General features: G+C 40.8%; 2 protein-coding genes across 4 annotated transcripts; one reads left to right on the top strand and one right to left on the bottom strand.

Moving 5' to 3' along the window:
* Positions 1-51818: 51818 nt before the first annotated feature.
* On the bottom strand, positions 51819-60947 carry TMEM130 (transmembrane protein 130). The gene is made up of 8 exons (XM_050317424.1): positions 60779-60947; positions 59028-59318; positions 57592-57760; positions 56403-56572; positions 55692-55776; positions 54522-54724; positions 53392-53504; positions 51819-52651 (listed from the first exon to the last, which is right to left on the bottom strand). Exons 1-8 carry the CDS (start codon positions 60834-60836, stop codon positions 52475-52477), a joined length of 1266 nt encoding a protein of 421 aa, XP_050173381.1. The 5' UTR covers positions 60837-60947; the 3' UTR covers positions 51819-52474.
* A 748-nt stretch (positions 60948-61695) lies between these two features.
* TRRAP (transformation/transcription domain associated protein) lies at positions 61696-134348 on the top strand. Of its 3 annotated transcripts, XM_050317394.1 has the most exons (72): positions 61781-61835; positions 62068-62142; positions 62695-62845; positions 63193-63242; positions 64237-64347; positions 64880-64984; positions 65608-65691; positions 66399-66455; positions 67060-67185; positions 67509-67586; positions 67807-67895; positions 68505-68601; positions 68959-69097; positions 69957-70035; positions 71062-71296; positions 72043-72370; positions 72486-72583; positions 73191-73385; positions 73939-74130; positions 75540-75705; positions 76904-77160; positions 77694-77894; positions 78769-78947; positions 79968-80167; positions 81203-81420; positions 81548-81745; positions 82669-82929; positions 83293-83454; positions 83683-83779; positions 84222-84343; positions 84855-85025; positions 85751-85819; positions 87913-88032; positions 88354-88473; positions 88837-89001; positions 89411-89592; positions 89856-90054; positions 90473-90601; positions 91205-91471; positions 92019-92225; positions 92918-93076; positions 93163-93297; positions 93478-93588; positions 94449-94595; positions 95691-95904; positions 96590-96715; positions 97894-98040; positions 99203-99405; positions 100060-100181; positions 101044-101257; positions 101973-102152; positions 102505-102651; positions 103323-103442; positions 103734-104021; positions 105274-105411; positions 105704-105816; positions 106313-106448; positions 108758-108949; positions 111047-111242; positions 111487-111752; positions 112463-112563; positions 115233-115434; positions 116511-116675; positions 118996-119086; positions 120402-120601; positions 121362-121623; positions 128079-128304; positions 128869-129086; positions 130659-130843; positions 130947-131150; positions 132049-132243; positions 132998-134348. In XM_050317394.1, exons 3-72 carry the CDS (start codon positions 62746-62748, stop codon positions 133280-133282), a joined length of 11541 nt encoding a protein of 3846 aa, XP_050173351.1. In that variant the 5' UTR covers positions 61781-61835; positions 62068-62142; positions 62695-62745; the 3' UTR covers positions 133283-134348. The 3 variants fall into 3 exon arrangements, with proteins under 3 accessions (XP_050173352.1, XP_050173350.1, XP_050173351.1); XM_050317395.1 differs by lacking the exon at positions 62068-62142 and having other exon boundaries at positions 61696-61835; positions 78769-78920; XM_050317393.1 differs by lacking the exon at positions 62068-62142 and having other exon boundaries at positions 61696-61835.
* Positions 134349-143559: the final 9211 nt, after the last annotated feature.

Raw genomic sequence — 143559 nt, 5'->3', positions numbered from 1 at the left:
GATGCCCTTAATCATACGGTTTAATTCCAGGTAGTCCTGTGAGGAACAGGGAGCTGGACATGGTGATCCTCACAGGTCCTTTCCAACTTGAGATATTCTGTGATTCTAACTCCCAGAATACTTCAGTAAAAAACTGAAATTCCTCAAAGGACTTTCAGCTTGGGCATTTTTAAATTTTTTTAAAAACTTTTTTTCCCCTGCCCTTCCCTGCTCCTGACAGTCCCTTTGCATACTCTTTCTGCAGCTGATGGAAGTGGAATGAATGGTGGGAGATGTAGCCAAAGGAAGGAAAATGGTATTTAGGGTAAAATTAATGAGTTAAGTTCAAATTACAGCTATTACATGCAGTAATGGTATCTCTAAATTAAATTATTCCTGATAGCCAAAATAATAGTGTAGCCACTGTAGATGAAACACAAGGGTTTCAGTGCTGTTTTGTACTAAGCTGGGGAAAAGGGACCCGATTTATCTCACACCAAGCCATTTTTAAGGCAGGGGAGTTATTTCCAAGCCGTGCTGCTCTCCCCACTCTCCCTGTCCCCTCTGCAGCTGCCCACAGTGCCCAGCCCTGCCCTGGCCTTTGCCAACAGAGCATCTCCTTCCTTAAAATGTCTTCCAACTCGTACCTGCTGCCAGTGCTGCCCTGAGATGTGCTGCTGTGAGCATTCAGATCAAAGCCTGTTCTGGGAGGCCCCTGCCTCTGCCTGGTGAAGCCTGTACTATTTTTATAAACACTTATTTAGTGTCTGATTTGGAACATGCTTCTCTGCACAGGCAGCTGCCCCTTTTTCCTTGGGGGGCATGTGCTGCACAGCAGCGGCTGAGAGCTGCTGATGAACACAACAGCAGCTGAAAGCAAACACTCAGCTTGTGTCTCAGAGGTGTCCCCTCCCTCCCACTGGTGGCCCAGCTGCCAGATCACCTGGCAGGGTCAGTGCCCCCCGGACAAGGTGGGGATGCACAGCCTTCACAGGTAGAGGGCCACGGGCCTCTCCCTCTGTGCCTGCACGGGAGAGCTGATTTCTGTAACCACATCAGTGATGCTCCAGGATAGGGCTGAGCCTCCTCGTGCTGTGGGCTGATGTAGAGGAGAGGGGAGCGCTGGGAATGGGGCACTTCAGAGCTCTCAGTGTTCCCCCCGAAGGTGTTGGTGGTACGCTGACGCTGTTATAGTGCTGGGGATCTTGAAAGGCACTCCTCCCCCTTGTAAAGAGAATATTTGTTATGCATTTTATAGTCTCAGGCATGGCCATCTGCTAATATAGTCAAGTAGACACAATAAAGGAGGTTTATATCTTTTTAGGTTCTGCTACTTTGGGTTCTATTTTTTGATGCAGTAGGAGCCGGCACAGCTGAGCTGAAAGACTCTCAGGAACATGCCATGCATTTCATAGTGGATGTGACTAAAGAAAATTTGCTGAAGGACTTGAATTAAAGGTGGCACATAACAGAGAATCTGAAATGGCTGTTGCCCTGCCTTCAGCCAGGGGCAGTTCAGAAGCTCTTTTTTATGTGAGAGACTCGAGACACTTTTATTCCGATGTTATGTAGCCTGTGAGGCACAAGTGGTGTGTGAACTGCACTGAGATGTGAGTGGTCAGTACCAGCACCTCTTTTGCCAGTAGAGGTATGAAAAGCTTTTAATTGCTGTCTGGAGGAGGGTCTGTCATGTTCAATTTGTCTCCTGACACTTGGCAGGCTCATGTCTGCATTAAATAAATAATGAAAGAAACCCCCTAATTTTGTGTAGAGAGAAAACTTCAGCTCTCCAGAGGTTCAATTTCTTGTCTTTCCCATAGGATGTCCAAGTTGGGAGCTGAAGGCTGGGAAGGACTCCCAGGTAAATGAGCCTGAGCAAACTGCTCTGGCAAGCAACCACACTGTTTATTCTGTGTTTGTCCAAGTATAAATGCCCTTGAATTCAAAGTATTTCTCACTTTCCAGAGAACAATGGAACTTATTCCAATTCAGCCCAGTGTGGAACAGGTCAGTGGGAACGTGGCCCCATCCAGAGCCCAGTGGTGTGTTGGGGTCACGTGTGCTGGGAGAAGAAAGGCAGTGATCCATGTTCCTCCTTGGCCTCTGGGCCAGGCAGGAGGAGGGACTGAGTGGCTCTCCCATCTCTGTCTTTGCTGCTTGACGCCCTTGGTTTGTTTGAGGGTTTTGTTTGTTTGGTTGGTTTTATGTTTTGTTTTTTGAACTATTTTGTTGTATTTTAACCTTTCAACTTGCACGCCAGAAAGGCTTCTAGTTACTTGTTTTAAAGTCTCTTGCAAGATCTGATTCAGCCTGGCTTTTTGCAGTCCTCTCCTGCAGACAGAGTGACTGTAGTATCACTGTGCCCTCCTGCTGTGGTTGGTGTAAACTGAGGAGCAGGAGGACGGTGCCTCCTGCTCATCCCGCTCCAGCACTGTGAATTCCAGCGTGTTAATTATGTATGATTAGCTCTCCCTGCCATGTTTCTAATTAGCTGTGGTTTATGCCAAGCTTTTCCCAGTCTTAATCCTGCTCTGCTACTGTTTTGAGACTTCTCTGATAGCCAAACCAGATGAGTTGCTGTGCCTTGTGGTGTCTGTGCTACTGCATGTTTTGTTTTCATTTCCCTGATCCCCTGAGGAGCACAGAAGGAAGTGGGGCTCTGAATGAGGAATGGCAAAGAAAGATGGGCACAGAAAATTGCCCTCTCCTTTCTGATTTTCAGATTTTCTGCATGCTTGGGACAGGTCCTCATTCATCTCACTCTCTTGATTTTCTCATGGTTTTCTAGCAAGCAGATGGCTGGGGTGTTTTCCTGAATTCTACACACATCTACATAATAGATTTGTGCAATCTCCTGTGGTATTAATTTGTCCTTTCTTTCCTGTGTTTTTTTCATGTTTTAGTAGCTTTTGCTTTCAACTGTGAGGTCAAAAAATTTTTCTTTGTTATTTAATATCTTACTCCACAACAGTTGCATGATTAGATAGCAAGTGTTTAATTAAATTCTGGCAAGTTGGCTACATATCTTGGTGTCTGTAATACCTGCCTGGCCACAATTAATAAAAGGGAATATACCCCTGTAATTATATAATCTTGTTTAAATATCCATGACCTTGAGGAGCAGTAATAAGTAGGTAAATAAGAGTATTAGAGTACTCCCTTTGAGGGTAGAAGGATCTTCTTGGAATTGTGCAGATCATTTTGGCATTAATAGCACATCAGGTGATTCTGCAATGAAAATTTTCTGTAATAATTGGTCTATTTGTTCTTTTTAGCTAATGCATTTTACAGCCAGTGCAATAAACACTTGCAATTCATAACATATGTTCAGAAGAAGATCTCTGGTAATAGAAACTGTTCGGTTATCATGTGCTTCAGATATTTTTAATAACTCCTCGCAAGGCGAGTGCAGTTACTGAAGTCACAGCATAAATGAATGACCACGGGGAAACCAAAAATAACAAGAGTGTAATCAGATGATGCAGTAGCCCCCCCTCAGTATCAGGATGTAATTCCTTCAGACACCACCATCAGTGGGTGCTGATGGACAAGCACCTGGAATGAATTTGTGTCTGTATCCAAACAGAACCTGTATCCAAACCTGCCTGACCTTGTGATTTCTGTTTCCCCATTACCTGAGGATTTTACAGGTGTGAGGGGAGGAGCTTTGGAGGTCAGATAACAACAGTAAGGTCTGACCTGAGGTTCCATGTGGAATAAGAAAAGTATCTAGCAGGCTCAATTGCTTGATTATCAGGAGCATGTGATGGGAGTAGGTATAGTCTGGGCAGAGCTGACTGGAAAAGCTCTGTTTTATTGAAGCCCAAGTTGTGGGGATTTCTTCATCAGTTTAACTATTTTGACATATTTTCCTGAGGGGAGAAAATTATCCAAACAGAACACACTTGCTTTGAAATAACATTAAGTTCTGGCTTGAAGAGTTCAGCCTGTGTTCTATACTGAAGATATGAGATAGCTCTGATTTCTGTTAAAAAGCATCTCTGAGGAGGAAAATGGGCCCCAAATTAGTTTCCACAGATGATAAGGAGCAATTCATGGGGAAACTGCATGATGCAGTTGGAGGGTCTGTCAAGAGGAGATGGCTTTGCTGAGAGGGAGACACAGGGATCACAACAAGGCTTTGGGAAAGATGAGGGGGATGAAGTGCAAAAAGAAAACTGCAAATCACAGGAAAGTGTATGCTGGGGGAGGGAAACAGAAGAGAGTTGTGCTGTAGTTTCTCTTGTAGTGATTCTTCTTGTGGTAACTTTCTCCTGTCAGATGTACACAGGGAGAAGGCATAGGAATGTCCTTCATCTCCACAGCCCTGGCTCTGTTCTGCCATCCCTCCTTCTCAGATTTTGCTGCAGTAGCAAAACTCTTACAGAAACGTAATTGCCACATGTGTATCATGCATATATTTCTATAAAAATAAATGTTAAAGTGCAGACAGGAAACTTTGTGTTCAGTGGAAAAAAAACCCAAAATCACCTTTGCGTGTCTTTGTGGTGAATTTAAATGGAGAACTGTGCTGGCATAGTTCAGCTTCAAAAGGCAAGTGTTGCCCACGTTGGCTTGGTGGGTTTTGTTTTTGAAGCTACCATTTTCCTTTTTTTAAGTAGCTCTGATACTCCAGAGAGCTGAGCTGGGCTCTCATGTCTCCATCTTACTCCACCAACCTTTGCCTGGATTCTCTGGATCTTGTGAAAGGAAGCAAAGGCACTTTGTGGCATGCTGAGCTCTCCCAGCTGAGGTCTCTGCCTCGGCTGCTTGAAACGTTCTCCCCCGGCTGTCTGAAGATCATACCCAGCCTTGAAATCCACCTGGGTATTTTCCTCCCACTCTGAGTTCTGCCTCCTCACATCCTTTGTTTCTGTCTCATTGTTTCAGGTCTTCCTGGGGGAGTTCTCAGCCTTTTTCTGTAGAGGTTTTTTTTTTTGTCTTGTTTTGCATTAGTAATACTGGAAGGGGCTGGGGGGGCGGAGGGGAAGGAAGCTTCAATTCTGCTGGAGTTTTTCCAAATCGGTTCATCATCATTAATCTTCCGATGTTATTTCCCTCCCTTAAAGCTTCTTGGTTCATTATTACCACGAAAAAGAGGAACCCTTTGTTCAGTAACAAGGGAATTTGTGTCTGTCAAGGCAGCAGCTTTTTGCTCCAAATTCCATATCTAATTTTGCAGAAAAATACTGTCAGCAAATTGCTCGAGGTATTGCAGTGAAACACAGGGCTTATGTTACCAGCAAACATTCATGCTATTATGTAAATCTTTGCAGAGCTCTATTATCAGCAAAAGAAATAAGTGGACTGGCCAGAAAATACACCCAAAATCAGGATGCAATGGGCACCAAGGAGAACTGGCTGGTGACACTGTAAAACAATTAGCCATATGCTTAAATGACACTTCCATTTCATTATACACGAGAATTCAGCTTGATTCATTAATTATTGAAAAATAACTTTGAACAGAAGAATAATGCTTTCCTCGTATGTGGAATCTGTGCTTGCAAAGCACAAAATCCCAGCGGTTCAAAATGGAAATGTTTGTTGGCATCCTCAGCAGGTCTTCTCTGCCAATGTGTGGAGTCCTCAGCATCTGATTTCTTACATCTGGGCTGCCCAGCTTGGTTTGCAGGGGAACCACCAACAGCAGTGGCTGCAGTGACAGCTCACCTGGTGCTTGTGGCTCTTCAGGTGCCACCAAAGAGGCTGGTGCAGTGGCCACCCACAGTGAGCCCTGGGCTGACTTAGCCAGGATTCCTTTAGCCAGGGCTCAGGCCCCAGGTACTCAAAAGGATCCAGTTTCTAGCTGGAGGCCAATAAGTGCAAAATACTATACAGAGATAAATTCAAACTTTGGAATAGTGATATTTTCTCCAGCCTCTGGAAAATAGTTCTGTGACCATCTCTCTCTTCCAAATGCTGCTACGTTTATCAAAATGGGCATTATATTTAGAAACTGGGTTGTCGTGTTCTAGCATTTTGAACTGTTTGTCTTCGAGTCCTCAGGAGCATTGCACAGGTCCCTGGAAAGACCTGGATCTAGAAAAATGAGTAAAAATTCCCAAATGTCACTTCTGTGCCGCCAAAGCTCCAAAAAATTTAGCTTTGAGTTCCGCTCGGGTTCTTCCCCAATTATTTCTTACTGGATGGGGCCCAGAGAGCCTGGTGTCCCGAGGACTTCACAAATCCAGTGAAATACTCACTCAGCCCAGCCCACGTGCTACCAACTGCCTCCCCCAGACATATGGTGATGTTTTTTGCCTATCACTATGTAAGGTTGGAGTAGGGCAGAAATGCTTCCCCCTCCTTCTCAAGGGAATAAGTGTGAGAGTTTTTCTAAATTAAAACAAAAACAACTTCTACTCGGGAGCGTGACTAATGCAATGTGACCCGAGTGACTTACAAGATGTGCCAGGGAGGAATCAATCCTTGGCCTGGCTGTGCTGTGCAGTTGCTGGCTGGGACCTGCATTTCTGCCTCTGTGGTTCAGGCGTGTCCAGAACTCCCAGCAAAGGGTGATGTCTCGGTGCATGAGATGAGACCTGACCCTGTAAGGAGGAGATTGGTCTTCACAACTCTTCTTGAAATTCAGGGTTGAGTTTTCAGGCCACATTGGTGCTGCCTGGGATGGAACTCTCTTGTCTTCTCTAGCAGTGACATTCCTCCAATGGCTGCCACTCCCCTGGGTGGCAGAACCAGAGAGATGATGATGCTTACAGTAAAATTTTTGCATTGTTTGTCTCCTTAAAGACACTTCTTTGCTCTAGTCCTACCTTCAGCAGTCTCATGTGCTTCAGAAATGCTCTATATAGAGATTGTCACTGCAGCCACTTAAATCCTTTTGCTGGTGGAAACGAAAAGCACAGTTGTAATAATAACACTGCTGCATCACCAGCAGAAAAATATTGTCTCGGGATTCAGCTGCCTCTGGCAGATGGTGTGTGGGAAGGGGTTGGAAGGCAGGGCAGAAACAGGGCCTTGCTGCCTTGGGAAGGGCACTGTTGGTCTCTGAACTCAGCTGGAGCTGGGAGTGTCTCCTTGCACTGGGACAGAACAACATCACCTGGCTGCAGGGAGGCTTTTCATTCACACAAGCTGCATCTCCAGGTGCTGCTGAGTTCCTCCCACTGCCCTCAGTGCCTCAGTTTGGGGGAGCATAACCAGTGTGCCACAATGCCTTTGCAAAGCTCCCAGCTTCTGTGTTCAGCCACCTCCATCGATGACCTGGTTGCAAAGGACAGCTGGAATACAGGAGATGTAGGAATACGTAGAAATTGCAGGAAGAGACTGAGCCTACCTTTGGAGCAAACCCTGGAGAGTGAGCAGCACCCCTCTCTGCAGGTTCCATGACTGGGCTTGTTTCAAATATTTGGGGTTTTTTTCACCTACTGCTCAGGCTTATTCTCGCAAGCTTTGGGAACAAAATGGTTGAAGATAGACAATGCTATGATTGAGAGGATTTAGGACTGGGTTTGAGGATTTGCATTCTCCTTCAGTTGGGGTCTTCCTGTGCAAAATACAGAGGGTCATTTGATCTCTCTCACTATGCCTTGATTCACCTTTGTGGAAACTGGATAATGGCCTTTACCTTTTATATATGTATCTATATTGTATATTGTATGTATATGATAAAGACATGGACTTAGGCCTGTAAATACCTGGTCGTGCAGATTTCCCACTCATGAATAGAACTTTTGGTTGTTACTGTCCTCCAAATAATTAATAGGATGGCAATTCCTCTTGCATGTCTGTATAAAAATCCCAAATGTAATTTTCAGAGGAAAACATTTTTGGGTTCAGATCTATTTGTTGCAGGCTTGTCATTAAGGATGATACTGTTTTCTAGCCAGTGCTGTCCTACTTGAATCTTGAAAACATAATATTCATTTGGGGCAGGGTGAGAAGGGAGGAAGAGAAATTGAAAACTTTTATACTTAATTGGTCATGGGTAAATCTCACAGGTTTTATTCAAAATTCATCATTGGTTTTAATAGATCTGCTTAACAAGTGTTGGTCTGAAATGCCTTAGGGTAATTAATGCTAATTCTTACATGGCCTTGACACTTCTGCAAGAATTCCTTCTTAAAGAAATAATCAAGGGATAAGTTATTATTTTAGCATATATAATGATGCATTCCAGGAATTAGCGTGTTAGCAACTAGAAAACTGAGTTGAGAGAATCTTCTTATGAGATTAAAGCACTTGTGAATGAAAGTTCCCAGTTGCCTTTCTAACTAACCTTACAAAAATATAATGTGACCAGAATCTACTCTCATATTCATCCCACAGAGAAAAGTAAAGATGGTTGAAAGAAAATATCTGGTTCCCTTTCCTATCTTTGATAAATATGGGCTGAACGAGGAAAGCACTGAAGCATACACTCAGAGAAATGCTTAAGTGTTTTCATCAGGGCCTAGAGTAGTGAATTAGAGCAACTCTCTTACCCTTGTTCAAACCACACTGATGTCAGTGGAAAGACTCTCATTAACCTCTGAGGATTTTGCATTAGATCTGTGGGTAAAATTCTGGTTCCTTTGAAGTTAGAGGCAAAGCTTCCATTAACCTGTGCCTGGGACTTCATTTATTTTGCAGGAGGAATGTTCTCAGCATAAAACATATGATCATGTCCCGATAAATATAAAGAAAACCGGTGCCATTCATTTAGGAATATCCAGCGCCACCAATTAGCAGGAAGCATGAATACAGGAGAAAAACCTAATCTAATTATGTCAAAATCCTTGCTGTGTAATAAAATGGAAATGGTTTCTGCATGTCTTGCTGCAAATGAGGGAGATCAGTATTTAGAGACAGGTTTGAATTTATTGTGATGTGTATTGAAAATACTTTTTGCTTTCAAACTGCTTGGTAACTGTTATGCTCTTCCCAGCCATAAAGCTTCATTTGCCTCACAGTCTGTGGTTGTTTCTCTGTCCTTAGTGATGTTTTGGAGGCAACCTGTTCGTATTTTGAAAGGTGTTATAATGAAACCTGGAAGTTCTGTTCGTTCCATGTTCTGAGTCATTTTATGTGAAAACCCGTGAAAAAGAAAAGGAGTCTGAGACATCGAGGACAGATAAAATTGGTCTTCAGAAGTTCAAGGAGAGCAATTGCATCAATCTGGAAGAACATGGTTAGGGTTAGAATTCATAAATACAACCTGAGGGAGTTGAGTGTGTTTAGCATAAAGAAACCACAGTGAAGTGATGAAATGTCATCCCAAGTTATCCTTTTCCTTTTGAGGTGAAAGAACCCCCAACTGAAGACCAGTATAACAACAGAAAATATATTAAGGCCTGTAAAAGATTACATAGTTAATAGAAAAACTTTCTAAAATGGGTCTAGAGGATGGCTAAACTATACTACAGAGAAAGAGAGGTATAAATATTCCATATTTATTTTAAACTGTGTCTAATTTTTTTTCTTAATGAAGAAAATGCTATTTCATCTAAGAATTTGGATTAAAAAGGAAAAAACAAAACCCACAACAAAAATAGCCAACCCTCAGAGATGAGCAGTTTCCACTGTAAAAAAAGTATCCAGAGGATGAGATTTTTTTGAAAGCCTATAAATCTTTGGTAATCCTAAATACCTAAATACAAAAATAAAGGGAGATTATTATTCCAAAGGGCTTATCACCAATGTTTGCAGTGGAAGTCTGAGGGCAGCCTGCAGAGATCTCTAAGAGTAGGCTTTGAGGGACTTGCAACTCTGCCTCCTCCCTTCTGGGATGTTTGTGAGGCAGGTGTTGTGATGTCAGAGCAGGTCTGCATCCTCCAGAGAGGCAACTCCATATGGCAGCTTGGCTGGGAGCACAGGTCTGCAAGAGGCAATCACATCAAGTTGTGGCATGTTTTGTCCCATTTTTGCAGACTCTGACTCAAGCAGGGTGATGCACTTTGCTGGAAACTCACCAATACTGCCCCGAGTATTAGTGCAGATGGGAACTGGAAAACTCATTCACCATGTCTCATGAGTCACATGCCCTTCCTGAGGTCTGGGGGCTGCCAAGTGTCCTAAGTGATGCTGAATTTTTTAAGAATTGAGGGTACTCAACAACCCCTAGGATCATGTTAGGATGGTATCAGGTGGACTTCTTTTGGAGGATTGACTGCATGGCAAACTTCTGCAGCATCCTTCTGTCTTGCAGTGCCAGCTCTGCATTCCATAATAACTGCATGCAGGAAACCTGCATCCAAACAGGTGACATAACATGTGACATCACAGGTTTGAAAATGTGATTGTGAAAAGGTGCGTGTTTTTAAAAGAAGATGAGCATTATCTCCCTGCATGAACTGGAGCCTTTTGTATGGAGAGATCTCCCTGTGACCCTTCCCCACATGTCCAGTAAACTCACAATTGAATCATAAGTGCAGGTCTTGAGAGAAGCCAAACACCTGAATTCAAGCAGCCAATTAATCTGAAAGCACATTTCCCAGTTAATGAAGTGTTCCTGAATGCTGACAAGGATCTGTGTTGGGAAGCATGTCTTGCTCCAAGGCATCAATTTGCAACAAAAGTCTTGAATGGGATCTGCTGAGGAGCTTCTCAGGGCACCCTTATGGTTCAGTGCTGTGTTACTCACTTTTCTTGACCAGGCTCCAGAAAGTCTACCTAGGCTGTATTTCCCAGGTTTTCTTATGAACTGTCAAGTACAAGAACATAAAGAAGTGCCAGAGAAAATAAAATTACTTATGCTTTGCATGTTTGTTCTTCACAAATCCAGGTTGGTTATTACTCACCTTCACGTCATCTTCTGGTTTCCTACAGGTTTCATACTGCAGTATTTCTCTTCATATTGAATGATGCATAAACCCCAAGGTCCTCTCTTGCTTATTTTCTAGCAATCTGGGTTCTCACCTATCTCAACTTCTGCTCCAAAAACCGAACTAGTTCCCTCAGCACCCCTTTGATTATTCTTTTTCATAACTAATGGATATAAAATCCTCTAACTTGATCAAGTATTCTTCAATCTCTTCTGATTTTTGTCATAGTTCATACAGTAACCTCTCTGTGCCAGCATCAATTTTGTTATCCATCTGATCACAATTAACCTTTTTAGTGAGGACTGAGGCAGAAGAGAAAGTAAATGCTTTGGTCTGCTCAACATCATTTATCAAGCCAGACTTTCCTGTTGAGTAGCAGAGTGACTTTCTCTGACCTTCCCTTTCCTACCAATATATCCTGTTGGCTTGTTTCATTTTGTGTCTTGTTAGCTCTGCCTTTGTTTTTTTTTCCTCTCTTCTCTACACGCTGCAGCAGTTCTTGGACACAGACTTAGAAATTAGATGAGTAAATTGTATGTTTTCTGATGCCTCTTGAAGGACTCAAAGTCTTTGCAGAATTAGAAATCTTACAGCTGCAGCTTTACCCATAGTCTGCTGTAGAATCTCATGCATTAACATTTAGAAGGAATAATAATCAGAGAATGAAGTAGCATTTGATTACTCTTTTGTGGAATGTTTGCTGTAATTGTTAGGGCACCAGAAAAATAACTTGCCAGGCCACTAAAGGATGTATCTGTTTCTGGATTTCTAAGCAGTATTTATAATTCAAGAGAGATGCTTATTATATCTGAATATGTATGAGGCTTACCTAAAAAGTATCCTTGCTAGTAGGGGTGTTTTGTGGGGGTTTTTTTGTTCTTTTTTTTATTGACAGATTTCACTGATTGGGAGATTTCTGAATAGATATTTTTGTCCAATTTTTACCCTTCCTTTATCCTTTCATTAATGAAAAAGCTTCTTTAGATGTTATCTATCACCATTATTGTGTTTTTACTATAAACATTGTAAAGTCTCAAAGCTACAATGTCCATACAACAGAAATAATTGACACTGCACATCTATAAACATTAAAAAGTCTTTCTCTGAGTGTAATGGGAGCTTAACTGGGGCTCAGAGAGGTGTTGAGTGTCTCGAGCCACCTGTGATTTCAAAGGGACCAGCTTGGCACAGTGCACCATTCCAGCAGCCAGGAATGCTTTCCCTTTCTCCTGCCCAAACCAAAGGTGTTGAAGTCATAAAGTGTCAGAGTCTCAGGGCTGCTGACAGGGTGTGCTACCAACAGCCCTGGCCTCCCCCTTGCTGACACCATCTCCATTATCTGGTTATTGGCAAGTGTAGAACCAAGCACTCTATAACTGAACAGGAGACAGAATCTGTGCCCCGTGGGCTGATGAAAATTAAAGAGAATACTGTTTTTGTGTCTGGCTGCCTGGGATATGAGGGGTTAGATGTTTTTTTTTAAAAAATGATCACCTGTGGTAAAAAGCTGAATGCACCTTTAATGCAGCCACTGAAAATGGTATTAGGAGTTAGTGCCCAAATCCTACTGACACTCATCTGATACTCCTTGGTGGTAATGAAAATCTCTTCCTCCTAAGCAGAAATATTGATGGGGATATAATGAATTATTATTTACCTGCTTCTGATTCAAGTTTTAAAGACTTGGAAAAGTGCTGTGAGACCAGCTGGTATCCATGGAGTTAAAAATGCTAAACTGCAATGTAGGGGTGTCTGGGAAGAATTGCTGGGGAAAGAGCTGGTGATATTCGCTGGGAATTTGAGTATGTGGCATTAATTCCCATAACCCTTTTTGCAAGGCCCTGCACAGATCTGGGGAAGGGCTCCTCTCCAGTACCTACGTGGTTTGGGCTGGGGTATTTGACCCCTGCCTCCCTAAAATCCCTGAACCAACCCAAAAATTATAATAAAAAAAAAAACAACAAAAAAATCCAAAGCAAACAAATAAAAATCCATTGAAAAAAAGGAAAAGGAAAGACAAATAAGAAAAAAACCTCTAACCAAACACCAGAAAAAAGGGTCTAGGGCTGAATCCAGCAGGAATAATCACCTCCATGAAAATGAGAGCCCCCGGGTACCCCTTTGACTGCTGTTGAAAGGATGATAACTTTGGGTAATAAAAACCACAGTGCTCTTTCCCCACTCCTGTTGCCACCCCACTGCTGACATTTAATGCAGGGAACAGGACCTGAGCCGTGGTGAAATATCACTCCTGTCACTCGGGCTGGGGGACAGCGGGCCGTGCAAGCACCGGGCGGGAGGAGCCATCCTGCCCAGCTGATGAAAGGAAACTTGAAAGGGGATGAATAATTACTGAGAGAGGCTTCTCAGAGACCAGGGGTGGGAAGGGTGACAAAGAGAGTACTGGTGCTGAAAGGTGCTGGGGGTGACGTGGGCAGCCCTTCGTGACACCTTTCATGGCCCTGGCGCACCCTCCGCCCGGGCAGAGCTCCTGCAGAGGGAACCAGGCCCCTCTCCACTCATCAAACACCCTGTGCCCATTTTAATAGGCAAGATGAAACACAAGACAGCTCGGTATGGGCTTAGGTTGAGTCATGGTTATTGAATTTGTCCAAGGTACAAAGGTGCTGTTTGCAGCAAAATGAAATAAGTGCTAAAAAAAAAAAAAAATCCACAAAGAACAAAAGGACCGGAGAGTAATATTTGTCACACTCTCAACAGTCTTCTGCTGTTTCTGAAAGATTTATGTGAGAGGAAAAAAGAGTAAGAAACATGCTGCAAACTTGCAACAGTGAAGTGCCTGAAAATAAAAGAAGTTTAATGAAAGGGAGCATTGTTTTCACTCGACTTTACAAAACCTTGGGTGGGGGTGGGTAGATAGGTGGAACTGAAAAAAAAACCAAGCCACAAGTAGTGAAGCAACAAAAATAAAGAAAAACTGGGGGCAAAGCCTTCACAGCCCCCATGTGCAAACCCTACAGATGTGCTTGTTCTGTTCAGTGCCTGGTGCTGTCCTTGTTCTGGGAGTGTCCATGCAGTGCTGAGCTGGGAGTTGTACTTCCACACCCAAGGTTCCTGCCCACCTGCATGTGGACACCTTTGAACCTTTTCTGCTTTGGGATTTGCAAAGAAACGTGGTTATGCAAGTCCTTTAGCACTTGAGGTTTGGACTGTCTCTTTTAGCTTATAAAGATGGGAATAGTTTTATTTGTCTGTCACAGTCATCTGTGATGAAAAATAGGTGGTCAGGTGCCATAATAAGGGGATGTGGGTAGGTAGGTGCTTCCATGGTAAAGGTTGTTGTGATGGGTTGAGGACATAAGTGCAGCAGGACTTCTAGGTAGTAATGTTGTGTGGGGAATATTCTGTGTAGTTACTTTATAGGAGTATTCCAGGCTTCTGTGCACAGTCTGCCCTTAATTTGGCCCTTATGCAGGTTATTTAATCTTTTATGAAGCATTTACGTCAAAAGAAAATGACAATATTGAAACAAATTGGGACGGGAATCGAATGAGAAGTACTTAGAGAGGAACCCTTTGCCCTCTCTTCTTTAAATGGGTGTCTAATCAACCTCTGCTGACCTTCAGCGTTCCATTTCTCAGCTCTGGCCACTTTTCCAGGAGAAAGCAGGTGGAGGACTCCTGAGCAGGTGTGTGCCTTTGCTCTGTGTCTGCTTGGGTGCAGCCCCTCTGGAGTGACCCAGCGGGCTGCTGTCCCCACATGCCAGGCGTTGCAATCACGCACTAGCAGCTTTTGTCTCAGCTGCTGTCTGGAGTCTGTAGAAACAAATAAGCCTTATCAGGAAGGAGCAGTAGAATGAAAAGCCAGCTGCAGGGAGATAAATGTTTTTCTCCCCTCTCTCTCTCGAGTCTTCCATGAGAGGTGCCGCCATCCCTTGGTAACGCCGGATTGCCGGAGTGCCGTGTTGCTCCCCAACCCCGTTGCCAAAGTTACAAAATCAGAAGCTCTGGCTGTGAATGAAAGAGAACAGTCTCTACTTTCCTCATAGTTTAAAATGGGTTTTGTTCCATGGTCCAGACACCACAACTGAATCCTGGTCAGGTCAGCTGTTGCTGACTCCTCTCCCTCTTGATTTATTTTCCCTCTCCAAAATCCCACCCCCCCTGCAGATGTGGCCATCAGGGGTGGGTTTACTCCTTGTCCCACAGCTCTGTGAACACCATGAACCGAGTAGGGTTGTTGGTGAGGGAGGCAACTTGTGGAGGGGGTACAGTGATGACCTTTAGGAATTGTTCTTGCCTGTGCTGAAGCTGCATTTCACTTGACAGATCTGCTCTTGTCAGTCAGGAGACTCATTCATTTGACTTGGTGCTCCACTACTTCTGTATTTCAGTGTTTTCTCTGGGGGCTGCTGAGTCTTTCTGGTTCAGCACAGTCCTCCAGCACTACTGCCTGGACATGTTTGCACCAAAGCAGTTGCAGAGGGTTCTCTGTTGTTGTTTTGGTGCAAGTTGTTTGCATTTATTTTCAGAGGAAAGGTGTGATATTCAGATTGAACTAAAGCAATATTCTACTGATATAAATTGAAAGCTAACCACTCACCCTCCAGAATAACTGTCTGTATCTTGGACTGCATTGGAGTAATAAGATAAAACTAGTCCCTTTGTCATAGCACAATTTTTGTCAGTAAATCAGCTGTAACTGTGTTTCTGTCTGGTCTATTATTTTTATTCCAATACTGTAGATCTGAAATTCTCTGTTCTTACTCCAGGGAAGAAAATGACAATTCTGCTACTCCATAACTTCCAGTTAAGTCTTTTCCTACTGAGCCATCACACTGTTGCTCACTGGTTAAATGCACTTAGTGAGACATTTGCTGAGGGCATTTCTCAAGCTCTCACTGCTCAATGCAAAACTAGGCTTGAAAAAAAGAAGGGAATATAGTTCTGCTGTTTTGCACAATGCTTATTTTTATGCCCTGACCCTTGTGAAACAGCTGCCTGGAGTCTCATTTTATGTCACTGTGCCACCACTGTACTGCTGTGATGGCCAAGAAGTGCCTGGTTTTCCCATCTTCATCACCCTCACGGTGTTAATAGAGGAGGTGAATAAAAAAATAACTTCAGAAACCTTTCTGGTAAAACGTCAGCTACTAATATTGGTTTTCTTGCAAAATCCAGGATCTGGGTTATTTGGAAGTAGGTTTTGCCGGACAAAAGAAGGGGAAAAGTCTGAATGTTTTCTTTTGGTGTTTCAAAATGCTGGGTTTATTCCTGTCTGGATAAACAAGTGACTGGAGGTGCAAGGAGTTAGCTGTAAAAGAAATGTCTCTGATGAAATGTGTGTCAGAACAGTGGAACAGCTGAAATAAACATAAATTTCTGTAGTTGAAGATGAAATTTCAGAAGATGAACTGCTTCTTTATCTTAAGTTTGCTCTGGCAGGTTTTCATGAGGGTATTGTAAAGGGAATATGTCCATGACCCTTCAGAGATTTAATTTGCCTTGATGGTCTCAACTATACTTGTATAATTAGTTCTCAGGATGAATGAAGTTTCTAAGCAACTTGAGTATGAACAACTTCAGTCTCCACTGGGTCTTTCCAAGAAGTGTTTGGGGATTTTTTTGTGTGTAAGAAGAGTACAGTTTAGAAAGAGAGAAAAAAGGTTCCCACCAGCCTCTCAACCAGAGTAGAATCAGAAGTTAACAGCTCTCTCTGGGGTCTTGGGCTTTTCTTACTTCCCAATAATTAAATTTTCCAGGTTCAAGTCAGATTTCATGCTGTGTCTTGGATGATGAAAATCTACAAATACATTTCACTTACAGAAACTTCCTAAAATTCCTCAGTGTAAGTAAGAGATACCTTTGAACTGCACATTATGACTTAAAATTCCTCTTTGTTGACTCTCATATCCTTTTCTGGCATTTAGTTGCTTTGTTCAAGTAGGGAAAAGGAGGCTGTACAAGGAGGCCAAAGACCTCTCTTCAGCATAAGGACACCTGGAAATTTGGGCTGGGATCTGAATTTGCTCTTCCAGCTCCCATTTGAAGATGGGCTACATGAAACTCACCCACAAACTCCATCATAAATACAAAATTCCTTTTACTTTACCTATTAACAGCATCTTTCTAGCAGAAAATTCTTACAGAATTAAGATTTAATTATCCTTGCAAAATGCAATGTGATACATTGGTTTGTATCATAGAAGGTATTATCACACTGTAAATAATTTAAGAACCCATAAATTACAGCTGATGGTCTAAATGAAGCACATTTTCTAATCCTTTTTTTTTTCTGTGAGTTTCCTTGCTGAATTTTGCCAATTAGCAAGTAATTTGTAATGGCTATCCTGAACACTATGTGAATTAGTGAGAGTCCATTGTAATTAGATTTTTTAAAACCAATTAGCAAGTGAGAATGATCTCATCATTTATTTAGAATTGCTCAGAAAAAAAGTCATAATTTTATTTGTAGTGTATTTTTCCAAGATTTTAATGTTTTAATTTCCCCCTAATAAAAGAACTTGCACCTGGGCATGGGAAAGAGGAATGGTGAAACCCAAAGTTACCTTCTTTCCTGTTAGATATGTGGGCTCCTTCTCTTCTTAAATGTTTCTGAATCAGACCCAACTATTCTACAGGGTAGGGAATTAATTCTGGTTTCTATTTTCTAGTGCCTTCACCATAAGATCATTCTTTTTCTACATGTCTTTGCACACATCACACACTGGAACATTTTTAATTTCCATTTTAACAAAAGCGGAGCTTATTTTTCCCTTCTTTTCCCTCCAGTAGTAAATGAACTGTAATAGAAATGGAATTTCATGAAATTTTCAACCCTATCTATGGGCATCTCTAGATTTGCTCTATTTTTCTGTGAAGAGTCTTATGATAAGAGCAAAACCTTGTTTTCCTTTGCTGTTGCCTCTTAATGTCAAAGGGAAAGGGATTTGGCTGCTGCATATTCATGAATTACTATAGGAGACTGAAGCACTTGGCAGAGATTCATGGAACAGCTGAGATTTGACTTCTTGGCTACTGCAAGAATAATATGGACACTCCAGCAGTTTGCACAGCAGGTCTGCAGTCATCAGCACCAAGGAAAAGTGTTTCCTATCCCTTCAGGATGGAGGGGTCAGTCGTTTCCGCCTGTCAGACCGCCGAGCACCAGCACACCAGGTGATAATTGGAATCTCTGGGTGATGAAGGACTGGTGATCCTTCATGTGAAAGGTGCAACCTGTGCTTGAGGTTCAGCACAGTGAAGTTTCTCACATAGCAATGCCTCTATTTGCACTGGAAGGCCAAGACAGCTGATGGATCCAGCTACTCATTTACAAGCCCTTCCATGGATTCAAGTCTCTGCTGCATTGCAGCACAAAAGCTCATGTTTATTCTTTTCAGTCTGATCTTATTCCCTGAGATCCATAATGAGATGAAGTCCTAGAGATTTTAGGTGCATATTCAGCTGCAGAAGTATTCTCCTTTAAGCAAGGTATTCTCTTTCTTATTTGGTTTATCCTTTGCTGTGTGAGTGTAGTGCTGTGGTCTGTGTGTGTCCTCCTTCCTGCACTGCTTTTGCCTGATTCTTCTCTTCTTGGGTTTTCTACCATCTTGAACAAATCAATGGAAGAGTTCAGAACTGAGATGCTCTGTAACTCACAAGCAGTTTATCTTATTGATGGGACCAAGCTCAGAAAAACTCAATTAATAACCAAAGCAAAGCAAGTGTTGCTTAAGGAGATGTGAGCAGGAGTGGGGAGACCTTAGTGAGACTTAAACAGTTGGCAGCACCTAAACATTTCACTATTATAATAGGTTTTAAATAGTTGTGTGGTTTGCTTTTGTTTTGTTTTGTTTTTAAGAATTTAATTTCCATTTTAATACAGATAATACTTTTCTTTTTTCACTATACTCTGAAATGCTCATCAAGAACTCTAAGTGGTTTTTGGTGGTAGAAAAGAAGTTTGCTGAATGCATCTACCTTGGTCATAGCTAAAGGTCTTGCTCAGGTTTGGGAGGCAAGAACAAGTGGGCTTGAAAATAGGTAGTTATGTCACATATATAGTATCTGGCAGAAAATTCTAATAATTTTTCACTCTGATATACCCTTATGAATAGATGTATCTTCTAGTTAACCATCTGTGGACTATTTCTTACTCTGCATGGAGGTAACATCTGCCTTAAACAGGAGGAGGAAATAGAAAGGAACAAATTAGCCATAAAGTAGTTTTTGTGTCCTTCCATTTTCCAAAATAGAAGTTTTTCCAGCTTTAGTAGGAAGTTTAAATTGAGTAGCAAGTACTTGAAAGACTTCTTTCTGAAACATGAGTTTTAAAAATCTAAGAAATGCATGAAAATTTTAAAGACAGGAAAAGAATTTCAGTTCTGTTCCTGGGCTCCAAATTACTCCTGTGTTTGTCCTGATTCTTAGAAGTAGAAAAACCCAAGCCCTCAATAAAATCAGTAGGATGTGTGTGTCCCCTGGTGCCACTAAGGAAACCAAGGGATTTCACATTACATTAATTTGCACGGTTTGCAAATATTTCTGAAGTAGCCTGTTGATTAGATTTCCCATTACTGAGTAACTGGATCTTTGCAGGGCTCTTAAGAAATGTATTACTGAGAATAATATCTTAAATTAATTGCTTGCAGAAGAAGGAGACTACTGACAGGATATGGCCACAGTGCAAAGATCAGCTGGGGGTTTGTGGGTAGGAATTTGTGTGTGAGAACAGAACTTCCCCATGCTCACTGCTCTCAGAAAGAGATTTATGTGTCTCATGTCACAGTCACAATAGTGGCAGTCTCTTCCTTCTCAGCAGGAATAGCTATCAAAGATGAAAGTATCTTTGTAGGCCGCCATGAACCGATTTCCTTAGTCCTGTGCAGGATTATGTTTTAATTAGACAGTTCCTTGTGGTGGTGAGTAGCTTCTCAATGAACCATTTTTTGAAAGCTTTCTCACTTTCCCTAATTACATTGCTTTAATTTCTTAGTGAAGGAATGAATCTCAACAGACAGGAATTCATTCACCTGGATTTTTGGGTGCTAAGAAATCGATCGAAAATCCAGAGAGCAATATGCAGTGGATGAAATATTAATGGCCACTCTGTTTCTTATGCAAGTTATTTGTGATTAGGGAAATGGGTGATGCAGGGTGGGATGTGTGGAATTTCTTGCCCTTTAGAAAACCAAGATATAGGATCTTTCTTAGAGTTGAAAACGCTGTGATGTCTATTCCTTAGACCACCATCAGTTGCCAGCTCAAACCTTGAAGATTAATTCCTGATCAGTGGAATTGAACCTAATATGGAAGCAGTCAAAAAGTTTACCTGAAGATCCTTTCATCAGTCTTTCAGTAACATTTCACACAAACTATGTGGGGGTTAGTAAGAGGTGCCACAGGTACCACTACATGTCACACATACATTCGAGTGCTTGGAGCATTACAGGTGTTGTAGAGAATTAAAGGTGAATGAAATTGCTTTTATATAAACTGCTTTAGTTTATATATAAACTACAGAGGAATGAAAGTGCTTAGACTCTGTAGTGACAATTTTATCATAAATCTGTGGGACACTTAGAAATTTTATACAGTATTTCAGTAGAATTTTAACTACCTCTGCTATGCTAGTTCTGTCAAAAGAAGTATTTCATTTGCTTTGGCTTTCAGATCTATGTAGCAGCTTAATTACTATTTTGAAACCCAGGAACATTTCAGAGGAGATGAAATTAAAAACAAGCATTCTTATCCCAATGGTTAGTGAGCCTTTTAGAACTGAAGAAACTGCCCACTGATGAGAAAAATCTCATCAAGCAGATTCAGAAGCAATTGAGTCATGCTCAGCTCTTCTTCACACAAAGAAAAAACTCTGGAGATATTCAGATAATTATAAGTTCATGGTTGTCCAAAGAGCCAAGATCAAACTCACACTGGTCATAACTAGAATCTAATTATTTTCTACCTTTTTTTTTTATTTTAACCTTTTGTTGTCATGATTTTTTCTACGAGATATGAAGTACAGCTGGTCTATTTTATAGATTGTAACAGGGAGAGTGGGGAATGCAAGGACCTGGTAACAGGATACCCAAACTAAAGCTAGTTGGAAATGTTTTAGTGGAACCATTTTTCCTCTAAAAAATATAGCTTGAAGGCTGGGGATCAGGATTAAATATTAGTTAGAACTTGTTGACATTGGTCAAGAAATCTGATAAGGAAAAACCAGAATAAATATCAATCAATTTTTCATTTTCTTGATTTCATGCATCTCTATCCAAATCTATATTTTAAATAATATAGTATATACTTTGAACCTTTAATAATAGTATTGTTATTTTATAAAGTTTTGTTGCTTTTGAAATATTTGTAGTTGGTAACAAATTATTTTATCAGAATTCTCATTCTGCAGGTAAATGAAAAATTTGATTTTATATTCCAGTTCCAAATAAAACCAGATTTTGAAATGGTTGCTTTCCTTGTAGAAAGAAAATCTGCCTTTCTAAGCAGATGTACACGTGTCTTAATATGGTTTCAGCACCACAAAGATTTTCACTGCACTTGACACTAATTGGAGGGGGCAGGTGATGGTGGCAGTGGGGAGGAAATGTCCTCAGCATTGTGGAGAATTGACAAAAGGATACTCAGAACTTGAGCTGGTTGAAAAATGCATAAATATCAGTTATACAAGGAATTGATTAGTTAAGATTTAAAAAAAAAAAAAAGAGAAGAAGAAACTGCCATATAAACATAAACCAACAGAAATAACAAAGATACTTTGTCAGTTTTGTCTTCACAAAGGATCTCTAGAAGTTGACTCCAAACTCCACATGGTCTCCCTAAACTCCTGATTCTGTCATAGGAGACTTCAGCACCGTCTCCCACGGCATTCTCCTGGAAAAGCCAGCAGCCCATGGCTTGGACAGGATCACTCTTTGCTGGGTTAAGAACTGGCTGGCTGGCCAGGCCCAAGGACTGGTGGGGAATGGAAATAAATCCAGCTGGGGCCAGTCTTGTTTCATATCTTTACTGATGGTCTGGATAAGGGGATTTAGTGTACCCTCAGTGAATTCTCAGATGACACCAAGCTGGGAGAGACTGTTGATCTGCTGGAGGGATCTGGGCAGGCTGGGCTGGTGGGCTGAGACCAGTGGTGTGAGGTTCAACAAGATGAGGTGCCAGGGCCCTGCACTTGGGTCACAACAACCTCCTGCAGTGCTGCAGGCTGGGGACAGAGTGGCTGGAAAGCTGGAAAAGGAACTGGAGGGGCTGGTTGACAGCAGCTGAACATGAGCCAGGGTGTGCCCAGGTGGCCAAGAAGGCCAATGACACCTGGCCTGTGACAGAAATAATGTGGGCAGCAGGACCAGGGCAGGGATTGTCCCTCTGTGCTCAGCACTGGTGGGGCCTCACCTCGAGTGATGTGTCCAGTTCTGAGCCCCTCCCTTCGAGAAAGGTGAACATGATCTTCACTGAGGTGTGGGAGGGAGTCCAGAGAAGGGCAGTGAAGCTGGTGAAGAGTCTAGAGGGTAAATCCTATGAGGAATGGCTGAGGGAGAGATGGGGTTGTTTTTACTTTGAGGATCCACTGGTTTTGCCAAAGAAGGATGTAAACTACTGAGTTCACAGGTTTGTAAATCAACAGGCCGATTCAACACAAACTGGATACTGATAAAGAGCCACGGTAATTGACTTACAAAAGTTAATATTTATTACCAGAAATCCCATGGTATTATTGTCGCTGTTTAATACTCATAAAACAAGATGTAATTGAAAATTTTCACCATCCTGAGATTTTTTTTTTCATACTATAAATATTTGTCTCTAGAGAGCTTAAAAGCAAAATAGAGAAGTTTGTAAAGTCATATGAGGAATCAGAACAAAAAGTGCAGTGGCCTAGAAACCACAAATAGAAAATGGTTGTTTGATGCTCCATGGCTTGAAAAACAACTGCTTTCTAAACATGAAACGCTGTTTTCCTCCTTATAAGCACTGCCTTTGCTCCGGGCTGCCTTTGCTCAAAGTGAATCAGCTGGAGGATTAATATTTCTGTACAACACTTTTGGCAAAGTGTGTGATACCAAACTATATGAGCCTGAGCAACACTGAGAAAAGGATTTTACAGAGAAGAATTTACAGAGAAAATTTTTTTACAGAGAGAAAGTTTTCTGTGAGCCTCAGAAATACTTCAGACCCTTTGATAAACAGCTCTGGAAACTGAAGTGATGTCTCTGCCTGGAATACTGTAGTGGGTTGCAAAGAGAAAGGGTTAAACCAGTTTCAAGCAGTGGATTCTCAGTGTTCTGATTTTCCCCCAGTTTCAGTGATGTTGCTGAGATTGGACTTGGTTGTGTCAGTGGTTTCCAGCAAGAATAACCAAGTCGAATAGCCAGTTGCTGGTGGAGATTTGGAGTGATTTGGGTTTGCTAGGGCCAGTTTCCAGTTGTGGTATGTGTTAGTGGAGCAGATGGAGTGATTTAAAATACTCTGAGCCCACATCTTGTCCCTGTCAGCTCTTTTAGGACTAGGCATGGCTAAACCACTTGGTGAAAGTGGTCTATGGGAGCCTGGTTGTGGTGGAGAGAGATCTCACACTCCCCCAGGGATCTCTGCTGAAAAGGGCTGCTCTGCAGCAAGCCCATGCTCTGACCTCTTGATTTATTTGCCTTTTCTTTGGCAGCTGGGTCAGGTCAAGGACCCAGGTGTAGGGAAGGCAGGATGGAGCCTGGGGCAGTGGCCTTCTGCAGTTATTTATCACCTCTGTATGGAAGCTGCAGCACTGAAGCAACATTATTGCTGACTTATCTAGGGATTGTGCTGTTATAATGCTTCCCTTCTTCTGTACTGCAAATGAGAAGCTGGGAGGAAAAAGAAAATCGTGCAATAGGCTTTCCAGAGCAGAACTGACAGACTGCTGTTCCTGCAGGGATACATCTCCCAGTGGCAGCTTCCTAGTGCATATGGAAGAGATGATGATCTATCAGTGACTCACTGGATGCTTTTCACTTCCTCATAGCAAATGATCAAAAAAAAAAAAAAAAGAGAGAGAGAAAAGAAATAATACAATTTCCATGGCCTTATAAATGTGATAGGAGCCTGTGATTAGAAATAAGCCGCTTAGCATGTGAAGGGTGAGAGCACGGCAGCAGTAGCAGCAGGTTAGATGTTATTGCTATTATTGAACGGAGCACAGGGGTGACCACACTTTACAAGAGCTTTATTGCTTCACTGTAGTAAAAATGAATCACACTTCTCTCTCTCAGCTCCTCATTTCTTTCCCCTCAAAAGACTGATAGGAAAGAAGATGATAAAAAGCTCCAACACGAAAAAAGTTCGACTTTACACGTCAGTGCTGTGTACAGGTGGATGATTCACCAGGATCCATCTCTGTGTTTTCAAGCTGGCTTTTTGTTTGAAGTGTTAACATGTCAGACTTTGTAGAGTTTCCAGGTTTGGGCCTCTGCTAGTACCTGCTTTCATCAGGTAAAATGTTATGTGATGGCCTAGAAGGGACTCCTGCAAAAAAGTGCTCCTCTTTGCTAGTTTGATGGAAAAGTAAAGAGAAATCTATGTGAGGTCTCTATTTCTGTGCTCTGAGGGATTATTGCCACGGAGGTTTATACTGGACACTTAAACGGCATCTAGAGGTGCTTTTCACTATCAGACACCATCCTTTGCAGCACTGGAGGGGTGAACTAGGCAATTTTTGAACTCTGAATCAAGTTTGTGACTGTCCAGTCTCCGTTAAGCAGCTTTTACCTTTTGTTGCTCTTACAGTCTCGGGAGTTACAGGCAGCAGAAGGCTCAGCTATCCACCATTCATCAGGCTCAAGGTTTCATCCCAGGGAGTACAGGGGCTGAAAGCCATCGTTTAGGAAGCGTTATCATCAAAGTACTTGCAGATATACACAGGATGGGGCGCCAGCCTGCAAGAAGCAAAGAAAAATTGAGTGTATAGTCCTGTAATAGGTGCATATAAACTATGTTTATCATTTTTGGTGCTTGCAACAAAACTGTATCAGTCAATGTTCAGCTGCAGCAGCACTGCTTGCCAAAGTGAAGCCATCCTGTCTGTGATAGAAACATGGTGCTTTCTGCAGTGCCTGGATCTGACAGTCCTGAAGCATTTTGCAGTATAAATGTTAATTAAGCTTTACAACAGCTTTGTGAGGTAGGTAGATACTATCAACAGACATTTCAGCTAAGGCACAGGGCTCCCTCTCCTGTAGAAGGGTATCAGGGTGTGAGAGGGGGCCTGTTGGGTGGGTAGCCCACTGTGTGGGACCAGATTTATGCTCAGGAGAGCGAGTCTTCAATTGCTGGTGACCTTTTGTGCCAGCAAATTGGGACCTACATCACAGCTGGGACCTCTGCTCTGATTACAGCAGGAAAACGAACTACGGTAATAGAAACGTTCCATAGATTGGATAACACCATGTTCTGTCTGCCAGGGAATTATTTTGGATTTCCCCCCCAAATGCAAATTTGGATGAGACTAGAATCCAGCTTTGGATATGCATAACAGCTCCTCTTGTTCCCCCTTAACATGAAGCTTTTGCTTGTTCCAGGAGTGTGACCTTGTACCAGGGCTGTGGCAGCCCCGTGTTGTGTGGGCTCGCTCTGCAGAGCTCTCCAAACAGCGGCTGGGCACCCTCTGCCCTGGCCTGAGCATTCACTCCATCCACACACTGGTGAATTGTCAGCAGCCTGTGTGCAGCCTGTCAGCCCTTCGTGTTCTCCCTTCAGTGCTCTTAGTTTCCTAGCAGGAGGAAAAACTGCTCCTGGCTTGTAGCTGGAACCCTTTGCTGTCACATGTCCTTGCCAAAGCCTCTCCTCCTGAGGGCGAGCGCTCTGTCCGACAGCCCCCTCCGAGCTGCAATCTGACATCCCAGCTTGTGCCCCGTGTTATTTAGACCCGTCTGAGTCTGACGGGTAAATAGTGCAGGATTTCATGGCAGAGGGGTGGGAGGGAGGGGGAGAAGGAGGCAGACAAAATGCCCAGTGCCCTACTTAGTGAACTCCCAAAGCCTGACCCGCTGCATTGCCTTGTCAGGCTCTGCACGTGGCAGGACTGACTAAATAAAGCCCCAACATGTCAAGGCCAGAAATTGCCGGGTTCAGCGTTACAATTGTGTAAACACTCTCCAACTGACTCAATTCTCGCAGATTCAGAAGTTGCCAGGAGCATTTTTTTATGCTTTCCCTCCCTGCTAAAGCTGAGCCTGCAGCTCCAGCTCCACCACGTCTCCCTGGGACTCATTAACATGGCACCGCCGTCGCCACTGCCGGCGTGGGCAGCCACGGGGGACAGTGTCACACGTGCAGCCAGTGGCAACCTTCACATGGGAGCAAAACTGGGAAGCAAACCTGCAGTGGAGGGGAAGGATCATGTTTAATAATATGCAAATCAGTGTAGCATCTCACAAAGATTTGATTTGCGTTTTGAGGCAGCTGCTAAAAATGTTGTTTTAACCCCTCTCGGGAGCGTAAATACATCCAGTAGACTTAGGCTAGATGGAGGGTGATTGCATTTTCTAATAACTTTAATTTTACAAGGTAGAACATTTGAAAGCTGACACGTCTTTCATCCTTGGACTGAGTGTGTTGGGGAGATGCTCGTGTAAGGGTAATTGCATCAGTGTTGATACAGCACAACCCTGCCAGCTCATGTAAAAAAAAAACAAACTGCACAAAGAAAATGCCCTGCAGATTTGTCAGGACGTGAGGAAGTTTTGCTATACATAATGAAAGGTGAAATATCATTTTCCATGCACAAAGAACATACTTTCTCCTTGCTTTTTTTTTGTTGTTTCATCTCAGGCAGCCCAATACTCAGTGGTGCTACCTGGGCTTGACCATCACGTCATTGGGCAGCGCAGCCGATCCTCTAAATCAGGTGCTTACGTACTGGCTCGAGCAGGCAGTGAAGCCTGCTTGTTTTCCCTCCTGTAAGGGCAAATGATTTGGGTCCTCTGCCTTCCTGTAACCAATCCCACACGTTGTTAAGCTTGTGTAACCCAGGTGGCTTTTTGCTGCCTGTGCCTCGCAGAAAGCGGCACCAGCCTTAATGCAGTCATTTCAGTGTGACAGAGCTGTAAGAAAGAGCAGTATTATGGCCCAGTGACGGTGAGAAGCAGAGAGGTGCTTCAGGAGGCACAGACCCACACGAGGGCTGAGGCCCTGGAGCCAGGAAATGAATAAATGAGCAGCACACTGCTGTGCTAGCACTCGGGGAAGGGTTGTTTGTGTCCTGCTCTGCTAAGTTATTGTTCAGCAGATAGAAAATTGGTATTTCTGTGGCTTTGATCCATTTTGATTTGTTTTCCTGTATTCAAAACATCTGCCTCCAGCAGCGTTCTTGGGTTGAGTTTGACAGAGATGCTCAAATGGACTCAAGGCTCATCATCTTGTAAAGAATACCTGTAATTCTCCTCCCTTTAGTTTTTGTTTTGGGCATTTGTGGTAGCGATGCCACTGCAAGCAGCCAGGATTCCTTGCTCTGCAAACACAAACCCAAAAGGCAAAGGGCTCAGGAAGTTTCCAGGCTCTATTTTATTCACAGACATGTTGCTGATTACAAATATAAAAGTATCGATGGACTTCATCATACTTCAGTACTGCCCCTGACAAGATCTTCTTAAATGGAAGTATATTTAGCTCCCTTTTTGTTGTTTGTGCACCTAAGGATCATTTTCTAGGTTGCAGTCCCTTACTCTGTAGCTGTGTCCAACTACAGTTCTTGTTCCTAGACACACAACCACAAATCTCGCTTTAAATGAACCTGGTGAATATGAATGGATTTCCCTGAGACATGAAGGTTTATTAAAAATTAAGAAGATCTCATCTAACTCTGCTCCAGCTCTTCTGTGCAGACTCTCCTTAAGTGCCTTAAACTGTTTATTTCTAGACCTTTAACATCCTCTTTAGTTACTCAAGGATCAGGAAATATTTAATTCTCCTACTGCCCTTTAGGTATATGGACTAGAAACATGTATTGAACAATTGTACCTCTTTTGCATTGTTATTGAAAACTTTGCCAGCTTTATAGCTGCTGTGCTGCTGAGCTTCCTTTGCTCTGTGTAAACTCTGTCCTCAGCCAGGCCTTGAGATGACTTTTTCTTCTGTCCTTTTCAGTTTTCCTAATAAATATTTTATCTTTTCTAATTTTGTTTACAGCAATTCCTATTGATTTGTCTTTCTCAGTCATTTTATATTGGCTTTTTGTTCCTAATTGCCTCCTTCACTTCTCACCAAATGAAAAAGTGCTTTTAGTCAAAGTATGGGGTTTTTTGTTTGTTTGTTTTTCTTGTTTGTGATTTCTTTGTTTGTTTGGGGTTTTTTGTTTGTTTTTAATTATGGTATTGTAGCTCTTGTCCATCTCATGATTTTTTCCCCCAAGAACTCCCCATTCTCATCCTGTCTACTTTTTCAGAAAACCATATCTTATATTTCCATGGTCCAGAGTCTTTGGACAGACTGTTTTCTGTTCCATCCTTTCCTCAGTTAATGCAATGAAGTTGGACTCCAAGCAATTTGTTTCCAGTTTGTTCTTCCATTTCAACCCTGAATAAGTACTCATGTTCTTCAGGCTGCAACTGTGGGGTTTTTCTGCACACTTTGATTGGCATAACAAAGGATATTCCTCCTTCTACAAACCCTGCTTGTATCTTTACATTCCTACAGCACACTGTTGGGAAATAGGATTTGGTTGTAATCCTTTTTATGAGACTGCATGAAACAAGGTTTCCTGACAGTAGGAACATACTTCTGCAATGGTATTTTTATATGGGGAAGAGACTATCACAGGGATAAAACTTCTTGTTTGAGGTGCTGAGTTATGAGACCTGTTGCTGTGAGATGCTGAGAGCTGGTATAAACCCAGCATTTGCTCACAGATCTGCATCCAAAGCTACTGCTGCACCAACTGCTATGAAATAATTTGCTCCTGCTGTGGCGGTGATTTTGGGCAATATCTGGCACCTCAAGCTGCCAGAATGATCTTGGTCTTATTGCAGGGGTGTCCAGTGAGCTATTCAGCAAGCTGCAAAGCTAAAAATTCGCTGTTTTGCAGGAACATGGCAGTTTGAGTTCTCATTCCTAACCGGAGCCTTACTGAGTCACTTTGCCTTGTCATTGCTGAATCACTGACACTTCATTGATGGAAAGTTTTTTGTTATATATAACAGATGTCAGGCCTTGCACAGAGGTGTGGTGAGTGAACCTGGACTCCAAGACTGATTGGGAAGGTTTTTCAAGTCAAACTGATCTACACAGGAACAACCTTATTTCCTCCATCCTGAACCTGGCCATGCATCCTGAAGGATGTTTTAGTGGTTGAGCATGGTCACATTGAACACCATAGTCATAATTTCCTACAGCAGCCCCCCTTCCCCCAGAAGTATATTTCTTGAGCAGTTCTCTGGGATTTGAGAGGCCATTATGATTTTTCACATGACAGAGAACACCTGGTAGCTCCTGAGATGTGAGCAGTCATCGTGCTGTGTTGCATGAGCTCTAAACCTGCCTGGAGGAGATCCTGAAGCACAAACAGTCTTATTTGAGAGGCTGACAGCAGCAAACTCTGGCTTACAGAACACTCCTAATGTGGATTTCAATGCCTGGGAGAGCTCTTACTTTCCCAGAAAATTTCTTGGAGCCCCAGAGTTGATGTGTGTCCTTGATGAAGATCTGCTGCCACTGAGCTTCTCTTCTCACACTTTCATACCATGCATCTGTAGCTGGAAAGGCAGAGTCTCACCCTGCTTGTCTGTGCTGATATTGTCCTCTATTTGGCATTTATGCAATATCTCTCCCTGCCTTTTTCTCTCCCTCCAAACATGTGTCCCTGGATGTCTAAGCACGTCCTACCAAGAGCTCAGTGAGCACAGAGCAGATTGACTGCGAGCCCTTCTGACGCTGAATTCAGCTGACAGTCAGCTCCTAATGCCAGCAGCTATTCCTGTTTTGTATCCTCTTTCTTCAGTCTGGAGTCGACAAGGTCAAGTTTAGAAACTTCTAACAAATGTTACTTTCTCATTAACAGGCAGCCTGTTGGGTGACAACTCCTGTTTTGTATGTGCCAGTTGCCATTTTAATCAGCTCTGTTCTGCAAGCTTTGTGTTTGAATAGCTGGTAGTGCCAGAGTGGTGAGTGATGTAAGAGTCAGTGTGTCTCTCTGTGCACGTTCTTTAGCTCTTTGTAGTTTTTAAAGCAATTAGTATTTGAATCCCACGTGACCATGACTGTTCTCTACTCTTTGAGGAAGAGGGGATGAGGTAGCAGAGCAGGGGACATCAGGGGGTGGGGGATGGAGGGAAGAATGGATGGATGGATGGATGGATGGATGGATAGATGGATGAAGAGCGTTATGAACAGGTTGCAACTGGTCCACACAGCTGTGTTACTACAGTGAAACTTCTTCATGTGGAGGAGCCCTGATTTCAGACACTGTAATTCCAGTTTTCCTATACTGCACCTTCAGCATCCTCCAGTACCCCACCATTGTCTAAGGGCCACTGAAGTTTCCTGGGGACTCTAATTCAGCTGAGTACCTTAAAGCTGTGTATCCTGCACAGTAAGGAAAATGAACTCCCTGATGTATTTTGGATAATAGGCTGAAGTAAGAGCCCTGTGCTTGAATGATGTCTCTTCTCATCTAATGATCACAGTAATCTCTAACCTAGTGCTGCAGGCAAGGCTTCAGATATGCACTCATAGTGATTATATAAGTGAATAAATTAAATGTATATATATAAAAAGATATTTAATAGGGTGGTTTAAAATTGTATTGTGAAGATGTATGTGAAGACTTAGTTTTAACCAAACCCCTTTTAAATGTTTGGGAATCTCTCTGCTGCTGCCATAGAATCATTATGGTTGGAAAAGATCTTTGAGGTCTTCAAGTACAACTTTCAGTAGCCTTTGATTTGGCTTCTTAAAGATTTGTCTTCATTTTACAGAAGATGTCTCTCCATGAACATCTCAGGGCTGTCAAGTTGGTGGGTGCTCTGTCAGAGTGATGGTTCTGAACGTGTCTGTTAGTGATGCAGTGAAGTGTGTGAGATTGTTCTTCCAGGCTTGCTGAGGGGCAGTCTGGGCTGTTTAAGGATGAATGAGGGTGGCATGACTTTCCACAGGCTGGAGAAGCTCTCCAGAACAACCTTCTTCTCCAGTATGCTCTGGGATTGATACCCACCATCAGACACAATGAAATGGCCCCTCATTAACTCCAATCGCGCTTGCCTCTTCCCATATTAGATAATGAACATAGTTAAGCACTGGAAAGGCTGCTCTCCCTCTTTGTGCCGTGACAGCAGTAGATTGCTGTGATTTATACTCTTCATATAGGTAGTAATACGATTATTCAGTTAATCTATTATTCATTTCACTCATGATCTATTCTTTTCACATTCCTATTCCGTGAGTCAATTTCTCCCTCCGCTGTTTTAATAGAGTAGCATTTTAAATTGGGAGAACACCGCATTAAACATGTATGGGATTTAATCTAATTGAAAATGCTTTCTTCTAGCAGGATATGCCTAATAAGCATAAAACTAATAATGTTCAAAATGCTATGGCATATTAACGTGACACATTTGGAAGGATGCATTTTTCAAATAAAGCTGAGCACTAATTAATGAATATCTAAACCACTTTCTTATTCCTTATCCTGAAGCTGTATGATTGACATGGAAGAAGATCTTTTGACAGAATATCATTGCATACAAACTGCCTCGAAGTTTACAAATATTTTTTCTTGCTGTCTAATGTGATATCTTTAAAGTAACACAAAATCAGTGGTATCTCACAGTATTAATGTTATGTGGACACTAAAGTGCTTGTGAATCATTAATCTACAGTTGGTTTAGTGCTGGATGTATGTGTGACCCCTTGGTTGAAATGGATTTTAGGTTTCCTGTCTGCATCTTTCTGCAGAGATCATGAGTCTGTTCCAGCCTGCAGAGGCACAGCCTGGTTGTTGCTTTCTGTGCTTGCAGTTTTAGAGACTCTTGCCAGAGTTTAATCATAGGGGCAATAATTACTTTTTCTTAAAATTTGTTTGACAAAAACATGAAGGTTTGGCTTGACTGTAGACTTGTTTGAAGCAAATGCAGCCTTCTACCTGCTCCTGCTACACGAGAACTCAGTAATTTTATTTTATGTGAAACTTTTTTGTTTCCTGCTTTGAAATCAGGCTTCCTTTCAGAAAGTTAGGCCAATGCACTTTTGCAAAAATATAAAACCTGCCCAGATGCAAAAAAGCATATTTTACTACCAAATGCACAAATACTTATTCTAACTAAACCAGAATTGTCAATTTTTTTGTTTGCTTTGTTTGTTCCATTGGCTGTTTTCATGACCCTGTTTAATGCTCAGTGTTTGATGAAGATACAGAAAGAGTACACTGTATCACTGTGAAGATACAGAAAAACACAAGTATCCCTGTGAAGATACAGAAAACAGTAAAATCCTGATCCAACAGGGAAATGATGGCCACACTCAGGGTTTATTGTGTCTGCACCAGCTCCTGTACAGCTCCTGTACAGCACACAGGAGCCTGCTTTTTCATGCCTGTGCAGAGCAAGGCAGAGGGCAGGGAGGCAGCAGAGCCTGGTCCCACACTAGGATGCTGGGCTGTGGCCAGGATGAGCCCCCACTGTGCACATTTGGAAGCCTCCTCAGCTCTGCTATTTTAGACAGAGCCATTGCAGCTGCTTTGTAAAACCCAGTGGGAAAACTCATATAATTAAGCACATCTCTGTGTCTTCTGCAGTCCCTGAATCTGCTGTTTAAATCTCCTATCCGTTATCACTGTATCATTTAATTATAGATCTTCAGCAGAGGCTGACATGCAACAGGAGGTCTAATTGTGCATTCGGTTTCCGGGATTGCTCATTCCCAGCAGGTGACTCCAGGCACATATGGTGGAATTAGCCACTTGCTCGCACTGCTGACCTTCTCCATGAGCACGATCCCGGTGGCTGCGAGTCCCTGCACTCCCACACTTGCAGAAGGGTGAGCCTGAGGTGATGAAAAGGGAGACTGGGACAGTCAGATGACGATCACTGCTTGCTGTAAGCTGTGCCTCCAGTGATGTAGAGAAATGACTAATGCTGCAAGTTCCAGAATACAAACTCCAGAAGTATCGCAAGTGCTTAAAAAAAAAAATACTTTCTGACAAGAGGTCAGAAGGGTATTGGTTCCTTAGTGTGGCTTGGATCCAGCAGTGTTTTTCCTTAAGCATGCTTAAGTTCTTGTAAGATCAGAGCTTTGCTGAATACTTCGATTTATTATTTGTATCTTGCTAGTTGCTATGTACTGCAGTTGTAGTCCACAATCTGTTGTGCTCATGGTGTTTGAACATGAGAGAAAAATGAGAACATATTTGAGGAAAGTATTAGAAGTGTACTTAACCCTACATTATCTCTGCCCTGGAACTCAGGTGAAGTAAACTTTTGTGGGAAAATAACTTTTCTGAACATTACAAGCTCAGTATTTGAGTGTGCATGTATGGTATTTTTTCAAACTGAGGAGGTGGAACTCCCCTTTGTAATCCTTTGTTGCAGGAGGCACTTAGAGAGACTGAGTTAAAGAGTTTTGAAAAACCCAGACTGAGATGCTGGGACTTAAGTGGTGCTTCTTGGTGTGCTGGAGAGGAGATTGTGAAACTTGGTTATTCTTGCAGACGTGCAAAGATAAAGCAATCTTGACTTTCAAATAGGGAAGGAATTCTTCCTATGTATTCCCCAAGCACTGTTAGCTACAGTAGATCCTCTGGCTCCCCACCCCACTGTTTCTCTAACCCTGCAATCTCAGTGAATTTAGAAAAAACCCTACTGGGTTCAGTTTTCTGTGGCTGCAGGTGAAAGGCTTAACTGGAACTCAGTCCTTCTGCCACCAAGACTATGATTCTATTTGCAATTACATCTGCATCTCTACAGCACTAGAAAAAAAGGTGAGCAGCCCATCTCTGCCCTGTGCTCTGCTTTGCAACACAACCCAAAACCCACCCAAAAACTTGCAGCAGTGAAGAATGCTATTGTAGCATTGCTTGGTTTTACAAAATACTTCTCCTTGAGTGATACCCTCCAGACAATTAAAAGAGATGGCTTTGGTCTATAAAGCTCTTCCTGTTTAGGGTCCTGGATGCCTCAGTGCTGACATATCTCAAGCTGACAGTCAGTGTCAATGACTGTTTGAGAAACTTAGGCCTTGGGTACACGAAGATGCAGCACCTTTTTTCTTTTTTTTTCATGTCTACCTCTCCCCACATCTATCCATCTTAAGAGTGATGTTATTTCTAGCCTTCATTGTTTTGCCTCTGCTTTCAGCAAATAACGTAAGAGAAAGGTCTGTGACAATTTTAGGAAGCTTTATTGAAAGGGGTTATTGATGGCTGCTACTTCTTCCGTGGGCATTTGGAGAAATCCTTGAAATGATGTTTGGTGGTTTTGTGAAACGAATTATTACTATGGTAACAGCTGCTGCAATGTTACAGAAAAGTTTCTCTCTACTTTTCCTTTGTTTTGTTTTTATGCTGACATGAAGTCTTGTGGCCTTATTGCCAAGATGATGGCATATTCCTTATGCAGCTTAAAACAAGGGAATGGAGCAAGCACGTCAAAATCTTCATATTCAGGATCTGAGCTCAGCAGCAGAAATAAACACCACCCTACTGAAACTATGAAATGGGGAAGAAAAATCTACACACACCGATTGGAAGAATCTTAAGTGCTAGTGGTTTTTTAAATTAAAGTATTATTTCATATTGGATTTATATTACAATACTACAAGTTTAACTGCAGTCGAGTAAGCAATGGATTGAGGAACTTTGTACATGGAAAATGAAAAGCTACAAGTGTATCAGACAGTGGCAGAAAAAGTGGGTTTGTGTTTGTAAACACCCACTCAACCCCAAAGCATTGGCAGGAGAGAAGATTTTTGACAAATACTGATTCTTATCCTTTATAAATCTGTGGCAATTTGGAACAACTCCACCGAAGTGAATGGGGTTAGTCATGTAAATGGAGATGAGATCATATTTATGCTTCTGTGCAACCAGTCTTAGCAGGGAGTGGTTCCTGAACAAAACCAGAAGACTTGGGTTTGAATTTAATTTTTTTAACCTATCCTTCCCATCAATCCTGCCCCTTTAAATCCAAAATAAAATATTGCATGGAGTGCTCTCATAAATATTTTACTTTCTGCCTGACACCAGTCAGGGAGGCATAAAGCTTCCTGTGTGTACATGCTGCTTCTAGCACTCAGCAGTAACTAGATCTGAATTTAAAACAAAAAATCCGATGATTTTTGTTTTTCTATGAGGATGGAAGAGGTTCAGGGACTCTGAAAGAGTCAATTCAGGCCCCACCACATCAAACACTCTCTGTGGTGTTCGGAAAAGCACTGTGCATTCATCCTGACCCCCCAGAGGGGAGAGGGATGATGTGAGGAGAACTGTCCTTGTGGTTAAGGAACTGGGTGGGACTCCTGGGATTTTGCCTCAAGTCTCTGCTCTGCTCTCGGTGATGTTGGCTGGGTAGACTGCACTCCTGTGCTGAGATTTCCAGGTTATTTCCAAACCAGCTGGGAAGCAGAATAGTTGCATTGCTCCGTTGTGTTCAGACAAAGATACCTGCTCCTGTTGGGGCTGGCTGACACAACAGGTGTGTCTTGTTTTTCCAAAAGACCTTGCAAACTTCCTAAATTTCCACCTTTCCAAGGGAGACTAACTACTGAGCAAGCTGTGGAGTTGGGAGCTGCTTTTCCAGAAGGCCTGCATGACCTTGGGCAAATCACTTAGGTGGAAATTTAGTGAAGTATTAAAGCATTTCAGTCCTATTGAGTGCTTAGCTCTGGTTCATTTCAGTGGGATTTAGGCTTCCACTTTCTACTTAAGTACTTAAATCTCTTTGTGATCCATACAGATCTTAAAGTTTCACTTTGTAAAAAAGGGACTAATAAAATATCTTGTCTCAGAGGGGTGTCTGGAGAAGAAATTAAGGACTCTGAAAAAACCAAACAGTTTGACTATGAGGCTATGTGGATGTGATAGAGAGAAGTGATCATGCATTCCTTAAAATAAATCCTGGAATACATGCTTGGCATGAGTATTGTACAAGTATTTCCATGCAAAAGCACCCAGTGCACAGTGCACAAAGCTCATTCTATAATTTAGAGCAAACCTCTGGAAAAATATTTCTTTCACTTAAAAAAAAAAACCCACCAAAAAATCTGCCTGTGGCATGGCATCTGGAACATGCTTAGCAAGCAGCAGGAACTCTTTATAATTCATCAAAAAGGCCACACAGATAATGAGACAAGGCTCTTCGCTGTAGCTGAACATTTCTTCCCAATGCTGCTTCAAAACCAGACGGACCAAGGTGATGGTTGGGGGGCAGTCTGGCCCTGCACTGGGGCCGGTGTGTCCCAGCGTGGGGCAGTGCACAAAGCTGCACTCCTGTCTGGGGATACCATTTGTTGCCCTGCCCCAGTGATGCTCCAGCACCAAACACCAAACCTTAAACCTCTCCTGCCCAGCTCTGGCACAGAATTGCGGCTAAAGTGTCCAAGCTGAAGTTAAATGAGCTTCAAAAAGCTGTCACAGCTGCCTTGGGAGCTCTGCTGATGCCCTTTGCCACCACCGTGCTTTCAGCTGGGGCTGGGATGGGAGAGTTTTCTGGCTCTGGACAGAGGCAGCAAATGTTGTTTGGAAGAGAGGTAAGGCTGGGGTTTGGGCTTGTTTTTCTTTCCAGATGACATTATGGACAGGCTGAGCTGAGCCTGCCTGTGGCCCTGGGGAAAGCAAATGTCTGTGGGAAATTATTCTTTCGCTTGGCACTGTTTCCAGTGGGAATCAGTGAGGCTTTCAAAGATGTTCCCCCTGATGTGCTAAAGCTTAGCTTAAAAACACAGGGACATGAAAGGGCAACCTCCTCCAGAGCGAGATGAGATGTGACAGGGAGAGCGGCTGCTGCTGCGGGAGCTGGAACGAGCTCCCGGGAGGGGAGTCACAAGCACTGAAAAGTCAAATGAGCAGGAACAGCTCTGTGCAGGGTGATTCCAGCGGTTCTGGGCTGCCTGTGCACATGGTGTGTTCAGTCCTGCTCCTTTTTCATAGCTGTGTAATTCCATGGGGATTCAGAGAGGATTCTGAGATGCCTGGAAAGGGAGGGAGAGAGGGAGGATTGCTGCATCATATAGGTTTGCTCTGCATGCTGGGCACCTCTCTAGCTCAGTGGTTGGTTTGCTTGTTTGTTTTTGTTTGTTTTGTTATGGTTTTTTTTCATTTTCTTTAAATGTAAAGTGCAGAGACTTTGATTCTCTAACAGAAGAGGAGAGTTAGGTATTAGTTAGGTATACTACTCCACTGGAAAGCTGTTTGGGTATTTCCCATCTTACAGCAGTCCTTTCCAGTCTGCTGTAACTGTGGCTGCAGCTGTAATGCAGAGATATGGGATTTTTCCTCATGTTGCATTAATCGAGGGGGGCTGAGGCTTTGTAATTCCACACACTTTCAGAAGCACAATCTCTTTGAGGAGGTTTGGGTCTGTGTTCTCCCACCTGCATTGTGATGAACTTATAGGTGTAATGTGAGTGTTTATATCAAGGAATCCATGGTTTCTTTCTTCCTTTTCTCTGGTTTAGTTTCATGAATCTGCTAGAAATTAGTAAGGAAGACTAGGAAATTATGCCCCAGCCATCTGTCTGTGGGATACAATGTCAAATGGAAGAGGGTATTGAAGGAGAAAACACCAGAGTAAAGAGTGTGACAGGAGGGAAGTGCTTCCACCTGTTCTACCCTCCCTACATAAGCTCTGCATTTAACTGCAAACTAAAGAATGGGAGGAGCCACATTAGAGTGAGGTGCATGAAATATTTGCTAATGTTGTAAGCAGAGGTCTCCACCTCTCCTCCTTCAGTGGTCTCAGCAATACCCACAGAGCGATGTACACTTCTGCCTTTGGGATGACAAATGGCTCTCAGTGACTAGGAATGGGACTACCCTCATCTGCTTCCTAAGCAGGGTAAGCAACCAAACCAACTCTGCACACAGTAGAGATGTAGAGTTATTGTGGCAATAACCTGTTGAGTCACTGTTTTTTATTGTACAATTATTTGTGTTCAAATCTGATGCCTAAATAATGTGCAATACTGAAATGCTGCAGAAAAGGAAATGAATGCAAAGTATTGCTCCACAGGGCAGAATGTCCCTGCTGAACACAGTTAATAAGGTCCTAAAAGTGATGGGTGGACTCCTTACAGGCTGACATCCCAGTGCAGTTCAGAACAACAGCCCAAAGACCTTCTCTGAAGCTTCTCTCATCCATTTGAATGTCACAGGTCTTCAAACCTGGGCTGAAACCCCTGTAAAGTCACACTTCTCAGGTTCCCATTGGAGAACAGAATTCATGACATTTTAAGCCCAAACCCAAAAGTTGGTGGTGTACTGGAAATAGGCAGAGATTTAGGGCAGAGGAGCATCTTTATGACTGGGTTCAAATAATGGAGAATCTCATCTTTGTTTACTGTGGGAAGCCTCTAAATAACAAATGAGGGAGGGCTTTGCAACTTGTCCTGGTTTACTCAATGTTCATCTGGCTGATGAAATACCCTTTAGTGTGAGACCAGTTGCCTTAGCCCAGCCCACTGTCATCACCTAAGCAAAGGCAAAACACACTCCCATTTTTGAACTGCTGGGATTCCTCTTGTAGCTCAAAAAGCACAGGCAGATCCTTTTACACACAGAGCCCCAGGGCTCAGTGCTTTTACATGGACTGAAAAACAGGCAGGTCCCTCTTCCAGGGCAGCAGCATCCACATCCCTTGGATGTGGAGCGTGTACGCCTGCAGGATGTGACCTGGTCACACACAGGACGAGGCTGTGGCTTTCTACAAGGCAGCACCCTTAGGAGGGATGGAAGGTTTCCATTAACAAGCACAGTTTCAGTAGGAACCTTTTATTCTGGAGTGAAATACTTTTTTGTGTGAGAGAGAAGGAGAGAGAGGAAGCCACCCAAAGCCCAGCAACTATGGATTTCTGGATTGCATTCCTCAGCACAAGTGCTGGCAGCCTGTTGAGGACTGTCTTTAAGAATACATACATATTTTTGCAAATTGGACATTAAGCATGTTAGTGGAAATCTGGTATAAAAGAAAGATGGTTCCAATCAAAAGTCAACATGCTCATCCAGCTCAACTTAGTATTTTCCCCTTGGAGAGGCAGCATGTTGCAGTTTCTGGCTCACGTGAAATGACAGATAAAAGAACTAGGGGTTAGGGACCAATTCTTTTCAACATATGTGCCTCTCAAGGTGCTGTGGTTTCTGTGCCAGCCCAGCAGCTTGCTGTTCAAAATACCAACTCTATCCTCATTGCCACTCCTGGTTTACCTTGCTGACCACCAGTCTCCTCTCCTTGAAGTCCTTTGACATCAGCGTGAGTTCTGAAAATCTAATTTTGTCTGAAACATTATTTAGACTATTTAGAAATTGTGTGACTACAATATGACTACAGTTGTGTGACTGTGTGTTAAATCTGTGAACATTGTCTGTTTGGGGCCTTGAAGGAAAGTACATATGAAGGAATGAGGAGGAAGTGTATGAAAATCCGTGACTCAGGTTTAAACAATGATGACTAAGGATTGTCTATGCAGGAGTCTCCTGTGCAGTGAGGCAGGTTTTGAAGTGAAGTGCTTTACTTGGCTTCCATTCCCATCTGCAGTGTCTGGATCCATCCCTCCCACAGGTTTCTGTGACAGTAGCATAACTGAGTTTGCCAGGGACAAGGGAGAGGGACCTGAGGGGATTGCTGTTAGTGGAGACCTTGCAGAGTGTAGAGGAAACTGGAAATTCATATTCTTATGTGGAGGTTCATATTATTTACAGTATTGCTGAAAAATCTCTGTGTTCTTTTGAATGTTAGAACATGGACTGGGGGAGTTCATCCATGGTGCCTGTGGAGTAGTCAGAGACAGCTGGAACATGGACTTTACCATGCACATATATGTTTGCTCTGTGTCTGTAGAGCTTTGTGTTCTAAGAGCATCTGTGCTGTTTTCCCTGAGTTACTGGCAGATTTGCAGTGTTTCCAAATGCCTGAGAATATACAGCTAGCACGGTACTCTGACAAGCATTTTTAATAACAGAGTTGTTATAAAAGTCCCCAAAAGGACAAACTGCTTGGGTGTATTCAAAATAAGTGAAATTCTGCAGTCCTGGGTTACTCAATTCATAAAAGCCATCTTGATAAGAAGGAACATAGAAGGATAATTTTCAAAAGCAAAGGTAGAGCTGTTTCTGGTAGGACCCCTCCTGTTTTGTTGGCTTTCAGTAGTGCCCATGGCCTTACTTGCTCTCTGGGCTTCTAAAAACGTCCAGGCACTATTGGCACAATTTTGCAAAAAAAGATAGTAATGCTTTATTATGTGCACATTCCTCTTAATCCTCTAAAACAAAGCCACTTTCTTTTTTTTTTTTTTTTTCCTTTTCCCTCTGTTTTCTTGTCAGATTGTCTATGTGACAGTTGTCTTTCAGGCTGTGACAGTGAACCTGGCATTAAATGCAGTATTCAGGTATTAGAGAGAGGAGGATAATGCCATCTGTAGCTACTGGTGCTTTAGCTTTCAGAATGTTTAGTGGGTTTGCAAGCAAACCCAATTTGAAGCGTTGGGATGTGAGTCCCCTTGTTTTCCTCCCTCCCCTCATGGTGTCTCTGACTCCTCCAAAGCACCAGAGCTCATCCTCCTCAAATCCACGGAGGGAAGCCGAGGAGTCGTTTCTGTGCACCTGACTGGGTCCTTGATGCTCTCCTGGAAGCTCTTTGATTGCAATGTTATTTCCTCTCAGAGCCACTGTGATTCCCTCTGTGCCACAATAAAACCGCTTAACAATCTTTCTTCCCTTTCAAGGGGAAGGAAGCAATTTTAAAAAATATATAGCTACATATATCTCCAGCATTTCTAGGCTACAAAATATATCACACTCAAAATGTTGTGGCTGTGGGTCTGCAGGCTCTCCCACATCTGAACAATGCAATGTCATGCTCCAAAACTTCATGACTTGTAAGATTCAGTGCTGGGCTGGTAATTTTTATGTTGTATTTTTTGAAATGTTGCAGTGCTGTATATCACTGAAAAGATAAAATACTGATTTGTCTTCTGTTATTGAGCACTGATTAGCAACCATGTCAAAACTGAATTAGAAATATTTTAAATTGTGGCACTCACCAGCAAATAAAAGGTATATTAGATTATTTTAGAATGTTTTTATGGCTCCATGTGAGTAATTCGACAGATGGTACTAAGGCACTTGGTTATAACGCTGAAGGAATGTAAAAAATTGTCTTGCTTAAAATAAGAAAGTAAAGTCTCAAAGAATTCTACAACAGTTTTACAAGTGAGGCATGTGCTGCATAGATAAAGGAGGGAATGTGAATCCTTAATGCCAGGCCTGCCTTAAAAGCCCAAGTAAAATCTCATGCAAGTAGTAATGCTGTCCCACATGAACACTGAGGAAACATTTGCATTCCGAGGTTCTGTATCTGTCTTGAAGATCGATGTGTGTGTGCAGGTACAGGCTGTGTTCAGAGACTGTGTGAGTTAGGGAAACAGATCCAGCTGCTATGAGATCAGGGTATCTTTGCAGCATAAATTAGGTAGAAATTTTCCAGATTTGTATTTAAAAATGGCATACTCAAGAGCTTTGGAACTAAACAAGCCCCATCTGTTTTAAAAATTATACAGCACTCTGAACCAGCCGCAGTATACATCAAAATTTGGGATGTTGTATAAGAAACAGCAATTTCTAGGGTGGAAAGAATATTTCCAAAGAATGTATTTTGTATGTCTGATCTTGAAGCAGTTTATTAAATGCACTCACTGCTTAAAACTGCTAAGTTTTTAGTGCTAATCACAAACTATTTCCAAGTGTGAATTTCTGATGGAAGTGTCTCATCACATCTTGTGACTGATCTGTATTAGCTGGTAGGTCCTGCTCAGCTCGGAGAGGGCTCTCTCTGGCACCAGCCAACCCACAGCCCATCTGCTGCATAATGGTCATCTTTGTAACAAAAATACTTTGACTGTAGATACTTCTAGACTTGTTTGTGGTTGGTGTTGAATGGCAATCTCCAGTGGTATCTGGATTTTCCACAGCCTGTGCATCAGGTAACTGTTCTTCCTGGGACACATGTGGGCACAAGGAGAAGTTCCTCACCAGCAGTAGTGCAGGTTGAGCACACGTGCCTGCCCGACCTGCTTGCTTTCAGTGATGAACCAACAGGACCTGTGGGTGGGTGAGGAACCTCCCTGTCATTTACCTCGACTGCAGCAAGACTTTCATCAGCCTCCTACACGCTCCTCTGTCTAGTGTGGGACATCTCATTCTGGGTGGAGAGACAACTCAGTGGATAAAAGAAATGGATGGTTTAGGTTGTTGATCCCAGGCACGCTCATAGGCATGTAACAAGTGCAGCACTCCAGCATCTGTCCTGGGACCTGTCACGTTTGTGACCTTTACCAGTGACCTGGAGGAGGTGATGGAGCACGATTTTGTCAGGTTTGCAGGTAACACCAATTTCCAGGTGCTTTCTGTCTGTAGCTTGAGGGAAGACCAGCTGTTCAGAGGGACCTTCATAGACTGAAAGGCCAACAGGAGTCATATGAAATTCAGTAAGGACCAATAAAGAATCTTCATCTGGGAAGAAAAAGCCCGGTGACAGTAAAGGCTCCAGAAGACAGAGCCAGACCCTTCACTGGTGTGCATGGTGGGAGGATCAGAAATGGCAGACATAAATTGTACAGGAGAGGTTCAAACTGAGTATAAGGAAAATTCTCAAGCAGTGGAGCAGGCTGTTAGAAGGACTGGGAAGTTTCCATCCTTGAAGGCTTTTAGGACCTGACTGAACAAAGCTCTGAGCCACCTGGTCTGACCTCAGGCTGGCACTGCTTTGAGCAGCAGGTTGCACATGGAGACTTCTGGGCTGCCCTCCAGCCTGAATAATCCCGTGACTCCTTGGTCGCCTGAGTGTTTAACACTTTGAGACTGAACATTTCTTAGGCTCGTGGGTGCTGTAAACCAGAGCTGACCACAGTGGAGTCAGACCAACATATATGAGCACGGGATTTGGTATTTCAGGTCTCCCTAAGAGTCTGGGACGTAACAGGAGATGCAGCTCTGTAAAATGACAAACCTGCTGTATACATTGACTGAGCCTAACAGGGCTGCTCAGCTCTCTTTTCTTTCAAGTTTCTCTGCTGGCTCAAACACTGGAATATGTTACTGTAGTAAACAGCAGAACAGTGGTCACACATCCAGGGTTTGCAAGGGGACATCTGGATATTCATTGTACACAGGAGATACTGTATTGCCTGGATTACTGACAGTAAATTTGCAGTTCTAGGGAGAGAGGGAAGAAAACAGGCAAGTTGCCTCAAAGCTCATGTAAACAATTAGTAGCAAGTAAACCAGGGTGTGAACTGAGAGCACATCAGCTAGTGCCCCAAATTCCTCTGTGTGAAGCAGCTGACTTCACTCAGAAGGTGCAGTGAGGCCTTGGACAGATGCCCCTTTGCAGGTTCAGCTGAGCAGACAGAAGATGCCATTGCTGCAGGTGTCCCTCAGTGCTCCTCTGCCAAAGGCTGCTGCCCCTTCCTCTTTGCTGGCAGGTTTGCCCGAGCATGGGCGCTTTTGGTCAGGCAACCTGAGCAGAGCTGGCACAAACTGGCCGTGTGTTTGGTGTGAGCTGGCCCCAGGGGATGGGCTGATGTCAATCAGGGAATGCTCCCGCGGTTTGCTCAGTGTGGCAGATCCTGCACCAGTGAGTGCTCGGAAGGCACAGCTGCAGCGGGAGGAGGGCAGCGCTCCGAGGCCAATGGCACCTCACGTGGAACAGCATCCACCTGAAAAACGAGTGCAGAGGAACTAACGAGCTGTGAATTCACACCCTCTCGCTGTGCATTAGCTTTGTCGCTTTCAGAGGGTGATTAGGTGACTGTGTCACCTCCAGTGAATGATACCTACCTTTTATGAAAACTCCCTCTTATGTTGTACACAGCCTTGATTACCGTTGTCTTTCTCGTGGACTCTCAGGAGTATGTTTTACAGGAGCACAGATGTTACCCAGAGAATTCCATACCCACAGAATTGCCTTGTTTTAATGCTTTTTGCTTCACTTTGATATCTCCCTGAAGGATGCTATGCCTCCTGTCTCTTTCTGGACAGAAAGTCCTTTTGTAATGACCTGATATTGCAGATTTTTTTTTTTTTTTAATTTAAAAGCTTACTTTGGAGTTGTTTCACCTTCCATGACAGTCAGTCCCCAGGAATTATTTTGCTTTTACATAATTTGCACATCTGTGTTCAGTCTGGGGTGTGAAAACCAGCAGAGTGCTGGTTGTTAATAACATCCATATACCCATTGCTTTCCAATTGCCCCTGTGACGCTCCCGAAGTCATTGGCAATTCATCATCTTACAGTAACTCAAAATGAGCAAGTGCAAGGGTGAATTCCTGCTGATTTAGTGTGGCTATTAAGTGTCCTCATTGTGCCTTACATCCTGAAGAGCTCTTGACACCAGAGGACAGTTTCAGTTCACCTATCACTGAACTGCGGCCACCTCTGCAACAGGCATGGCAAGTATTGAACAGGCTCCTTTTGATCCAAACTAGGCTCTGAGGGTAGGAGTTGTTGATTATTTGTGGCAGATGTTTGCCTGTCCTGCAGTGACATGGGAGAACAGCTCTTTAAATCACAGGACTGTCAGCGGCTGCAAACATCTGGGGATGTGGGATCTGTAATCTCTCCTCTCAGACCTTGACATCGCTGTTTAATCTCTGCTATTTGTGTTTTGGTTGATTGTTGTTGTTGTTTTTTTTTGGTAGGAGTCGTGTAAAATCCACTGCAGGAATGAATCACTGTGCAATTCTCATTCCAGTGGCTGTAGATATTGCAGAAATCCGTGTATATCTGTATGTGTGAGTATATATACACATACACATATATAGGTAAATAAGATCACATGAAGCTCCACTGCAAACATAGTGTGGAAGCCAAATGGAGGCAGCAGTTATATATGGGATGGAGCTGTTGAGTTTTCAGGTGGTACATCACTGCAAAGCAGATGTGCCCCAATGTCCTGGTCAGCCCTGATGGTGACACCCCTGAGAGCGCCAGCCATGCCTCAAGGACAATAAACCCAGAGAGGTGTAATCGTTCCCTGTCAGAGTGCTCATTGTTTTGGATCCGACAACTTCCTTTACTGATCAAAGAGCTGCCTTTGATTAATCAGTTTTGAAATGAACGAATTTCTAAGTTCTCACTTTTTGCTTTTCTTCAGGGACATATATCAAAAGCCTTTTGATCTCTGGTGATGGGTATTTAGTAAAAGGCAGGTATGCTTTTACAAAAGGAACCATGGAAGTCTTGTTGTAAAGGGTAACTAAAGCCCTTATCAGAAAACATTCAGGACAAGTGTTCAGTAGGTCCATTGGCTTCAGCAGGCCTGTGCATACTCACAGGGTTGCTCTTATGCTCATTCTTCACCAGGATCAATGGTTTTAAAAGGTAAAATTAGGCTGCTGGTCTGTGAAAAAAAAAAAAAAAAGGATAATTTCTACTGCAAAGGTCAGAAAATATTAATGTGGCATCTTACACTAACAGAGTACAGGCAGCACAAATCTCTACAAATAGGCTTCCTGCTGGTAACCAATTGAAATGTAGGAGGTAGTTAGTGTCTCTCAATTGTAAGTGTCATTTGATCCCCAGGGAGACATTTAATGGATGGTATTTCCCTACTGAGAGTCCTGTCTTTTCTTTCTGTACTTCATTAGTAATAGTTCAGGGTCCTCCTGTTCATAAAAAATGTATGTACTGCTTACCTGATTTTTCATATTTCACACACTGTATTAGGAAAATTAATGTTGTTCCTACAGAATTAAATAGAATACTTTAATTATACGATGTCTTCCTGTTTGCAAGCAGATTTTCCCCACTGCTTATCAGCAAGCCAAAGAAAGAATAAATCAGAGAAAATGTAGTAGTACCTGAATAAAATAATGGCTCTTTGCAAATTCGCTTGCCCTGAAAGTTTTCCTCCTCCCCATCCAAACTGTGTGTTCTGGATTGCTCTTAAGGATACTTCAGGATGCAGCTCCTATCTGCAAAGAGGTATCCATGGGAAATGGATGCCTCGCTCCTTCTGCAGGGGTGGACCTGTGATATGAAACACTTGTTTCACTGAGTATGAATAATTTTATCTGTAAGTGGAATCTTGCAGTTGTTTGACAGAGTAGAGCATTGCTATCCTACTGCTGTTAGAAGGAGAAAAAAAATCACTCAAAGAACTCCAAATGTCAGAAGTAGAGCTACCTGGAGTAATCTCAGATTCAAAACTCAAGGTGTTACAAAAATCCAAGTGTTTCCCTTGTGGTTCAGGGAAGCTACACTGACCCGTCTTTCTCTCTCCTAGGATCAGGGGCTGCTGTTCATTTTCTGATACTGCCTTGGTTGACTGAGCTCATGTTTTCTCAAAATATTTTAACTCAAATTTTCTTTCTTACAACCTTGATCAACTCCCCAATATGCAGATTATTTAGTAACAGAATTGTAACCTGACTTTAATGATGTAATTCATACCAAAAAACCACTTTAACATGCAAATACAGAGCCTCCCAGCAACTGTTCCGTGTTGCTGGCGTTCAGTTCAGAAATGCAGCTCTCTCTGCCCTTGTGGCTGTGGTGTTCCTGCATGGGGCACTTGCCTGGGGTGGCAGAAAACGCTCCATGCTACCTGTCATAAACCAGTCCTTTTGTCCCCTGTGACCCACAAAGATGCTCTGGATTCTTTGCAAGCGGAAAAAATCCAATAGTGGGCCAAAAAGTGGGGTTTTTTTGCACTAGACATCAGCTCTGCAGGTGCAGGTGCTCGCTGCAGATGTTTGATGTGGTCCTGAGAACTGAGCTCTCCTTCTGAAGTGAGGCTGCTCACCTTTCCACTGGGCACTTTCCACCACTCCAAGGAGCTGCTCCTCCAAGTCTGACCCTCTGTTTGCACTTACACACGTTTGAGTGCTTTGCTGAAGCAAAGCATCCAATTTTAATATTGACTTGTTTTTGTAAAGTTGAGCATGTTGTGTTTTGTTTCATAGCTTGGGGTGGTGAGGGAAATCCATTAAACTTGAAGTTAATTAGTATGGGAAGACTGTAATTTATCGAGATTGTCTGAATGAAAGTAAGGGCATTGCTATTTAATTAGCAAGTGCATTTGGATTTTCAGATTATTTTTTCCTTCTTGATTTTATTCAAAATATTCTAAGTGCTTTGCATATAATGAAAGAAGAATAGATTAAGGACAGGAGACTGAAAAGACATTAAAAACCTATGGCATAATATGAATTTTTTTGCTATTAAGTACATGCTTTTGATCAGATAAGAGAACTCCTATTGCTGTGGCCTGTTCTCATTTTGTATCTAAATTATGGCTAGAAAAGATTCTTTGAATAACAAAGTCCTAATTTATATTATCAGGAAGGACCGAATTTACAGAATTATTAAATCAGAACATGCCTGTTTGTTGCTTCTTCTGCTTCCCTGTTTCTGAGACCTTCTGCTGAAGTGATGGGTACCTCCAGGTGATTTCAAGAAATGTTTACACTCAGCTGTGTTTTACACTGTGTGCTGCTTTCTTCATTTTCTTTAATTTTAAAGATAAGTCATTGTAGATTGAAACTTCGCTAAGATCACTACTTCTACCAAGTAACAAGCGATAGGACAGGAGGAAATTACCTCAAGTTGCTCCAGGGGAGGTTTAGATTGGATATTAGGAGAAATTTCTTCACCAGAAGGGTTGTTAAGCATTGGCACAGGCTGCCCAGGGCAGTGGTGGAGTCACCATTCCTGCAGGGGTTTAAAAGATGTGTGGATGTGGCACTTGGGGACACGGTTTAGTGGTGGCCTTGGCAGTGCTGGGTTAATGGTTGGACTTGACCATCTTGAAAGTAATTTCCAACATAAATGATCCTATGATTCACAGTTACTTTCCCTCATGGACGGCGAAAGGGCCGTGTCACTCCAGTTTCCAATTCTGCCGTGTGCGTCCCACTGGTGTGAGGGACTGTGGGATGCGGTGTCATTGTGTCAAGTGCACCGAATATAGTACAGAAAGTTCTCTTCCAGGAGCGTTACTGCCTGGGTAACATGTTTAGTCCGTCCGTCCGTCCATCCATCCATCCATCCACTGCTTCCCAGTGAGGGACGTGGGGCTCGCCCCACACGGGGCGGCGTTTCTGTGCAGCCCCGAGTCAGAGTCGTGTCTCAGGGCTGCTTTGGGGCGGCTCCCAGCCCCGCGGCACTGTTATTGTGCACAACGCGCGCCGTTGTTTTATCGACTCCGGCTGCGCTTCCCCCCCGGCCCCACACGCGGCCCGGCCGGGCCCGAGGGCGGCCATGGCGGCCATGGCGGCTGCTGCTGAGGGACATCCCCGCGCGGCGAGCGCCCCCTGCTGCGCGTCCCGCCTCATGGCCGGGCCCGGCCCGGGAAAGGCGGCCGGGATGTGGGAAAGGGAGACCTGGATGTGGGGCCTTCCTCGCCCCACGGGCCGCGGGGACGACGGGCATTAGCTAGGCGGTCATCACCGTTATAATCTCAGATTTTATGCAGGTATTTACAGCTGCAGTATCTCTGCGCGGCTCGCTTTTGCCTCCTGCGAACGGTGGTAACATCACTCCGCTGCCTCCCGGGACTGCTGCGAGTAAATGCTTTAGAAAATTGTTTGGCTGGGGTAGTTTTTCTCTAGTGCCCTGGTAAAATTGGCTCCTGTAGTTGTGGTAGTTGTTGTACAGCTGTGGTGTTCTGTAAAACACCCAGATGAAGGGAAGGGGGTTCTGCCCCTCGGCTCAGGTGAGACCTCACCTGCAGAGCTGCCTCCAGCTCCGGGGACCCAGCACAGGACACGGAGCTGCTGGAGCCAGTCCAGAGGAGGGCACCCAGATGATCAGAGGGATAAAGCACCTCTACTGTGAGGGAAGGCTGAAAGAATTGGGATTGTTCAGCCTGGAGATGGCTTCAGGGTGACCAAATTGCAGCCTTCCAGTTCCCGAAGGGAGCCCGCAAGAAAGATGGAGAGAGACTGTTTACAAGGGCCTGGAGTGACAGGACAAGGGGAACAGCTTCAAACTAAAAGAGAGTAGGTTTAGACTGGATACTAGGAAAAAATTCTTTCCTGTGAGAGTGGTGAGGCACTGGCACAGGTTGCCCAGAGAAGCTGTGGCTGCCCCATCCCTGGAAGTGTTCGAGGCCACTGATGGGGCTCTGAGCAACCTGGGATAGTGAAAAGTGTCTCTGCCCATGGCAGGGGTTTGTAACAAGATGATCTTTAAGGTCCCTTCCAAACCAAATGATTTTATAGATTCTATGATCTTCTATGACTGCTCTCTTGGTGCTCACTGCTGTAGGAATTGCATACATTGGCAACAAGTATACCCACTCTGAAAGAAGTTTCTGGAACTTCTGCATTCCTCACTTTAGTGGCAGTAATTTAAAACCCCACATTTCTAGTGAGCGGTGTGCTGTCAAAGCTGAGATCTGCAGGATTTGAACAACTTTGTGACAGCTGCAGGATGAAATTTCAGTTTCCACGGAAACTGGCACTGGCTCTACAAAATCAAGGTGAAGTGTTGGCTGATTATCTAATAATAAAGCTGAGCATTTAAATATGAAGTTCCTCACCTTCCTTTTGCTGAAAGAATTTCCATTCCTACAGCACACAGAAACGTGATAGAGGTCTTGTGACTTCAAATTGTTGTCACAGCTTGGGCTGTGTAATCTCCTTTCCAGAGATGAAAGACAGAATTCAGCCTTGACCTGTTTAGCCACAGAGCCTTGTGCTCTGCTGTTAAGATAAAGGTCCAATTTGCCCTCATAACTACTGCACAAATCGACACCATTGTTTATTTGACAAATTACAGAATAAAAGCAGTTCTTTTGCTTTACTGTGTGTTTTTATACTATGCATTTCCAGAACATTTTTGTGCTCAAATGCATTTTCTTGTAACTAATTCTCATTACCTAAACTTTTTATCTGCCCACACTCTTGCTTATCACCTGAATTTAATCTCTCTCTGGCTTTGCACTCACTGGACTCTTGTTTTGAATCAGTGAGTCTGATCGTTTTGCTGAACATTCCTTTTTTCAGGTCATTGATTTCTAAGGTTAACAAAATGAATCCTCCTCCTGCTCCTTGTTACGTCCCACTAATCTCTTTGCTATATCCTGAACCGCTCAATTACCTTTTGTCTTCAATTTCAGATGCATTTATCGAACCCACAGATCAGTCTTTTGTCCAGGAAGCAGTTTCATACTGGATTCAAGAACATGTTCGTGTGAATATTTCTCATACTTATACTTCAATTTGCGAAGGCTGTTTAAATTTTCTTGGTTAATTTGCTTCTTGACATGCCCTTTAAAGTGTACTTTCTCCACTGCTTACTTTTTGCCAGAGAAGTCTTTCTTTCTAACCTCCAGACTTTTCCATCAGCTCTTGAGTAGTATCTTCCACTATTTGATAGTGTTGACTTTCCACTTTGCAGCACTTTATCTTTTCTACCCTTCTGAAACATCTGACTCCTTTGCCATCCTTTGTTCATTTTAGGAAGAGGGAAAGAGGCAATATTCTTCTGAAGGACATTTGCTCTGTTCTCCTCAACAGGAAATTTTCTTAGGCCTGTTGGTGTTGTTTCATATCACTGACTCCATGTCCCACTCTTTTTGACTTGATCAGTTGTATCTCAGTTTGGTCTGAGGAGAGCACAAAGGCAAAAACCCAAAGCAGCAATGTTTGTGGCCTAACAGCCCATGATACCCTCTGAATCACCTGGAAAAAAATTAATGGAGGAAGGGGCAGAGCATAGGTCTTACTCCTTTTATATGATCTTTCTCTAACCCAAATGACTTCTGTTTCACATATCTAAGCCTGCTCTCACAGGTACTGTCTTTGCTAGGAGTGCATTATGGAGAAGAAAGGTTTTTTTACACATTCATTAGCATGTCAAGGGGTTGTCTTTAAGTGTTTTACAACAAGTGCCACATATCAGTCACAAATGTAATAGAAGAAGCCCAAACTAAACTTCAGGCTGCAGAAAGCCCCTGTGCAATCTGTCTAGGGCTTTGTCACTCTGAGCCGCATTTTGCATATCAGAAATCTTTTCAGTGCCCAAAGACCATGTAGCCATTTACCAACCCCACTGACATCCCATAACGAGTGTCTGTACCTTTGGCAGTGGCTCAGAGGGCTGGGATCTCAGGAATAAACAATAAACCTGAAGCTCTCAGGCACAGTAGCTTGTTTGCTAAAGAGAGGCACATTTTTAACAGTAACTGAATATGACTGAAGATAAGAGGCTGATACCAGAGCACTGAGAAGGAATACAAAGGACACCACTCCTAACCAACAAGCTTGTCTAGAATTACAGTTTCTCTTTAGAAGAAAAGCCAAGAGAAGTTCTGCCTTGGAAGATACTTTTTGACAAAAATGGAGGTTTATGGGATTCGTTATCTTAGATGATGCTATTCTACTTTGAATGTATCATGTTAATTAACAGAGCCCTTCGGAGGTCCTGTAATTTTGTTCACAGGGGAACTGAAGCTCTGGGCTTCTCTGAGGAAACACAGAAGTCGAACATGTGAGATGAGCACCACAAAAACCTCACGGTAAATCCCCTCACATTCAAACAATTATCTCCCAATCAGTGCATTTGAGAAATTATGAAAAACCCCAAGCCCACAATACTCATAGGCTTTAAATTAGAGGTGGGGAAAGTGTGTCACATTTAAAAAAAAAGAAATGGCCACAGAGGCACTTTTGTTGAAAGGCTCCAGGGTACTCTGAAATGTCTCATAGCAGGGGGCAAAGCCTGGCAGAGCAGGGAGCTGATGGTAGATGATAGTCTGCAACAGGCATGGAGTTCATACAGCCTTGAACATTGAGTATGAATTCAAATTCAATGTTTTGCTGAGCAGCTTTGAGCTACTGGTTGTTGTATTTTTTGGAAGAGGAGCTTTAATTACTAGTTTGGGAGTAATATGAGAAAGAAAAAAAGAATTAAGAGCCTGAAAAAAGGAAGGTTTCTGAAAAAGTGGTGTATTACTCCACAAAGTGGTGGACATGTGGACCCTTGTACAGCACCAAAATACTGCTCACAGGTAGCTCTCCAAGGGCAGGTCAGCAGCCACTACAGTCTGACAAAATCCATTAGCTTAAAAAGGGGTCTTTTAAGACAGGAGTTAAAAAGACAATATAATTATGTGGTCTGGTTCATAGGAAGCACTTAGGCCATTCTCAACCTGGACACATCAGTTCCCTTATAAAAGAAATACTCATTCAACAGATTTTGTGAGACTTCCATTTCCAGTAATATTGTTGTAACATAGGAAAGAGAGGTATGTTCGTCTTAAGCATTTTCTTCTTTGAAACAGACAGCAGAAGGAACAGAAGAATTACGAGAGGTAGTGAGTTTAGCAAACCTGCACATAAAACAATCTTTCATAAGAATAAAATGCTGCATTTACAGCTGTAAATGTACACACCCGTATAAGTTAAAAATACAAAGCTACTTTTCTTTTTTAGCTCAGAGAATGAAACAATCAAGTGCTGGACTTCAAACGGTGACTCTCATTGCCCTGGCAAACCCAAACCATTTGTACAGCATTGGGCTTTTAACTTATCCTACGTGAGAAAGTTAGACAGTTAGTGCGACCAAAGTGCAGTTGAGTTCTTCACTGGGTGTACATTTTGACTGGCTTGTAAAAAGAACGTCGGAGTTCATGACTCTCCCTGGCAGCTTCTCGTGATGACTGAAGAAAACATGATCTGCAACATAGCTGGCCACAGCCTGACTCTGAATGATTAGGCAGGTGTTCATCAGAGAGTGGAGAAAAGTCAAAGTCAGCTACCTGTAAAAGGAACATCAGAGATCATTTTTAGTTTTGTTCCTTCTGGCTCAAGTGAGTGCAGCCAGAACACATCGGGCCAGAAATGGCCCTTGGTCCTCAACCATTTTCAGTCAGTCACCAATTTCAAACAGGCTCGTGATTCATACCTGCTGCTCATAGGCAGCCTCTCTACAGGTAAGTTATTCACATTGTGACATACTGTAAAGGGTATGAGGTACTTTGCAAAGTACCATGAAAGGTACTTTTGATTTAGGAACTCATGATTACCACAAACACGTTTTGTAGCAAATGAAAGGTGTATCAAAGCTGGAAGGGAGCTGGGGAGATGAAGGTCATGTACTAGGTGTAGGAAACAATTCAGTGCTGTTTTAGGCAATGTACCCCTCCTATTTTATTATCCTGTATCCTCTTGAACCATCTCCCTGCTTTCTTTTGTGTAACTACTCTGAGGTAGATCCTCTGGTAGAGATACTTTAGTGCAAGCATCTGCTTGAGAATATCAACAAATTGCTCATGGAAACTTGATTTAGGTTCCTCTGCAATAAGCCAGACACATGCCTGTTGCTTAAAGTGTTTGTTTACACTGTTTAGATTTTTCGGTGGAACAGATCACACGTACCAGGGAAATGTTCCCTCCCTCTCCACTTGTCTGGGCATTACAGAACCTGTCATCTGAAATACCTTCCATGGTTGAAAGATACCTAATTATTGTCCCAGTCAAAGTAGGAGTAACTGAATACCTCCACAAGATCTTTTTGTTGTGTGTTGCTTCGAAAGGTCGTGTACAGCACCAGCAGCAGCATCACTGAAACCAGAGTGATGCAGAGCAGGACTAAGAAAGCTGGATGGATCCCTAGGAAAGAGCACAAGGACACATTCCTGGAGTGTTACAATACCATGAGAAGAGGCAATAGTGAGAAGGAAAAGATGGAGAAGGTTTAGGAGAAGCTCTTGTATTTCTAGAACAGAGGAGATGTGTGTAAGAGGGAATAAATTTTCCATCCTGGATCACTCCAGGCCTTTCTGAAATCTCACAAGAGGGAAAAAGTCTTTCCTGTTTTACCCACCTTTTCTTTTGAACAGCCTAAAAAACCCCATCCAGTTACTTATGTTAGTCCTGACTCACCAGGGTGTTTGTACCTCAGTGGTACTGTAAGAGAATAGGAAAGGAGAGGATTATTTCACTCTCACAGCAGCCTCCAGGACAGAGGATTTAGCCCTGAATGCACATCAGTGCCTGCTGGAGTGATCTGCACTGTCTGTTCACAAGTGCTGCCCACGGTGAGATGTGGTGACTGTTCTGTATCACAGCCTGGCTGCCCTCTGTCCTCTTCACCTGGCCACCTAACCACTTTCCCAGATGATTTGGGGACACAAGAGGGGCACATGTGACCATATATGGGGGAGCCAGCAGGGACCGCTGGCAGGAGGGACAGAAATCTGTAATGAGATGGAGGCCTAGAGAAATCTACTCTCAAAACCCCATAACTAAACTAAAAGGATAATTGAGACTGTTTAATTAAGTGAATGTGACAGATGTATATTTTCCTAATTATCCTCTCTAACTACAAAAGCTGGACTATTTAAACTGAAAAAAAAAATGTAATTTAAGTAATATAGCCTTCCCAGAGAACTTACTAGCTTCAAGACACTCTTGGGACTAAGGGTTCAGCAGACTGCAAGAAGCTCAGAGCAATTACAGCAGGCACATTATATAAGCTCTCCTTTCTCTTCTTATTCCTATCCTTTTAGGGATCTATACAAAGTTCCCAGAAACCTCATCTGCAGGCTGGTTAATTCGCAACTGTCCCTAACCTGTTTGAGACTGTCAGTGCCCTGACAGGTGGGAATCTCTCTCCCTGCTCCTCACCTGTTGGCCACACTTTTATCCCGTGGTAGGTTTGCAGCATCGTGACGCCGTTCTCCACTCTGATGCTGAGGCAATACTGCCCCGCGTCCCTGAAGGTGTGGCTGAGGTTGTAGCAGGAACCACTGATCTCCACCAGATGGCATTTGTCACCTTCAAGTGGAATGCACTCGGATTTTATAAGCCAGCATAGTGCCAGTGGTGGGCTGAAAGGAAAAGAGCAAAAAGACACAACAGAAAAAGCTGAAAAATTCACAAAAATTTCAGGTAAGAGCTTGGTTTAAATAGCGTAATAATTTTGACAATAATGAAGGTAATCTAAATACAAACAGAGAAGTAATTAACCTCACAATTGTTTGGTTTACAGCATTTGCCAAATGAAAAGGTTCTTTGTGGTGGCTCTATGAAGGTAAGGCTTTCAGCTGAGAGCTGAATACCTGTGTGGGTCACTGGCAGGCCACTGTGTGTAGAAAACCCCAGTCATTCTCCAAAAAAGATAAAAGGAAGCTTTTTTTCCCTGCACTTCCAAGGGAGTATATGTTGTTTGTTCTTTGTCCTCCTCACACAGAAATCATTGTCTGTGCTACTGAAGCACACCCAAGACTTTTCTAATTAAAAAACCCCTACAACTGAAACTGGAGAGAATGTAAGATGAGCTCTGGACAGTGGGCTAACAGCTGGAAAAGGTAAATGAATTTCAAGGACCACAGCATTCCCTTACAATAACAAAAAGGTTTTATTTGTTATCAAGCAATCTAGTGCAACCCACTTTATGGCCATGTGGCTTCTCACCATGTTTAGCTGATGCTTTTCATTTGCATTTCCAGACCTCTGTTTCAAGTGATTCTGCCCAAACTCACCTTAGGCACTATGGACTTTGATTCTGACACCAGACAGAGCTTTTCTTTGCCCCATTTTATTAGTATTTTGTTTCTCATCTCTTTATGACATTCTGTGCTAAAGAAAGCAGCATGTTTATGTGCTTAACTCATTTTCTAGCTTTGTTTTTGATAACCCATCTCTCAAGCTTTGTCATTGCCTCTCTATCTTAAACTCCTATTGCATCAGCCCCAGTCCTGTGACTAGGAGGTTACCAAGCCTGCTTTTAGTGATCTCAGGTTTGCCTGGAATAGCTTTTGCTTTTGGGAGAATGAAGTCTTGTTTGCTACTTACGTGCCATTGATATGAAGAGATAAATTCAAGTTTTCCATTACGTGAGTTTCTCTGGAGCCCACTACGTTAATACTTTTAACAGCATCTGAAAAGAAATAAAAAGGCAGCATGTCACACTCCACATGTACACTTGAAACTCACTGGTTTTCACAGACTTTTCAGATTTGAGCTCCATCAGTCACACAAATAACAATACTTGTCTCATACCCCAAAAGAAAACCTACCAGTAGAGATGTTGTAAATTTTCTGAATTTTTGATTATTTCTTTTTAATATATAATCAACTACTTTATTAATTCTTTACATTTTTACTTTCATGTTTATTTACTCCTGAATCTGACCAAATCAATGAGACTTTCCTAATGCTTTTTTTAAACTTATGTATTGTTTAGGATTAGCTGGTATAAATTGACAAATCCAGCAGAAGTTATGGTCAACAATTTATTGCTTTAATTGTATGTGAGACTTTTAAAAAAGACAGTAAATTTTTGTTGTAGATTAAAAAGAAACAGAAGATTTTATATATCCCTCCGCTTTTCCTGCACTAAAACAGCACAAAGTCCATTTTGCAATGGAAACACTTCATTGAATCAGGTTGGCCAGTTCTTGCATGTGAAACTATGCTGAAGTTGTGTTACCACTTTAAAGCTAGATTTTGTCTGTACATATATAGCAAGTTGTGGATTGAACATGCAAAATGCTTTTTAATTACCCAAGAGCTCCAGAGCTGTGGTAAAATCACCAGTTTTCTGCATAATTTCTCTTTCGTGGATGATGCTTCCAATTTGCTCCCATTCAGCTACGACTTTCAGATGCACCGTGCGATTCCCCATGGAAGAGCAGTTACAGTAGATAAAGGGTTCCTTGGTAATCTGGTAAACTCTGTGTGAAACAGGAAAAGGTTTAGAATCCAAATTGCCTTTTACCAAGTGCTTGCAGATTTCTGGTCTTAAATTGGACAAGCTCTAATATATTTTCTTTACAGACTCCAGTCACTGTGATTCTAATTCTACTTTATGTCCATATCAATGAGGATTTATGTCTTTGTCATTAACTATACAATTACAATCAGCAGAAGATCCAGAGTAACCTTGAGCATTTTTAAGCAAAGAAACTAAAGATAATGTTAAAAGAATTCACAAAGTGAAATAGGAATAGTCAGTCTATTATGAAAACAACTTTCATAGCAGGCAGACTGTAAGTTAACTAAAACTAAGGTGGGGGGGAGAAAGAAAGAAAAAAAATAGTATTCAGAGACTAAAGCTTACATCTCACATCTCTCTTTGTCTATCCATGTATTCATCTTCAAAGGAAAGTAAATAACTGAATGGTTTTTTCCTCCCTACTACCAAGGGGCTTTACCCATGGTTTTATTTCTGGTGGTTCTGAATGCTGTTCTCCTCCTGGTAAAGTGCACCTGCATATTATTTAAGACACTCTCCACTTTCAAAAGCTGCTCACCAAACTGTTGTATACTTATGGGTAGGTGGTCACAATAACAGCTCCTTATTGCCCAACCACTGCTCCCACTCTCCTTAAGTGCACAAATTATTCACATACACAACAACCACCTGCTAATGGAGATCTGCAGGCACAGTGATATTTTAAAATAACAATTTACAAGAAGCTACTTATTCCATTTCACTCAGTTTGGCTCATTGCACACATGTAAGCATATAACTGAATAAGAAATCTGGATCTTTAGAACATCACCATTTTGTGAGCACAGAGTGAATTTTGATTTTCAGAATTCACCAGGTTGACATGCCAAGGATGTACCAACTCACAAAGGCATATGCTTTGTCCTGTGATTTAACTAGGATTTTTCTCTAGATAAGCATCTGAATCAGACCCATCTTGAATACTCCTTAAAGCAACCAAGTAACCATAACCACACCTACCCATCTCCAAAATCCCAGCTGTAGACAAATGATGCTGACTTGAAGTAATGACTTGGGTCATGGAGAGAGAAGGAAATCCGGGTCACTGCATCCGTGGAGGAACTAGAACCCCGTGTGACAACTTCACTATCTTCTATCTGGGCAATTGTGAGATTCCCTGTGATAAATTCTGCAGGATAATAAGGTAGGAGAAGAATGACAGCATGTCACTTCTATAACATTGCTCTGTGTTGTATCAAAACATAATTTCAGATGTACTGCTTGAGTCTTTCTGTGACCTATTCCAAGCTTTAAAGTGTATTTTATATCTATTATTGTGTCGCTACATATGTTAACAAGGCAGTGAAATTAAAATATTTATTTTGGGTCATGATAAACCTTCTAATAGAACTAAGAAACAATCCTGGACTGATTAAGTTCAGTATAAACTTTTACTCTTGGTGTAAAAACAACTGGGTTTAACAACGAGTATCTAGATTTAGAATCAAACCACTACACACCCCCTTCATGTTTGGGGTGGTGGGGTTTGTTTGCTTATCTGGGGGGGGGTTTATTTTACTGGGTTTTGGAGTTTTAGTTTTTAGCTATTTCTACATAAATTAATATTGGATTGCTATGAAGAACAGAGCACTATATATTGTGAATACAGAAAGGATTAAGTTTTGATGTCTATGAGATGTTGGTTCTATGTTGGCGTTTGCTTACAAGGCTGATCTAAAAGAAACCCTCTAACCTATGAATAAAGAGGTTTTATGATGACATGGTGGAAAGCTGTCAGGTGATGATTTCATGTCAACTCCTGTGCCAGAGATTGGGTTAACCATACCACACCACTGGTTAATTTGTAAAAAAAAAGCATATTTATGGTTATGAATATTCCTAATAAGCTGAAATGGCACTTAGCAAAATTTGGAAATGCAGCCATGATTTCATATCCAATTTCAGTACACTCAGTCAGACCTCTAAAAGAAATTGTAAAGGCTCTGTTGTGGTGATGGCCTAAGATCTGCTGTGTCATGCAACACAAGGGAAAATCAGCAGACCGTCACTGCTGCTGGTCATCCTAACTTTAAAAGTAGAAATGCTGGGAAGCATTGTTTTAGGACTGGGCATCACTGAACAATGCTGATGTGTGAACTGCAGCTGCAGAAGCATTTGGTTTCTAGCTCAGTTTCTCTAAGTGGCAGAGGCAGGAAAACATGGGCAGGATCACACTTTGTTCCTGGATGTAGACAGACTGCAGTGCAGCTCTAGCTGTACTAATTGTACAATGCTGCCTAAACACACCTTCAGTCAAAGGGCTACACAAATCAAACTCTGCTGTCAGGAGCCATATTTACAACTGGCTTTCATTTTCCTGATGCTGATGGCAAAGGCAGCCAGCATCCTGAATACTGAATTCCTGAAGATGGAGAGGTTGGAAAGCCAAATCTTACCTGTGATCCGAAGCACAGTGACATTTCTAACAACCGGCCGACACAGCCAACAGTTCCTGTGAGTCACCCAGACAGATACAGGAAAAGTCCCAGGAAATTCTCCGGTCACATTAATTACAGAGTTAAACCCCTGCTCAAATTTCTCTATCAGAATCAGAGGAGCATAAATCCAGTTAAAGTGATATAAGTCTGACGTGACATTTTCATTCTTCACACTTAGAGTGGCCTGAACAGTAGCTTGAGCTCCTGTTGTGACGGGACCATTGTTGGTTATTTCTAGACCATATGCCTCTGTGGAAATGAGAAGAAACAAAGCAAACCAAACCCTGTTGTATTGCATTTTTAATGTTATTTATTTATTTACACATTTTAACTAGTCAGTTGAACCACCTCTGCGGCTCTGAATGACTCACTTTATCTTCTCTTCTGTGTTTAGTCAAGCTACTTCAGCTCTTGCAACTACTGCAGTGGATGAAGTGTGAGTGAAGTTGGGTTTTATGGAAAGTGTAGATTCAATTTTTCCAAAAAATAGTGGTGCAGCAACATTAAAGGATCTGCATGCATTAAAAATTAACCAAAAAACAACCCTAAAACACCTCCAAAAAAGGAAAGGCAATAACCACCAATAGCTGTGAACTTGGACAGAGTTGGGAACAGGATCTGGTTGCCTCCAACATGGAGCAGGTTCCCTCCCTGGCTCTCCTCTCACCAGCAGTGCTGGGTAGAGCAGCAGAGCTGGGAGGTTCTCATGCTGGTGCCTTTCCTTCTCTCTTTCAGCAGCCACAGACTGCTAACAGGAACCTTTGAGCTTCAGAAGTTGCATTTCTCCTTCATCCATGACCTGTAATGTGGAGGGAGCACTGACTCCCGTGCTGGTTTTTCTGAACCCATCAGCTTGGGATGGGGTGGAAAGAGATTCCAAAGCATCTACTTAGTGCTCACATTTTATTTTACACATCACAGGTGTTGAGCAATTCTGGAGGCAAAAGGACTGTGAGTAATGAACTGTAACATTACTGCCTGAGCAAGAACTCCGTTGTTCACATTTCACAGCATAAGAAATGCCCTGAGTTTTTTGAGTTAACAGAGAAATGCTTGTGATTTGATGAAATCTGGCACAGAGAGGTTTCATGCCTCTAGAACATTCAGGCTATGCTCTACTTTAGCAGAACTCAGGAAAAAAATAGCTGGTTACCTCATGCTTATCTAGCACTTCTCCTTGGAGGCTATTGTGGTGCTGCACAAACCATGGCCATATCAGCTCAACAGCTGCAGCAGCTGGAGATTCAGTGGCAAACCCAAGGTCACTCAGGGAGTGACCGGCACAGCAAGACATTCCATCCAAGTCAGGGATTTCTTCTACCTTCCCGACCTCTCTCTGCAGAACGTAGCTCTGCGAGTCCCACAACCAGGGACAGTGGCTGCACAGGTGCCTTGTGACCCGTGGCGCCGGGTCAGTGGAGGGAGCAGAAGTGCAACTTTTAGGTCAGATGTGCAAAGCAGAATCCCAGCTGGCCGGGATGCCCCACCTTCACTGCAGGCATCAAGGTCGCAGCGCCCGAGAATGAAGTCTGGGGTGGTGGAAAGGTGCCCGGAGCCGCCTCCATCGGCGGTCATAGCTATTAAGCTGGGGCAGCGAACCACCTCCCGCAGCAGTAATGCAGCTCACGGATGATGTGTGACCCCTCGCTCCCTGCAGCCCCTCGCCCGCTCCCCGGCGGCGATGCCAGCGCGGCCCCGCGGCCCCTTACCTGCCACCGGGGGGGCACCGAGGCTGAGCAGCAGCATCACGCAGGTCAGCCGCACCATGCTGGGGGCCGCGGGGGCCACGGGCCGGTGCCGGGACTGGGTCTGGTAGCAGGTGTAGGACCAGGTCTAGCACCGGCTCTGCCCCCGCCGCTCTGCGGCACCTCCGTCCGCGCCCCGGGCCGCTCCCCCGCGGCAGCGCCCAGCCCGCCTCTCCCGGGGGCAGTTCCTGCGGGATCGTGCTGGCAGCGAGACGGGGCTGCGAAGCCGCCGGGGGGTGTTTAAACAAATAATCAATAAAAATAACCCCAAATGCCTCCCATTTGCGGAGAGCGCGGTGACAGCCCTCAAGGTTCGGAAGGGTTTGTGCTGTGCTTTGGGGCGACACGCACGGGCTCGGTGTTTCTGAGGCCCCGGTGGCGCGGGGACGGCTCGGCTGCGGTTACCGGCACCTGGGCTGCGGTTACCGGTCCCGCGGCGCTCCGGACGGCCCGTGAGGGGCGCGCTGCCGCAGGGAGCCAGAACCAGAGCCCCGCAGTGGGCTGTGGGATTTTAAAATTAATTTATTTTTTATTTTATCTTTAAACTCCTCATTCGAAGCCCTTTGTCAATCCTGGTTGCGGTTTTGTTTCTCCTGGCGGATCAGCCCCCTCTGTTTCGACTCCGGCCCTGCCGCCGCTCTCCCAGGGCCCCGGCGGGCCGGGCCGGGCCGTGCCGGCCGGGGGCACCGGTAGCAGTCGCGTCTGTCCCGGTAACTCTCGCCCGATGTTACCGGGGCCGAGGGGGCGGGCGGGGCTCGCCTCAGGCAGCGCCCGGCTGGGCCGGCCCAAGGCGGGGGTGGCACCGGGGCCGGTGAAGGGATCAGGGGGCACCGCAACGCTCCGCGCTCCCCTCAGCCCCGGGAGAGGCGCGGGAGGCGGCACCGGCGGGAGGCGGCACCCGGAGGAGGCGGCCGGAACTGAGCGCGGGCGCTTCCGTCGCGCCCATGCGCTGCCGGCGGCCTCCGGCAGCAACAAAGGAGGGACCCGGGGCCCGGAGCGAGCCGGGCCCGGGAACCGCGGGGTGAGGAGCGCGGGGGCAGCGCCTCGGCGGAGCCCGGGGTGGAGCGGAGCGGTGTGGGGCGAGGCCGGCGCGGCGCTGCCGGCGGGGCGGGACTGGTGCGCTGCGGGCAGGAGGAAGCGGCCGGAGCGCCGCCGGCTCCGCCGCCGGAGGCCTCGGGCCGAGCGCGGCACCGGCAGCGCTGAGGGGCGGGGGAGGCGCCGGCGCGGCCGCTCACGGGTGCCCCTGTTCGCAGGGCGGAGATGGGGCCGGCGTGATGGCGCCCTGGCCGCGGGGAGGAGCCGGTGCGAGCAGCGCTGCGGCGGGGAAGGTGAGGGGGTCCCGGGGGGAGGCGTTTGGGGACACCCCCAGCCATGGAGGCCGTGAGGAGCTCGGATAGAAACCGCCCAGGGCAGCGGGGAGGCCGCCGGTCTCCCAGGAGGAATGTGGTTTTAGGTTTCTTTCCAAGCGAGAAAGGCAGCTCGTGGACAACTTCGGGCACGGCTGGGAGCGAGTCCCGCGGGGGTGTGTCCGAGGGGCGCTGTAAGTTTGGGGTCCTGGGTGACAGGGTAACAGGTGTGCGGTATCGGGAGCATCGCCGAGCCTGGAGCCTGCTGCTGGGAGAGATGGAACCAGGCAAAACGCCTGGATGTTTGGGCTGCAGTGGGAAGAGCCCATTAACCACTTGTATCTGTTAGTGCATTCCTGTTGCAGAGAGTGCTGTGCATGCTTGGCGTTGTATTTGTCAGCTTAAGTAAACGTGACAGCTGTCGTTTATGGAAAAGGTGGTCCCCTTCCGTAGGTCAGAAAAATGGATGTAGTGATCTGATAGCAGCTGTTAACCAGCCATATAAACTAACCAAACTTCTTTATTCTTTTGTAGGTGTGTTGATCTTGATTTTAGGTAGTGAAAGCTGACCTTTCCTCCTCCAAGATGGCATTTGTTTCAGCACAAGGGCCTACGGTGGTGGACCAAACCACTTTGATGAAAAAATACCTTCAGTTTGTAGCTGCTCTCACAGATGTCAATACACGTAAGAGAGTTTTTTCTTATTGAAAATTACAGTTCTTTGGTAGTTTGTTTCACAAATGTTGCAGTACTGTTCAGGCAGTAGATCGACGTCAAATTCACTTTGAATTTTGTTTGAGTTTTGATTTTTGAAGAAGCAAAGTGATGAGCAATACTTGCATGAGCCAAAGTGAGTGAGTTGAGTGCATGTGTAGTTGTGTGGTGGTTGGTTGAGAGAATGGTGTGCGTTATAATTGGGCGATGATAGCTAAACTGATAAGATCTGATTGCTTCTTTGATCAATGAGCCTGGTGTTTTCTTTCATGCTCTAGTTTTACATTCACATCTTTTTGCTTCAATTTCCATTTTCAGCTGATGAAACCAAATTGAAAATGATGCAAGAAGTCAGTGAGAATTTTGAGGTAAATAAAAAGAAAAAAAAAGCCCAAACAACAACACTCCAACAAAAAACCCCCAACCTTCTGCAGTGGCAGCCTTTCTTGTGCTTAGTGTATGTTGGCTTGATTTCTGACTTTATGTGGTTAAAAGATAAATGTGTCTTGTGACTTATAATTTAAACAGTTACAAGTCACTGATTTTAGGTTTGTATTTAAGAATTAGGCAGATTGTTGAAGGAGTTACACTTGAACTTAGAGAGCTTTCATTCCCTAATCTTTATTCAGTAAACATTTAAATAAAAGTGAAATAAGAGATTTTTCTTCCATTTTTTTAGATGGAAATCTCTGTATTTAAAACTTTTTTTTATTTGGTTCAGTGTGTATTGTGCCCTTGTGAAACAGAGGCCCTTCTGATTGCTCTGGGTAGTTCCAGAGTATAGAAGTGAGAGAGGAGATGTCAGATGCAGAATCCGACACAGAGAGTGGAGATGTCTCCAGTGACGTCTTTTGCGTAGTGATGGACCATCATTTTAGATGAGCAGCAGAGAAAATGTGGGACACAAGTTAACCTTGTGGTAGCAGAAATTATACTGTAGGTGAATACTTAGTTGTTATGTGGCTGTTCTGAAATTCATGTTCAAGTTCTGTCAGCTGCATTATTGATTTGGGTGTAGAACTGAACATGGAGTGATGATTTTGGGGGACAATGTGAGGTTTATACGTGGCAGTGCCAGTTGGGCTGGCTGTTGGTGTGTTGTTCTGAGCTAACAGAGCATGTGACTCTTCTTAACCAGTTTCTGGATGGAAACATTTGATAGATTTGATTCTGGTTTCTTAGAAATTTTTCGTTTGAGGGTGAATTTTTTCCTTCTCTGTTTCTTCATAGACAGTAAAGGAATTAATTTGTGTTGCCTTTTGCTTGCTTCACTGGGAGTGCTCTGTTGTGTCAGCAGAATGTAACTAAATCTAACCTGTGTAATTTCTATCATTTATCTCCCCATTTTTTTCTCTTAATTAGAATGTGACCTCATCCCCTCAATATTCTACGTTCCTGGAACACATCATCCCTCGGTTTCTCACCTTTCTACAGGATGGAGAAGTTCAGTTTCTGCAGGAGAAGCCAGCACAGGTAAACTGTGTGGAGCATCTCTTGTCTTTTTGCAGTGAAGTCCTTATTTAACCTAATGAACTGATTTATGTTAAAAATAGATCTGTCATCTGGAGTGAAATTGAAAAAGCCCAATTTCTAAGTAAGTTGCATATAAACTTGGCAAATCTGGGCTTCTATGAAAAATGAGGAAAAACTAGGTGTGACAGGATTGGCTTTCTGGCAGAAATACTACACATTGTTACATTACAAATTACTGTCTTTACTTAGGGTTGGGAATGAAAGGCAAAAGTTGGATCTTTGTCATTAAATACTTAAAATTGCATTCCTTAAGAAAAGTTTGAAAACTCATTTTTCAACTGTAAATTTGTTAAATTTCCCTTAATTCACAGATGTGTAGGAAGCATTATGTGTTTGAATATAAGCTTTAACCATGCAGAAGTCTTGAGCTGAAAAAGATGTTGCAACCCGTTGTTGGGTGATGGCAAAAAGGCCATCCTTGGTTTTGAGGGCTTTTAAAAAAGTTCTGTCATATCTTTATTTTTTTTCATAGCAACTCCGAAAGCTTGTGCTTGAAATAATTCACAGAATACCAACAAATGAACATCTTCGTCTTCATACCAAAAATATCCTGTCTGTGATGTTTAGATTTCTAGAGGTACTTTTTTTCCCTTTTAAAACTGTTTCAAATTTTCGGAAATATTTTCTGCTACTTTATTCTTCTCCAAAATTTGCTTGGATGTAGCATTTTCAGTAGTTGTGCTACTGGATCAAGAGTGGAAGGGTATTTATTTAGGCTTCACCCATGTCATCTCTTAGCACAAACAGGTTTTCTGCATGTTCTGTTCTGTCCTTTGAAAATTTGGATTTGACTAATGCAGGGAACTGTTCTCATGCTGGACACGATTTCCTGGCAGAGAGCTTATTCTAGAGAACTTGTTTTCTTTCTTGGAATTGAAAACACTGTCATTTGAAGCTTCCAGAAAATAGCCTGCTCTAGGCAGAGGTGTTTAAATAGCCCCACATGGGTCTCTGCCTGAGGGGAACAGGTCTGATGGTACAGAGTGATTGAGACTTCTGGGTTTTGTTCCCATAGGGTTGGATTTAATTTTAGCCACTCTAGGACTGCAAGGTATCAAAGGAAAGGCATCCTGCTCATGCAAATCCTTATTAATGGGGCACTTTGGGTTGTTGAGAAGAGTATAATTTGTAGGGTTTTGAACTACTTACGGAGTAGCTGAAGAATTTAGCACTGGACTCACTGAAGATTCTTTTTTTCAGACAGAGAATGAAGAAAATGTACTGATTTGCTTAAGAATAATTATTGAATTGCACAAACAGTTCCGACCAGCAATCACTCAAGAAGTAGGTCATAAATCTTGTTCTATGGTATAGAACTTACTGCCATGCTCTTCAGAATTGCTGTTTTGTTCCAGTGAGTTGGTTGGTTTGTTTTCCTCTTGTCCTTTTATGTTACCTGAGCTGTTGTGGTAACCATATATTTAATTTTTTTATTTTTACCATTAAGTAATTTTTAAAAGGATTGCATAGTGCTCCCAACCCTTGGAAAAAACCAAACTGGTAAAGTCTAGTTGTCCTTGCTTCAAGTGCTTATGGACAACATGATCAGACTTAGGAACAGAACTCCCATACAAAGGAAGAGAACTGATGCCTTTTTGGCTTGTGAAGGGAAAATCCTGAAAGAGGAATGTTATGATTGTCTTCCCCTTATGTGACTTATCAAAGAGTATTTAAAAGTTGCCTTTTTTCCATAGTCTTTTCCTGGGAAGACATAGTTACTATTTCTAATAACACTGTGTTTGGAACTATGTTGAGACAGTAGGTGGATTGGATTGGATTGGATTGGATTCTTTCCAAGTGAAATTCAAATTGATTTTGACATAACTTAAAGAAATAGGAGGACACTTTCAGATTATTTTCAATTGTCATGAAAAATATACTGTACTGTTGAGTAGACATTTTATGGAATTGTACTGTAAACAAAGAGATTCTAAAAAGGTGTGGGTTTTTTTTTAAATTTATTTATGGTAAACTGACTTTTTCCTTCCTAGATCCATCATTTTTTGGACTTTGTGAAACAGATCTACAAGGAACTTCCAAAAGTAGTGGTAAGCTTTTTATTTCTTAACTTACCCTTGCTGTAGTCAGAAAACTAGTTTTTATTTCCTAATTTTATCTCTTATAGATATTGACACCATTATTTTTGTATCTAGTGATCCAAATTAAATACAGTTTTAGTGACTATATTTATCAAAAATAGGTCTACAAATGGAGATGTTTAGATTTTGTTTTGGAAAACCTTCTGTTTCTAGCACATGATCACCAGCAGGAGAAAACTGAGGCGAACTTCAGTCGGACACTAAAGCTCCAGAGCGTTGGCTATAGTTGTTTCCATGTAGCCAAATGTGTCTTTTTCTGGGGGAAGGGATGGAGGGGGATGTCTGAGCTTCCTCCCTGATACAGAGTAACTGTTTGGATGTTTTTGTGTAGCAAAAGAACCCCAGTGGGTGGGGGTGCTTTTCCACTTCTCTCTGCAGTGGGAGAGGTTGCGGATTGTGTGTCCGGCCCTGACAGACCCCGCAGTTCAAACATCACCTGTGGAGAGGAAAAAACCGCTCCGGGGAAAAATCTTCTGGAGGAGTTCTAAGGGGATAAAAGGCCTTTTGACTATTAGTGGCATTATTATCTTTTTCTTCTGCTCTTTGCTTGTAGAATCGGTATTTTGAGAACCCTCAGGTGATTCCAGAGAACACTGTCCCTACCCCTGAGATGGTGGGAATGATCACAACCATCGTGGTGAAAGTAAACCCTGAGCGAGAGGACAGTGAGACCAGAACAGTGAGTATTCTACCTGCTCCTTACTGTGAGACTGTGTCACAATACCACAAATCAGAAGGCCAAGTAAACATAATAGACTCTTTTTTTGTTTTCTCTTATCAAAATTTATCTTTAGAAGTTGATTGAAACTTTTCAGGTATGTCCTATGCAGCTCCAATTACAGAATTTTCATTTAATATAATGCCAAATGGTTTTGTGCTTTTTAATTGCTAGTATTGCCAAATATAATGCTATTAAATGAGCAGGTTTTTTAAAACTGGATTTTAAATACTTTTTTGAGTTAATAATTAAGCTGTTTATAAAGCATCTATTCTTTCTTTCAGCATTCAATAATTCCCAGAGGATCTTTATCGCTGAAGGTCTTGGCTGAGCTACCTATTATTGTTGTTCTCATGTATCAGGTTAGTTTACTGCCTGTTTTGCATGTAAATATTTCCCATTTCTGAATGGCTTGTGTAACTTCTGCTGGCTCACAAAAATTAATGTAATGTATTTTTGAGATTAAAATATTGTCTAAAAATAAACTGCTGAGATGTCTTAATTTTTTCTGATTAGTTCTCAAATAAGTTGACTGCAAGTGTGACTTGAAAATTTCTCTAATAATACTTTATTTTTTTTAAGCTCTACAAGCTGAACATTCATAATGTAGTAGCTGAATTTGTGCCCTTGATTATGAACACTATTATAATACAAGTTTCTGCTCAAGCAAGGTAAGAGAATTTTAAAAGTGTTTTGATGATATTTGGGATAAACTATTTAAACCTGCCATTCAGTAGGATCTAAAATATTGGTTGTTTTGTATTTTGTGATTTTTGCTTATGGTCCTGCTGCTTTTAATCTCAAAAGCAGCAACAGTTATTTGACTAAAAATAGTCAAAGTCCTTTAGATGAAGTAATTAGCAAATCTGAATATTTCCCTTATATGCCTCTGATAAAATCCATGGTGTGAATAAGTGGTTGAAGCCTGAGAGAGTCAGACAAGTCTGTGGGAGGGAGTATTGCTTGGAGAAAAAAAATTGCTCCAATTAGGGAAAAGGAGCCAAATATTTGATGCTTTGTATTGGCTTGGCTTTCTTAGGAAGCTGAAAATTGTGTGGCTACCCCAGGGCTGGGCATTTCTGCTTGGAGCACAAGGTGCTGCTGGGAGTTTGAATGGCAGAGGCCTTGTTGAAAATGGGCTCTCCCATGGTGATTTTATTCCCTTATGAAGCAAGAGCTTCACTAGAAGATGATGTAATTTGAAACTTTGGGGGGATTTGTTGAGTGAAAGTATTAAAGAGGAGGAACAAAACCGTAACCACCGTTCAATTTACTTTCAGACAACATAAACTTTACAACAAGGAATTGTATGCTGATTTTATCGCTGCTCAGATTAAAACACTGTCTTTTCTGGCTTACATCATCAGAATTTACCAGGTAGGATGCATTTTTATTACTTTGTTACTTAATGCAACAGATTTCTAGTTGCTTTATGGCAGGCAAGTGACCAGCATGGCCACAGTGCATCAGGGACTGGAGAGAGGAGCATTTGTGTAGCAAATTAGAAGGTAGAGCTGTACTTGGTTATCCTTTCAGAAGCATCCTCATGTGAATGCAAAGTAAAAATGTTCCATTCCCCCTCCCTGGGTATTTATTTAATGACTATTATATTTTAGTCTTAGAAGCAGACTTTTCAAAGAGCAACAAATGCATTTTAATTGAATGTTATTTTGCAAACGGAAAGCAAGAACACAGCATCATAATAGTTGTACTCATGTTATTTTGTTGTTGTAGGAATTAGTGGCTAAATACTCTCAGCAAATGGTCAAAGGAATGTTGCAGTTGCTCTCCAACTGTCCAGCTGAAACAGCACATCTCAGGAAGGAGCTTCTGATTGCTGCCAAGCACATCCTGACAACAGACCTGAGGAGCCGTATGTCAAACTTTTTATATAAAATGTGCCTGTAAACTGGAAAGATTTCAGCTATTTCTGTGTATTTAGGAGGCATATTGCTTATTTTTTGGGGGCTGTGTTATACTTCTGACTATTTTGGGTGTAGGTGTGATTTTTATTCTGCATTTTTTCTTTTATCTTAAAAATAAAATAATCTGAATGAAGTGGCAGACTGACCAACTGGCTTCTCTAGCTTTCCATGTAATTACCATGTGATAGTGCAAATTTGTGATGGTTTGTAGTTGTGCCTACAATTGTATGGATATTTCATAATGCTGATTGTTAACCTGAATGGAAGTAGTTCTGCCAAAAGCTCATACTCTATGTTTACTCATAATATTTGTCACTAGCAGAGGAAAGCCATTTTTGGTCTGCCTCAAGTAACTAGATTTGGTGGATATGTCCTATTTTGACAGAATTGCACAATGGGAGATGAGTGTACTTAGTTTACTGCGTGATCTCCTTTCTTTTCCTTCTGCTAACAGCAGTTCTGGGGCAGTGTGATGTCTCAAATCTTGTTAGATTGCCAAAAGAAAAAGCTAAGCTTGTTTCCTAGTTCTGGAGTTTAGAATTGAGGTCACATGGAAAGCTGTTCCTTTGCTATTTTTCTAAAGAAATTAGCTTGTTTGTTCTACTTTTTTCAGCCTCTCCTTAATAACTTCTGAACTGAGCCTTTTGTAAGCTTCAGGAATTAAATTTGTAATAAAACCACTTTCTGACTTAGGTTTGAATACCTAGGTTGAGTGGTTTAATGCTTACCTATCTTAATGTTGATTCTTTCCTTTGCCAATCATTATGTGTAGCATTCTCAGTTTTCTCTCTGTTTTTTCAATTACAGAATTTATTCCATGCATGGACAAGCTGTTTGATGAATCTATACTTATTGGCTCTGGGTACACTGCCCGAGAGACACTAAGGTAGGCCAGAGCTTAGAAAAGCTCTTTTAAGTGCCTGGCAGGGCTGGGTACTTTTGAAGTTATTAATATTTACAGGAATGCCTGTATAGGGTCCTAAATCTTTGCTTCAAAGAACTAATTTTATTAGATTGTTTTATTGGCAGGGCTTGTGCTGCTGTAAAGAGAGGCTGTTGTTTAATTCTTTAGCATGATAGGGTGAGTGTAGGGCAAAATGAGATAAATGGGTGAATAAAAATGATTTCATTTTATTAAGTGGCAGAGCAGAACCAAAACAGTGGTCACAGTGAAATCAACTCAATATCTGCCCAATATTTCATGAAACGCCCTAAGTCTTTTGTCCAGTGTAAAATCTGAATGAGAAATAAACTGTTTTATCAACGAGTACCTTAAAACTTACTCATTTGCAATTGAAACAGTAAATGGGGACAATATTTGCTTTCTGCGTCTTCAATAGCCTAGATTTTCAGTGAGCTTGCTGACCATAATAAAGTACAGGGACTAGGAGAATTATTTCCTCTTGCTTAAGTATCAAGTGTACCTAATTGACAGCGTTTCAGATTTTGAAGTATTCACTGTCCTAGATGCTTAACCTGGTAGTTAAAACCCAATGATTTTTAAAATGTAACAGTTTTCATAACGGCTTTGGGAATAATGAATCAGCAATGATTAATTGTGAAACAGCTCATCAACAGTGCTCAGAACGTGATTTAAAATGTGCTAATCTGCTCTGAACTGTGGTAGATGAAAAAATGTACTGGGATGTTCTGCAGGGGGAAACAAAAAAGATCAGAGAGGTAACACCAGCATTGTGGGACAGATTGCTACATCTTGGGGTAGATTGTACAGGTTATAATTCTCTTGTGTAACCAAAAAAGCCTTGTGAATTCCATGTTTGCTTGTAAAAATAGAAAATTCACATTTAGAAATTTGGAAATAGCCCCAGGCAGGAACTATTTGTTAAGTCCAATTAACAACAATTTTAACTGTACTCAATGTGCTTTCTTCCCTCTTTGTTTTTCCTGGCAGGCCCCTGGCATACAGCACCCTGGCAGACCTGGTGCACCACGTCCGCCAGCATCTGCCACTCAACGACCTCTCTCTGGCTGTCCAGTTGTTTGCCAAGAACATCGATGATGAGTCCTTGCCCAGCAGTATCCAGACCATGTCTTGCAAGCTTCTCCTGAATTTGGTAGACTGTATCAGGTCTAAAAGTGAACAGGAAAATGGAAATGGTAGAGATATTCTTATGAGAATGCTGGAGGTATTGATTTGTTTAAAGCGTTTCATAACATGTTGAATATCCTATTTTACAGTATGTTGTCAATCACATTTTAACTTCTCCTTTCTTCAGAAATGAGAATGGGTAGGAACAGCCTGTGGACTGTATTTCACTTTAGTGCTTCAGAGAAGGGCTTTTTAAAATGCTGTGCAGCTCAGATAACATGTTAAGTGTAGTGGAGATGCTTTGTGAAATCAGCTTCATCCGGTGACTTGTTTCAAAGAATGTCTGTTTTGTGGTAGCTTAACTGATGGGAGTTTTTAATTATTATTTTATTTTAAATTGTAGTTGTAACCTTTTTTAATACCTTCTGGTTATGTGTGTGTTCTTTTTGGTGTGGGTTTTTTTTTTTAAACCTGAAAGAGGATTTTCTCGTAGGTCCTTGGTATAGCACAACACAATCTGTAAAATCTGAAATATCTTCACTTTGAAGACCTACTGATCCTTTTTAAGGATCTTTAAGTGGAGGATTTTTGGAGGGCTTTTTTTGTTTGTTTTTTTGTTTAAATGGGAAATACACCAATTGTTTAAACTAAGCAAACTACTTTGATGATAGGCTTAAAAATGTTTGCTACACCTGAATGACTTCAGAAATAGTTGAGTTTCATTGGTCTCGATATGCTGACTCGCAGTATTAGTATTTTTAAATTTAGAATGATTTTTGAGGAATAAACATTTTCTTTCCCCCTCCTCACTCTTTCATTTACCTTTTCCTCTTTGTGCCTTAGGTGTTTGTTCTCAAGTTCCACACCATAGCACGGTACCAGCTCTCTGTCATTTTTAAGAAGTGCAAGCCCCAGTCTGAGCTCGGGGCTGCTGAAGCCGTGTTACCCGGGGTCCCAACAGCAGCAAATGCAGCCCCTGTTCCTGTTCCATCTCCTGCCCCAGCCACTCCAGTGGCCCCTGCACCAGTACCTGTGTTTGAAAAACAAGGGGAGAAGGAAAAAGAAGATAAACAGACATTCCAGGTCACGGATTGCAGGAGCCTGGTGAAAACCTTGGTCTGTGGCGTCAAGACGATCACGTGGGGCATCACGTCATGCAAAGCTCCTGGGGGTAAAGCTGCCTAATATTTAATTGCATTTATCTCTCATAATTCTGCAATTAAAACTCTCTAGCATGAAAGCAAATAAAGTACTAATGGTTAACTACTACCTTATTCTTCTTTCAGAAGCACAGTTCATTCCCAATAAACAGTTGCAACCTAAGGAGACACAAATCTATATAAAACTGGTAAAATATGCAATGCAAGCTTTAGATATTTATCAGGTATGTAACCTGCCTACATCACACTTTGATTTATACAGTTGCTTTATGTTAGATCTTTTATTAAGGATTTACTTGTCAGCTGAAAGACAAATTTCACATGTTGTATATTTTCAGCAAGTCTTTTCTTAGTACCTCTGAATTTCAAAGCACCACTTGCAAGGACCAGATTGTTTTCTTAACAGCCATTATTGTCTGTGTTTATGCAGGCAAGTCAGACTAAAAATAATTCATGTAGTGGATTAAATCTTTTCTTGAAAGAGATAGTTTAGCTATCACATCTGTGTTAATCTTCTGTAGTTACACACAGTCCTGATGAAATGTAAATGTGTGTGATTGGGTATTAATTAGCTTTACAAATGCACTGATATCTCCTGCTCTCATCTTTTTCCACTCCTAACTTCACAGTTTTAAAATCTGTGCTGAAAAAGCTCTATTTTAATCTTTTTGTCGTGGTTGGCTCTTGTGCCCAGCTTCTAATCAAATGGGGCTTGCATGTGAAACCTATTAAATCTAAGGGTTTTTGCCAAAGGTATTTTAAGAATAATGGGGGGGGAAGTTATTCAAATTCTGTAACTGGTGTGTGTGTTTTCTCAATTGCTGTATTTAGGTTCAAATAGCAGGAAATGGACAGACATATGTTCGAGTGGCAAACTGTCAGACAGTCAGGATGAAAGAGGAAAAGGAAGTTCTGGAGCATTTTGCTGGTGTGTTCACAATGATGAACCCTTTAACTTTCAAAGAAATCTTTCAAACTACTGTTCCTTACATGGTGGAGAGAATCTCCAAAAACTATGCTCTTCAGGTATGTTTTTGTTTACTTTTTCCAATTGATAATAAAGAGCATGTAGGAAATAGCTTATGCCTTGAGATACATATGACTGAAGTGGAATTATAACAAATAAGGTTGAAATTGGCATGTGGGACTGGAAGCAGTCTATAGAAAAAATAGTCTATGAAAATAATGTGAAGAGGGATTTTCAAAAAACCTTTCCAGACTAAGTGATGCAGTCCAAACATGGGCACTTCAGTTTAGAAGACATGAATGGAGTTTATTCTTGAACAGTATTGAATCCTGTGGAGTTGTTGTTTTGTTCAGGTCGTTGTGTTAATGTTCTACTGTTTTACAGAATGCAAATCCTATAATATGCATTTAAAATTAAACTTTAAACTTGAACATTAAGTTACATATATGGTTGTTTTCCACTGAGGACACCCTGAATCACTTTGGTAGCAGTGGAGATGGGGAAAGAAATTAGTCTTAGGGTTTGGCTTTGTATTTTTTAATGGATAGTGCTTTTATCCTTTTGTTATTTTTATTACAGCAATAATAACTTCTTTGTGGTTTCCTTTCCTAGATTGTTGCCAATTCCTTCTTGGCAAACCCTACTACCTCTGCCCTCTTTGCAACCATTTTGGTGGAGTATCTCCTGGATCGGCTGCCAGAAATGGGCTCGAACGTGGAACTCTCCAATCTGTATCTCAAGCTGTTCAAGTTAGTCTTTGGCTCTGTTTCACTGTTTGCAGCTGAAAATGAGCAAATGCTGAAGGTAAAGGTCATTTGTGTTAAAAACAAGTCTGTTTTTTTAAAAACAAGGCTCTTAAAAGTTTTGCTCTGCCTAGCATTTGAGAGTCCTTTAATACTTGAGGCACTATTTGTGATACATCTCCATTTCTTTCCAAATACCAAGTAAGAGATGGTTTCTGTGAATGTTTGCTTTGTATTTGAAACTATGAAGTGATGTCCTAATTCTGAGTATAAATGGCTGACCCATGACTGTGTTCTGTGATTGCCATAAAGCCACGGAACTTCATGGTCAGAAGGTGCCCATCTCGCATATTTTTCGCCTTTGTTTCCATTTTAACATAAGAGTTTTTTGCTTGGATTGAAATCACTTTTTTGTGTTGGTGAATGTTTTTTGCTCCTGTCATATTCAATGACATTTACCTCTTGAGTTAGATATTTCTATGCCCTTGAAAAATCTGGGTTTAAGGAATGCTGCTTTTTTCCATTTACAACATATTGTCTGTGTATTCCAAGGATCTATTTATGTTGATGAGATCATCTCATTATTCAGTGAATTTAGAAATGCTAAGCTTGAACCAAGAGTGTACACTTCTCATAAAAGCAACAGCTGCCTATACTTAGAAAGGATATTTAAGATTTTAATGGACCACTGATCGTTCTCCCATCATTTAATTTCTCTTCCTTCTACCTTATACCAAACAAAATTTCTGATACAGGCAACTGTGTAGAACAGAGTGGGGGCCACCAATTTTCCAGGTTCTTTGAAAGCTAACAGCAATATGAAGCAATATTCATTAGCAATATGAAGCAGTATTCATATGATCTTGCTTAAGTTCTTGTAGTTTGTTGTCAGAATCAAGGTCATTTGGACTTTATAAGCTGGAGATGAAATTTAAAGAGTGCAATTTACTACCTTCACAGTTTCATGCTTCTGTTACTTTTTTTGTTTCTGCAGGATTGATGACAGGGGCCTTGGGTAGACAATTTAATTGAATGATGGAGGCCATTTGCATAGCAATGTGGAGAGCTTTTTAGATGTTAATAAAATCCAGAATTGTGGTACTGTTTGTCCCTGATCTGTGAGAATACTTGTATTTATCAACTCTCTTTAATGATTCCTGCAAACTGTTACTGTCCTCTGCTCCAGAAAGGCCACCAGTTCCATAACTTTTTTTTTTTAATTTGAAAGAATTTGCTTTCAAAATGAAATTAAGAACTAGTGATGAAGTTAAATCAGGAGTAAATTGACATTGTCAAGTGTCTTCTCTTGTCATTCTGACGCCTCTGATTTTTGGCTCCACATCCCCAGGTTCTGTAGAGCAAATATTTTTCACTGTGTCAGATTTGCAGAATCTCATGCTGAACTCTTGTACAGTACGATGATGATAAAATGGGTATTTTATTAATCTTCAAGCTTTGTTTTCTTCATAGCCACATTTGCACAAGATTGTGAACAGCTCTATGGAACTTGCACAGACTGCCAAAGAGCCCTATAACTATTTCCTGCTGCTCAGAGCACTGTTCAGATCTATTGGAGGAGGCAGTCATGATCTGTTATACCAAGAGTTCTTGCCGCTGTTACCAAACTTACTGCAAGGTAGAACAACACCTTCTTTCCCCACCCCACCTGCTGATTTCTTTTCATGTAAATAGTAGTAATAAAGTTATGTTCTGTAATTAACCCCCCCCCAAAATTAAAGCCCTAATACTGATAAGTAACTTCTGATTTTGAGCTTAGCAGTTGATTAAATATCTTGAACGTGGCTATCAGCTGCTTCAGGCTCCATAGTTTTGGCTGCTTCACAATTTCTGCTGCTTGTTTTTCTGCTTTTCATTGTGGGGCTGGTGGGGTTTTCTTGTTTTGTTTCTTTTGGGTTTTTTGCTATGGGTAACTTTGTTGGCATAAAGCATTGAGGGACAAGTGAGTAGGAGAAGCAACATTGCCAGGCCATCACTGTTTTTTTGGGAAGAGCATTGCAGCAAAGCTCTGGTGGTTCTGCAGTTGAGGGCATGTGTGTGCACCTGCAAGGGCATTATAAATAGAAATGCAAGTAGTACCAGTCTGCAGAAAGAAGTGGAAATAACAATCAATTTGATTAATTGAGCATTTGTGCTTGCAAGGACTGTGTTCCAGAGATATTGAGGATGAACAAGGAAATGTGGAGAACTACTTAAACCTAAGGACAAGCTAATTGGAACTATTCCAGGACTGTAACTGGTTCTCATCTACAGCTGTAGGGACAGTTTTCATTGTGGTTAGGAAGTATGTCTGTTAACAATGAATCATTATGTAGAACATGGCAGTGTAGAAGAGGTTGCTTGGTTTATGGGAATATGTGGAATCTTCATGGGGACAAAAATAACTTGGGGAATATGCTTAGTCTGTATGGGACAGTGAATGTACTTGAACTCATTAAGTGTTTCTTTTCAGGACTCCCAATGTTTTAAAAACAATTTGTTCTGTGTGGGATTTTTTTGTTGTTACAAGGCTGAGGATTGAGTCCAATTATCTTTTCTTTTTTTTCATCTGCTGTATTCAAATGCTGCTTTATTGAATCTAATATCAAACTTTGCAATATGCATAGATACTCTTCCCTTCTGTATGCATGTCCCTAAAAAAACATTCTCTGCATGAAATCCTTAGATCTAAGTTAGAATTATGGATGGTATTATATTTTGTAAATCCATTACTTACAGAGCTGTAAACTCTGCAGATTTTAGGAAATAGCAACTTGTAACAATAAGCTGGGTGCTGTCTTTTTCCTTTGAGAGTGTAACTTATCCATGATTTGCAGGACTTAATATGTTACAAAGTGGGCTTCATAAACAGCACATGAAGGACTTGTTTGTAGAGCTCTGCCTCACTGTGCCTGTTCGTCTGAGCTCACTGCTGCCCTACCTGCCAATGCTGATGGACCCCTTGGTGTCAGCTCTCAATGGATCCCAGACCCTGGTCAGCCAAGGCTTAAGAACTCTGGAACTCTGTGTGGATAACTTGCAGCCTGACTTTCTGTATGATCATATTCAGCCAGTTCGAGCTGAGCTAATGCAGGTAAACGTGTTGTTTCCTGTTGGACCACAAGAGGTCATTGATTTGCTAAATATTGTTCGAGATTTGTGTGAAGCTTTGGTTATAAAAACTTGAAAAATCTACCATGAGAACCATACCAGTCAGATGTGTGTGTAACAGGACAGTTGGTGTTGTGCTGTTAAGCTGAAAACTCTGAAAATTAGAAGTGAATGAATTGTTCCTTCTATATATACTTTGTTAAAGGGGTAACATTAAGATGTGGGACTCAGTAGCAATAATATTGCTATGTTTAATGAGCAGTGATTAATGAGAAAATGATTAGAATTGGATAATTAAAAAACAAAACAAAAAAAAAAATCAAGAAAAGCCAACATGTCACTGAGTCCTATATATGCAATGAAGGTGATGTGGCTAAAATTCAGCACAATGTTTTAAATGTGGCTATTTCCCCTAATGCAGTGCTTGCACATACTTTATCCTTGAAATACTTGTTTATGTTAAACTTGAAAAACGTTGAGGTGAGATGCTCAGCCCCTGTGCCGTTTGAAATGCAGGCTCTGTGGCGCACTCTGCGCAACCCTGCGGACAGCATTTCCCACGTGGCCTATCGTGTGCTCGGCAAGTTCGGGGGAAGTAACAGGAAGATGTTAAAGGAGTCCCAGAAACTGCAATATGTGGTCACGGAAATCCAAGGCCCCAGTATTACGATTGAATTTTCAGACTGCAAAGCATCCATTCAGCTCCCAATGGAAAAGGTAAGGGCTTAAAGTTACTTTCAGTGCTGAGAAACCAACTTTAAAAGTAGCTGTAATAAAGGAAAATTTACTAAGTTTGTTTGCCTGTAAGACCTCCATAAACTACGTGGTGTGTCTGCCAGTTCTTTCTTTGCTTCCCATATAAACTGTGTCACATGTCACCCCTAAAATAATCGATTTAGACTTGCTGTTCTGCTCTTACAAAGTGATAGAATGGGGAGCTAAAGTGGCACAAGTAAATGGTTTCACACAATCACAGACTGGGTAAGGTTGGAACTTTCAGTGTGTTGCTTAGATGAGGAGCAGGAATATATATATATAAAAAACATAGACATTTCCTAAAGAGATATACCCCCTTTTTTTTAGTCCTCTTCATATCTTAAGAAATTGATTTGAATTATTCGCAGATGTATTAAATCTTCTTGCAAAAGAAGAGTACTATTTCCATTAAGTAAGCCGTGTTTAGAAGTTGCTTACAGGGACATTTCATCATGCATGGAAAATACAAATTACTCTGTTGTAAGACAGAGTACTTTTGGTACATTTACATGTGGATATAAATGCATTGTATACATAGAGTACATTGGGATTAGGAACAGCAATTACTGCTGCAAGGAAAGTGAAGAAAATGCCTTTTGAGGGAGAGGAGAAAGAGAACGAAGGTTTGCCTCACAACTTGAAATGTTTTCTGACTGTGGAAAAAAATGTATCTGCCGTGAAACTTAGCATGTATAGACACTCTGTGCATTTCTTAACTCCAAATTGTACCTACTTTAAAAACTACTTTTAATATACATTAATGACCCCGTTCCCTTGGTGAATTGTAAATGCTAAGAGCACAAGTGTTTGGTTGCTCTCTCTTTTCCCACCCCAGGCAATCGAGACTGCCCTGGACTGTTTGAAGAGCGCCAACACGGAGCCCTATTACCGCAGGCAGGCCTGGGAGGTCATCAAGTGCTTCCTGGTGGCGATGATGAGCCTGGATGACAATAAACATGCATTATACCAGCTCCTTGCACATCCCAAGTATGACAGTTCTTTAAACCTAAATGTGTATGTAAAATTTATAGTGTCTATAGAACAACCCCGTTTAGAGGCAATGATTGGTCTGTGCAGTTCATGGGATTTTTAACTACTGGTAAAAAGGAATTTTGTTAGCATAGTATTTAATGCCAATGACTTGTGTTAATGTTTCATAGTTTAGTTTTAGTTTTCTTAGTTCAATGTATAATCTATTACCTGTGATCAGACTTCTTTTTAAAATTAATTTTAGTTTCATATATTTAAATATTTGGAATAGTCTGATACACAATTGTATTTTAAAGATTAATTTAGAGTGGGATATTTTGTATGTACATCTAACCTTTTACTAGAGTGAAACAAAATTCAGTTTCATTTAACCACTAAACTATAGCATAGTCACACACATAAACTCCCTTTGTCTTGGTGTGGGAGGTTTTTATTGAATTCTCTTTTACATCTTTTACAATTTTAGTCATTGATACTTAATGAGTGTGTTGTTTTTAGACAGCTTGAACATCTTTGCCCAAAAAGTGTGTGCTGACTTCAACTCTTGAAGCACAGTAAATGTAGCTAAAGAGCATAATAGCTTTCACAGTTTGGGCTTGTTAGATTTGACATAAATATAGCTTTGCAATGAATAGGTTTTGTTGGGCAGTGATTTGATAAATACTGTTTCAATCATTCAAGATTAAAATCAAATGTCATTTTAAAAACGGGGAAAATGTCAAAATATTGAAAATGACATTCTGTAATTGAGTTGCAGTGTGATGCCTGTATACCTATTAGTTGTATATATGTGGCTTCTTCTAAAGCACTGCCTTTAAATGTTCCTGCTGAAATTGAGCTATCCATCATGTTTGAGACCAGTGGCTGACAAAATTAATCTGGACCAACTGAACTGGCCTAGCTCTGTCAAAATGAGGGGAAAACAGGAGGTGGAGAAGGAGTTAGATATCAAGAGCAAACCTTAAATCAAGTACTTGCCCATGGTTGTGAATGAGCTGCCAGTGCTGCAGTTTAGGATGATAATGAAGTTCTGCTGTCTTTCAGCTTCACTGAGAAGTCCATACCCAGCGTGATCATTTCCCACCGATACAAAGCCCAGGACACTCCGGCCCGGAAAACCTTCGAGCAGGCGCTGACAGGAGCGTTCATGTCTGCGGTCATCAAGGACCTGAGGCCCAGTGCCCTGCCCTTCGTGGCCAGTTTGATCCGCCACTACACCATGGTGGCAGTGGCTCAGCAGTGTGGTGAGTGAAGGGGACACACATCCTGTGGCCTCTCCTGAGAGGGGTGGAGAAGTTTGTGTTTTTGCTCACAGTAATTTGTTTAAGGAACCCCTGATGTTACAGTTACCTCTGTGCAGCTGTGTTGGGTTATTTTGCTGGTGGATGAATTGTATCTAAACTCTTTTGAGTGGTGAAAATTAAGCAGGTTTTAGAAAACAATCAATCACCTAATAATACTCTCAAAATGCTGCAGCCAGTGAAATAATTGCAGCTTGGAACAGTTTATAGTTTTTAGGACAAGAGGGCTCAATCTTTGACTGCGCCAGGGGAGGTTTAGGTTGGACGTTAGGAAGATGTTCTTTACAGAGAGAGTGGACATTGGAATGGGCTGCCCAGGGTGGTGGTGGAGTCACCATCCCTGGAGGAGTTTAAGAAGAGACTGGATGTGGCATCAGTGCCATGATCTAGTAGACAAGGTGCTGTTGGGTCAGAGGTTGGACTCGATGATCTCAGAGGTCTTTTCCAACCTTGCTGATTCCATGATACTTCCAGAGCATTTGTGTAACTTGATGCTCACAGTAATTTTTGTGGATGATCTTTAAGTGGGTTATTTCCTCTCATGCTTTTGAAGGACCATTAGAGGAACTAACTGAACATCAGAGCACTGCAGTGTCTTGTATTTATGAAGAAAACTTTTTGTTTGGATTTGGGCTGTATGACAAGTCATTGGGGAAAAGACATACTATAGGCATATCACTCTCCATTGTCAAATTAATGTAACTTGAATTTTTATGATTCTTCATTTTAATTAAATCTTGCAGGGCACAGTCTAGTGCATAGAAGAAAATATTCAAGTAGATGTAATCTTTTTTTCTTCTAAAAGTGAAGAATGCTTTACAATTCATTTATATGCAAATAGGCACAGGGCTTACTGGTTCTGCCATCAGCTAGTCTGAGGAGTAGTAAAATTTAATTAAAAGACTATTCATATTGAAATATCCATTGTTTTATCTTTATTTCCCCCCTCTCTCTTTTCTTCCCCTTTACAAATTGCAGGTCCTTTCTTGCTGCAGTGCTATCAGGTGGGAAGCCAGCCTAGCACAGCCATGTTTCACAGTGAAGAAAACGGGTCAAAAGGCATGGATCCCTTGGTGCTTATTGATGCCATAGCAATCTGCATGGCTTATGAGGAGAAGGAGCTCTGCAAAATAGGGGAGGTGGCTCTAGCAGTGATATTTGATGTTGCGAGCATCATCTTGGGTTCAAAAGAAAGGGTAAGGTTTTTTTTTTTAAAAGTGCATTTAAATGGTCTCGTTTCGGTCGATACAATTTTGCCTCTAAAATTTTGGAGGCTACCAGTGTGCTGAAAAAAGGCAAACTGACCCATTTCTTTGTTTCCAGGCTTGTCAGCTTCCCTTGTTTTCGTACATAGTGGAACGTTTATGTGCTTGCTGTTACGAACAAGCCTGGTATGCTAAACTGGGAGGTGTTGTGTCAATTAAATTCCTTATGGAACGGCTGCCACTGATCTGGGTTCTCCAGAACCAGCAAACTTTCCTGAAGGCCCTTCTCTTTGTTATGATGGATTTGACTGGAGAGGTAAGTAATGAATGAATTCTATCAAATTGCATGGGGAAAACGTCTGTTCTTCAATTCACACAGACTGAACTCTTGCTAATCTTAATTTTATTGAGCTTCAGAATGCATCGTATCTGCAATAGTTGGGAGTGAATTTTAGTCATTTTAACTTAAACCAAGACCCCAAAGTTAGGAATGAGGTCGGATTTTTCCACATAACTTTGCAGAAGTTGTTGGGATTACACTTGTTTCAGAGTAGAAATTCACAGGCCCCATGCAGATCAACAAAAGAACATGGATTCACTGTCATTTGTCATAGAATCATTAAGTTTACTTGGAAATAATGGTCAAGTCCAGCTATTAATGGAACGCTGCCATCTTCACCACCAAACCATGTCCACAAGTGCCACATCTGTATGTTTTTTGAACACTTACTGCTTCACTGGACAACCTATTCCAATGTTTGACCATCCTTGCATTGAAGAAATTTCTTTTCCAGTATCCAATCTAAACCTCCCTTGGTGCAACTTGAGAACATTTCCTCTTGTCCTGAAAAACATGCACAAAAGCCACTGTTTTTTTGTTCATTTTGTGTTTAGTTTGAAAGGTGTTCATCTTACCAAAAAACTGTATGTAGTTATATGTACTTAGAGAACCATCTGCTCGGTCATTTGTCATTGTGAATCACCTGGTGACAACATTGTGAAGGGTTCCAGTGCTTGAGGTCATTTATAAAATTACGTTGTACTGCAGCTCCCAATTTTGGGATGATTGGTGGGAAGACTATCTGAATATATGTTCTGTTTAAGTCTTGTTTTTATATGGTTTTAGCCATTTGCACAGGATTCATTAAAATTAAATTCTAAATTTGTTGGTGAGTAGTGTGTAGATTTGAGATCTTTGTTCTGTACTTAGTTAATAAAAATAATCTTGTGATGCCCCAGGTTTCCAATGGAGCAGTTGCAATGGCAAAGACCACGTTAGAACAGCTCTTGATTAGATGTGCAACTCCTTTAAAAGATGAAGAAAAAACAGAAGAAATCCTGGCAGCACAAGAAAAGTCTTTCCATCATGTAACACATGACCTTGTTCGAGAAGTGACCTCTCCAAACTCTACTGTGAGGAAACAAGCCATGCATTCACTGCAGGTGCTTGCACAGGTCACTGGAAAAAGTGTCACAGTGATTATGGAGCCACATAAAGAGGTAAGCAGAAATACCTACTGAACCTGAGTTTAAAGTTGTTTTCCAGTTTGGATTTGCAGAAATGCTTTCCTGGCTGTGCTTCAATCTATGTGAATTTCTTGGTTGTTTATAGTGTCATGTGAAATTATTAAATATAATAGATGTGTTCATAGAGAATATGTATTAATTACAGGCACTGCATTGTTTTGTGAACTGGCTGAATTAAATTAGGAAATACTTCTTATTTAATGATTTCTCAAGCCATACATCTGGAGCAAATGGATAGAAATGTGCAGCCATGACCAGTGGTGTCTTCTCAGTGCCTGGGTCTGTGGGATCGTTTGAATAGGATACTAACTCAGTCATCTAAATTGTGTTGTGTAGGTTCTCCAGGACATGGTTCCTCCTAAAAAGCATTTACTTCGGCATCAGCCTGCCAATGCCCAGATTGGCCTGATGGAGGGAAATACATTTTGCACAACCCTGCAACCCCGGTTGTTTACAATGGATCTAAATGTTGTGGAGCACAAGGTTTTCTACACAGAGGTACTTTATCTTCTTATATTTGAATGTAGATACTTATTAGTAAAGATGTTAGTACTTTCTCTGTTAAAAATACACATTTTTATTTGTGCATTTAAAAACTTTCTAAAGGTGAAATTTGAAGGTTGATTCATGTGTTTCCATAAACTTGGCTCTGAGGAAACGAGACTCGAAAGGTACAATTTCAAATGTGAGTCACGATGCTAAAATGATTGTTTATTTTTTTCCTAGTTACTGAATTTGTGTGAGGCTGAAGATTCTGCCTTAATGAAACTACCTTGTTACAAAAGTCTTCCATCACTTGTACCTCTTCGAATTGCAGCCCTAAGTAAGTAAAACTCCCTTCACAGAGTTTGATGTAGTTGAGTGTCCTTGTGAGCAATGGGCAGTTTGCTTCCCAGGATCAGCAGAAAACCTGAGCCCTGGAAGACTGATGACTGCTCTCTAGAGGTCACAGTTTAATGGAGAGAGTAATGGGAAAGTATTGCTGCTTTCTTAATGAGCAGAATTTAGTTTCTGAAATGAACCCTAAACATTTTAAGATTAATTATGTTCTATAGCATTAGGAAAACTGGAGAACACTAATAGAGTTCCCATTCTTTCACTGTTTTGTGATGCATCTTGTTTTTGGCAATGCGTGTAAGGCTTTAGCTGTTTGTAATTCAAGATGACATAAAAAGAAACTAGAAGTGGTGTAGAATTAGGGTTTATTTTCCCTCTCTTTTGAAACTGTGTTAACAAAGAGAACACGTTTCCTTTGATATTTGCAGATGCTCTAGCTGCCTGCAATTACTTGCCTCAGTCAAGGGAGAAGATCATTGCTGCACTTTTCAAGGCACTGAATTCTACCAACAACGAACTGCAGGAGGCAGGAGAAGCGTGCATGAGAAAGGTGACTGTGTTAAACAGCATTCCTCTGGAGGCCACTGTTCCCTCTGCCTTAACTTCCTTGGCACAAAGCTTGGGAAAGTTCTCTGCAGGAAATACTGTCTGCTCTGTTCAGATTTTGTTAATGACACTGATAAAAGTTCGTCAGATGTGGTTTTCTGGTGGCCTGAACTTAGCCATAAAAATTATCCAGCTTGAAATTAAGCATTATAAGCTCTTGGGTAAGGACTGCAGCAAATCTATTCAGTGTTTCTGTCCAGCTGGAAGGACAGGGAAAAAGATATTCATTCATTGTGATTTGTTGTCCAATAACTGTGCCTAATTCCAAGTCAGCAAGATTTTAATGCTATTCTTTTAAATGAAAACAAGCTGACATGTAACTGCTTGCATTTGTTTATGCCATTGACTGACCAGAAGTCAGATGTCTTTTCATGTCACTCTGGTCACGAGAGGGGATGTGCTTATTATTGATGGCTTGTTGACAATACAGTATCTTAGTCATGTACTCTTTGCAGTTCTTGGAAGGAGCTACCATAGAAGTTGATCAAATCCACACCCACATGAGACCATTGCTGATGATGTTGGGGGACTATCGAAGTCTGACCCTGAACGTTGTGAATCGCTTGACATCAGTCACCAGACTTTTCCCAAACTCCTTCAATGATAAATTCTGTGATCAGATGATGGTAAGTCCATTCAAGCTTTTTCTTTAGCTCTTCCAGAAGAAATTTTCCTCTAGCTACTATTTGTGTTGGTGTAAAGTCAAAGAACAATTCAGTAGTGACTCAATGTGTGTGTTGGAATTGAAAGATTTTTGTTTCATGGTTAATAAAAATGTGATTTCTTTACGTATTTTGAGTTAATTTCTAAAGAGCTGCTAAACCAAAAAGTTAAGAGATGTTATTTTTTAATGAAGACTTACCTAGTTATGCTAAGGTCTGCTTGGACAAATTTATCTTTAAGCCAGGTGCCAAAAGTACCTTGAAAATAAGTTTTAATTCCTAATGGACTAAGTCTGTGTTGGTGCTTTCTTGATTTATTAAATTTTGGAAGGCATTGCAGTGTTTATTTGCAGTTTTTAAACTGTGTATGAGAATTCTGTATCCTTTTGGCATGGATATTTAAATATTTAAATGCATACATATCAAGCAAATGATTAAACAAGTGTAAGCCTATCAGACTTAAGTTTTTTGTGCTGTGTAATGTGTGTACTCTTATAATCCCTGCTTAGGGAATATGGAGAGGGCTTTTAGCAACAGAAAACTTCAATCTGAGGGAATGAAAATAGCTAATAATTTTTCCCTTTGTTTTCTTCAAAGAATTATTTCTCCCTCCTCTTCTTTTCTTGTAGTCTATGCTAAAATAGAACAGTCTAATTAAAAGAATAATGCTAATTATCCTCTCTTTATAGCAACACCTGCGTAAATGGATGGAAGTTGTAGTTATTACACACAAAGGTGGACAACGGAGTGATGGAAATGTAAGTTAATGAAAGCTTTTATGTGAGAAGAGAAGAAACAAGTGGTATTAATGTTTGAGAATTACAGAACTCATTCAGTTGTAATTGTTGCCATAAGTGATTACACACTGCTGCTTTGTTACAAGCTAACGAACTTGTATCTATATTGAATATTTGTTAGAAATCTCAGTGAGAGGAGCTTCTTATCTGCTTACAAGGGTTACTTTAAAGACTTTACTTACAGGTTGATGTGGGAACAGCTCAAGGATTTTTTTTTTTCCCCCTCAGGATTTTCTGCTTAGAAATCTGTTCTTCACTGGAATGGCTGATGAGCTCAGCAGCATAATCCCTCTTTTCTTCACTGATATGTTTGATGTTCCTAACACAGTCTTTTGAAAATTATACATAATGATAGTATAATCCCAGTTAATTTTGAATTACATTTATTAAAACCACCTTCAGTATTTACTTGTTGAGATCACATTAAAATCTCTCTCCCATTGAAACTAATGGCCTCAATGTTAACTATGGGAAGCTGATTAATTGTCTTGTAAATGGAAAATTGTACTGTTATGTCAATACTCTGTGCTCTCAGCAACACAGCCCTGATGGGAATTCCTGCTTCAGTGTAGTTTTATGTAGATTGCCAGAAGTCCCATAATTCTATTAATGTTAACTTATCACTTAATGTAAGTGTTGAGATTTATTATTGGAACTAGGAAAAAATGGGGGGAATTTCATTAATATCTTTGTTTTTCAAATTAGGATGAAATTAGATTGGCTTTTTATTTCCCTTAAAATGTGGAAATGGCTTAATGGCTTTTCATTTATCTTTCCTGTCATTGCAAAGAGAGCTTTTAAATGTGAATTTGGTCATTGCTTTGTATGAGTCCTAGATGTTCTCTAATGAAGGTGAATAGAATTTTTCTTGTGTTTTAACTAAAGCCCTGTGCATTTTTCAGTTAAACACATATTATTCAGGTCAGAGTAGTTCTAAGGCCTTCATATTCTTCTCTTATGATTCCCTTTTCAAATGTGATGATTAGAGATATCTTACATATCTTTTTGCAGCAATAGTCTTTTAGACCACAATGTGGCACCTCTAGACCAGTTTTTAGTTGTGCCTAAATCACGTTTAGTTGGGAATTCTCCTTCTTTTAATGTTTCTTGTTGATGTTGTCTATGTAATTATGTGTTTAGTCTCCTAAATCTGTAATTTTTTTTCAAGTTGGTTTAAAACAGTGGTATGTTGAGGGGGAGGTGCACACCAGACACTTGAGAAGGAATCTGTCACATCTTCCTGCACTTCAATCAGTGAGAGTAGTTTTGTTGGGGTCTATCTGTGCAGATCCTTTTAAAGGAGTGGGGCCTAATATTTGATGTTTAAATTCAGTTGAGGAATCACAGTGCCCTTGATAATATTTCACCCACTAGAACTTGCTTTTAGAGAAATGTGAGAGCGGATGTTTTGTTGTTTTTTTTTTTTTTTCTTTCTTTCCTTTCACTTTTCTTACTGAAGGAAATCCCCACTCTAGCTGACTGAAATACAGTCTGCATTTAAATCACACAATGAAAAAAAAAGATGTAAAATTATCTTGGGCTTCTGGAGAATTTAATATCTAGTGGGAGAACAGAGCTGACTTTTCTTTGAAGTAACAAGCTGTTTGCAAGACAGACTGAGCAGTGCTGTGAGAAAACTCTCTCTCTTTTCCCTCTCATGTAACCTGGGGGTGTGGGGGGTGAATGACAAATTGTTTAGGTGGGAAGGTCTGGCTGTTTGATGCAGGAGCCACTTGGTGTGGTGCAGTGAGCACTCTGGAACTGCCCCATCAGCAGTGTTGGTACACAGTGTTCAGCTCTTGCCTGTAAAACCCCACTATCCTGACACAGAAAATAAACTTTAAACCATGGTATTACAAGGGGGCAGGGCAGACTGCCACAAGAGCAATCATTTCATACATTATGGTCAGTAGATGCTGTATAAATGTTAACCCTTTACATTTGGTTGCTGGCAGTGCTAATACAGACAGGAACAAATAAGTAAGATGTGTGATACTGTTATTATACATTGTAGCTGGTAATGTTTAATTCACCCTGTTTCTTTTTACCTGTAGGAAATGAAGATTTGTTCAGCAATTATAAATTTATTCCATCTGATCCCAGCTGCCCCACAGACTCTGGTTAAACCACTCCTGGAAGTTGTTATGAAAACAGAACGAGCAATGTTAATTGAGGTAAAAGTGGAAGTTAACATTGATGGAATTTTTGCTTTATAGTATTGTTAAACATTAGTGTATAATAATTATAATATTTTAAATGTGGCATGGGAATATTTGATGTAATAAATGTACTCTTCAAGCCTTTAGGGTTATTAACATTTGTCTTACACTCTTAGAAGTTAGGTTTTTAAAGTGTCAATAACTTGTCATCATGAAAGTTCTGAACGTTTTGTATCGCATGAATGCCAAGTCAAATGAATTTTTCTGAGTGGTAGTAAATTAATTGAAAATACTCTATACTCTGAGTTTTTAATTTAAGCTTTATGAATTTTTCAGGCTGGCAGCCCATTCAGGGAACCACTGATAAAATTTTTGACACGTCATCCATCCCAGACTGTGGAGCTGTTCATGATGGAAGCCACTTTAAATGATCCCCAGTGGAGCAGAATGTTTATGGTAAACTGTGTGGGAAGGGGAACAGGAAAAACCCTCAACTTCACAAATCTGGGGAACAAAAAGTTTTCATCTTTTGCACCTTTTTTTGCTGTATGACCTTGTAGTCCTTAATCGCGGTCTTACTCTGACTGTAGGGTACCTATTCCTAGGTTTGTATTCCTGAAGTGTTGATGGATTTTATACCTTTCTAGATCATGTAGGGCTGTTACTGAAATTGTAGGCAATGTTTTTATATATGTGAAATACGACCTCTGCAGCTTTAGTGAGGGATATAAAAGCTTCAGGATAATATAACCTTTTGACATCTTGGCTTTTAAAGGTTATGAAAATTATTTCTTCTGCCTTTTTTTGGTTTTTTTTTAGAGTTTCTTAAAGCATAAAGATGCCAAACCCCTGCGAGATGTCCTGGCAGCCAATCCCAACCGATTCATCACTCTGCTCCTACCCGTGGGTACCCAGGCAGCCGTGAGACCTGGCTCTCCCAGCACCACCACCATGCGTCTGGATCTGCAGTTCCAAGCTATCAAAGTACCCTTTATTCTTGTTTATCTTTGCTCTAGGCAGTTAAAACCTCTTCAGCTGCAAGCCTCTTACATGACATGCTTTCTGTGTGTGTGTGTGTGTGTGTATTATAGCTCATAGAAAAACACTTGTAAACTTGAGAAGTGTTTGTAGTTGGAATCACTCTGAGGAGGAAAAAGAGACTCAAATTAACCACACTTTTTTATCAAGTAGGATATAAGAGGAAAACATGGCAACAGAAGCATTTGTTACAGAAATTTATTTTTTTTAATCTAAACTATTTTGTATTTCGCTTTTTGTTTTTTTATGCTGTTGAATATTTTAGAACCCTTAATTGGCCTTAAAGAAGTGTTTTTATATCACTGTTTCTACTGACAGATCTGTTGTGTGTTGACTGTGCATTTGTCTTGGACAGATCATAAGCATTATTGTTAAGAATGATGAATGTTGGTTGGCAAATCAGCATTCCTTGGTGAATCAGCTGAAACGTGTGTGGGTGAGCGAAGCTTTCCAGGAGAGACACCGGAAGGAGAACATGGCTGCCACCAACTGGAAGGAGCCAAAGCTGTTGGCATATTGCTTGTTGAATTACTGCAAGTAAGTAGAAATGTTTATTTCCTATACCTTGCATGCATTGTTTTTAAAAATTTTAATACTGTAAAGGTACTAAACTAAAAATGGTTTGCAGTTGTTGAAGAGAAAATGTAATATATTTCATAATACTGCCACTGGCTCTAAAACCATGCCTCTGGTACTGCCTGCTGTTGCCTCTCTGCTCCTTTAAAACCGAGAGGAGTTTCATCAGCGTAGTAGGTTGTGTATTTTTTTACAGAAGCTTTGTATTTTATGTGTTTTTACAGAAGGAATTATGGTGATATAGAGTTACTGTTCCAGTTGCTGCGAGCTTTTACGGGTCGCTTCCTCTGCAATATGACTTTCTTAAAGGAATATATGGAAGAAGAGATCCCAAAAAACTACAGCATTCCCCAAAAACGGGCTTTGTTCTTCCGCTTTGTAGACTTGAATGACCCCAACTTTGGAGACGAGCTCAAAGCCAAGGTAACTAAAGCAATTAAATCAAAGGAGCCTGGTATTTAGGTTTCATTTTCTTCTTGGGAACTAGGGCAACAAAACTTGCTTACTTAAATGTCAACGAGTTCGATAATTGGCGGAGCCATTTGGGTGAAAATATCATACCTGAAGAAGAGTGATAATAAACAGAGGCAGCAATTCATCTTGCTTTCATTGCTGACTACTTTAGTTTACACTTTCTAAGAATCTTTGCCCTTGGAAGGAAGGAAAAGGGGGGCAAAAAAACCCCGTGTGTGTCTTTTTCTTCGGGTTTTATTGATAGCTTCCTTTTGTAACACGGTGAGTGTGTCCAACATGCAGGTTTGCATGTGAAAGTACCTGAATGTTGGCTACCATTCCAGGAATTCAGTAGTTCAGTGTAACTGTTTTTGTTTGTATTCTGTAGGTGCTGCAACATATCCTGAATCCTGCTTTCCTGTACAGTTTTGAAAAGGGAGAAGGGGAACAGCTGTTAGGACCCCCAAACCCAGAAGGAGATAACCCAGAAAGCATCACTAGTGTTTTTATTACAAAGGTAACAGTCTTGTTTACATTGAAGCATTTGAAAATTAAAACAGAAAGTTGTTCCACTCACTTGGCTTTTCAATCCTCATTTGAATTAGTTGTGCTGTTCTAAATGCTATGACCTGTTATGTCAGATGCCTTCATAACATTGAACAGGAGATCCATCAGTCATCAGTAGGACTGGACTACAATTTTTACTTTATGGCACTTTCAGAACTTGAATATCTGTCTTTAAAAATGGGCCTCACATGGCTGTAATCCCAGTCTTTTATAAGGAAAGCTTTCCATGACTGAACATCAGTACCTTTCTAACTCACTGCTATTTCATGAAACCAATTACAAAATAAAAGTTGAAGATGAGGCTTGGGGTTTTTGATTTATTTATTTTTATAGGCTAGCACTTTAGAAATTCCCAGATGTGCTCATTATTTAAAAGTTCACACTTCAGGAGGTTGTTTTGAGGGTACTAAACCGAGTCAAAAAAGTAGTTACAGGTTTTAGTTTTCATAAAAATCACTCAAAAAGCAAAAGCCTAAAACTTTACTTTTATAATAATAAAACTTATGGTGGTTTTTTTTTTTTCCCCTCACTTTCCTTCTCCCCTCTTTGATAGGTCCTTGATCCAGAGAAGCAGGCTGACATGCTGGATTCCCTGAGGATATACCTGCTGCAGTTTGCCACGCTGCTGGTGGAGCACGCCCCCCACCACATCCACGACAACAACAAGAACCGCAACAGCAAACTCAGGCGCCTCATGACCTTTGCCTGGCCCTGCCTCCTGTCCAAGGCCTGTGTGGACCCAGCCTGTAAATACAGTGGCCATTTACTCCTGGCACACATCATTGCCAAGTTTGCCATCCATAAGAAGATAGTTCTGCAGGTATGGGGCTCGTGTTCGTTTGTTTAAGGGATGCTGATAAGTTCTGTGGTGTGCTTTGTTTTAAGACTCAGGGTAGAAGCTGCACAGTGGGTTTGAATACTTAGTATAAAGGCAACAGTTAAGTTCAAATGCCACAAACACAGAAGCAGCAGGCCAAATATTTAATATAAATTTACTTGTGGATGTGGGAGTGTAGAAGAAAATTTGAAGGTAAGTGAAAACAGGGTGGATAAGTGGGACAATGAGAAGTCCTTGGTTGAATTAAGGAAATTGGAAATGTTTCTTCATTTAAAAGAGACAGACACTTCAGTTGAGACAGAATGTGAGGGCCAAGGGAAACCTTTGATTTGGACAGTGGAGAGGGAGGAAGAAAATGGAATGTAAAGGAAACAGAAGTACATGCTATATACTTTGATGAGGATATATCATCAAATGTTTAACAAATGACAGGCCTTTAGGAAAAAACTGTGTTTTTTAGAAAACATATGTTGTAGTTTCTTTATAAATGCTTTGTTTCTTAATGTTGATCAGAAGCTTTGGTGTTTAGGTTTTTCACAGTCTTCTAAAAGCTCATGCCATGGAGGCCCGAGCCATTGTCAGGCAGGCCATGGCTATTCTGACTCCAGCTGTGCCTGCTCGGATGGAGGATGGACATCAGATGCTCACTCACTGGACACGAAAAATCATTGTGGAAGAGGGTCATACTGTTCCCCAGCTAGTGCATATTTTGCACTTGATAGTACAACATTTCAAGGTACTTGTGCCAGTTATTCTGGTAGTCACTGTATTTTCTATGGCAAGGAAGTAAACTGCAGTTTGATTAGAAAAATAACATAATCTGATTTATGTGGTATAGCTTCAGAATATATCATCTGTCTGTAAAGATACTTTTCTATAACTGAAAGCGACTATTTAGTAGCAAATAATTTATTGAACTCTATCATGATTGAAGTTAAAACTCAGTGTCAGATCAGAGTCTGCAAGATGAACTCATTGCACAAACATGAAACAAATGGGGAAATGCTGCAGAGTGTCAACATAGGATCACTTTTGAAAATGTATACAAAAATGCAATCCAAAGAGACAGCTAATACACATTTAAGATGCTTTTCAGGAAAGATGCCTCAGCCCTGTTTGAAAGAATATCTGAGTGTGTTCAAATGTGAATTGAAGCTCTGTAAAGGGTTGGCAAAAAATTGGCATGGTTGGTCCTGGAGAAAAATTGTGAATCTTAAAAAGAACACTTTCATTTGAGGTACATAAAATCAGTAGTCACTACTGAAAACTGCAGCCAAAATTTTATTTCAAAGCTCCAGTTACTTTTCCAGATTTAGCAAAGTCTGGGATTGATGACTGTTTTAGTATTTTGCTTTATTTCAACTTTCTAGTTTTTGTGTAGAGTTTTATTGGTTAATGACTAACATTTCCGTGAAACCATTTTTTCAGGTTTATTATCCAGTGAGACATCACTTGGTTCAGCATATGGTTAGTGCCATGCAGAGACTGGGCTTCACTCCCAGTGTTACAATAGAGCAAAGAAAATTAGCTGTGGATCTTGCTGAAGTGGTTATTAAATGGGAATTGCAAAGAATTAAAGACCAGCAGGTAGGAAGTCTAAATAAATGGTTAAAGAATGAACTGTTAAATGGTTAAGTGTAGTTTTTTTAACGTGCACACTGCTGATATTTCAGCCAGATTCAGATATGGACTCAAGTGCAAGTGGAGAAGGAGCAAGTTCTGCCTCATCTGCTGTTAAAAGAGGATTGTCTGTGGATTCTGGCCAAGAAGTTAAACGATTCAGGACAGCTACAGGAGCAATAAGTGCTGTAAGAAAAAAATCAGGGTTTGTTCAGAGACTCTGAAATTACAACCTACACTGACTAAGCAATTCAGCATAATTGTTTTTTCCACATAACTCAAACTCCCTAAATTGAAGGTTTTAGCTTTAAAAAGTTGTTTTCCTTCTTCAATCTTGCTGATGGGTTTTGTGTTTTGTGTACATGCAGGTGTTTGGACGGAGCCAGTCCCTGCCAGGGGCTGATGCCCTCCTCGCCAAGCCGATTGACAAGCAGCACACAGACACAGTCGTGAATTTCTTGATTAGGATCGCCTGCCAGGTAATGTGTTTGTTCTGATATGCAAATACCAGTGTGGCATTAGTAGCCAAAAACATAAACCCCTCTCTTCATGCAGATCCTTTTATGCTTAGTATATTCTAGTGTTCCTATACTTTGTTTCCTTGGTTCATTTATATATTTGCATGATGCTGCAAAGTATGATTGTGCTACTACCTGGGTTAAAGAGCAAGAATACTTCACCCCAAAACTAAATATTTGGAGGGTTTAATAGGGAATGATTATCAATTAAATATGTAAGGATAATGATTGTAGTTGTATTTTCAAGATCCAATACATGGCATTACTGTTTTTCTTTCATCCAGCACGTAGAACTAAACCTTTTCACTAAATTTTCGGAGAATTAACTTCTCTAGAGTGGGGAAAATCAACTGGGTATAGCTCAAAGCTGACAGGTTTTATGGCTTCTGCTCCTGCAGCAGACTCAGCTGGTAATTAGCATGGGATTTTATACCCCACAGTCTATTGCACAGAGTAGATGGGCTCTTAAGTATATAGATGAATGGAGTAAAGAGCTGCATATGTTTATGGATACCTTGCAAACAGTAAAGATTAACCATCTTGAGCGTGTTCAGACTTGTAGCAATAAAGTACAGGATGAAACTTTTTTTTTTAAATACACCTTTGATGGGTGATTCGGGGTAATTAGCTGGCAAATTAGACGCCAGTTCTGGTGTTTACTATTAGTTGTCAGCTGCTTATGCATTTAAAGGCTCTGTGACTGTACTGATAAAACTACTTAAGCCTATCTGTTGCAGAAATAAGAAATTATATGCTTGCTTAGAATACATAATAAATTAATGAGTTGGTTACAAAAGGGTGTAATTCTGGTGAATTGGCAGGTAAATGACAACTCAAACACTGCTGGATCTCCTGGGGAGTTGCTGTCTCGCCGCTGTGTCAACCTTCTGAAAACAGCTTTACGGCCAGACATGTGGCCAAAGTCGGAGCTGAAGTTGCAGTGGTTTGACAAGCTGCTGATGACTGTGGTAAGTTATGTTCCAGTCCTGGAGGGCTGTAGGTTTCACTGGCACGTGAGATATTTGGATACTGATTTTTACAGGACTAACCTTTCCTTCACTGTAGTGAAATAGATAAATTGTGAAGCGTGTGAATGGCATCGCAGAGCTGCAGTACTTACTGGTTGGTGGGCTTTTTATTTTTGTGATTTTTTTTCTTAGTAGGAGGTTTTACAGATTGATTTTATTGATTCCTAGTTTTCTGACTACATTATGGTGCTATGAAGTTCACTGCAAGGCTAGCTCTGTAATTGATGATACAACATTTTATTTATAATTTTTATGCTGTTTGTGTGCTTTCTGCCATATAATAAGATTTTCTACAACTATTTTATTTGTATCATACTGCTTAATAGACTAGTAACTATTACAAGTTGGTCCTTGAAAGGGAAAATAACTACTTCCATCCTTTTCTCCTTCTCCTCTTGGAAAACTTTCTATTGTGGCTCCATTTGTTTTGGCTTTACAAGTGTTGATTGTGCTCCAGGGAGCTCATATTTGTTGCTTTGCTTGCCTTTTCCCAACTAGTGTGCAAAGTGAGTGAAAATCACTATTAAAATTGATAATTTATGAATAATTTACTATCTTAATGATAATTTAATTCATTTACAAAGATACATCCAGGAATTTCTTTTCATTAGGTCCAGATATCCCCTTTTCTATCCTTTAAACTATAACTCATCTTAAAATACGCTGGTTTAGCTCTTCACTGAAGGCCTGTCTCTGAAAGGTGTTGACAAGGAAATAAAACACCATTCTCTGTTGACAGCATTTCTAACCAGCAAGGTTGCAGGCAAATTTCAAACCTGAGCATCACATAAAATACCAGGAGGAACACACCTGTACGTGCTGAAGTAATGTTTTTATGGTTTAAAATTTTATAGTGCCTGTTTTTTTACGTTTTATGCTGCGTGACTTATCCAAAAGATTGCTCTGAAGCATCACTGTTGTAGAAACCTCACTCTTATTATAGACTTCCAACAGATTTGAGCCACACTTGGTAATTCATGTAATTCTTACACATTTTATCCCCCCCTCACTGCCCTTTTGCACGTTTCTCTTTAGGAACAACCCAACCAGGCCAACTTTGCCAACATTTGCACTGGTTTAGAGGTGCTGAGTTTCCTGCTGACTGTGCTGCAGCCCCCTGCAATCCTGAGCAGCTTCAAGCCCCTGCAGCGAGGGGTGGCCGCCTGCATGACGTGCGGGAACACCAAGGTGCTGCGGGCAGTGCACAGTTTGCTCTCTCGCCTCATGGGTATTTTCCCCACAGAACCAAGTAAGTGATGTTTTCTTCCTCCTTTTATCCTTTGCTGCTGCATAACCGAAGTGGTTAAGGGTGGGGTGAAGGCGCTCTTTGGAATAAGCTAAAATTTTGGTTTATGATTCCTACATTTAACGGTCCATTTTAGCTTGCACTTTCAACCTCTGTTTAAAAAGGAAAAGCTGAAATAAGTAATCATGTGGAATACATCATTATCCATTGACATAAAAACTTAATAACCTGTGGCTGTCATAACTTTAGTTCAAGAAATGCATGCTGTAAATTTAATGTATTTTTGCAATTAGAATTTTTCAGCTTCAGAAGTGCAATTTTGTAGTTGTTAAGCTTTGCTGTTTTGCTGGAAAAAGGAAGGGAGATAAAGTGTAAAAAAGAAAGGCAATAGGTAATATGCAGTGTCTTAATAGAAACTAATTTAGGTAATCTCTTGGAAAAAATAAATCTGTAATGGAAACCCACTCATCAGGTTGAGTTACTCAGAAGAAGTGGTTTACTATTATAAAATACATACTGGTTTTATAATAAAGAGGTTTATATAAATGAGGGATCTGCTTGTGTTACCTTGGCTTGTTGATGAGATGAAACTCCAGTGACTTTTTATCAACTGAACGTTCACAGTGTAACTGTTCCTTGCCTGTTCTTGATCTTTCCAAAAGCAAACACACCTGTCTGTACTCTGCAGGTACCTCGAGTGTAGCTTCAAAGTATGAAGAGCTGGAGTGCCTTTATGCTGCGGTTGGGAAGGTTATTTATGAAGGATTGACTAATTACGAGAAAGCCACCAATGCCAACCCCTCGCAGCTGTTCGGTACGTGGCCCGCTGCTCTGGGAGCTGGGTGTGGAGTGCCCTGAACGAGTCAGGCCTTTGTCAGGAGCTTCCATTTACCATAATTACACTTTGCTGTCATGCAGAGGGAGCTGTGGGAAGCATTTCGAGCTAACCTGAGCTGAGCTCGTGGTGTCTCATCCGTGGGGAAAGGGACTGGAGGGGAGTTCGTCGCGTTCTGTCTTCTCCCTGTAGTTGATTTGGGAGCAATTATTGGAAGCTGGAAGAGATGGAAGCCTTCTGCTTTCAAAGGGCATAGTAAAAAAGGTGCAGCATTCAGATGAGCCAATAAATAAAGTAAAAGTTACTGGAAGCTTGTTACATGGAAAAAACCAAATCCTGCAGAGTACTCTGAGATATAGGGGAATAGTTCAAGGAATCTGTGTACACAGTCACTGCCTAAAGTTTCTTTTCCAGTTTTTTTAAAGCCTCATTTCTCAGATTTAGAGAATGTAGAAAGATTTATGTATTCATAGATCTTAAGTTCTCAGTAAGCAAGAAAGTACAAAAATGCTATTTTTTCTTGAGTGAGAAAATCTGAATTTTTAGCACATACCATTCTGAAGAGCTGAAAATTTTTTTTTCTTGTTCTTCTGTACTTAGTTAACTGGTACAGAACTCAGATACATAACAGAATGACAAAGATGTATTGGAATAATAGAGTGTGGTCCAGAACTGGTTGTGTTGGTAATACAGACTTGAAATTGTACAATGTTGGAAAAGTTGCTGATTTAAATGGCAAATGTCCTTCACTGTTCTATTCTGTGAGCTTTGTAGATGGTTGTAATTTCGCTTTGGGAATTGCCTATTTGTCAGATGTCAGGACAAGCTGTACAACAAACTAACCAAGAAAGATGTTTCTTACATTTTGTCCAGAGCTCCCTTAAAAGCAGCAGCACAATCCAGCTGTCAGGTCGTGCACGTTGTAGCAATTCTGTGTGGCTCAGAGGCTGAACTTTGTGGGCTAAATTTTATGCCCATCTGAGCACAAAAAGAAATGGGTTTTTAATGGGTGTGTTTTTTAATGAAATCTTGAAATCTATTTAGATTCCTAGCGTTGGTAACTTGGGCAGTCCCGTGCTTCTTTCAGGACATCTGTATTTTACTCAGGTCACACCCATGAGAGGCTTTAATTCCTGAAGTCATGTTTTTATCTCTAGGGACTTTAATGATCCTGAAGTCTGCCTGCAGCAACAATCCCAGCTACATTGACAGGCTGATTTCAGTTTTCATGAGATCCCTGCAGAAGATGGTCAGGGAACACTTGAACCCACAGGCAACAGCAGGAACTGCAGAAGCAAATACAGGTATTTACATTATAGCACCTGTTAATGATTAGAAATGTTGTAAAGTATTAAAACATCTTCACCTCAAAGGGATTTAAATGATTTTTCAGTTTGTGTGCTTTATTATGTGTTTAAAAACACTTAGTGAAAAGCATTACTGAAGAATTGAAGACTAAATACACTTATGAATTCCATTTGCCATCTTAATCTATGAATATCAGTATAACCCAAACTTTCCAGGGATGGTTAGTGAAATACTTGTTGAGCTGAAGCATAAATAGAAATAGTGAAATTCTTTGAGACTTTATCGTGTTGAGGGAATTTTTTTGATTGCTCTGTGCTTTCACTTTTTTTACTCCTTCCTGTTTTGTAATATTGGAACAACTGTGTGTGAATTAATTTGTTGGTGCTGGTGTTTTTTTCTTAAAATAACATCTTTTTCAGTCTGTACAATTCTGTCTATCATCAAATGAATTAGGTCATGAGTCATTGAAAAATCAGATGTCGTAGAAGAAAATTCAATGCTAGTAAAGAGCCCTGTAATTTCCTAATGAAAAGCTACTGAAGAAAATAATCAGAAAGAATTGCTGCTGTTAGATTTCCAGCCCATATTTTAATTAGGCAAATGAGAACCTTGCAAGTTTTATTAAAACTGGGAAACAATTGGAAAATTATTAAACTTGAGAGATAAGCAGGTCAGGAAATTAGCTGAACAGAATTAGATGTGCTGCATCATAGAGAATTTCTTTCACAGGAGTAATGGCAGTTTTTCAGTGTTGGGGTCTATAATACCTTTTACTAAAGATTTACTGAAAGGAAACCACACAGGTTTACCTTTAGGATTTTTGAATGGATTTTGGTTTAGAAGGAATCATCGAATCATAAAATGGTTTGGATTTGAGGGAACATTAAACATTATTTAATTCCAAGCCCCTGCCATGGGCAGGGACACCTCCCACTAGACCAGCTGCTCAAAGCCCTGCCCAATCTGGCCTTGGGGTCTGTCTTAGTTGTTTAGGAATGAAAAGTAGTGATTCCAGAAATGTAATTTCTAGGGATGTGTATCCAAGTAATAGATGTTGTTGTTGTCGTTATTCAAATTCCAGTAGCTTGTCTTGAAGGTTTTTTTCTGATGTGTTTTGTAGGTGTTTACACAATTCTAATCCTTTCTTTGCATCCACAGCAGGTACAAGTGAACTGGTGATGCTCAGTCTGGATCTTGTGAAAACTCGTCTGGCTGTGATGAGCATGGAAATGAGGAAAAACTTCATCCAAGCCATTCTGACATCTCTCATTGAAAAATCTACTGATGCCAAAATTCTTCGTGCAGTGGTGAAAATTGTGGAAGAGTGGGTGAAAAACAATTCCCCCATGGCAGCTAATCAGGTAAATTGATGAGATAAAATCATTATTACTCTCAAATACTAAATAACTGTGAGCCACTCTTATTCATCAGTTTTGACAATGAGGTTTGTAATGATCTGTTAAATATGTTTAGATGCCCTCGATGAAGTTTGGACTACTTTGCATTCCCTGTGAAAATAGCTGGAGTTATAGGTGCTTGGCATTTTCTGGGCTTACTTTTGTGTTCGATCTCAAGTGCTGTTTGTTGAGGAAGTTTTAAAGTGGAAGTTCTAAACTATGTTTCCCATTAGCCTGGATAGAGAGGTTCTTCAGGAGGAAGATGACTAATGCTGGTTTATATCGTGCTACTCTGTACCAGTTTGTGACCCCCTCAACTTACCATGTTTTCTGTTAGAGCTGAGTGCTTGATAACGTAGTGCTGTGTTAGATTTTTGTAATCATTGAACAACTGAACCCTGGTTGAAGTGACAATTTCAAAATTCTCCAGCATATATTAGAAGGATAAATGCTTGTGTTACTTTTCTTTTTAAGAACTATGACCTAACAAGCTACTTTGCAGTACTTCAAAAGTGCAAGACTCATATAAAGGATGGCTGAGTTGCACTTTGAATGTGCTAGTGCTCTGAATGTTTGAAGATGAATTGACAAAATTAATCATGGCTTCTTTTAACACAGACACCTACTCTCCGGGAGAAGTCCATTTTACTGGTGAAAATGATGACTTACATTGAAAAGCGTTTTCCAGAAGACCTTGAATTAAATGCCCAGTTCTTGGACCTTGTTAACTATGTCTATAGGTAATGATAGCAATTAATCATTTATTGCAGCTTATTGGTTCATGCTTTGTACCATATATGACCTTTATAACATGTCATCAATCTTTTTAGGTCTGAATTAAAGGATTTTTTTAAAATACATATTTTTTATTCTAAATTGCAAATTCAATTCACTGAGACCACAGTACGTATTTATGGCAGGCAATTTGAAAACAGAAGTTCCTTAGAATGGATTTTTACTCTTTGGCACTGATAAAATATCTCCACAACCCCAGCTTCTTCCTTTCCCAAGATCCCAGGGCGTCCTCAGAGCTGATTGTATTCCCAGCACTGTAATGACAGTTGAAATCTGTATTTGCACATTTGTAGGATATAAAGAATTTTTTTTTTTCTGGAAATTTTATTAGAAATTAGACTCTCAGGAAAATTACTTTGCTAGGTAGACTGACAAGTTTTGAATCATGATGAAATAATTTAAATAGTCACCTTATCAACAAATGCCAGGTATTTAATGTCGTGCTGCTGATTCCCATTATTTTGCAGTCCCTGTTTGCTGCTGGCCTGTTTGCTGGTTCCCTGTGCAAAGCCTTTGTGTGGACACAGTGCTCAGAAGTTTTTATCAATGAATAGCATTTGTCATTTCAAACAGAACACACGTGTGGCTCAGTGGTTTACAAGTGTGATAAGGTTTTGTTTCAGGGCAGCTTTCTGCCAAGCAGCAACATTTTCTTTGCAGTTTCTCTCAAAACACCGCGCCTGGCCGTGTTCCACCCCACAGGGGTTTTACAGACTATCACCTCTCTGGATTTTTAATATTTTATATACAACACTTAGAAGGCTTCTCTTTCTGATATCTCTGTTATTTCATCTTTATTTATTTTAGGGATGAGAATCTCTCTGGCAGTGAACTTACAGCCAAACTGGAGCCAGCGTTCCTGTCGGGTCTGCGCTGTGCCCAGCCCCTCATCCGAGCCAAGTTCTTTGAGGTCTTCGACAATTCCATGAAGCGTCGTGTTTATGAGCGTTTGCTTTATGTCACCTGTTCCCAAAACTGGGAGGCGATGGGAAATCACTTCTGGATAAAGCAGTGCATCGAGGTAGGGAAATGATTTCTATCGGAAATACAATTAGAAATATGTTTGGTTCCTCGCTTTTCTCAGCATTAAGCAATCTGCTTGTAGCGTGTATTATCTGTATCAAAGCTGAAAATACCAGATACTTCCTGTGGTGATTGAAAATAAATACAGTGTCTAAACCATCGAGATGCTGATGCTTGGAAAGGGGCTTTAATATAAATGTTTAAAATCTATTTTCTCTGCCAAAAGCTTAATTGGCCAGGTTAATACTTCTTAAGAAAAGCCCTCTCTCATAATTGATAATAAATTATAAAAACTACAAGAATTGTTATACTAGATGGTTTCCAGAAAAGTACAGTGTTAAAGCTACAATGTCTGCTCTGCTGGTATGAGAGGTGTTAGGTGGGGTGGCATTGAAATGACATTGCATCTGTGCTTATTTAAAACAAGATGGAACCAACCCTTTTTATTTTAACAATTTATGTATCAAAACATGAGTTTAAGAACTGTGAACATCCTTTTTAGGGCATTAGTGGATTGAGGGCACTAATTATTAAAAGTACAAAATACAGGCTTTAGGTGTGGAGAGTTCTATAGAATAAAGGTGATAAAGAGGCCTTAAACACACTATTGCAACTTCTATGTTGTTTTATACATTAAACCATAGTGATGTTTTCTTGGAAATACTACAGTAAAATATATATTTAAAAACTCCTTTTGCTCTTCCATGTCTCAGCTCCTGCTGGCAGTGTGTGAGAGGAACACCACGATTGGGACAAGCTGCCAGGGGGCCATGCTGCCCTCCATCACCAACGTCATCAACCTCGCTGACAGCCACGACAGGGCAGCCTTTGCCATGGTGACCCACGTCAAACAAGAGCCTCGGGAAAGGGAAAACAGTGAATCCAAGGAAGAGGTAACTAACAGAAATAGTGTGGAAAAAATGTCTTTAGTGGAATATCTTCTTAGTTTCTTATCACATAAGTCTGGAGAACGTGTCTTGAGGATGATGTGTACAGATTGCTGGTGGATCTTGTGTTTTAAGCCTGCGTGGATTTCTCAGAACTTGCATTCATTCACTGAGCCTTTTCTTTACCAGAGCACTCCAACAATTACATATTTGAACCTGAAGAAGTAGCAGAAATAGTGAGACCTGAAATAAGTTGATCAGGAGGGTATTTTATATTGGGGAAAAAAGCAGAAGTACCTGTAGCAAAAGTTATAGAAGATAACTGTGTTTACTCATGAAGTTGTTTACTTCTGTATAGGATGTTGAAATAGACATTGAATTGGCTCCAGGAGATCAGACCAGTACACCAAAAACTAAGGAACTTTCGGAGAAGGACATTGGGAATCAGCTGCACATGTTGACAAACCGACATGACAAATTTCTTGACTCTCTTCGAGAAGTGAAGGTTGGTACAGCTTGGTGGTGACAAATCATTTTAATACTGAAATCTTCAAACTGATATGAGGTGGTTTTTCTCTTTTTTTATCTCACACTCCTGATTGTTTTTAGCTGAGTTTTCTTATGTAGACATGTCTTATAATCTGATGCAATTTCTTGTCTGCATATGGCAAAAAATCCTGAAGCCTTCACTTCATCAATAGTTGTTACTGTATCCCTTTCCTACAAAATTGAATTTCACCTTCCTTCACCTGTAAGAGTATTTTTACTGTTTGGTTCAGAAAATAGTGATGGCAAAGACAGGATATAGAATCAAAAATGTTTATCAGCATCTTATGATTAAATAATTTCTAAGAAATTAATTATAGCTGAAAGCTATGTTGAAATAACTCTCACAGTAGTAACAGCTCTATCCAAGTAACCTGATCATTCTTATTATGCCAAAGTCATCTTCTTTCCTTTTTCCTCCTTTTTTTAGAATGGTTACAGTAATGAATTAGTCTTTATCAACATGAAAATAGGATATATTCTTACTAGTGTATATTGCTAAAGGAAACATATTTTTGTTGGAAAAAGGCATTTGCTCTACTGCTCAGTCTGTATTAGTGCAGTATAATTGAACTGTTTTTCCACAGTATTAATTATATTTTCCTATTTATGTGAATCTCTTTGTTCCAGACTGGAGCATTGCTGAGTGCCTTTGTTCAGTTATGTCACATTTCTACACCTTTGGCAGAGAAGACTTGGATACAGCTTTTTTCACGGCTTTGGAAAATCCTGTCTGACAGACAACAACATGTGAGAATCTCTCTCTCCCACTTACAGATTCCTCTTTGTAAATGACTGCTGTTTCAGGAAAATGTATTTTTGTGGTGACTTTGTTCACTTGCCTGGAGAAGTTTGCCATTCTTTGACAAGTGCATGCTGTAACCTCTATCAATTCATCTTTTGAAAGAAATAGGGCCTTTCAATTTCCAAAGAGAAATGTACTTGTCAGAGGGTTGTTCCCTGAACTAAAGAGATTTTAAATCTGAATTCTCTAATTGAAGAATCTGAATGATCAGATAACTATTATGTGTTTTCTTCTAGGCTCTAGCAGGTGAAATAAGCCCTTTCCTGTGCAGTGGCAGCCATCAGGTGCAGCGAGACTGCCAGCCCAGTGCCCTGAACTGCTTTGTGGAAGCAATGTCCCAGTGCGTTCCTCCCATTCCCATCAGACCTTGTGTCCTGAAATACTTGGGTAAAACTCACAACCTCTGGTTCCGTTCTACACTGATGCTGGAACACCAAGCCTTTGAAAAAGGACTGAGTCTTCAGATTAAACCTAAACAGACAACAGAATTTTATGAGCAGGAAAGCATAACTCCTCCTCAACAGGTAGTGTTATATTAATTGAAATACCTTATGAAACATGAAGAGGAAAATGTAACACTGATAAGTCCTCCACTAACCCATGTCCTCTTAGTGCCCCATCTGCACGTTTTTTACACACCTCCAGGGGTGGTGACTCTACCATTGCCCTGGGCAGCCTGTTCTGGTGCTTGACAACCCTTTCAGTGAGGACATTTTTCATAATAATGTATCTAAACCTCCCCTGGTGCAGCTTGAGGCTCTTTCCTCTTATCCTGTTGCTTGTCACTTGGAAAGAGAGGTTGACCCTCACGTTGGTACAATCTCCTTTCAGGCACTTTTAGAGGATGATGAGGACCCTCCTGAGCCTTCTTTTCTCCAGGCTGAACCCCCCAGCTCCCTCAGCTGCTCCTCATTAGACCTGTGCTCCAGACCCTTCCCCAGCTCTGTGCCCTTCTCTGGACAAGCTGTGGAACTTCAAAATGTTTCATGTAGTGTGAGGCCCAAAGCTGAACCCAGGATTAGAGATGTGGCCTCACCAGTGCCGAGTACAAAAGACCAATTTCTTCTAAATCTTCGTATTTAGAAGCCTGTTAAAGTGGAATTCCTGTCCTTGTGTGTTTGTGAATACACACTGGCAACATTTAATACTTTGTATCTTACCTGCTTCTCATGCTTTTCTTTCATCTGTCATTGATATTTTCACATTTTTTTCTCTTATCCAACTGCTTTTGACCCTAATTCCCTGCAGCACTGTGGAACTAGATGTAAGCATTTCTGCTCCCAATTTTAAATCTGAAGTAGAAGTCAGCACTGCCCCTCTCCCTCAAAGGGAGTATACTTTCCCTCATCAAGTGTGTTGGTGTGTGACTTTAAAGAATTATTAGCTAAACACAATGGAGTTCCTTGCCAAGGTGCCGTTGTGTTTAATAGTCTGTCAGGTGTGATCTGCCTGACAGCAGAGGAAGCTAAATATTACAGATTTATGTTTTTTTACATTGAAGACCAAGTTGTTGGCTCACTGAACAGTTCTCTTTCCTATGATTTCATCTGTTGTGTTAAGAATCAAGCCTTGTGATTTTTTTGTCATGTGGTGGTCTCAGGACGTGGTTGTTAATAAGTGCTTGCCTTCTAGAGTTTTAAAGAGTTTTTATTATAAACACATCTCTATATCATGTCTTTCTCAGCTTGCCTCAGTGTAGAATGGGGAGGTTTGCTGTCTGCTGTGCTTTATAAGGACATCTTGACTGTGGAGAAATATGTGTTGTTAACATTCTAGGAAATACTGGATTCCCTTGCTGAGCTCTACTCCCTGTTACAAGAAGAGGATATGTGGGCTGGGCTGTGGCAGAAACGCTGCAAATTCCCAGAGACAGCAACTGCCATTGCCTATGAACAGCACGGCTTTTTTGAACAGGTACAGTCTGGATGTTAGAAATTATCAGGATGAGTATTCTGGCCAGCCAAAAAAACCCTGAATATTAATTATTAACTGTAGTCTTCTAAAATAAAATGTACCAAAACTTCTCTAGTGTCTGTGATAGTAGTTTAGGGCCGTGTAATACCCAGGTAAGGTGAGATTTTTGAGCACGCCCACCAGTTTTTTATGACATTTGTTAAAGTTTTCTTGTCACTTGTTTTTACAAAGAAAAGATTGAGTTATTGTGCATACAGCAGATGGAAAAGTAGAATGGCTGAATTTTCTTTAGGCACAAGAGACTTACGAAAAAGCAATGGAAAAGGCTAAAAAGGAGCACGAACGAAGCAACGCTTCCCCTTCCATCTTTCCTGAGTATCAGCTCTGGGAAGACCACTGGATTCGGTAAGACTGAGTGTAGAACAAGTATTTTACCCTGCAATAGGAGGAAAATACCCTGCTGCTGGTTTAAAGAATAAACTTATCTCAGGACTCAGCTCAGATAGATACAGGGAAAACTTAAGGGAATAAAATAAGCTGGTTTTTATTCCCTTAACAGAGCCTCAGAAGTGAAATGCCTGAATTGCTGTAAAAATGTAATTTGTTATTGGTGGAAAAAGACTGGAGTTAAAATTTGGTTTTCCTATTTAAAATGGTTGTTCTGGGACACACAAAATGCAGCTTTTCCCTGTTCACAGATTTCTGTATTATAACTGGTAATAAATGAATTAAAAAAAAATAAAACTTCCCATCTGGATAAAACTTTTGCAGTGCTTGCAGAGCTGTTTGTAGACACACAAATATGCAGATAATATTCTGATACCCAACATTTGCAGTCAGTTTTATTGAAATATTGGGAGTTTTTTTGTAACCAAATTGACACTGCTTTTGATTTTCTTAGTTGCTCAAAAGAATTGAACCAGTGGGAGCCTTTGACAGAATATGGCCAGTCAAAAGGTCATATAAACCCTTACCTGGTGTTGAAGTGTGCATGGAGGGTCTCCAACTGGATTGCTATGAAGGAGGCTCTGGTGCAGGTGAGTGGGGGCTTTTATTTCATCAGTACTGTTCAAGTTTTGAACCAACACCTACCAGTTATTAATGTTACACATCAGATTGACAGTTGGCTGAGCATCCTTTAATTCCAGTGTCTTGCAGAGTTATGTTTCTATATGTGAAATATTCCAGCCAGTTGCTTCATTGTGACAGCTTAGCCTTGCATGAGAAATATGGGAGTTGTGTGTCTCTTACTTTCTTCAAAATCAGGCTGAATTATGCATTTTTAAAAAATGTAGTTATGTTTATTCTGCTGTAACACTTTCTTTTGTCAGAGGGACACAAGTAAGTGGATGCAATCAGTATGTTTTGCTTTAAAAGCTGAACTGTGAAAACCATAAAAATGATTACATTGATTAAAGGTAGCATTGTCTTTTGATGGAACCAAAATTAAGGGGGTTCCAACCATTGCTACATTTGAAATGGAATTTTTCTGTGTTTGTAGTACTGATGGTTCAAATTAAATAGGTGTCTCTAAATATGGATTTTATCATTTATCAGCCCATGTGAAGCCAAATCTGTAAGTGTCCAGCTGCATATGCAACAAAAATTGTCTCAGAGTTACTATTTACGTTTTAATTAACAGCTTTTGTTCTTATAACGTTTGGTATTTTGTGTGCTATTTAAGTGTGCAGCTTCAGAGGCTAATTAGAAAAATAAGTTTATTTGAGAAACTTTAAAAGGCTAAAATAAGAACTGTGTTGTACAGTGTGTTATAAACCTTGAGCTCGAACAGAATGAAATAGATCATGTCTGACAGGTTCTGGGTTTGGAGAATTGCAAGTTGAGTGGAAGTGACAACCCCGAGTAAGTGCTGATGTGCTCGAGCTGCAGTGATATTAAATGAGGTATTCTCAGTAATGAGACATTTACTAAATGACTAAGGAGAAGATGCTGCTGAAGCCATAAATGGAGCTTTTGTGGCTCTACTCAGGTTCTTGTAGAAGTGTCAGGACACGTTTGCATAAATATTAGGATCTGGAAGAATAATTGATTCTATGCTGCTCTACTCACTACTCCAGTTCTATTGGTATTCTTTAACATGGCTGTTTTTTATCAAGTTCCATGGTTGATTCACAAGAGAGGCCAGAAAGGAATGCAAATATCTATCAGTTTTCATAAATCTTTGTGAAAGATTTTTAATAATCTACCCATTAATGTCGAGCTGTTAAAACAGCAAGTAGCCTTTGATAGGACCCGAGACTCATTTCCGTTTGCTCACATTGCCATTGTGTTTAATGATCCAGTAGATAATGTAATAAAGAGAGAGATTATTTTCACTGTCTTAAGTGTAAAGTTGCTACCTGGCAGTTTCTCTTTGCTGGCTCAGGTGTAAAAGTCAGCTGAGGATAACAGAAATAACAGTTGTAGTGGTTACCATAGAGTATATCCACAACAGGGTAATGCAGAGGGATTTCTGGGTTGCACATCAAACCATAAAATCGTGATGTAAAGCGGAAGAAAAAGGAGTGAAGAAGTTGGAGATTAAAGACCTGCAGTGTCAGCTGGTGAGCACTGGCTCAGTGCAAGTTTATTGTAAAATGCTCACAGAATTTAGGTGCTGGACAATTCAGGTGCCTTGCTGAGTTTAGTTGCCATATTTCTACTGTTCCAGGATTTTAAGAAAGTGGCTTAAAATTACTTTTTAAATTATTTTAGCACTGCGACCTGACTTTGCACCTGTGCTCAGAAATTACTTTAACATAAATGGGGAGGTTAGTTATAGAGTACTTGAATAAATATTAGCTGTTTATCTTCATAAACTAAACAATGCCCTAGAGCAGACAGCAGGGAGTATAACCCTGCATAATGTGCTGACAGGAAGGGACAGGATCTTTTGAAGTGAGAAGGTGATGTTACTTGTCCTGGAGCCCCTGAAGCATTGCAGAGGTGTAGTGTGTGCTGTGTGTTATCTGCTGAGAAGCATCTTTTTTGCTTTGTACAAGGTGAATTGGTTTGCTGTGAGGTTCCTGCTTCCTATGGCAGGGCTGCTCTCACTGCTCAGCTACCCAGAGCTGTGTTACAGTTGTTGGTGTAAAAACACCCCAACAGCTTGGACCCAGGCACTTCTACTCTTGGGCCAAACTGGCAATTTATTTGCTGGCCTGCCATTGCCAGTAACATTAGGAGAGGTGAAACTCCTCTAGCGACAAAAATATTGATATTTTTCCAAAATGAGATAATATTGATAAACATTAAATCTGTTTGTTTAAGAAGGCTTTTAAAAAAATTAATTTAACTGTTTGAGTACGGCTGATCTTTACCAGCCATTTTTCCTTTGTATTACCAGGTGGAGTTGAGCTGCCCAAAAGAGATGGCCTGGAAAGTGAACATGTACAGAGGGTACCTGGCAATCTGCCACCCCGAGGAGCAGCAGCTGAACTTCATCGAGCGCCTGGTGGAGATGGCGAGCAGTTTGGCCATCCGGGAGTGGCGGAGGCTTCCTCACGTGGTCTCACACGTTCACACTCCCCTGCTCCAGGTAAGAATGAAAAGGCCAGGTATTTTCCAGCTGCAGGTTTCACAACTTTTGTTAACTGTGAGTGTAAAATATTTCAGTCCATAGTACCGATAGTTTTTCGTAATGGTATTTTTTTGGTTAAAACTTGCAGAATGCGTGTTTTGATTTTTTACAATGTATATGTTTCTAAGAGTTCCTGAGAGATTGGAACCTTTTTTTCTTTTTTTGTAAGACCTCCAGAAATACTTTTGGGAAGCTGTTGGCATGATTCTGGTTGTATGGAATATGCAGTTTAATTATTATGTGAAATGAAATAACCTGTATTGCATAGTGAAAAATGTATGGCGTGTGTCCTTTGCAACTTTCATACATAAGTTACTGTAACAAAAATGGACTTCTGTTTTTCCTTTTGAAATGTATAAAATATCAACATGCTGTTTTTCCTTTTGTCTTAGGTTTTGTCTTATTTTCCTTTTTGCCTTGGATTTAGTTATGTAAATAATTCATTTTGCAACTGTAAGAGAAGAATTTTTGAGAGTAGTTGTTATTGCCAAATATAACTTAATGGAAGTAGGTGCCTAAATCCATCTTAAAAAAATTGGATTTGGCCTTGAGTTGCTTTCAGAAGCTTCTTGAAAATGAACCTTGTGTCCTCTGACTTGTGTGGCACAGCTGGAGCCAGTGTGGAAGTGGGGCTGGGGCAGGACTGTGCTTGGCTGTGTGGGATCTGGGCAAAACATGCTGTTCATTCCTCATTTAAGCTGACTTTGTCCCTGTTTAGGTGTCCTATAAACATATACCTGGTGAAGATTAGCTCTTTTTCCTGTGGAGGGAACCTGTCATCTGCAGGGGAGGAACTGTAGAATATCTCAGTGCAACATGATCTGAAATTTCATAACAGAGATGCATTTCTTGAAGGACCATTGCTCAGAGAACTGGGAATGAACCCGTAGAAGTGCAGAGGACCTTGATTTCTGAGTTCTCTTTGATATAGTGGCTTCTATAATTCTGTTTAAGATGAGTAGTTTCATCCTGTGTGTCATGCTAGGTGTGATTCATAAGTAACCAATCTACACTGGCTAAGAAGGTACCTCTACTAAAATGATTGTACTCGTGGGAAGAGCTCCCACAGCAACTCATACCTTGGAATTTTTATAAGTGGATGCATCAGATAAAGTGAATGAATATGAAAGTTTTCTCCATATTCAGAGGAAGTTGTCAAGTAAATAGGTACAGTTAGTGAGCTCAGAAGGAGGCTTCTTGATGAATTTCATTCCTTCCTGCTAAGTTTTCAAGCATATTTCAAGTTTTTCTCCTTCCCCCAAGAATGGCAGCATCTGCAGCATGAAAGAATTAGTATTGCTAAATGAAAGTTCTTTCAGATATCAATTAAAACAAGATTTTAAAACAATCTAATATGTATATATCCCTCATGAAGAAATGATAAATTAGTCTGTGACTGACAGAGGTACAAATGCTGCCATGAATTTGCACTGCAGTAATTACTTTTTTTTAATATCAGATAGTATGTGATTAAATACCCATGAGAAAATTAAATTTATGTGATGAATGGGTGTAGGATGAAGGTTAAGCTATTGTGAGAGCTGATACTGAGATGACTGTAGGAAAATATTACTTTAATTTATTTTGTTTCAAGAGATTTCACTCTGTAAATTCGGGCTGCCTTTTTTTACCTCAAATAGTTATCTCATTTAGTTGATTAACAATGAATACAGCTGTTATCTGCCGAGTGGTAGCTTAGAGAGTACTACATTGGCTTTATTGTACTACAGGTAATTAAATTCCATTAAAGTTTGTGGGCCTTTTCTTCAGGTGGTTGAAGTTTTAGCAAACTGTCTGCTGCCTTTAGTGGGTTCGAGGCTACTGCCATCTTCTGTTTGTTCCTGTCCTTAATTTGGGGATAGGACAGGTCAGTGGAATCCTGTTCTAAACTTCAGTAACTTCCCAAAGCTCAGGTCTTTGCACAATCTCCCTCAGTAACACATCAGGGGCACGTAGATGCTATTTCTCTGTACGTTCAAGCTTCTATCAAGAAGTCAGATCATGACCAGGGAATTTATACTTAACTTATTGTTTATATTGTTTTATGTTTTCTAGGCAGCACAGCAAATAATTGAACTTCAAGAAGCGGCCCAAATAAATGCAGGATTGCAACCAACTAATCTGGGGAGGAACAACAGCTTACATGATATGAAGACTGTTGTAAAGACGTGGAGAAACAGGTTACCTATTGTATCAGATGATTTATCCCACTGGAGCAGCATTTTCATGTGGAGACAACATCATTACCAGGGTAAAGCTGCCTGGTCCAGTGTGCATTCATCATAGAATACTGTCTGAAATAAGTTCTTGGTGTTAGTTTTTTTTTTTATTTCAACATACAGGATTGTTGATTTTGACAAGTTTTTGATTTTACTCAATTTTCACTGAAGTGTTTCATTACCTTAAGTCATCCATTTCAGATGTGTTGCTGTGTAAGATGCCACTGTGTGTATAATTCCATTTATAATGACAAACATTTTGTGGTGTATTTCCAGCCATTGTGACTGCATATGAGAACAGTTCTCAGCACGATCCCAGTTCCAACAATGCCATGTTGGGAGTTCATGCCTCTGCCTCAGCAATTATCCAGTATGGAAAGATAGCTCGGAAACAGGGGCTGGTCAACGTGGCATTGGACATCCTGAGCCGCATCCACACCATTCCCACCGTGCCCATCGTGGATTGCTTCCAGAAGATTCGGCAGCAAGTGAAATGCTATCTGCAGCTGGCTGGAGTCATGGGCAAGAATGAGTGTATGCAGGTACAGCAGCTTCAGCACTGCAGGTGTGGTTGGAACTCGTGGGATTACAGGGGCCATCAGATGCATTGATTTGTACCCAGGACAGGGTGTGGATTTCCTTGGCCACCTTATACCCTGCAGGGAGTGGTGTGTTAAGTAATGCTGTTATAGTCCAAAGCATCTTTGAACTGAATACTGTGGGTATATTAGAAATCAGCTGAACCAAAAGTAAAATGGAAGGATGTTTTTTGAAGTCTTACAAGATTGATAAATGGAAGGGGCTTGAAAAATTAAATTATTTATAATAGGAAGAAGCCACACTACTGCAAGACTAACTGAAGCTCCAAGTCAGGGCTAAGTATCTGATTCATGAGTGGTGGATGCTGTCAAACTGAAGTGAAAGTGTATGTGTTGAAAGGGCAAAAATGTGATTTTAGGCAAAACCCACTGGTACTTGATCAGCAAATGGACCTTGTAATAAATATAACATAAAATAAATAATATTATAACTTACACAAAGTGGAAAAGATAACCTGATGAATGCCTATGAGTATTTGTTTCGCATAGGCCAGTGGAAACTTAAAATTGCTATCAGTCTATATTTTTTTTTAAATGAAAATTAAATGCTAGAAACTCAGGCTATTTAAATTTCAAGGGAATATTTCGTCACTTTCATCTTAATAAACTCTTCCTTTTTAAAAAGCTTTTCTCACTAAGACTTTATTTAACAGGGTCTTGAAGTTATTGAATCAACCAATCTGAAGTACTTCACCAAGGAGATGACTGCTGAGTTTTATGCACTGAAGGGAATGTTCTTGGCACAGATTAACAAGTGAGTATCTGGCTGGAAGAGGCACCAGCACACAGCTGAGAAAAATGCAGCTGAAGTGTTTCAACACAGTGAGCAGAAAAGCTGCTCCATATGTTTCTACCAGCCTAAAATTTGTCACAACTGTGTAAGAAAGTAAAAGTATCCGTGAGAGTTCCTTTGCAGTTTGAAGATGTAACGATTGGTCGTATTTCCAAGTACTGCAGGAATTATCAAGTTAAAGCAAACATTGCACCAGCTGGGTTTTTTCCAAGGTTTATGTTTCATGGGATGAGATGGAAGAGGCAGGGAGAATAGGTTTGTCCAATTGATACCTTTGTCTTTATTCCCTTGTTCTGTGAGTGCTCAGGAAAACTGATGTCTAACTGATGTCTTTGTGTAGTTGGCAAGAGGAGGTTGCTTTTATCATGTGCTTAATGTAATTATCACATATAAAACCAAGTTAAAAAGAGGTTCAGTCCATAAGCTTACTGCTACTTAAACAAACATGGCCCCCTCTTTGTTTCTCTCACTGCTGTTTCACTGTCATTGACTGTGTCCCTTTAGTAGCTGCAGCTGGTCAAGACATAGGGAAATGTGTGGGGGTGCAGTTCAGAGTGCCCAGGCAAATCTGGTGTGTGGAATGTGGAAATGGAACACTCATTTCAGATAACTGAATTGAAAAGGCTCATGTGGTGTGCGTTGGAGACATCTTGCACTGCAGCAATTAAACACCCAAGTTCAAGCCTTGCTTTCACACAACGACTTTTGTAATGGTTTTGCTTTGTACTGACAGGCATTTCACTGTTTGGAGAAAGATCTCTCTTTAATTCAGTAAACAAATACCTCAGCAGTCGAATTTTGTTTGGCGATGCCAAAAAACCCCCTTCAAATTTCAACAGCTTTTAATATGCCTGGGATTTAATGGCAGCGTTGCTACGTGTTACATCTGGAAGGAATAATTCCTTTACCACTACATTGTGGCCACTTAAGGAATGAAATCCATCAGGTTTTAAGCTGTACATTGCAACCTCACATAGCAATTTAAGTCAGGGAATGATGAATATCTTCTGTGCATACAAGAGAGAATTTTAAATAGGCAGAATGCAATTACTTTGATGGAGAGTGCAGTGGGCTTTTATATGGTCACAGGCTTAATTTTAGTTGAGGTGTCAAGAGAAGGAAGTGTGCCTCCCCCATGCTTTTTAATTTTTTTTAAATTCTTGCTGATAAAAGCAGCTAAATTGTCTTTATTCATTCCTTCAGGATAAAATGGATAAAAGTTTCTGTTTAAAACACGGTTCTGATCTTTCTTAATCTTACCAAAAAATATGCAGGCATGACCACGAGGCCAGGAATTTAAGAAGGTTTCCTGGGAAACCAAGGAACCAAGGGCAGTGTTGAACCTGAAAATGTGACCGTGATTACTCGTGTGTCAACTAAACTGAAGTTAAAGGTCACCTCTGCTCTTGCATCACCTGGTGCTGCCCAGTGGCTGGGCAAGGTGATAGAAACCATTTTAAGAAAGTCATCTGAGGTGTCAAGGATGATGGATGGTAGAGAAGGAGAAAAGAAAACAGAGAAGTTCCCCTTCCATAAAGGGGAAGCAGTGACACAAAGTCATCCATCAGCTGCTGCTGGGGTCGTTCACTTCAAAACCTCCATCTGGGGTGCAGGAAGCCTCTGAAAGCAGGGAACATTAATGTAGCCTAGAAACTGGTACATGACAAAGCTGCTTTCCTTTTTAGAGTTTTGCCTCAATAGCTGGTCATTTTAATTTAGTACTATAATCCTCCAAGCTAATACTTTTGTATTAAAAGTACAGGCAATTTAAAAAAATTAATCAAACAAGCATTGCATTACTCTTGTGTGGTTTATTTCAATGCTTATTCTATGAGGGAGAAGTGAAGCTCTTCCTGGTAATAAGGAGTCTTGAAATGTTTTAAAAATGTCTTCATTTCAGTAATGCTTATGGGAGTTTTCTCATCCTTTGTTTTTATGCCTAAAAAGTAACATTAGATTCAAGGGCTGTATATTATGGGATGAATCGTGCCACATCTTGGACAAGGAACACTTGAGGAAACATAGAGCAAACTTCAGAAGTGTCAAACAAATAACCCTTTGGTTACCCAGAACTGTGATTAACCTTCAAATTCCTTCACTTTTCCTGCTGAAAAAATAAACTTTTACAGCTGTGGGGAGGAGGACCTGACTGTTTCCAGAAAATAACTGTAAAATTTCTCATGACTTTGCTGGGAGAGGAGTTAAGTAAGATGCAGTTCTTTAAAAGATAACTAATATAACATCTTCCTAATGTTGCTTTACTCCCTTTTTTGCTCAACAGAGCACCCTTTTTAAATGGATTTGCTTCTACTCCTCTTGTGTTATCATTTGCTCTTTTTTCTCCCAGTGTCACTGCTTGACTTCCCATTGCAGTGCACTGGAAGTTTTTTTCTTCCTTTTTTAAGACTTTTTTAAGGGAGTATCTGGAGATCTTAAACACTTACATAATTGTTTCCATTATAAAGCATTTACTTTTGGAATGCAATGACAAAACAGCCATAAGAGACCTTACTAGAGAACTTACACTGAGCATTAAAAAAGTAATTGCCTGCCCTGTCAGAAATCTGATTTCTATAATTTAGCATCTATTTCTCAGTATAAACCTCCTATTCCTCCTTGTCACCGAGCAGGTCTGAAGAAGCAAACAAAGCCTTCTCTGCAGCTGTGCAAATGCACGACGTGCTGGTGAAAGCCTGGGCCATGTGGGGGGATTACCTGGAGAACATCTTCGTGAAGGAGAGGCAGCTCCACCTGGGGGTGTCTGCCATCACCTGCTACCTGCACGCCTGCCGGCACCAGAACGAGAGCAAGTCCAGGAAATACTTGGCAAAGGTAGAGATCTAGGGGTTTAAAAAAGAACTGGAGCCTTCAGGAAGGGCTGGGGTAATGATCAGTGCCCGAATTTGTGCAATTAGAGAGACAGTTACTGAGGGAAAGCTTTAATTTAGGTGGAAAGTCTTCAGGGGGCTGCAACTTATCTGTGTTTTTTTTCACTTCACTGAGAAGTTTGGGGTTTCCTGTAGTTGTGGAACCTTTTTGTAGGAGGACAAATCACATCCAGCCTTTCTGCTACATAATGCAGTGAAATACCTGCAGAAAGGCATCCTTTGATTCTTTAAATAGTAACATAATTTGAGGTCTTTTAATCGTTACTATGGATAAATTGTATTAACTTTTACCTCAGTGTTGCATTTTATTCCAGATAAGCCTTTTCTGTGCATTTTCACTCTGAAGTGCAACAAAATTTTGCAGTATATATTTCTCAGTTTGGGGATATTTAATCTCTCTCATGAAGAAAATTATAAAAATCGTAGCAGACCACAGAAGGCAATCTGTTCTGAACATGAAAAAACACAGAAAATATTCTTTGAGATTAAAGGTGGCCTCAGGAGCACCCTGAAGTTTATTAGTCTCCCTGTTTGGCTGCATAACAGTGAATGATTTTTAGTCAGTTCTTAATATATTTACATTTAAATTAAACTAGAAATAGTATCATTAAGGGTAGAGTGTTAAAATAATTAACAACACCCAAAGAAATAATTAAGTTCTTGCATCGAGGTTCATTTATCTGAATTGCATATTTTAGGTTCTATAAACATGCCTTATTTTCTATCTGCACCCCCAACTAAAAACCCAAAGAATTCCTGGAATGCAGTCATGTTCATTTGCTTCTTTCTGTCTTGTTTCATAGCAAGGAGTACACTTATATTTATTTTTACATCCTTTAAATATTATTTCTAAGGGGAAAAAAATAACATTGGCCAGGCATAATGAATGTAAGTTCTTGTCTCTGAGGCAACTTTAACACTTACAAAGACTCCACAGTCATATTCATAAAATAGCTCTGTGTTTTTCTGCATCATAATGATTGATGTGTCTTAAATTTAAGCACTGATATTCTCTTCTAGGTCCTTTGGCTGCTGAGTTTTGATGATGATAAGAACACCTTGGCAGATGCAGTGGACAAATATTGTATTGGTGTCCCACCCATCCAGTGGCTGGCCTGGATCCCACAGCTGTTGACGTGCCTGGTTGGCTCAGAGGGGAAACTCCTCCTGAACCTCATCAGTCAGGTACAGAAGATAATCTCTAATTCTCTATTGCCTGTAATCTTTGTTTTCAAGATGAGATACAAATCATTTTTGAAGCAAATTAGGAACATGCCAAGCTTTAAAAATGCTATTGCTTGCAACTGTTGATGAGTTAAAAATGGTAATTTCCTTCTTTGAGTAGAATATTTTAAATTTCAAAGTGAGTTTTACTTACTGGGATTAAACCAAGTGAAACTGTATGCCCTTTGTGCATGAGGCATTGTAGCTTTCCCTCTGGAATTCTGCTTATTACATTTTTGTGAACGTTAGAGAACACACTTAGAAATACATATTAAAAAATGCCTGTAACGTAGGAGGAGAGATAAAGAATTGTTAGTTGTAGTGACTAAAGGGCAAACTGTTTCATTAGTGCTTTGGTTTTTGTCAGACTTGGTTCTAAGGAACAAGGCTCTGTCTGTCACCACCAGGAATCTTTAGCGAGCCTTTGTTGGTTTTCGCTGGAAGTTTAGGATGGCAAATGATGAGTCAAGTAAGGATAAGGTTTAGGGAGTTGGATGAAGAAAGTGCCTTGCTGGATTTGTTCCTCTGAACTGACAGATACGAGTTTTGATTAATCTTGCTTTGGGATTTTAAGATTTTGTGCCTATTGCTGTCTGCTCTGGAGCAGAACCCGGGAATAGAACTCTACCTCAGTGTGAGGTTGGTTTAAGCATGTCTGGACACTGGGATGTGTTAATGTGGGGTTTTTTGTTAATGTGTTTTTAAATACTGTTTCGTTACTGCTTAGTGGGGAGAGGGTTCAAGGGTGATGTTTTCAGAGCTATGAACTGTCCTGTGCCAGCTCCAGCTCTGTTTGAGCAGGGGCACAACCTGGAAGTGTTGGGATGTTTGTTCATTCAGGTTGGTGTAAAACAGCTGTGAGGCCCCATTAACACCCAGGTGAACATGTGGAGCTCTCCCAATCCCTGTACCCCAGGCCTCTCCACCTGCACTGCTCCACTGATTCCTGAAAACTGGCACAGCACAGCTGTTGTGCTGAATTCCCCACAGGGCTCTTCCTTTTTTCCCCTCCCCTCATGATTTTTGAGATGCAGACTTCATGACCATGTGGATCCCTTCCAATTCAGGATGTTCTATGATCCTGTGACATCCAGCCCCTTGTCTTTGCTCTTTCAGATGAACACATGTGTTTCCTTCTCTCTCTCTCCATAAAATTAAAATGTCACTTTGAGGAGACCGTGCTCCCAAGCAGCTTAAGAAAACAAAGTACCTAAGGCAAACTGTGATGGTTATGGCTTGGTATTGTCTTGCAATCCCAGTGTGCTCAGCTGGCTTCTGACAGAAAAAGGATATTTCAACAATTTGTAGTCGCTTTTTTATTTGTTGAGATCTGTATAGAATCTTTCAAAGCGAGTGCTTGCTTGGAATTTGTACTGCAGTTGGAGCTGAGACTCATAAAAATCACAGATACTCCTGTTTATCTTGCCTTTAGACTTCAGGTCCACAGTAGGAATATAAAATTAAAAAATACCAAATTTTCTGTGTTACTGCTTTAAAACTCTTCAAATAACTTTTTGAACTGCAGCATGAAGCGTTTGTGTGTCAAGTTAGTGATCTGCCATAAATATATTAATGAATATTTTACAAAATTTCTACCTCTTACCTTATCCATTTGGATGGAGAAAGGATTCATGGTTTAGTAGAATTGTGTCTGGAGAAGCCTCAAATGATGTTTTAAGGAGTGCACCATCATGGGTAGTAGACATGTGGTTCTTTCCTTTAATAGATACTGAGATTTACAGATTTTAAAGGGGATGCTGAATGTCAACATCTCTTCAGCTTTTTTTTTTTTTTTAATGGAAGCCATAAAATCCTTTTTATTTTTGGGTGCAATTGGTATCCCCTTACATTAAGTGCCACAATTAGGTGGAGTAGGGTTACACTCTAATGGGCTTTCTTATCAAGTGTCATGGGGTTGGGAATTGTGGCCTAATTTAACGACTAACCACTGTCATTATGTCTGTTTTTCTTCCATTATGCACATGAGTAAGATCTTTGAGCTGGCCCAGCTGGTGCTCTGCCATTCTGCTGTTTTCAGTTTTATTATGCAATATGATCTGGAAGCCCTAATTAGGTAATGCCTGAGCAGTGTGTGTAGGGAGTTACCATTTCATTCTCTTGCTGTTTCTGTTCCTGAAAGAATCTTTAATTTCCATAAGCTGTTATTTAGCACAAAGAGCCGATTATTACCAAATTGCACTTATTTACAAGACAATCTGTACATGTTGATGTGATCTGCAGTCAGTATTCCTTGACTGAGGATATGTGTGTCTCCAAATAGGTGGGAAGAGTCTATCCCCAAGCTGTTTACTTTCCTATCAGGACCCTCTATTTGACCTTGAAGATAGAGCAGCGAGAGCGCTACAAAAGTGGTGAGCTTGATCTTGATAAAGTTATTTGTGCTCTTTGGAACTTCAGTTATTAGTTTGAGTTTCACCTGATTTTGCTGAGAAAACAGATTCTCTAGAAAATGTACCAACTTAGCAAGGCTAAATTTGTGGAGAAGTAGAAAATTCTTGGTTTATAAACAAGGAGAGCATCCCAGTCTTCTAAGATGTTCTAGTCTAATTTTCATTGGAAACATGAACAATGCAGTGTTCATTTTGTTTTCAAAGGAGCCACATTTGTAAAATGAACATCTCCATATTAACTTCTTACAGTGAATTATCAAGTACAACGAGCATCTAAGTTTACACAGAATAAAATCAATGTTGACTTTGAGAAATGTTTGGAAAGTGGGGAGAACATTCAGCAACTTGCACAACACCTTTTTTCCCCAAGAACAAATCAAGTTTAGAATAGTTATGTCAAATGATTCCACAGAATTTAGTTGTTCTTTTGTCTCATAATTTCCTGGGAATCCCAAGAGACCTGCTTGAAGAACTCTCCCTTCAGTTGTGTGTTCTTTATTACAAAGTGCATTGTTTATTTAATTGCCTTTTTCACTTGGGAATTAGTTCACTAAATTTCTGCAAGAGATTTTGCAGGGGACTAATTAAATAATGTTTTCCTTTTCTTTGGCTGCTCCTTTGCAGAAGGAGGACATGCCGACATACCTTAATAATTCATTCACATCCAGCAACAGAAGTTTCTGTGCTAAATTCTTGATATTACTACATGCACATCTATAATAACCAGTAAAATATTTTCCTGTAGGCTCTGCCACAAACTAATGCTTTGTCTGTGGGTTGTGTGAGTTAGTGGGGGTCATCTGATAAAGCAAAGCTCTGTCCTAAATCACTATCTGATCAAGTTGTCATGCAAGATAGTTTTGTACTAAAAGATACACTCTATGACAATTTGTCTGTCGTTGTCATCAGCGTATTTATTCTTTAGTTACCTGTGAAAGATCTCCCCAAATGGGAGGGGAAGGAATCACCCACAATTCTAATAATTTGATCCTATATGAAACAGTGTCTGTTCAAGAGCACAGGTTGGTAATTTAAAAACTAAGGCTATACACCTCCTGTGGGGTTTAGGGGAGTGATTATTTTGCTTTAATATTGGGAAGTCTGTACCACTGAACAGCATTTTTACAGAAGCTTTCTGGAATTCAGTAGGTAATACATGTAAATATCTAATGCAAATCTAAAGCAAATTCTTGGAACAATTTATTTTATTTCACACGGGCACTTACCAAGTTCATGAAAGGTAATTCTCATTTTCTTTTTAATTTTCACTTCCCAGATTCTGGGCAACAGCAGCCAAGTTCAGTTGGGAATCAGTCCCACTCTGCCTCAGACCCTGGGCCAATCCGAGCCACTGCACCGATGTGGAGATGCAGCAGAATTATGCACATGCAGCGGGAATTGCATCCAACACTTCTGTCTTCCCTGGAAGGCATTGTGGATCAGATGGTCTGGTTCAGAGAGAATTGGCATGAAGAGGTATTTTGGCTTTCATGCACCTTCATATCTGTGTAGCATCTAAGGAAAAGTTAGCTGCAAAATATTGATCCATAATTAATTTTAAGCATTAAAACATAACTATTTGTTTTGATTAGTAAACTGATGTATCTGTAGAACTGAGTCTTCTGATTGGAGTTTAAGGGTCTTGGCTATTTCTGGAAGCAGTACAGAGATTTTCCAAAACTATTAATTTGATGAATGCATCTAGGATTGAAGCTGTTGCTCATACTAACTAAAAATATATATTCTTGCACTGGGTGTCCCAGATACCAGTTTCCCTGTTGATCTGGTGCTCTGTGACAGGTTGTGATTATGACCTGAAATTTGAATTACAACAGAGAGCAGATGGACCTGCCACTCAGCTGTTATTATTTGCTTCTCAAAGTGTTGGGCTGTTCTCTTCTGCCTACCTAGCACAGTGTTTATTTGAAGAAGGTTTCCTCATATCACATAATCTTTTCAAATATCACAAAATACGGAATCTAAAAGGTAGCTGCTGTTGAAAGAGCAAGGTGTCCTTTGTGATGCAGCATTTCCCCTGCTCACTTTGTTTGCAGTGACAATCAGTGCTGTCATTCTGATTGACCCTCTGCTGCAATTTAAGAGCAGAGTTTTAAGTAGATGTTTCTGAGAGGATAATTTTACTACACAAAACGTAGTGCAGGAATAAATATTTGGTGTCAAATCAGAAGCCCTAAATCTTTCTGACTATTTTGCCTCTTTTATTTTTCATCCTTAGGTTCTTAGACAGCTGCAGCAGGGCCTGGCCAAGTGCTATTCGGTTGCCTTTGAGAAAAGTGGAGCCGTTTCAGATGCCAAAATCACTCCTCATACACTAAATTTCGTGAAGAAATTAGTCAGCACTTTTGGAGTAGGCCTTGAGAACGTCTCTAATGTGTCCACCATGTTTTCTAGTGCAGCCTCAGAGTCATTAGCTAGGAGAGCACAGGCAACAGCTCAAGATCCCGTGTTCCAGAAGTTAAAAGGGCAATTTACAACAGGTAAATGTTTAAAATGTTTTTTAAAAGTTACTTTTAATCTCCAGAGAAATCTCCCTCGGTTCAGCTGGGAAGGCATTCTGCTCTTTTATTCCAATATCTTTCCTGAGAGAAAATTTAGAAAACAGCACCTTTTTGTCATTCACCAAACCTGAAGTAGTTTGTTCCAGTCTTCTGTGGAGTAATAAAGGTAATTCAAATGAAAACCAGACATCAACATAGAGAATGAAGTATATTGTTGTATTTTTATTACCTTAAGCTGTGGTTTGATCACATGTGTGTTTAAAGATAGATTACTTCACTACAATATTTTGCTATTTGCATAGAACTGCCTGGTGGATCTGAGGGACAACAATGATCTCTGCTTTACAACCATGCCAGAATTTAATGCAACTTTCACTGCAGAACTCCAAACTGACAATATTATGGGAGGTCTTTCAAAACAGTCTGCTTCTGATGAGTAAGATTAGTGTTTTGGATAACTAGATTATAAAAATCCTATTACCCAAATTTACCTCGTTTGGTAAATTGAATCAATAACTTTAATCAGATCTAATAAAGAAAAGATACTTAAGGGAAGTAACTTCTTTGCTTCATTGGTTTTCTCTTAACCAGTGGTCACATATTGGAGTATCTGAGGTTGGTTTAAAATTCTAAGGAAAGCTTGTGTACAGGAGAACATGGGCTGGATTTGTTTGGTGAAACATGTGAAGGCCACACAGCTCGTGCATGACAGAAGGTGATGCTGATTGGCATCAGCGCTTTGGATTGCAGGGATTTGGAGGTTTGCATCAATTCCTCCTCAAACATGAGCGTTTGAGAGCATTTGACAAGGAGACTTGGGATGTTTTTCTCAAGCATTTGACTGATAATATTGTGAAAAGAAGTGAACTGATGGGAATCTTGTGAAAGTAACTCCGTTGCAGACATGACCTACATATCTTGTGCACGCCAAGGATTGCATGATGTCCCTTCTGAGCACAACAGTTGCATGACAGCAGATAATGAAAGTCCTGAACCATATGATTACATTTTTCCTGGATGAAGTGTACTAGGGAGGGAAATGGAAGTAGAAACATTTTGTTTATCTTCAGTGGGAGCACACAGGGAAAGCAGCCCCACAGACAGGGATCTGGGGGTGCTGTAGGTCCCTTCCAGCTGAAGTATCTACATTAAATGCAGGTTTGGACTCATTTTTCAGTTTTAGCAATCATTTATATGGCTTTGCATTGCACTAGTAGTATAGCCACTGATGTATACTCAACAACATCTTTCTTATGTTTGAGTTCTTTTTGGTCTGTCACATCTCCTGGTTTCTCTCCTGTGAGCATCAGAGAGCTCTGGGATTTCAGAGGTGTAAAAGAATTGTAAATACAACACCAGACTTGAGTCTGCAATATCTGAAGTAACATTTCAGAATGTTTCTAGAGAAACATTTAAGAGAGTTTCATTACAATTCGCTTACAATTTTTAATTAAAATATAAAATGGAGAGGATTTCAAGTTTTTATATGCTGTCGTGAATTTTTTGCATGTCTGTGATATATAAATGGCAGTTAAGGTTTTCAGATTTTTCTCCCTTAATCACAGCATTTATAAAGAATAATATGGAACAACATAAAAACCAAAGAACAACAACGTAGGCATGGACATAAAAATCATGTAAAGTCATCAAATGCAAAGTGTTTCTTAGTAAACTTATGCTTAATAACAGTAATTAGTTTTTTGTTGAAGGTTTCATGTTTTATTTTCTAAGTATGATGAAATACAAATGTCTGCAGTATAAAAGTAATTATTTTGCTTAGTGCTGGAATTGATTTTTATTCTAATCTAATGTATTCAGTGTTTTAATTCACAATTTAAATGTGGAAAAACAGCAGAAATTAGACCAATCAGCATAATTACTAATTTTTCTAATGTAATTCATTATGCAGAAAATGACAGTAAGTTTTGGATGGATTTTGTAATAACAGTAAAATATACATAAATAAATGAAGGAGATTGTAATTATTGTATTGAAGTTAGGAAAGGCTGTTTTAACACTACGAGAAACCATTTGTAGAACATTCCAGATGTGTCCTTCAGGCTCAGTAGAACCTTCACGTTGGCTTTTCTGATTCTTGGTACCAGTTGCATCTGGGTGATGGACAGATAATTACAGTGGTTGCCTTCCATTTCTAAAGTATCCACACTGAGGAGCTGTCTTGCAGTAAAGTCCTTTCTTCAGTTATTTGCAGATTAATGTTGACAGCCGTGTTCTGTACGTACATTCAGCTGGGTTTGGTTGCATAATCATTTCCATCAATATCAGAGTTGCATCTTGATTCCTGTTTGGAGCCACTGGGGACTCTCCCACCATTTCTGATATTCTGAATACTTTGCAGCAGTCTGGGCTGTCAGAGCTGTGATAGGTCATCTTTATCCATCCTAATGTTATATTATAAAAACAAATTTTACTTTGAATTTTTTTCCCTGTGACTTCAAATGCATGGTTCTTTGACCATCTGTTCTTTGTTCCCTCTCTCCTTTTCTGCTAAACCTTTGACATCAAAGAACAGGCAAATGCTGAAAAATGCTCCCTTTGAGAGCTCTCTCAGCAGTGAAAGGAGTAGAAAAGCTGCCTCAATTGTCCTTTTGTGGGCAGATGATAGTTTGGAGTTTGGATCAGCGTCTTTCTGCAGCTATCTCTCCACTCAGGCTGAATATGAATGGAAAATTCCGAAATATACCCTTAAAGAGCAAGATAATTTCCTTGAGAGTTTTGTCACCCAGCACAATGAATTCTTCACTGTGAGTGGAAACTGCAGGCAGAAGGAAGCTCCTAGTGTGGCTCTGAACTGTGGGGAGAGGGCAGGGAAAGAGATCTGTTAATTGTTTTAATATTAAAGGATTTTTTTTCCTTTGTTTTTTTTCTTTCCCCCTCAAGATTGAGCATAGCATCCCTTTAGTAGCTCTTTCTTTGCTTCCCTTCCAGTTTTCCAATTCTGAGATAACAGGATGTTATCCAGGAAATCCAGATCAAGAGATTGGAGTTAACATCATATTTGACCTTGGTGCCTGCTCTAGGCAGTCTTGGTTTTCTGGAGCTGAGTGATAAACCCGAAGTTCTGCTTCACATTTCTGCTTTCCTGTCACTGAGATTTTTCATCTTTGTTGGTGCTTTCCAAAAGTTCTTGTGAGATTAGGAAGGAGTTTTGGGAAAGTATAAAATATATCGATGTTTGAACAGTAACTTCAAAAGCAAGACAGTGCTTCTCTCTTGGATCTTCTTCAGTGTCATGTGCATAAAGAATTTGACCTGTTCTGTGAAGCTAAGCTTGTATTTCAGTCCTGAGTGATATTTTACATGATGAATGTCACAATTTTTTAGTTAGAGATCCTTGGGTTGGAAACTTTTAAGTGTAAACATGTTTTGCCCATGGTCAGAAGAGTCTTAAAAATCTTCAAGTCAGCTGGTGCTTGCTCTGAAAGCATTAATAGCCTGTTGCTTTTCATTGATCAGAACATTGACAATATAGCAGAAGGGCTTTAATTTTTAGTTCTGGAGTCTTAGTTTGGAGGTCTTTTCTTTGTTTTCCTAATGCTGTGTTAATGTTCTGTAGATCAAGGATTTGGGGGACCCAGAGGATTTGAAACTCTAATTTTGCTGCCTCGAGTGTATTCTTGTGGTGTTGCTCCATGATGAGTGATGGTACAGCTCTCAATCAAAATGTGTTAAGCTTTATCTAGTTATGTAAAGAGCCAGCAGGAGTTTTTTAGGTCTGTCTCACTGGGAGGAAGATTGTGTTCTGTTTGTCTTTGCTTTGGGAGTGGCAGGAAACTTTAGCAGCACTGAGAAGAGAGAGCAAACTGCTTCTGCTGCAATCTGTGTCCTGGGCTTCTGGGAGCATCTCTAGAGATGGGTGGGGGGAAACTTCCCATTCTGTTTAGAAAAAGATGGTGCAAGTAGTAAGGTATTTTAGACCAGTGTGTGTTAGCTTGAGAAAGATGTTCTTCAGTACTGTGCACTGAAAAAATGGATTTTTTTGAAACAAAAATACTGTTTATATAGATTAAGATGTCTGCAAAGCAGAGAGACTTTGTACACAAATAATGTGTGGTCTTTTATTTTCCCCTTGTTCCAGCTGAAGTGATTTTTCTTCTCAGATGGGCTCTCTGTGACACGAGCAGAAAGACTAATTGAACTCTCTGTTTTTCCCATCTGCTGCTGGAAAATAAAAGAACAACAAAAATCCCAAAATAGGCATTCAACAAACTAGATCTGCTCCTTGAACTGTAGGACTTTTTTTTTTTTTTTTTGTAAGGAATATATATTGATGTGTATTTTAACCACTTCGGTGGATTCACATTAGCACAAAAAGTAGTTGCAGTTGGAGGAGCCTCTCCTGCACTTCAGAGATTGGGGAGATAAATGATGCAATAATTTTGTCACTTTGATGAAATGATTTGCTCCCACTGCTCACTAGAGGGTAGGCTTGGGATTATAATAACAGTGTTTTACAGTGGTAGTGCAATAGGTGCACTGCCCAGGCAGAGAGAGAAAAGGGAATATCACAGAGTTATGCTAATTTCCCTCATCCATAAATATGAAACTGTATTTTTCATTATAGACTTTTTTTCCTACAGAAATGGAAAGGATTTTGTATGTGGTGGGTTTTTGCTCAGTTTTGGACTAGTTGACTTGGGAGTTTCACTGAAATCTTTTAGCATATCAGTGTGTTGTGGATACACAATGAAATATGTGGGGTTATGTGTTCTCTGATATTTTGTTTAAGTAACAGAATGGCAAAATGAAAGAATCCTGGGCTGCATTGTTTTACTCTTGGTGTCCTTACATGTAAAGAAAAGGATCTAAAAGAGTGTATGTATGGAATGATATGAGCTCTTCTGGCCAAAAAAATGAATGTTCTGAGCTTGTCAGACTGTTTGAGTGGTTTAATTGTGATGGTAAGAAACTTTTATATGCAGTAATTGCTTTGTGTTCGTTCTTAATTCACTCTTGGCACACTTGCAGAGAGATGTTTGTAGCATATTTATGTGGTCAAAATTTCTTCTTTTAGCAGCACTCATGCTTGGTTTGGGTTTTTTGTCAACTTAGGAAAATATTGAGTGTATGTAACATTGAAATGAAGGTTCTGCAATAAGAGTTAAACTCATTTTTGAGACTGTGTTAATCTTCTGTTGTATTTGCATCATAATGAAGATTCTGTTCTACTTTAGTTGTAAATATCAAAAATACCGAGTTGACATTCTCTGGTTCTCTTGCTGTTCCTTTTTCACTTGAGAGATGTTGAACTTAAAGTGGCATCTTTCAGACTCTGGTGTGGAAATGAGTTTTAAAAATTCAAGCTCTGTTAGTTCAGTTGCCCAATTTGGGATGCCATAACTAATGAGGTGTACAGAGAGCAGTTTGTCTTCTTATCCCAGTGTGTTTAATCTCTTTGTAGTGGTACTGAAGTGCCGAACCATCATTTCATTTCTATGTTTATTCATTTCCCCTCTTCTGGGAAATGCAAAGACATTTATTTATTTGCTTTGTTCTGAAGTTGTAGTGAGAGCAATGTTGGGAAGATGGTATTGGTGTGGCCCAGAAAATGATCAGGTATTGCAGTGATTTCTGTTACAGAATTACTTGTATTATGTATTGAAGACCATGTACTGACCTTGAGAAATCCTCACGTGCGTGTAGACTAAAGGAGATAATTCACACTGTAATACTGTTAATATTGCAATAGAAACATCAGGCTGTTTGCATAATATTGTTATTTATGCTTAGACTGTTGTATCTGTTTTTCCTGTAGTGACTTTCTGTTGTTATCTAAGCCAGGAAAAAATAAGAATTTTGTTGCAGCTCAGAATAGGAGAATAACAGTAATAACAACCTTACTCCTGGTCCTGCAGTTCCTCACAGATTCTATGTTGTGTCCTCGATTGAGGTTCTTTCATCCCTTTTAGAAGCAAAAAGGTCCCCATTGATTTAAATAAATAAATAAACGATGTGTAAAGAAACAGGCAGAAAATGATAGTGCTACACTGTAAAATAAGCCTACTTTTCCTCTTTCACAAATAGTCTGATCTAATAATTTGGGTTTTTTACTGCTTTTTTTTTCCATGCAGTCTGGTGGCAGTAGAGTGACAATTCAATACAGAAACAGTATTTAAATTTTTCACAATATGTTTTTCTAATATTTGTATGACTAAACCAGGAGAACGTTGGGAGGTTCATTATATACTAAATAACAGAATACTTTAGAGCTGTATACAGAAAAGAGGAGGCAGATTCTAACAGGTTTAAGGTGTATCTAATGTTAGGACTTTGCTGAAAGGTTTTCTATAGAGCTGAAACGTTCAAGAGTCTTATCTTTTAAGGGCAGTGCAGCTCTGTGGGGATTGTGTGTGTTTGATTAGCACTATTGAATTGGGTGACTTGTTTTGGTTTGTTTGGGTTTTTTTTTTCAGATTTTGACTTCAGCGTGCCAGGGTCAATGAAACTTCACAACCTTATCTCTAAACTAAAGAAATGGATCAAAATTCTGGAGGCAAAAACTAAACAGCTTCCAAAGTTCTTCCTCATAGAGGAAAAGTGCCGCTTTCTAAGTAACTTTTCAGCTCAGACTGCAGAAGTTGAGATACCTGGAGAATTTCTTATGCCAAAGCCAACACATTACTACATCAAGATAGCAAGGTAACCTGAAAATACCCTCTGGTAGATGTAATTCTGAAAACAGAGGAGAAATTAAAACCTTCCCATCTGTTCACTCTGTAAAAGTAGATGTCATGTACATTTTATATATATTACATATAGAGTCATACTTTGATATAACACCTTTCTTCTTTTATCCTTCAATAATTTTATATTGCATCACTAAACAAGTGTACTGTTAGAAGAGGAGTGTATTTGGTTTTTTTGGTATATTGATGTAAGTTGAGATTAGTAATTCTGTTGTGATCAATAGAGATACTGTTCTTCAAAACAGTGGTAAAGGTCTCATCTAATGATTAATTTTGCTCAAGAACTGTGTTTTCTTAAAAGCAACTAACAACCAACAGAACAGCTTTTTAAACTACAAAATAGAAACCCCAGGCCAGCTGGATAATGGAACTGCACTTTGTAATACAATTGTACTGTCTTATTTATTTCATCTATTTTTGTTTGGTCTGGTTGTTTTTTGTGGGGTTTTTTTTACATCACGATTCAATATCAGAGGAGATTATCCCAGGTGCTTTATTATCCCTCTCTTCCTGCCAGGTTTATGCCGAGGGTGGAGATAGTTCAGAAGCACAACACTGCAGCCCGGAGGTTGTACATCCGAGGCCACAACGGGAAGATCTACCCGTACCTGGTGATGAACGACGCGTGCCTGACCGAGTCGCGCCGGGAGGAGCGGGTGCTGCAGCTCCTCCGCCTCCTCAACCCCTGCCTGGAGAAGAGGAAGGAAACCACAAAAAGACACTTGTTTTTCACAGGTAGTGAAAAGAGAGAGGCTTTTGTTGGTTTATAAACGTGTGTTCTACTTGAAGATTATATTCGCTCAAGTTTTCGGCCGCTGCTGATTCTGAAGGTTTTGATTGTTCGGAAGGGAAATTCATGTGTGTCCTGGTGATTGGGCTTGGCTGGCATTGTAGCACTTCTCTGAAGAGGGGTGTGAAGAAGGGTGTTTTGTGTGTTGGGAGGAATTTCCTCTAATTTAGGGGTGTCTATCCCCAGACAGCTTTGGCTTCATCAGCCTTGATTGTCTAATGTCAGCTTCAGTACCTTTGATGAACAGATTTCTTCATGAATGAGAACACTTCCTGGCAAGCTTTACATTATATAAAGGAAATTTTGCTGACAGCCTCCCTCCCCCAATTTCTTTTTACTAAGGTAAACCAGCAAACAAACTTGCAGGTGCAGCATATTACCTGTAAACAATGCTGAAGTGAAAAAGAATCAGAAATATGGATAATGAAGAACAGAGGGTTAGGGTTTTGCATCAGTCTGAAACAAGAATAACAGAAATGCAATAAATAAAGCCTTGAAAAATATGATAAACGTGGCCACTGATACAGAAATAAATCCTGTATATAACAAGCTTCATTAAATAGCATGTTTTCCTTCAAAGAGCTGTTTTTAAACTGTATTGTTTTGTGGTTTGATACTATTTGAAAGAACCTAAAGAACATTCATTTCTCTGCTACCAGAGGTTAATGGAAGCAGACCAGGAGGAACAGCTCATTAACACCCTTTCTGCAGCAAGCATTTTCTTCTTTAAGATTGAAGAAGTTACATCAGACAACTTAAATGCATTTAAACAACTTTTCCTTATATTTCTGAGGTTAATGATGAGAGAACAGTTTTGGTGGTAGCTGGAGGTCGCTGTCAGACAGGGCTAACTGTGTCACTGCAAAAGCCAGCTATGGAGGAGGCCTTGTCTGTCTTTGTGTAGGTGGGGATGCACAGAAGACTTGGTAGAAGAACAAATCAGTTGAGCACTGTAAAAGTGCAAATAGGGTTTTTGCAAATTTACTGCCCATCAAAGAAAAGCTCAGTGGCTTAAATTTTCTTACTATTGAATATTTTTGTCTGTCTTCAATATTTTACTTCCAGATAGTGTCAATTAAACATCTGTTCCTCAACTATGTCCAGACTTTTTTCCTCCAGTTTTCCTGAATCACTTTAAGTACCGTATTAAGCTAAGTAGTTTTGTCCTTCAGAATAATTTTTATTGACATAATGCCAGTGTCATGTAATCAGATGTTATGAACCTATTTGCATCAAGCATTACCCTTGTCCTAAAGCTAAAAAAAAAGTAGGAAGAATGATGAGTGCTCATTTTTTTCAAAAATACAGTTGATATTTCTGTTAAGATAAAACAAACAAACAAACAAAAAAATGCCACCAAACTGCTGTAATACTTTTTTTAACTGAGCTTGCGAGTGAGTTATGAGTGCAGTAATAAAAATTTCCTCTTGATACCCTTCAGGAGTGTTGTAAGGGTTGATACCTTTGGGTTGTGGATGAGCTGCTCAGTTGTTCTGCTCTCTCTGTCCCCTTCCCAGTGCCCCGTGTTGTGGCGGTGTCTCCGCAGATGCGTCTGGTTGAGGACAACCCTTCGTCGCTGTCGCTGGTGGAGATCTACAAGCAGCGCTGTGCCAAGAAGGGCATCGAGCACGACAACCCCATCTCCCGCTACTACGACAGACTGGCCACGGTGCAGGCTCGGGGCACTCAGGCCAGTCATCAGGTAGAAGGAATTTGATTCGAGGGCTCTGCTGTTCTTCTGGTCTGTTTGTTGCTAAGAAGCGTATTGGAAATGACCTCTTTCAACTAACACTTTCCCTGTGTAGGTCCTCAGAGACATCCTTAAGGAAGTGCAGAGTAACATGGTCCCACGGAGCATGCTGAAGGAATGGGCCCTGCACACCTTCCCCAATGCCACGGATTACTGGACTTTCAGGAAGATGTTCACTATCCAGTTGGCCCTGATTGGCTTTGCAGAATTCATCTTTCACTTAAACAGGCTCAACCCTGAAATGCTGCAGATTGCCCAGGTATGCTGTCCTTTGTTCTAGGTGCGTGCTGCTGTTCTTGATCAGATGGAAATTTGGACTATAATTCTGAAATGAGTCAAGATTCAACACATATAATTAACAGTGCCTTTCAGTAAGGTTTTCATTTATATGTGATTGCACATCCTGTAGGTAGTAATTTAAACTGCAGCCCCTGTGGGCATCAACTTTGCCTTCTGTGAATTGAAACTTTGTAAAACCCTTCTTAGATATTGGAATTCTTCATGTAAATGACTGATAAGTCTCTCTTTTTAGTCTTCCTTTTAGATTGCTTTGAAAATACCTCTGTGTCAAACAGATTTAAGAAAAATGAAATGTAGAGCTTCATTTTCTTAAAGGGCCATATCCCTTTTCAAATATTGTTCTCCTTTCAGCTTTGCTACAACTCCTATTAATAGAGATTTTTTTTTTCTGTTTTAACCCAACATTTAAAATGAGCCTTTCCACCACAAGGTGGTATTTATTAAAGTCTCAATGTCATTTTAATGCATGGAGGGCTGTAGCCTGTGTAGCAATTAAGATTCTTTAATCCCTTCAGATAAGATCAGCTGCTGATACTGAACGCTGACCCAGAGATTTGTTGGCAGTGACTCCTTACAGATGGTGCTACAGAAGAAACTGTTCCTCAAGTTTGGTATTACAATAACATGTATTTAGTAAGGGGTTTGGACACAATGTTTTTGAGAGAAATACATACTTGATTTTTGCATACTTTTATAACTTTTTTCCTCAAAAACTGTTTGGCTAAACAAGTGAAAACTTATTGAAATACTATTGATACTCTGAATATTAACAGTAAACAAAAATCCAACCTCTTTTGGTTTGCTGAATGGAAAATTGTTCCTTTAATTACTTTGGGGCATCTTTCTTTTCACTCCAGGACACTGGCAAGCTAAACGTGGCTTACTTTCGCTTTGACATTAATGATGCTACTGGAGATTTGGATGCCAATCGTCCCGTTCCGTTCCGGCTCACACCAAACATTTCGGAATTCCTCACCACCATTGGGGTGTCTGGTCCCCTGACTGCCTCAATGATTGCAGTAGCTCGCTGCTTTGCACAGCCAAACTTCAAGGTTTGGGCACCTTTTGCAAGATTATTTGCAGGCTGATATTTGACAATTTATAAGCTAAACGTTTTCGGTTGAGGTAGAAACCGAGAGGTGTGTATTTGTTTTAAAAGGTTACCCTGAGGTCATCACCAAGGCCAGCTGAAATGCTGTAAATGTGCCTTTTTGAAAGTGTTTTATTTGTTATGGGAAAGCATTTGAGTCAGACTGGACACCTAAAAGTTTGTTTTAGAGGCTTGAGACTGTTGGAGTTGACAGATTAATATCAGTAACTCAACTCAGTGATGAGAAAAACCAGGAAATTATTTGTTGCAGGCATTTCTTTTTTATCCAAGGCTAGAACTGGCCTATATAGACATATGCATATGTAATAGATACATGTGTATGTAATGTTGTAGTCCATGTTCTTTCCCTGTTTGGCAGAAAACAGTGTTCCCTGAGAGTGTAATGACTGTGCAAAAAAACCCAGCTTGGCAAAATACTCCTAATCTTTGCCCAGGACTGGGGGAAAAGTCATGAATTTAGTAGAATCATTTAAAAATAGGATGTACATGACTTTTTAATGTAAAGAAACACCTTGAGAGGAAATAATACAAGACTGTTGGAAGCCACACTCATCTTGGAAAGACTAAAATTGCAACATGGCGCCAAAAGTGTCAAACTGCTGTTGACTAAAATCTAGTTACAATCCTGTGATCTGATAGAACCCGATGGTTCTTTGGATTAAATGTTAACAGCCTGATTTCATTTCTTCATTTAGGTTGATGGCATCCTGAAAACTGTGCTGAGGGACGAAATAATTGCATGGCACAAAAAAACCCAAGAGGACACGTCCTCTCCGCTCTCGGCAGCCGGGCAGCCCGAGAACATGGACAGCCAGCAGCTGGTGTCACTGGTCCAAAAGGCTGTCACTGCCATCATGACTCGACTGCACAACCTGGCTCAGTTTGAAGGAGGAGAAAGCAAAGTCAACACTCTGGTGGCAGCTGCAAACAGCCTGGATAATCTGTGTCGGATGGACCCCGCCTGGCACCCCTGGCTGTGACTTGAAAGTTTCAATAGTTTGGGGTTTGGTTTTGGTTTATTTTTTTTTTTTTGTTTTGCTCTTTTGTTGTTGTTGTTGTTGTTTCTTTTGTTTTGTTGTTGTTTGGTTTGGATTTGGATTTTTTTTTTTTTTTGGCTGTTGTTTGTGGTGTGAGCCATACCTTGTGTTAAGAAAATGTGAAAAAAGCGCTTTCCAGCCCGTGGCTCACCTGTCACGCTGCCTTCAGTCAGTTTTCATTGTTGTGTTTACAGTAGTATGGCAGTTTTATTGTTTTTTAATTTCAGGAGGAGAGGTTTCCTTCTGTCTAAGAAGTTGTTGTAATATGCAACAGCAGCTTTCACAAATAGATTAAAATGAAGAGAGAAAACTTAAATAATATACAGAAAAATCTTATTTTATGATGAAGACTATGAAACTAGCATTATTAGATTTAGGGTCTGCCATTCCTAGTAACCTGCAGTATATGAATTTTTTTATACAATAGTAAGTACTTTTTAAAAAAAAGGATACAGTATTCCCTGTTACTGAATTTTACTCTGAAATTTTACTTAATCACTCTCTCTTCATTATGCCAAATTGAAGGCACAAATAAATACTCTTCCTTCAAGTTTGCTTCAAATTTACATGAGCAATGTTGGTTTGTACAGACAATTTTGTACCAAATGCTATAGAGGTGAGCTTTTGTTAGGCACTGAGAAAATGATGATCAAATTGTGCTGACTTTTCCTGGAGCACAAGCTATGTACAGTAAAAGTGTAAACCATTTAGAGTATTTGGTTTAGCTGTGGACAGTGTTTGGGGGAGGTTTTATAAAAGGATGGGAAAAGCCATCCTTTGAAACATGTATTTGGCTGTAATAGATAAAAAATAAAATCTTATGACATTCTCTTTACTGTTTAGAATTACAGTAGCTCCTTTAGATTGAATCTGTTCCTTTGTAATTTAAGAAAAGAGGAGTTTAATGTCTCACTTGTCTTTCTGTTGTGTTAGCATTTTTATAAAACTTCCGTGTTGAGAATGTTAAATTTGTACAGAGTGATTTTTTCAAAATAAATATTTTGTAAAACTCTCTGTGGTCTTCATTTCATGCTTGGTTTCTGTGCTCCTTATGTATGGAAGTGAGTAGGATAGATGGACTTGTGCTGAATGCCAGGATGTGCAAGCAGAAGCTCAAATAAATAAATGAGTGTTAAGGACTGTAACAGGATTTGGAAAACAAACATATCTTTTTTTAGGGAGGCAAAGATTTGCTCCCTGATCAAAATCACGCTGGCAAGAATAATCTGAACTTTCCTCTTATCAAGCAGCGCTTCCTGCTCGTGTCACAACATGCTCTGTCTGCAGTCATTCACAACTCAGAGCTTTCATGACTTGAAGGGCATTGTTGGCTTCCCTTTGTTGAAGGTGGTGGTGTTTGCAGCACACGCTGCGTCAGAGGAGCTGCACTGTCGTTCCTTAATCATCTGCACGTCTTGGATATGTCTGACTGAGAGACTGCAGCATTCCCTGAAAGGAAGTGATCAGATAATTCAGCCACTTTTCTCTCCATGATAGAAATGACAATGGGAGCAAGTTAAAAGAGGCAAACTTTGCTGGTGTTGGATTTGTGACATCTCTTGTTTAGTCAGATATATTCCTAAAAGAAAACCTGGGGTGGGAGGGAGCAGAGCCAGTAGAGAAAGAGAGTTAATGAGGTCCCTGATGGTGTTCATGTGCAAATGTTAACACCTGGTTCTCTTTCTTCATGAGCAAATGCTATGGCTGTACCTCATTTTGGGAGAAGGGTTACACGATCTTAACCTGGAGTTTTACCACCAGCTCCATCTGAAAGCTTTAAACCTGAAAGCTTTTAGTTATCCATGAGCGTTCCTCAGAGCCTGGAGGAAATCTCTGACACATCTTGTATCATCAGCAGCTGCCCATTAGCAAGTAAGTGGTTTGACATGGTACAGGAGATGAAGTTCCTGATTATCTTCACGAACATGTGACATCTATCTTTGCTGTGTTTAATTTTTTATGATGGTAGATAAGGATTCCCTCTGTCTCCTCAGTTCAGATCTACACTCAGAATGCATCTTGCTGAGCAGGTACTTGAAAGTGAACTACACTAATTATCAATTCACTGTAAGTATTCCCTTTAAGGTTTCTTCCCTCAGGTTAGGTATTACACCAAAAAAAGCCCGTGTTATTACTCCCTAAAATCAAATGCTTGAGAATCAAGAGAAGTCAAATTTAAAATTGTCTCTGACTTGTGTGCACAGGCATTATGCCATTCTGAAAATTCCTCCTGTTGTGTTTATGTTTTTTAACTGCTGTAGAGCCCTGAACAGGTTTAGCTGGATCTTCATGAGGGTCACCAGTGCCAAGTCTTTGACACCACACTTGTGCCAGCCGTGTTTTAAGTCTGTTTAAAATGCAGAGATGCACATGTTGGTAGAGCTTGGCACACAGACGTGTGTTGGTGTGCAGTGGGCTTTATGGAAGGTCACTCAAAGCACAGAAATACTGGTAACTAAGAAGCAAACTTGGCATAAAAAACAACAGACAAAAATGTAAGCCGTGGATATTACATGGAGAATAAAGAGTTGTCAGGTTTCTCAAATTATACTGTATTATTTCTCTTGATTTTTGTAATCATGTTTGGCTCTGTCTTTATTAGATGCTGCTGCAATTTAACTTTTTATTATTACAGTCTGCTCTCAGAGTAGATTATCAGAATTTATTTGCTTAAATGAACTATGCTCCAAAACAAAATCATTTAACATTAGTTGAGTGTTTGAGTCCACCCTCTGAAACTGGTGTGCTGCTTTCCCCTCCTGTAATTGGGCTGTCCATGAATTGTCAGATACAGAGAGAGCGAGAGAGACATTAGTTATTACTGGAAGAAGATGACTCAAAGCATTTCAGCAGCAGACAATGAAAGCTCTGTTTCATAATGGCAGTAGAATAAAGTTGCTTTTAAGGCTCCGATGTGTTTCAAATATGATGTATGAAATGTTCTTTTGTGGTGTGGAAACCTATTCAGAGAGAAGAATTCACACTCACAGGAGCTTTTAATCAACTCAGTGTGGGTGCATTTCACATTTAAGAGGTTCAAGAGAGCACATGTGAAACAATGGGGGGTCTTGCATGTGGTTTCTCACCAGCTTGGATGTGTTGTGGTCTCGGTGTCTCCACGTGCAGCAGCTCCAGGCTCGCCCTGCGCTGTGAGTCAAATGGCAGTGGCACCTGGGATCTCTCTTAAAGGAGGACTCAAGGTGTGGAAAGGCAGGGAAAAAAAAATAATCTGTGAAACTGTTAACTTAGAATTTCACCTCTCAACTGTGGCCTTTTCATTCTCTCTAACTGAGCATTGCCTTTCCCTGAGAGCTTTGAGAGCAGCGCTGGGGAAGCGCCCTTGGTGTCAGCCACGCAGCACTCCCTCTGCTTCCAAACTTCCCTCCCTGTTACCAACTCAGATTTACTCTGAGAAATCTTTCATGTCTTTCAATTACCCCTCAGGAACCCTCGACATAGGAGTGTAGGTGGTGTAAATTAGGGCCTGGGCCACAGGGGCTGTGTGAGGAGGCAGGTGGGACCCTCAGCCCACCTGTGCCCCGGGGAAAGCAGCAGGCAGGAGGGATCCTGGGGGGTGATCCCTGGGGAGGAGAAGAGGAAGGAGAGAAGGCTGGCTGACAGAAACCATTGTGTGCTGCCCCTGACCTTCTCCAAGTGGAATCCACTGCAAAAACCAGGGAACTTGAGGCAAGGAAGCAGGAGAGGTGGCACAGACGAAGATGAACCTGGTGAAACCAGAAGAAAGAGGCTGCCCCTAAGGTTTGTTTCATTGTTTGTTTGTTTGTTTGCACTCAAAAACTGAGTTTTATGTTAATTGTCAAGAAATTGAGTGAAATCCCTGCAGCCCAGAGTGTTCTGTTGACCACAGAGAGCAGCCTGGCTAATGTTTTTAGCTGTGGTAACTTACTCTGATGGCTGGGTCTTGCACAGCCAGGACTCTGAGGGCATGGAAGCTTGTTGAGGTACATTTTGATGTTAGAAAATGCTTTGTTTGCTTTTTTTTTTTTTTTTTCTTGGGGTGTGTGTGTGTTTTTGGTGTTTTTTTTCCTTTGGTAATGCTTTTCTCTCTTATTCCCCTGGAGCACTACATGTGGTTAATATGCTCTTGGCAAATCTTTCTTGAGTGAGCTATAAAAGTTGTCCTGCCTTTGTCTAGCCCTGGAGGATCCTATCATGCTGCTTGTAAGAAATGAAGTGGCAAAGTTTGCTGTGTCTGTGCTTCCAAGGCAGAAGCAATAAGGAGTGTGGGTGCCTCTCCCCTGTCCCCTGTCTGGGCAGTGTGATCTGCTGGACTGACCAGGGCAGGAGCAGTTTATTTCTCATTGTTTTCAGCAATGCAAACCTCCTTAGTGCTTTGTATGAACACTTCTTTTGCCATTCAATCTGTGCTGATTGGATTTCTTGGAAGAAAACTCTGACTGTCCCAGAAATCAGCTGTCATAACGAGGCCCATTTCCAACCCACCTGATTCTTGTGCTTCTGGGCGTGCTGCAAACATGTGCTGTACTTGGAGGTGACACTGGCTTTGGTTTGTAAAATTCATGTGCTCCACACCCCAATACCAGGCTTCACTTGCTGCCTGCAGCCTGGTTTTATTTTTTTGGAAAGGATGCTTATCCAGGCTCTAAGGTGCTGTTGGGATTGGACATTAATCAGTCTGCTCACCCTCAGTGCAGCCCACCTGAACTGTTACAGTACCAGCTGTGCTAAAGAAGCTTTCTCAGTCTGATATCTTGGAAAGGACAGACCTTTGCAGGCTCAGTGTTTCTTTGATACTAGTACATTAATTACTGTCTCTCCACTCCTTGCTGCTGTTTGTAAGGAAGTGGCATTAAAGAGTCTATTCTGCTTATTCAGCAAGAGTTCTCATCAGCAGCAATTCATAAACCACTTTAGAGTGGGTCAGTGTTGCTTTACCATCCCTTCAAGCAATACTAAGTGGCACAAAACTTTTAATTGAGGTCTGGTGGTGTCACTGAAACGTTGTTTCTCTGTGTTATAGCTGCCCCTATTCCTTTCTGTAGTAAAAAAAAATAGCAATTATCAAGTAGAGAAAGATGCCATATTAAAACGTTGTGAATTATTTGCATGTGTTGTTGTAAAGGCTCCTTTTTAACATCTCATGCAGTAAACTATGCTATCCATTAATACTTTAGCTTGAGCATGGGAAGGAACTACTCCCTGCCTTTGTGAGATTGTGTGGAGGGCTCTGGGTCAGGACTTCAGAGTTCCTGGTCTAACTCAGTGAGTGATGCAAACCCCACAGTGTGAAGGAAGAGTGTCTCTCAGTTAAAATATTCTCTTGCCTTTCTTGTTTAGATGCTGCAGTCTGGGTGGTCCAAACTCAATTTTGTTGGGATTAAATGGGTTTAGAGAAACTTTTCAGAGGCAGTGTCCAAAACTCTGTGATCTCCCATAGCCCATTTACCCTCTTCTCCCTTTCACTGCATATGGTTGGCAACAACTAGCAGAGAGTAAATGTACAGACATGCACAGATACCCAGGAGGTGGCACAGTGACAATAACAAAAGTGAGGCGTGTCAGAAGAATTTGCCTTGCAGGCTGGATCTGGTTTCCAGATGTGGAGCTGGATGCACCCTGTGTGAGAAGTGTTGCTCTTGCTTTAGCCTTTGGACATTTCTGAAGAGAAAATAGTGTCTTTTGGGTTTGTTTTGTGTTTTTTTTTTTTTGGTATGGTGTATAAACTCTTGGTGGAAGTGCTGGGATTCTGGCTTTTTTTTGAAGGCAGCTTCTGCATTTTGCTCCTGTGGTTTGTAACTGCAGGGGTTTTTTCCCTGTAGTCAAGAATACTTGGGGAAGTGTCTGAATGACACCTTGGTAAAGGATTTACCTGCATCTCTATGAAAATAGCTCATTTTTAGTACTCTCTAACTTGAATTTGAATGTTGCCCAGAATCAGGGTTCTCCTCTAAGGAAGCACATCTTCCTCTTGTGGTGGCACTTTCAGTTCAGGTTGGCTGTTTCTGGGGTGTCAGCTGGCACAGAGCTTCACTCACAGGATCCCACAGTCCTGCTTCAGGATTATGTGACATTCAGGTGAACCATTCCCAGTGGAGCCAGTCTGACAATGAGTACCTTAAACCAGCCCTGCTGCAAAGATGTGGTTCTTAATTGCTGATACTAAATAGAAAACCTTCAGGACATCATGTACTGCTCATGAGAGGTCCTTAAAGGACTGTGGTGGGGCAATAATTGAATCCTAAACCTGTGAATTGAGGACAGTTTGGCACAAAAATTGTCATGCAGGCTAGTCCAGTCTTCTACAGCTCTGACAGTTCCCTTCTTTCAGCAAAACATCTTAATAGGCCTGTCAGAATATGCATTGTGGTCATTTGCATTCTGAAATGGATCTAAAACTGAAGACATTAAACAGACTGGAGCAGTGGGGACCCTTTCACTGACCATCTACTGCCTGGTTTTGATCTGGTGACTTGGGAACGACTCAAACTTCCTGAACCTTTTACAGCCTTTCAAGAAAATAAACATTAGTTTGGGGTGAGATGATGACTTGCTTGTCTCTGCCTGGCTGTTCCGCTGAGCGGGTGTGTTGTGAAGGAGGTAACAATTGAAAATGCAGAAATGCCTGTTCCCTTCTTTTTGTGACAGATGTGATGCTGTAGAAATGTGGGATGGTGCAGCACAGACACAAATTCTGTGTTCAGCTCTCAGAACAGGCTGTCAGTCAGGCAAGGAGAGTTATTTAGTACTAAAGTCCAGTTTAGCTTTCATTCAGGTGTATTTTTTAGGAGTTAGGTGATGTAGGGGATTCATCAGTTCTTTCCTGTGACCTGAATGAAGTTCTGAAAAAGGTGCTTTGCTGTAGGAGTAGTTACACACAAGAGTGCTCAGCTTCTTTTTAGCACTCTTGTGAAATTCTCCCCAGAAGGAGATCTCAGCTTTGGTAACTCTTTCTAACCCTGGACGTGCCCTCTTTGTGAAATAAGTTCATAAACTGATGCAACAGTTCTTTAGTGGGGCTGATTTAATGCCAGTTTAACTCAATTGATTGTTCAACCCCCCACTTCTTAAGAGGAAGATTTATTTTAGAAAACTTCTTACAACTTAGGCTGTTGCTGAATAAGACTGGATACTTGGTTAGGCTGTGCCTGTGTGTTCATTGCAGCGTGATAAGCAGTGCTTAAGAGGAGGATTTTCACCAATTTTTAGTCCTGTCTTTGTAAAATAAGAGAACCACAGATTTCAAGGGTTTTGGTAAGGAGCAACTTACAACTTAGTGGCATAACCCCTCATTCCAGATTCCAGCAGCACAAAGGACTGATGTATTTCCTGTGCAATGAGACATTGCCTTCAACTTCTCAGTGTTTCTCTTGCTTAAAGTAGGTGTCCTTCCTGTGTAAATAATGTGTTACTCTTCAGCTGTGGTTGATTTCACCACCCAGGAACTGAATGCAGACACAGAAAAGAAAAGCTGCCTCTTTTACTTTTAGCAGAATTCTTCCCACTTAATTTATCTGTGTTAATTTAGCACTTTTGAGGTATTGCACTTTTCCTAGAGCAAAAGACAACACAAACACACCAGTTAATTGCCTTGGTTGCACAATTTTTCTCCCTGTATTTGCCAATTTGCCTGATTCAATGGTAAGAGCTGCACACTCAGTTATATGTGATTCACCTCTCTATATGCTTCTGGTGTTATTCAGAAGTAGCAGGGATAAATGCTGTCAGTTGAGGAGGTAGATTACAGAACATGAATCAGTGATAAAAATGTGCAAATGGACCTGACATTGGTGGTGTAGCTGAAATATTTTTTCATGATTGCTCTTAGGGATTTGCAGTATCTGTCCCCACCATCTTTAATAGGTAGCTGTTCATGAATCAAATAAAATTTCAGCCAAGAAGCAGCATGCCAGTGGGAGGAAGTCTATGAACATAAATTACACAATTATTATTCCACTTGCTTTAATGCATTTAATCACAAAAGAGCAGAGGCCTGAAGATACAAAATAAACCTTAAAGGCATCATAATCTTAAACAACAGTAACAACACCCCAACGTGTGCCCTGTAAAATAGAAAAATATTAGTAGAAGGGTGATCTGTGTGATAGATATCACCTGATGCAGTGATGGCTGCCTGGGTTTGCAGAAAGCCTGAAACAACAGACCTGAGGGGAAAAGTGCTTCATCTTTGGTTGCTGACACTGAAGTCAGTCATGGATTTTTTTAGGTGTCAGCACTGTGAACTCTGGCCCTGTTTATGAACAAGTGCAAGAGTCATGCAGTGGATTCTTGTCATAAAGAGATAGAATTTCTTTGTAGTTAGTTAACAGCCAAAATGAAATTCATTCTTCTCCTGCCTCTGAGAGGATAGCTCTAATATTTTTACTTTTCAGGTACATTTCAAATATTAGCCCTCCTTGAAGCCAGGTACAGAGAGCAGAAGAGATGTTTAGTACTTCATTGTGTCCATAGGTCTATCTTTTGGGGATTAGAAGCACTATAAGTCACTTCAGCCTGGGGGTGGGTAGAGCTCGTCAGGTAAGGCAAAACCAGGGGGCAATTTGGTCATGGTGCTGTCAGGATGAAGGTGGCATTGCACAGCCAGGGCTTCTCTGTGCTGTGTGGATGCAGCTGCTGGGTGCAGGACATACAGGGCATGTGAATAGAGCTGGCTGAGGAGTGAACCTCGCTGGAGAAAATGACCCAGGAATCTTAGTTTGGTCTGTTTAATTCTGTGTACAGCCCAGACAAACGAACCATAATGGGAAAAACATTTTATCAACGTACTGTGTCAATGATATGGAGATTAAGGGCAGCTGAATTCCAGCACAAGCACAGAACATTGGACAGAGTGCTCCTATACAATTTAATCCTTTAATCCATTCAGTAAATAAATGTTTTTGATCTGAAACACAATCGCTTTGATTACAGCAGCAGAGGGGAATATTTTTTATTCTGCTGCGTTGTGGAGGCTAAATAGGAAAAAAACTGATGGGGGTTTGACAGATTAAGCTTTATAAATATACTGTCTTCCTGTCCTTTAGCCAAACTAATCTTTGGCTGAGGGCACTGTTATGAGTGGAATATGCCATGGCTCAGTTCCTTGCCATTGATCTCTCGAGGATGATCAGTGTTCTTCCAGAAGAGCTTTGTTATTGCTGGGGGATAACGTGGAGTTGAACTGGAGCTCCACCCTCTAGAGTGGCCTGTGAATGTCTGTGTGGTCACTTTGGGTCATGGTCCTGCACATTCCAGATGTGGAATCACAACACCCCCATGTCCTGTGGGAAGCCAGAGTTCACCCACTCCAGGTGTCTCTGGTACACAAGGTAACAACAAGTCAAAATGTCAGCAGAAACGGGTGAGATGTACAGAGCCACCACCATCAAAGCATTTCATTGGCTCACTCTAATTTTATGAAATTATTTCAATAGGTTGGTCGTTCTTTCCAAACCAGTTTAAAAAAAAAAGTTCTGATTGTGTTTTTATTTCAAAAAGGCTTCTTATATTGAAAATTCTATTTTCAAGGTTTAAAAATAGTCAAAATCCATTTACTTATTCACTTTTTTATTAGTTCAACCAGAAACATTTATTAGTTCAACCAGAAACCAATTCACTAATTGCAACTTCTTTTGGTGGGATGCACTTGGGATGTTCTCAACTTTACAAGCACTCTATCTCATGCCAATTTAAGGCCAAACCTTTTGTTTATTTTTTTTTAATGTTAAACAAATAAAAATGTTGTTGTCTCTTACTGGGCTACTGTTGACTTACATTTGCTGATCTGCAGCTGGTATTTTAAGAACCTCTAGTTCTTACTCCATGGCACTGACCTACGTTATGCTTTGGGGCTGCATTGTCTTGGGGGTCCCCAATTAATTAATGTAATTCTGACCCTGCTACAGTGATGGGGGAGCAGATCACTGTGATTAAAGGTGCTGAGTTATTCTGAGACAATGAATTTGCATTAGGGAAAAAAAAGAAAGGGTATTTTTGTAGCGAGATGTGTTTAACAAAGAATTTGAAAAGATCTGTCCAAAAAGTGATGAATCCTTGCACATACTGAGCATGGCATCAAGTAACCAACCAGTACTGACTGAGTTAGTCGTGTTCCTACACTATATAGGGGCATTTGTGGGGTAAAATGTAAGAAATGAGGGAAGTTGGGGTGTTTCATTCTAAGCTTCTCCACGCTGGTTGTGAATTACTGATGGTAACACCGTCCAGAGCTCTGTGCCAGA

Source organism: Myiozetetes cayanensis, unplaced genomic scaffold (genome assembly GCF_022539395.1).
Source record: "Myiozetetes cayanensis isolate MyiCay16 unplaced genomic scaffold, myiCay2020 scf20-37, whole genome shotgun sequence".
Taxonomy (NCBI): Eukaryota; Metazoa; Chordata; class Aves; order Passeriformes; family Tyrannidae; genus Myiozetetes; species Myiozetetes cayanensis.
The sequence above is the reverse complement of the archived record's forward strand: the minus strand, read 5'-3'. Positions and strand labels throughout refer to the sequence as shown.

Excerpts from the sequence above, each read along its gene's own strand:
- TMEM130 (XM_050317424.1), bottom strand. The coding sequence starts at position 60,836 with ATGGTGCGGCTGACCTGCGTGATGCTGCTGCTCAGCCTCGGTGCCCCC. Across the intron at positions 59,319-60,778 it reads CGGTGCCCCCCCGGTGGCAG|AGGCATATGGTCTAGAAATA; the intron begins GTAAGGGGCCGC and ends TCATTTCCACAG. Across the intron at positions 52,652-53,391 it reads AACAAAAAGATCTTGTGGAG|GTAGCTGACTTTGACTTTTC; the intron begins GTATTCAGTTAC and ends TTCCTTTTACAG.
- TRRAP (XM_050317393.1), top strand. The coding sequence starts at position 62,746 with ATGGCATTTGTTTCAGCACAAGGGCCTACGGTGGTGGACCAAACCACT. Across the intron at positions 65,692-66,398 it reads GACCAGCAATCACTCAAGAA|ATCCATCATTTTTTGGACTT; the intron begins GTAGGTCATAAA and ends TTTCCTTCCTAG. Across the intron at positions 89,002-89,410 it reads TGCAGTTCCAAGCTATCAAA|ATCATAAGCATTATTGTTAA; the intron begins GTACCCTTTATT and ends TGTCTTGGACAG.